Source organism: Cherax quadricarinatus, chromosome 7, assembly GCF_038502225.1.
Source record: "Cherax quadricarinatus isolate ZL_2023a chromosome 7, ASM3850222v1, whole genome shotgun sequence".
NCBI lineage: Eukaryota > Metazoa > Arthropoda > Malacostraca > Decapoda > Parastacidae > Cherax > Cherax quadricarinatus.
The window spans coordinates 49,820,210-49,964,388 of record NC_091298.1 but is presented as its reverse complement, the minus strand read 5'-3'; positions in this window follow the sequence as shown (position 1 = coordinate 49,964,388).

Below are 144,179 nucleotides of genomic sequence, written 5' to 3'. Positions count from 1 at the left end.
CGACGTCCAGAACAAGACTCAATAAGGTTGAACTTAAAGTGGAGACAAGAGAGAAGTGGGTTGGCATCAAAGGTACTGAAGTGGAGGAGACAGAAGCTGGACTTCATCCAACCGCTGAGCAGACGAGGGAATGCTGAGCACTAGAAGGAAGAAAGGAAGGCAGGGAGGAAGGCAGGCAGGCAGGCAGGAAGGCAGGCAGGAAGGCAGGAAGGCAGGCAGGCAGGCAGGCAGGCAGGCAGGCAGGCAGGCAGGCAGGCAGGCAGGCAGGAAGGCAGGCAGGCAGGCAGGCAGGCAGGCAGGCAGGCAGGCAGGCAGGCAGGCAGGCAGGCAGGCAGGCAGGCAGGCAGGCAGGCAGGCAGGAAGGCAGGCAGGCAGGCAGGCAGGCAGGCAGGCAGGCAGGCAGGCAGGCAGGCAGGCAGGCAGGGAGGCAGGCAGGCAGGCAGGCAGGAAGGCAGGCAGGCAGGCAGGCAGGCAGTCGATACATCAGCTGTGTCCCACTCAGGATTCACGCCTATGCCTCACTCTTGAACTTTCGGACCACTCTGGCAGGCAAGGTTCATCGTGGCAGGCGCTTTACAAATTCGTGAACCAGTGAAGACCGCAGGCAGGCAGGCAGGAAGGCAGGCAGGCAGGCAGGCAGGCAGTCGATACATCAGCTGTGTCCCACTCAGGATTCACGCCTATGCCTCACTCTTGAACTTTCGGACCACTCTGGCAGGCAAGGCGTTCAGTTCAATATGGTGTTGATCGTGGCTGAAGCGCTTTACAAATTCGTGAACCTGATTTGGCGTGAAGACCGCAGGCAGGCGCCTGAAATATTTCACAGTTCCACTGCAGCATCTGGTGTGGAGTTTCTTGACGTAAATGGTGAATCTGTCTCCGTATCTCTCAGAAGACTCAGGTGACCCCCCCAAGTAGGGTCAAGGTCGCAAGCTTCGATTTCTTCCTTTGAGGTGTGTTAGTCTTCGTTTTCAGGTGGTGCAGTAGCACTGTGGATAGCAGCATGATGGGTAGCACCATGGTGGGTAGCAGCAGGGTGGGTAGCAGCATGGTGGGTAGCAGCATGGTGGGTAGCAGCATGATGGGTATCACCATGGTGGGTAGCAGCAGGGTGGGTAGCAGCATCATGGGTAGCAGCATGATGGAGAGCAGGTGGCAGCATGGTGGGTAAGCATGTGGGTAGCAGCATGCACCATAGCAGCAAGGTGGATAGCAGCATGATGCATGGTGGGTAGCATGGCAGCATAGCAGCATGACAGGTAGCAAGGTGGGTAGCAAGGTGGGTAGCAGTATGCAAGGTGGGCAGCATGATGATGACGGGTAGCAGCATGGTGGGTAGCAGCATGGGTAGCATCATGGTGGGTAGCAGCATGATGGGTGGCAGCATAGCAGATGGGTAGCAGCATCATGGTGGGTAGCAGCAATGGTGGGTGCATGGTGGGTAGCAGCATGGTGGGTAGCAGCATGATGGGATGGATAGCAGCATAGCAGGTGGGTAGCAGCAGCAATGGTGGGTAGCAGATGGTGGGTAACAGCATGGTGGGCAGCATGGTGGGTAGCAGCATGATGGGTAGCAGCATGGGTGGCAAAGCAGGTGGGTAGCAGCATGATGGGTAGCAATGGTGGGTAGCAGCAAGGTGGGTAGCAGCATGGCAGCATGTGGGTAGCAGCAAAGCAGTGAGTAGCAGCAAGATGGTGGGTAGCAGCATGATGGGTAGCATCATGTGGGTAGCAGCATGATGTGGTAGCAGCAGCAGCATGGTGGGTAGCAGCATGGTGGGTAGCAGCATGGGTAGCAGCAGGGTGGGTAGCAGCATGGTGGGTAGCAGCATGGTGGGTAGCAGCATGATGGGTATCACCATGGTGGGTAGCAGCAGGGTGGGTAGCAGCATCATGGGTAGCAGCAAGGTGAGTAGCACCATGGTGGGTAGCAGCATGATGGGTAGCACCATGGTGGGTAGCAGCAGGGTGGGTAGCAGCAAAGGTGAGTAGCAGCAAGGTGGGTAGCAGCAAGGTGGATAGCATGATGGGTAGCAGCATGGTGGGTAGCAGCAAGGTGGGTAGCAGCATGATAGGTAGCACCATGGTGGGTAGCAGCAAGATGGAGAGCAGCATGATGGGTAGCAGCATGGTGGGTAGCAGCATGATGGGTAGCAGCAGGGTGGGTAGCACCATGGTGGGTAGCAGCAAGGTGGATAGCAGCATGATGGGTAGCAGCATGGTGGGTAGCAGCATGGTGGGTGGCAGCAAGGTGGATAGCAGCATGACAGGTAGCAGCAAGGTGGGTAGCAGCATGGTGGGTAGCAGCATGATGGGTAGCACCATGGTGGGTAGCAGCAAGGTGGATAGCAGCATGACGGGTAGCAGCATGACGGGTAGCAGCATGGTGGGTAGCAGCATGGTGGGTAGCAGCATGGTGGGTGGCAGCATGGTGGGTAGCAGCATGATGGGTGGCAGCAAGGTGGGTAGCAGCAAGGTGGGTAGCAGCATGGTGGGTAGCAGCAAGGGTGGCAGCAAGGTGGGTAGCAGCAAGGTGGGTAGCAGCATGGTGGGTAGCAGCATGGTGGGTAGCAGCAAGGTGGGTAGCAGCATGGTGGGTAGCAGCATGATGGGTGGCAGCAAGGTGGATAGCAGCAAGGTGGGTAGCAGCATAGTGGGTAGCAGCATGATGGGTAGCAGCATGGTGGGTAGCAGCATGGTGGGTAACAGCATGGTGGGTAACAGCATGGTGGGTAGCAGCATGATGGGTAGCAGCATGATGGGTGGCAAGGTGGGTAGCAGCATAGTGGGTAGCAGCATGATGGGTAGCATCATGGTGGGTAGCAGCATGATGGGTAGCATCATGGTGGGTAGCAGCATGATGGGTAGCATCATGGTGGGTAGCAGCAAGGTGAGTAGCAGCATGGTGGGTAGCAGCATGATGGGTGGCAGCATGGTGGGTAGCAGCAAGGTGAGTAGCAGCATGGTGGGTAGCAGCATGATGGGTGGCAGCAAGGTGGGTAGCAGCAAGGTGGGTAGCAGCATGGTGGGTAGCAGCAAGGTGGGTAGCAGCAAGGTGGGTAGCAGCAAGGTGGGTAGCAGCAAGGTGGGTAGCAGCATGATGGGTGGCAGCAAGGTGGGTAGCAGCATGGTGGGTAGCAGCAAGGTGGGTAGCAGCATGGTGGGTAGCAGCATGGTGGGTAGCAGCAAGGTGGGTAGCAGCATGGTGGGTAGCAGCATGGGTGGCAGCAAGGTGGATAGCAGCAAGGTGTTTAGCAGCAAGAGTGGCAGCATGATGGGTAGCAGCATGGTGGGTAGCAGCATGGTGGGTAACAGCATGGTGGGTAGCAGCATGATGGGTAGCAGCATGGCGGGCAGCAGCATGGCGGGTAGCAGCAAGGTGGTTAGCAGTAAAGTGGATAGCAGCTGGAGAGCCAAATGGAAGACTCGTGTCTTGAAGAATGAGCCAACCAGTGGCTTCTTCAGTTCAATGCAGAGAAGAACGATGAAAGATGAGTAGGAATTCGAGGTAGTCAGTCCCTCATCCTGGAGCCGATGTGATCAGTCCATCAGTCTGGATAAGACTGATCACATCGATGAGGGACTGATTACCCCAAACTCCTTCTGATCTTCAACTATTATTCTCTGTAGTGGACTGAGGAAGCCACTGGCTGGCGAAACGTTTCCACAATAAAGATACCCAAGTGTTGTACGTGTACAAGTATCTAATTCATTATCCCGTCGGTTCTCTGAACTATTTACCTGCACTGTAAGAAGGTGATGGCTACACAGGTGAGGTTCAGTTCTGGTCGTCACTCTTGGTTATAACTTAGTTATAACTTCTCTTCGGAGTTGACACGGCTTTATTTACTACAAGTACATGTACAAGGTATACAGGTCTACTGACATCAATGATATACTACTATATAGAAAGCTCCTTGTTATGCTGAGCATTTCTGGCAAATTAGGTCAGTTTTGTCCCCAGGATGCGACCCACACCAGTCGACAAACACCCAAGTACCCATTTTACTGATGGGTGAATATGGATAACCGGTGTAAGGGAACACGCCCAATGTTTCTACCCTCAACGGGAATCGAACCCGGACCCTCGCCGTGTGAAGTGAGAGCTTTAACTACCAGGCCCCTCTTGCAGTTGAGGCATTTCCACTAAGTGGTGGAGGTGCGGAGCAATATTTCCAGTCCTTCAGAAGAGAGAGTAACACCAGCAACTCCAGTACCATGGCAAGGAAAACAAGGCAAGTCTTTCCTGTCGCAGGTCTTAGTCATGATGTCACGCCATTGAAGCTTTTGGTCATCCACCCAGGATATCCCAGGCTAGGGAGGGTCATCTACCCAGGATATCTCAGGTTAGGGAGGGTCATCCATCCAGGATATCCCAGGGTAGGTAGGGTCATCCACCCAGGATATCCCAGGTTAGAGAGGGTCATCCACCCAGGATATCCCAGGTTAGAGAGGGTCATCCACCCAGGATATCCCATGTTAGGGAGGGTCATCCACCCAGGATATCCCAGGGTAGGGAGGGTCATCCACCCAGGATATCCCAGGTTAGGGAGGGTCATCCACCCAGGATATCCCAGGTTAGGGAGGGTCATCCACCCAAGATATCCCAGGGTAGGGAGGGTCATCCACCCAGGATATCCCAGGGTAGGGAGGGTCATCCACCCAGGATATCCCAGGGTAGGGAGGGTCATCCACCCAGGATATCCCAGGGTAGGGAGGGTCATCCACCCAGGATATCCCAGGTTAGGGAGGGTCATCCACCCAGGATATCCCAGGTTAGGGAGGGTCATCCACCCAGGATATCCCAGGGTAGGGAGGGTCATCCACCCAGGATATCCCAGGGTAGGGAGGGTCATCCACCCAGGATATCCCAGGGTAGGGAGGGTCATCCAGCCAGGACAACCCAAGAAAGTCAGTGCGTCATCAAGGACTGTCTTATTTCCATTGTGGTCCCTCAATCTTGTGCCCCAGGATGCCACCCACACCAGTCCACTAACACCTCCGTGAAACAAGAGTGTGTGTGTGTGTGTGTGATCACGTCGGCTGTGGACCATCCGTGCTGATCTTCCACGCATTTCTTCAAGTCGCTCGTCACTTCCTTCGGGGCTACTTAATGATCGCAGATTAAGTGATGCTTCTGCAGAAAGGTGCAGCGTATATGGTTGTTGCTTGCTGCCCGTCTTGTGGTGTAAAAGGTGCATGCTCGCTGCCAAGTGAGAGACCTTGAATAACTCGGGTCTGGTGCATATCAGTAAGGTCACCACCACCACCTCTATGTCTCGTGTAGGAGACTGTCATGTTAGATCCACCCAGGCCACGTCCAGGCCAGAGATAAACTGACTTTACACCCTCGGCCATCCTCTCTCTCTCTCTCTCTCTCTCTCTCTCACACACACACACACACACACACACACACACACACACACAAAGACAGGATGTTCCAGAGATGGGACACAGTAACAAGGGGACACAGTTGGAAGCTGAAGACAGATGAATCACAGGGATGTTAGGAAGTATTTCTTCAGCCACAGAGTGGTCAGGAAGCGGAATAGTTTGATAAAGCCCACGTTTCATGGAGAGTGACCTAGTAGCGACCAGTGAAGAGGCGGAGCCAGGAGCTAGGACTCGACACCTGCAACCTCAACTAGGTGAGTACAACTAGGCGAGTACACACACACACACTCTTACTGGAAATGACTGCACACACACACACACACACACACACATACACACACACACACACACACACACATACACACACACACACACACACACACACACATACACACACACACACACACACACACACACACACACACACTTCTCTTTTTTTACAAATTTCTGTTGCAAAAAAAAAAAATTAGCATAAAATTTGCATCAGCGATTTGTTTAGCGAAATTTGCGTCGAGTGTGTGGCATTAAGTGCATACATTACATGCTTCCTGCTGCCTTGTTGAACCTACCTACACCAGGGTGACCTAATTATGTTTCCAATATTTGGCAATATTTTTTTTGGCGTGAATTGTTATGTCGGGTATTTAGTGTGATTATATTTGTAATTAGATGGTATTTCAGTGTCGGGGGGGAGGGTTGAGCTCCAGCGCTTGATCCCGCTCTTTGGCTATCGAGCGACTGGCGTTACTGGTGTGTGTGTGTGTGTGTGTGTGTGTGTGTGTGTGTGTGTGTGTGTGTGTGTGTGTGTGTGTGTGTGTGTGTGTGCGCGCGTGAGAGAAAGAACTGTACTCGCCTATTTGTGGTTCCAGGGGTCGAATCTCAAGTTCTGATCCCGACTCTCCGCTAGTCGCTCGCTAATGGTGCTGGTGTTGTGGTGCTGGTGTTGCGGTGCTGGTGTTGTGGTGCTGGTGTTATAATGTTGTTATAGTGTTTGTATTATGGTGCTGGTGTTATGGTGTTGGTGTTATAGTGTTTGTATTATGGTGCTGGTGTTATGGTGTTGGTGTTATGTGCTGGTGTTATGTGCTGGTGTTATGTGCTGGTGTTATAGTGCTGGTGTCATAGTGCTGGTGTTATAGTGTTGGTGTTATAGTGGTGTTAAGATGCTTGTGTTATGGTGCTGGTGTTACAGGGCTGGTGTTACAGTGCTGGTGTTACGATGCTGGTGTGGTGGGGGTTACGGTGTTGGTGTGGTGGAGGTTATGGTGCTGGTGTGGTATTATGGTACTAGTGTGGTTATTTAATAGCTTTATTGATGATTCTTGGTAGCGGGGAGTAATGATGAAGGCTTCAGAGGCTTCTTACTTTATTTGCAATGTCGTGGGGTACACAGGCAGTGTGTTAAGTGCCCATGGCACAGGAGGGCCATGCCCGCGAGGGAGAGAGGAGTAGGACCTGTTGTCTGAGTCTAGGCCGCTGAGTGAGTGAGACAGAGGCAGGGGTGGGCATACTGAAGTGGTAAGCCTATAGGTGGCAGCACCAGCATGGCACAAAATATGAACTCACCTGGCAGACAGCATAGGCTGTCTGTGCAGATAGTACAGGCTGTCTACATCTGCTCAGCCACCTACCACATGGTCGACCCGACCATGACTGGCTATAAAAAACTCGGTCTCTCTCTCGTAGGAACAGGGTACAGAACACAAAATAAAAACATATATATATAAATATATATACATATATATATATATATATATATATATATATATATATATATATATATATATATATATATATATATATATATATATATATATATATATATATTATATATATATATATATATATATACATATATAAATATATATACATATGGACATGGAAGAAAAAACTTTCTACAGGGAGGGAAGAAAAAAACATGTGGGTGTGCTAAACATCGTGGTCATAGGCAGTGAGCGTCGATGGGCATCACTGCACGCCTTCCTGCATCTGGACAGATACTGCAACACAGGAGACATCACTGCGGCTGAGCTGTGACATAACAGGGTACGGTCTCCTCTGGAACGGTGAAGCAGCCATTGTAGGAGTCGCTGCAGGGTTTCACTCAACCTGAGGCACGACATGCTGGTGCCCTCGAGTGTGGTGTCGTCAGTACTCGGCAACTGGGCAGGACTTCTTCTGGCAAGCGACTCAGGAGGGACATTTCTCGACTGGTACTGTCGCTGGGCTGTCACTGCCAGCCAGCGTGAAGTGAGTCGTGGCAGAGATGACTCGGCAAAACATCTGGGAGTCGCAACATCATACACCAGACTGCAGTGAGCGAGCTAGCAGTTAAAGTGACATTATCTTTGTGCAGGCTACTTACTGAAGCTATGACATGAGGCTGACACAGCGCCTGCCAACAGGGCTAACTGCGGCTTGACGAGTGTCATTCTCTCGGCAGTTGGAGTTATAGCAGAGGTTAGTGTAAATGTCCCCAGACTTGTTGCTCTACATATAACTGCACTCTGACGGTCTGGAGGTGAAGTGAAACAAATCTCGATGGGAATCGTAGCAGGTATGATTCTGCAGGGCATCATGAGCAGCGAACAATAAGAGCTTTCTGTACAAGAGGCTCAGACGCTCGGGGCTGACTAATATCAGCTGTCAAATGCGGGAGTCACACCGGGTGAAAAGTAACACAGTGGTGCTACACAGTGGCCTGGCTCAAGACCACACAGGACACACGGAAAACTGCACACACCTGCACTGCATATGCTGTACTACAGGGCTTACTAGCAAATTAAGCTTTTCTGTGCAAAAATCGACACTAAGCTATACACAAACATGTGAGAACACTGATAGGAATTAATTAACACACGACATATCTTCTCTCAATCTTCTCGACAATACTGTAATAATTACTAGAACACTCGAAGTGACATCATGTGATGTCAGGCATGACGTCGCGAGGTGACGTCAGCAGCATGGTGACGTCAACAGACGTCTCGAGGTGATGTTAGGCAGACATCGTGACGTCATGAAGTCGGGCAGCATCATGGGTGATGTCATAAAGTCGGATAGCATGGTCAGTGATGTCAATGTGTTGCGGGCAGCAGACCACAGCATGTGGCCTGGGACATCTGGCTTGGTAACCCACGTGGCCTGTGGAACCACATGACATCGTCGACACTCCGCGTGGCTTGCTGATCTACGTGGCTTGGTGATCCACGTAGCTTCACAGTGAGTGGTGTACGGTGTAGTGTACAGCAGGGCGAGCATGGGTGAGTGTAGGGCGAGCGTAGACAAGGCGAGGAACGGCCACTTCCTCCTCTCCCACCCACAAACATGAGAACACTCACACTGGACACAGAAATCACCACAAACTCACCTCTGACTTGCTAAAATAGTTGTGCTGAGCTGAACAACAATGGCAGAGCCATACGCTGAACACGTGACTTGAAAAAACAGCATGGGATGCTGTGGCGTGGAGTCACAGGGACGCCACTTACAATATTCGAAGAAATTCAGGAAATTTTGGCTAAATCCTGCTTGTACCTGTGTGGATGCTGAAACGTGTAGACACGATATCAGGATAACTCGTTGAGAGACGGATGCTTCTTGTGTAGGGTGATGGAGTGAAGATGACTTCATCCCTCTTCCTTCCTCTCGACGGGGAAACACACTTGCTGCTATCCCACCGCTGCCACCAATGTTTAATAGGTTTATTGATGATTCTTGGTAGCGGGGAGTAACGATGAAGGCTTCAGAGGCTTCTTACTTTATTTGCAATGTCGTGAGGTACACAGGCAGTGTGTTAAGTGCCCATGGCACGGGAGGGCCATGCCCGTGAGGGAGAGAGGAGTAGGACCTGTTGTCTGAGTCTAGGCTGCTGAGTGAGTGAGGCAGAGGCAGGGGTGGGCATACTGAAGTGGTAAGCCTATAGGTGGCAGCACAAGCATGGCACAAAAATATGAACTCAGCTGGCAGACAGCATAGGCTGTCTGTGCAGACAGTACAGGCTGTCTGTGCAGACAGTACAGGCTGTCTACTTGGTGGGTGTTATGGTGCTGGTGTGGTGTTATGGTGCTGGTGTGGTGTTATGGTGTCGGTGTGGTGGGGGTTATGGTGCTGGTGTGGTGGGTGTTATGGTGCTGGTGTGGTGGGTGTTATGGTGATGGTGTGGTGGGTGTTATGGTGATGGTGTGGTGGGTGTTATGGTGCTGGTGTGGTGTTATGGTGCTGGTGTGGTGGGGGTTATGGTGCTGGTGTGGTGGGTGTTATGGTGCTGGTGTGGGTGTTATGGTGCTGGTGTGGGTGTAATGGTGCTGATGTGGTGTTGGTGTGGTGGGCGTTATGGTGCTGATGCGGTGTTATGGTGATGGTGTGGTGGATGTTATGGTGCTGGTGTGGTGGGGGTTATGGTGCTGGTGTGGTGGGTGTTATGGTGCTGGTGTGGTGGGTGTTATGGTGCTGGTGTGGTGAGTGTTATGGTGCTGGTGTGGTGGGTGTTATAGTGCTGGTGTGGTGGGTGTTATAGTGCTGGTGTGGTGGGTGTTATAGTGCTGGTGTGGTGTGTTATGGTGCTGGTGTGGTGGGTGTTATAGTGCTGGTGTGGTGTGTTATGGTGCTGGTGTGGTGGGTGTTATGGTGCTGGTGTGGTGGGTGTTATGGTGCTGGTGTGGTGAGTGTTATGGTGCTAGTGTGGTGAGTGTTATGGCGCTGGTGTGGTGAGTGTTATGGTGCGAGTGTGGTGGGTGTTATGATGCTAGTGTGGTGGGTGTTATGGTGCTGGTGTGGTGTTATGGTGCTGGTGTGGTGTTATGGTGCTGGTGTGGTGAGTGTTATGGTGCTGGTGTGGTGAGTGTTATGGTGCTGGTGTGGTGAGTGTTATGGTGCTGGTGTGATGGGTGTTATGCTGCTGGTGTGGTGGGTGTTATAGTGCTGGTGTGGTGGGTGTTATGGTGCTGGTGTGGTGGGTGTTATGGTGCTGGTGTGGGTATTATGGTGCTGGTGTGGTGAGTGTTATGGTGATGTGGTGGGTGTTATGGTGCTGGTGTGGTGGGTGTTATGGTGCTGGTGTGGTGGGTGTTATAGTGCTGGCGTGAGTGTTATGGTGCTGGTGTGGTGAGTGTTATGGTGATGTGGTGGGTGTTATGGTGCTGGTGTGGTGAGTGTTATGGTGGTGTGGTGGGTGTTATGGTGCTGGTGTGGTGGGTGTTATGGTGCTGGTGTGGTGGGTGTTATGGTGCTGGTGTGGTGGGTGTTATGGTGCTGGTGTGGTGGGTGTTATGGTGCTGGTGTGGTGGGTGTTATGGTGCTGGTGTGGTGGGTGTTATGGTACTGGTGTGGTGGGTGTTATGGTGCTGGTGTGGTGGGTGTTATGGTGCTGGTGTGGTGGGTGTTATGGTGCTGGTGTGGTGGGTGTTATGGTGCTGGTGTGGTGGGTGTTATGGTGCTGGTGTGGTGGGTGTTATGGTGCTGGTGTGGTGGGTGTTATGGTGCTGGTGTGGGTGTTATGGTGCTGGTGTGGGTGTTATGGTGCTGGTGTGGTGTTATGGTGCTGGTGTGGTGGGTGTTATGGTGCTGGTGTGGTGGGTGTTATGGTGCTGGTGTGGGTGTTATGGTGCTGGTGTGGGTGTTATGGTGCTGGTGTGGGTGTTATGGTGCTGGTGTGGTGTTATGGTGCTGGTGTGGTGGGTGTTATGGTGCTGGTGTGGTGGGTGTTATGGTGCTGGTGTGGTGGGTGTTATGGTGCTGGTGTGGTGGGTGTTATGGTGCTGGTGTGGGTGTTATGGTGCTGGTGTGGTGGGTGTTATGTGCTGGGGTGTTATGGTGCTGGTGTGGTGGGTGTTATGGTGCTGGTGTGGTGGGTGTTATGGTGCTGGTGTGGGTGTTATGGTGCTGGTGTGGTGGGTGTTATGGTGCTGGTGTGGGTGTTATGGTGCTGGTGTGGTGGGTGTTATGGTGCTGGTGTGGTGGGTGTTATGGTGCTGGTGTGGGTGTTATGGTGCTGGTGTGGTGGGTGTTATGGTGCTGGTGTGGTGGGTGTTATGGTGCTGGTGTGGTGGGTGTTATGGTGCTGGTGTGGTGGGTGTTATGGTGCTGGTGTGGTGGGTGTTATGGTGCTGGTGTGGTGGGTGTTATGGTGCTAGTGTGGTGGGTGTTATGGTGCTGGTGTGGTGGATGTTAAGGTGGTATGGTGGGTGTTATGGTGCTGGTGTGGTGAGTGTTATGGTGCTAGTGTGGTGGGTGTTATGGTGCTGGTGTGGTGAGTGTAATGGTGATGTGGTGGGTGTTATGGTGCTGGTGTGGTGAGTGTAATGGTGATGTGGTGGGTGTTATGGTGCTGGTGTGGTGAGTGTAATGGTGATGTGGTGGGTGTTATGGTGCTGGTGTGGTGAGTGTTATGGTGCTGGTGTGGTGGGTGTTATGGTGCTGGTGTGGTGGGTGTTATGGTGCTGGTGTGGTGGGTGTTATGGTGCTGGTGTGGTGGGTGTTATGGTGCTGTGGGTGTGGGTGTTATGGTGCTGGTGGTGTGGTGGGTGTTATGGTGCTGGTGTGGTGGATGTTAAGGTGGTATGGTGGGTGTTATGGTGCTGGTGTTATGGTGTGGTGGGTGTTATGGTGCTGTTATGGTGTGTGGGTGTTATGGTGCTGGTGTGGTGTTATGGTGCTGGTGTGGGTGTTATGGTGCTGGTGTGGGTGTTATGGTGCTGGTGGGTGTTATGGTGCTGGTGTGGTGGGTGTTATGGTGCTGTGTGGTGGGTGTTATGGTGCTGGTGTGGTGGGTGTTATGGTGCTGGTGTGGTGGGTGTTATGGTGCTGGTGTGGTGGGTGTTATGGTGCTGGTGTGGTGGGTGTTATGGTGCTGGTGTGGTGGGTGTTATGGTGCTGGTGTGGTGGGTGTTATGGTGCTGGTGTGGTGGGTGTTATGGTGCTGGTGTGGTGGGTGTTATGGTGCTGGTGTGGGTGTTATGGTGCTGGTGTGGTGGGTGTTATGGTGCTGGTGTGGGTGTTATGGTGCTGGTGTGGGTGTTATGGTGCTGGTGTGGTGGGTGTTATGGTGCTAGTGTGGTGGGTGTTATGATGCTAGTGTGGTGGGTGTTATGGTGCTGGTGTGGGTGTTATGGTGCTGTGTGTGGGTGTTATGGTGCTGGTGTGGGTGTTATGGTGCTGGTGTGGTGGTTGTTATGGTGCTTGTGTGGTGGGTGTTATGGTGCTGGTGTGGGTGTTATGGTGCTGGTGTGGGTGTTATGGTGCTGGTGTGGTGAGTGTTATGGTGCTAGTGTGGTGGGTGTTATGATGCTAGTGTGGTGGGTGTTATGGTGCTGGTGTGGTGTTATGGTGCTGGTGTGGTGTTATGGTGCTGGTGTGGTGTTATGGTGCTGGTGTGGTGGGTGTTATGGTGCTGGTGTGGGTGTTATGGTGCTGGTGTGGTGGGTGTTATGGTGCTGGTGTGGGTGTTATGGTGCTGGTGTGGTGGGTGTTATGGTGCTGGTGTGGGTGTTATGGTGCTGGTGTGGGTGTTATGGTGCTGGTGTGGGTGTTATGGTGCTGGTGTGGTGGGTGTTATGGTGTGTGTGGGTGTTATGGTGCTGGTGTGGTGTGTGTTATGGTGCTGGGGTGGGTGTTATGGTGCTGGTGTGGGTGTTATGGTGCTGGTGTGGGTGTTATGGTGCTGGTGTGGTGGTGTTATGGTGCTGGTGTGGTGGGTGTTATGGTGCTGGTGTTATGGTGCTGGTGTGGGTGTTATGGTGCTGGTGTGGGTGTTATGGTGCTGGTGTGGGTGTTATGGTGCTGTGCTGTGTGGGTGGGTGTTATGGTGCTGGTGTGGTGGGTGTTATGGTGCTGGTGTGGGTGTTATGGTGCTGGTGTGGTGGGTGTTATGGTGCTGGTGTGGGTGTTATGGTGCTTGTGTGGTGTTATGGTGCTGGTGTGGTGTTATGGTGCTGGTGTGGTGGGTGTTATGGTGCTGGTGTGGTGGGTGTTATGGTGCTGGTGTGGTGGGTGTTATGGTGCTGGTGTGGTGGGTGTTATGGTGCTGGTGTGGTGGGTGTTATGGTGCTGGTGTGGTGGGTGTTATGGTGCTGGTGTGGTGGGTGTTATGGTGCTGGTGTGGTGGGTGTTATGGTGCTGGTGTGGGTGTTATGGTGCTGGTGTGGTGTTATGGTGCTGGTGCGGGTGTTATGGTGCTGGTGTGGGTGTTATGGTGCTGGTGTGGGTGTTATGGTGCTGGTGTGGTGGGTGTTATGGTGCTGGTGCGGGTGTTATGGTGCTGGTGCGGGTGTTATGGTGCTGGTGTGGGTGTTATGGTGCTGGTGTGGGTGTTATGGTGCTGGTGTGGGTGTTATGGTGCTGGTGTGGTGGTTGTTATGGTGCTGGTGTGGGTGTTATGGTGCTGGTGTGGGTGTTATGGTGCTGGTGTGGGTGTTATGGTGCTGGTGTGGTGGTTGTTATGGTGCTGGTGTGGGTGTTATGGTGCTAGTGTGGTGGGTGTTATGGTGCTGGTGTGGTGGTTGTTATGGTGCTGGTGTGGGTGTTATGGTGCTGGTGTGGGTGTTATGGTGCTGGTGTGGGTGTTATGGTGCTGGTGTGGTGGTTGTTATGGTGCTGGTGTGGGTGTTATGGTGCTGGTGTGGTGGGTGTTATGGTGCTGGTGCGGGTGTTATGGTGCTGGTGTGGGTGTTATGGTGCTGGTGTGGTGGTTGTTATGGTGCTGGTGTGGTGGGTGTTATGGTGCTGGTGCGGGTGTTATGGTGCTGGTGTGGGTGTTATGGGGGAGTGGGGAGATCATGAACCTTGCATTTTGCACAGTGGAAGTGGAAGGTGGAGGCAACATAGTAATTAGTGGGAGGAGGTGTGGCAGGTTGAGTGAACTATGGAATGGGGAATGGGAGGAGGGAGGGGGAAAGGTGTCACCTGCCCCATTTATGCCTCACCAGGTACTGTTCCTAATTAACAGGTGAAGTCGAGATGACGTGAAGATTACCTGCTGTCTGTCACCTCTCCCTCTTTCTCTCCCCCTCCCCCCACTCTCTCTTCCTTCTCTCTCTCTTTCTCTCTCTGTTGGTGTGTGTGTGTACTCACCTATTTGTACTCAACTATTTGTGGTTGCAGCGGTCGAGTCTTAGCTCCTGGCCCCGCCTCTTCACTGGTTGCTACTGGGTCCTCTCTCTCCCTGCTCCATGAGCTTTGTCAAACCTCGTCTTAAAACTATGTATGGTACCCGGCGCCACTACGTCACTTTCTAGGCTATTCCACTGCCTGACAACTCTATGACTGAAGAAATACTTCCTAACATCCCTTTGACTCATATGAGTCTTCAACTTCCAATTGTGACCTCTTGTTTCTGTCTCCCCTCCCTGAAACATCCTGTCTTTGTCCACCTTGTCTGTGTGTGTGTGTGTGTGTGTGTGTGTGTGTGTGTGTGTGTGTGTGTGTGTGTGTGTGTGTGTGTGTGTGTGTACTCATCGATCTGTTTGTGGGGGTCGAGACTCAGCTCCTGGCCCCGCCTAACAGACAACCTTGATCGACATCACTAACTTCTGGCATCTTTGGTCTCATCGTATCTATTCTTGAAGCTGTGTATTGAGTTTGCCTCCACTCATACCTCGTCCAAGTCATTCCACTTGTCAACCATCCTGAGCCTAAAGAAATATTTCCTGAAATCCCTATAACTCATCTGTGTCTTCAACTTCTCACTGTGCCCTCTTGATCTCGGTCCTCTTAATTCAATTTACCTAGAGGGTATACCGGGGGACAACGCCCCCGGTCCATGACCAGGCCTCCCCTCCCAGTGGATAAGGGCCTGATCAAGCATGCTGCTACTGCTGGCCGCATGCAATCCAACGTACGAACCACAGCCCGGCTGGTCAGGTATGTCCGGTTCCCTCTTGAAGACAGCCAGAAGTCTACTGGTAATTCCCCTTATGGGAGGCTGTTGAACAGTCTTGGACCCCTGACACTATGTTATCTCTTAGTGTACTCACAGCATCTGTCCTCATGAATTATTCTTAAGATTTTATACTCGCTAATCATGTACCCCCTTGTCCTCTCCACCAAGGTCGTCAATTTCAGTTCTTTCCTCAAGCACGTCCCGCAGTCCCTTAAATCAACCAAGCTGACAGCTTGGTTGATTAGAGGGGCCTATAACTGCCTTGTGAATGGCTGCCTGGTTGAAACATCAACCAATCGGGGGTGAGAGGTTGACTCCAGACAAACTGACGTCTCAAAATGCCTAGTCTGAAGTCAAGTTCTGACCTTGCTACGGCAAAGTCCACAAACTGGACTCTCTGGTACAAGTTACGAGGCTTCAGCAGTGAGCAACCTCACTAGCTCACTCACTATCAGTAATTTATATCATATCTGCTAACATTGTTGATCTATTGCACTCTGTACATGCTGTATTCTTGATATTGCAAATATTACTGTTGCTAATATTCTTGATGTTGCTAATATTCTTGATATTTTAAATATTGATAGTGCAAATATTCTTAATATTGAAAATATTCTTGATACTCCAAATATTCTGGATATTGCAAATACTGATAATGCAAATATTCTTGATATTGCAAATATTCTTCACAGTGCAAAATATTCTTTGTATTGCAAATATTCTTGATGTTGCAAATACTGATAATGCAAACATTTTGATACTCCAAATATTCTTGATATTGCAATTATTGACAATGCAAAATATTGATCTTGCAAGTATTCTTGATATTGCAAGTATTCTTGATGTTGCAAATACTAATAAAACAAATATTCTTGATAGTGCAAATATTCTCGATATTGTAAATATTCTTGCTCTTGCAGATATTCTTGGTAACTGGTACCTTCCTTGGCGAGTGACCTAACTCAAGGCCAGGTACCACATACCTGTCACTTGTACCTGTGTTCCCCTCCCAAGTGCTGTATAATCCCTACAGGTTTAGCGCTCCCCATGATAATAATAATAACGGAGCTTTTCGAGCCTCTGAAGGTGCCTGACCAGACAAAGATCACAGAGGCACAAAATGGGTCCAAGGGTTGCTTTCGTGATGTTTCTCATTCTCTTTCATACTGGGATAAATTTCTCTGTAGCTTGGTGCTGGGTTTCGCTCAAGGGAAGCTCTACTGTAAATAAAGCTTCCAATGAGCGAAACATCGCTATAATGCACACTTTAAAGTGGTTGGTGCGTCTTTAGACTGACTCTCGTCCTGGCAGCGTCGTCCACTTGTTTACCACCTTAACGATGCTTTCTCCTCCACAACCACTTTCTCCAACACTTCCACCTCCACTTTTCCTCTCCATCAACATCTCTCTGCCCTTCCACCACCACTATGTACACTGAGTGTACATAGTGCTAAATGTACGTGTATTTATGTCAAGACTGAGATAAACTTTATGTACCTAATTACTACTCAATATACATCATGCATCTATGTATTTGCTGCCTCGTAATGATAGAGATACCTTCATAAATGATATTTCTCGTGTATATGTGATGGTAATTACCAAGTGATAGTCACTGCAGCTGTGCTGGAAGGAAACCCTTGAAGGTGTCGTAGCTGATGAACCTTTAATGGAATACTGGACGATATGACAGTGAAACACCATCCTATGTGATGGAATACGACAGTGAAACACCATCCTGTGTGATGGAATATGACAGTGAAACACCATCCTGTGTGGTGGAATATGACAGTGAAACACCATCCTGTGTGATGGAATATGACAGTGAAACACCATCCTGTGTGATGGAATATGACAGTGAAACACCATCCCGTGTGATGGAATATGACAGTGAAACACCATCCTGTGTGATGGAATATGACAGTGAAACACCATCCTGTGTGGTGGAATATGACAGTGAAACACCATCCTGTGTGATGGAATATGACAGTGAAACACCATCCTGTGTGATGGAATATGACAGTGAAACACCATCCTGTGTGATGGAATATGACAGTGCAACACAGCTAGGTTTTGTTCCCACTGTGTAACTATCATACAGAATAGTGTCACAGAACACTGCTGATGTATCCAACTTCTGTATTAAAAACAAATTCCCCATTACCTCCCCTTCCACCTTCTCCCTTCCCCGCCACAACTCCCCAATCACCCACCTACTCCTCAACTTCCCTCATCATTCCCCCAATCATTTCCCTCTCCTCACTACAACTCCCCAATCACCCACCTACTCAACTCCCTTCATCATCTCCCCAATCATCTCCCCTCCCTACCACATCACGCTTGTGATTTGACGTAAGCCATCTTAATTAATCAATCCCTACCCTCTCCCCCCTTCCTATCCTCCCCTCTTTCCCGTCTCCCCTCCCGAGGGTACTTCCCCTCAGTTCTACACAGTAACACTGATTGCGCCGCTGCCCTCAATGATAGCTGACAGCCGTGAATGACAGGCTAGGCTGTAGGCTTACGACTGATTTTGTTGGTGGACAGGAATGGCAGGCTGGAGTCACAGTAACTAGGGGACAAAGGCCAATTAAGACTTAGGCCTATAACAGAGCTCCAGTGACTTCTATAAGAAAGCTGCAGTGAGTGAATATGTCAGTGTCAGACTGTCAGACAATGTCAAACTGTCGAACACAGTGTCAGACAAACTGTCAGTGTCAAACAGACGGTCAGTGTCAGATAGACTGTCAATGTTTGTTAGACTGTCAGACAGGTATAAACAGAAATATCGCACAAGACACTTGTGCAACACTTGGGCAACTGTGCTGCCGAAAAGTTCCGCCTACGTAGCAGGCTTCTTAAGTGGAATACAGAAGCGACTTGTATACCGGAGACAGTGGAAGTGGAAAGGTAAATATCAAGGAATCAATCCCTAAGCTCTCACAGAAGGCTAACCTACCGAAGATAGGCTGTCAGTCCTTCTATTAAGACCAATCACCACCTTCTATTAAGACCAATCACCACCTTCTATCAAGACCAATCACCACCTTCTATCAAGACCAATCAACACCTTTTATAAAGACCAATCACCACCTTCTATCAAGAACAATCACCACTTTCTATTAAGACCAATCACCACCTTCTATCAGGACCAATCACCATCTTCGATTAAGACCAATCACCACCTTCTATTAAGACAAATCACCACCTTCTATTAAGACCAATTGTCCCATGGGTCCAGTAGCATGGATTGGGTGAAGAATACTCACATAGGCAATAATGGAGTATAATTAAAACGGAATATATGGGAAGCGCCCAGCCTGACCTACCTCCCCGCTCCCTATCTTTAGACTGACTCATGAGATGGTTCGTAGGGGTGAGTGGGCTCAAAACATGCTAAGATCAGCTGTAACAGTAAATAACAAGGGATTCACACAGACGGTTGGTAGTGAGTCACTATTGACACTGGTAACTGGTTACTGATATGGTATGTTGTCCCGACATACAGCTAATACAAAGAAAGAAGTGTTTAACAGAAAAGGCAGATTTGGTGCACTCAAATCTAGACTGTTAAATCTCAGAATTTGGAGAGAACGTGAACACAAACAAAATTCTTGAATATTAATAAGTTGATACTGTAATTATTCATCTATACAGGTTATTTACATTTAACCCCAACTCTGCTAGGGTGATATTGACATACGCAGAATGGGTGTCATCTAACTCATGCCATGTTTAAGGCAAATCTGAATTAGTAGTTACAAATGATACATGTGGATTTTTCAATATCTGTCGTGTACGTGGGGAATAATGACATTCAGGCTGAACGTCTGACTGAGTATTAGAGGTAGAGGGCATAGGATCAGGAGGATTGTCAGAGTCTGTCACATTAGTCTGGGTTGGAACATCATTATCATCACATACTAACTTCATATGATCTAAATGCGATTCTTTATACAGACCAGTACTAATTTCTCTAACCTTATACTTATTGCCATTATGTTCAACTACTCGATAAGGACCAACAAACTTTTGATCAAGCTTAGGCATTGCAGACGTTTTGTTAAAGTTAGTCAGCATAACTATCGAACCTACTGTAATTTTGGACGACTTTGCTCGAGTGTTTGCGACTCTTGTAAATTCTGCTGCTGATTTATGAAGTGTTTTACGGATTCTTCTAAATACACTTTGAGTTAAGCTGGTACAAGTTGCTAAGAAATCATCAGAGTTGTAATTTGGTTTTGGGTTAAAATATAACTCATAAGGTAAACGTTTATCTACACAGTACAATGCATAATGTGGAGTGTCACCGATACAAACTTTGTAAGCAAAATTTATGGCACACTGAACACCAGGTATAACTTCGTCCCAAGTTTCACTGTTGGGATTGATAGTGGCTCTCAAGACATCAAGTACTTTCTTATTGGTTCATTCTGCTAACCCATTGCTGGCAGGATGATGAGGAACAATGGTGGATTTAGAGATCTTGTACAAGGTACACAAATTTTCAAGAATCTCATTACAGAATTCACCTCCATTATCTGTTACTAGGGACTTAGGGGTGGTATGCCTGCAGATAATGTGTTCTTTAAACACTTCAGCTACTGTCTCAGCAGTCTTATCTGCAATAGGAACTCACAATATCTGGTGAAATGGTCTACCATAACACACAGAGGTTTGTTGCCCAGGAGGGAGCATTGGAAATTAGTTAACAGATATAGTGCAACTCTTTCCCATGGTTCACTAGTAGTTGGATACACCTGGATTGGATTAGGACCAATAACATTTCCTTTATGTTGCATGCAGACACTACATTTCTTAACATACTCAGAAATATCAGTTGCCATACGAGGTCAAAAATATTTCAATCTGGCTTGCTTTACTAAATGATCCATATCAGGGTGCACAACACCTGGTACATCATGAACTAGCTGTAAGGCTACATTCGCTAGTGACTGTGGAATTACTAACTGGTATACCTGTCAGTTAGGAGTACCCAACTTGGCTGTTCGATACAGTAATTCTTGGTTCATGACAAAGTCACTGATGGGTGCTGGTGGCTTCACAGTCAGAATAAGATCTTCCTGGAGCAGGAATCGAATCACACCAGACCACGTGGGATCTGTTCGTTAAGCATTCTTTATGTCCTTGGCAGTAAATGGAGGGTCTGCAGTTACTGTACTAACATGTCGCGATAAAGCATCTGTGACTACATTTGACTTTCCAGGTAAGTGTTCAAAGGTAGAATTGAACTCTTGGATAGTCAAGGTCCATCTGGCTAACCTTCCAGTAGGTTGTTTGTTCTGGAATAAAGGTATCAGTGGAGCATGGTCTGTCAAGACATGAACAGAGTACTGAATGTCTCAGAAGTGCTTTAAAGACCATACTATTGATAAAGCTTCTTGCTCAGTTACTGTATAATTATGTTCAGCCTTCGTAAGGACTCGACTAGCAAATGCAACTGCGTTGTACTTGCCATCAGTCTTCTGAGCTAGTACGGCACCTATGCCAACTGAACTGGCATCAGTTGTCAGATAGAAGGGTTTAGAAAAATCTGGAAATTTCAAAATTGGAGCAGATGTTAGCTCTTCTTTTAGAGTTTGGAATGCTCTTTCTTGATGGAAGGTCCAAACGAAAGGAGCATCTTTCTTAAGCAACTCAGAGGAGCTGCTATGGAAGAAAAATTGGCAATGAAAGATCTATAAAAACCTGCTAAGCCCACAAAGGATCTTACGGCATCAGCAGTTTTGGGAGATGGAAAATTTAGTACTGCAGTTACTTTACTTTGGTCAGTCGTAACCCCTCTAGGAGTGACTACATGACCAAGAAACTTGATTTCTGATCTCAAAAATTGACATTTAGACAGTTTGATCTTTAAATTGGCTTCTTCGAGCTTACCAAGTACTTCATCAAGTCTTTTCAAGTGTGTATCCACATCTTCAGACATGACGATTACGTCATCTAAGTACACCATAAGAGCATTACCTATGAGACCTCTAAAGATATTAGTCATGAGCCTTGAGAATTTGACAGGGGAGGATTGTAACCCAAAGGCCACACAGAAGAAGTGATAATGACCTGTAGGAGTGGAGAATGCGGTTAGCTCTTGGCTGTCCTCGTGAAGAGGGACTTACCAAAGCCCTTGTAACAAGTCTAGGGTTGAAAAGACTATCTCCGATGTTACGTAAAAGATCAAGTACAGGAAGTGGGAAGCGATCTACAATAGTTTTCGCATTTAACTTCCTAAAGTCAATCACTGGGCGCCAAGTACTATCCTTCTTAGGTCCTAGGATCAAGGGTGCATTCCTGGGTGAATAGCTAGGTGCAATAACTCCATCATCAAGCATTTGATTAATCAATTCTTCTGCGACAGCAACTTGTGAATGAGGCATTCTGTACGCAGGTATATAGATAGGTCTAGTGCCAGGTTCAAGTGGATACGATAGGACAATAAGTTCATTATACCCATCTTCTCACCTGGTAAGACAATGGTTCAACAGAGTCAACAAGTGCTTGACTTTGTCTGGGAAGTCAGTGGGAGCTAAGTCTTTCTCCTCTACTGGTGGAATGGACTCCCAGATGAAGTCAAGCGTTTGTTGACTCTGTTGAACAAACGTTGTAAAGCCATTGCCTTACCAGGTGAGAAGATGGGTATAGCAAACCTATTGTCCCATTCTATCCCACTTGAACCTGGTACTAGACCTATCTATATACCTGCGTACAGAATGCCTCATTCACAAGTTGCTGTTGCAGAAGAATTGATCAATCAATGCTTGATGATGGAGTTATTGCACACAGTAATTCACCCTGGAATACACCCTTGATCCTAGTACCTAAGAAGGATGGTACTTGGTGCCCAGTGATTAACTTTAGGAAGTTAAATGCAAAAACTATTCCAGATTGCTTCCCACTTCCTGTACATTTACGTAACATCAGAGATAAAGTCTTTTCGACCCTGGACTTGTTACAAGGGTTTTGGCAAGTCCCTCTTTCACGAGGACAGCCAAGAGCTAATTGCATTCTCCACTCCTACAGGTCATTATCACTTCCTCCGTATAGCCTTTGAATTACGATCTTCCCCTATCACATTCTCAAGGCTCATGACTAATATCTTTAGAGGTCTCATAGGTAATGCACTTATGGTGTACTTAGATGACGTAATCGTCATGTCTGAAGACGTGGATATGCACTTGAAAAGACTTGATGTAGTACTTGGTAAGCTTGAAGAAGCCAATTTAAAGATCATACTGTCTAAATGTCAATTTTTCAGATCAGAAATCAAGTTTCTTGGTCACATAGTCACTCCTAGAGGGGTTACGACTGTCAGCGGCCCACTGGAAGGTTTTGCTTACATCAGTTTGGAGGCTTGCTGTCTCTCACTGGATGCCACTCTCATACAACACGACTCTAGTCATCATCAAGGGACGGGCGAGATGTCGGATGTTGACTGTGAGGTGTCATCTCAGCCTTATAAGCCTTCAGCTGTTCTATTATTTTACAGTTCCCTGATAACGTGAGAAATCATGAAAACACTTGGAAGTTCACTTGTTTTCACAGTCATTATTTTGCATATTGGGACATCACCTGTTTGCTGTGATCTTATTACCACAGCAAAAAGGATTTAGGAGTTCTGGTTAGCAGTAATCTGAAACCAAGACAACAGTGCATAAGTGTTCGCAATAAAGCTAACAGAATTCTTGGCTTCATATCCTTGGCATAAATAATAGAAGTCCTCAGGTTGTTCAACTCTATACATCCTTGGTTAGGCTTCATTTAGATTATGATGCACAGTTCTGGTCACCATATTACAGAATGGATATAAATGCACTGGAAAAAATACAGAGGAGGATGACAAAGTTGATCCCATGTATCAGAAATCTTCCCTATGAGGATAGACTGAGGGCCCTGAATCTGCACTCTCTAGAAAGACGTAGAATTAGGGATGATATGATTGAGGTGTATAAATGGAAAACAGGAATAAATAAAGGGGATGTAAACAGCGTGCTGAAAATATCCAGTCAAGACAAGACTCACAGCAATGGTTTTAAGTTGGAAAAGTTCAGATTCAGGAAGGATATAGAAAGCACTGGTTTGGTAATACAGTTGTGGATGAGTGGAAAAAACTCCCGAGTACCGTCATAGACGATAAGACGTTGCGTAGTTTTAAAAATAGGTTGGATAAATACATGAGTGGGTGTGGGTGGGTGTGAGTTTGACCTGACTAGCTTGGGCTACCAGGTCTGGTGCCGTGCTTCTTCCTTAAGTGGAAGTGACTTGACTAGATGGTCATTGTTCTAGGCCAGGAGGGGGGTGGCATGGACCTGCTTCACATGGGTCAGTAGGCATGCTGCAGTGTTCCTTCTTTCTTATGTTCTTATTGTATCATCTGCCCATTCTTCCAGTTACTCTCACGCACATTTTGTGCGCCTCCACTAGTGGGTCTCGCCCGCCGGCGACGCCGCCTTTAGCTGCTGCACTTCACTTACTGAAAGTTTTCGCTATGTAACGCAACTGGCAAATACCACGAGGGGAAGAGACGCGTTCAATAGCTAAACCCTCAGGGGGTGTTTCAGAGACTGTGGAACGGGAGGTGGCCAGGTTTGATGCGAGGCAAGGGAGTGTATAATAAATGCAGGGATTTGAGTGAGAGAGATAGAGAGAGAGAGAGGCACTAACGACCTACCAACATCGTGTACTTCCTGTCTCTCTCCTCTCTCTCTCTCTCTCTCTCTCTCTCTCTCTCTCTCTCTGCTATGGATCCCATCACACATTGGATTACTCCTTCATGATAAAGTTGATATGTTAGCCAAGAAGAGTACCCAGAAGGAGAATGTAGAATATAACTTTGGTATATCTGTGTCTAGCATTAGGAATAATATTAGGAGAGAAGTAAATAATGAAAATGATTGTTATAGGAATGCAGTTAGAAGCCTGAGTAGATCTATAACCCACTATGATAACATGAACGTAGATAAGTATGTTTATGGAGCAACTTGCAATGTGAACAGACTGACTGATGTTGTAGTGGCCAGGCTTAGGCTTGGTTACAAGTACTGACTGATGTTGTAGTGGCCAGGCTTAGGCTTAGTTACAAGTACTGACTGATGTTGTAGTGGCCAGGCTTAGGCTTGGTTACAAGTACTGACTGATGTTGTAGTGGCCAGGCTTAGGCTTGGTTACAAGTACTGACTGATGTTGTAGTGGCCAGGCTTAGGCTTGGTTACAAGTACTGACTGATGTTGTAGTGGCCAGGCTTAGGCTTGGTTACAAGTACTGACTGATGTTGTAGTGGCCAGGCTTAGGCTTGGTTACAAGTACTGACTGATGTTGTAGTGGCCAGACTTGGTTACAAGTACTTCTGGCAGTTTGGGAGACACACAGATGATCAAACTAAATGCAAATTATGTGGTCAGGTATATGGTCACTGTCTTGAACACTGTGTGTTTAATTGTCCACTTATTGAGGAATATAGAGATAGTATAATAACCTATGTGACATGTCAAGATATCTTATTAATGAAAATAAGATACCAGATATACTAAGCAAATTTCCTAAATTTGCTTGTAACAGATAAGTGAACTGTAGATATAAATCCAAATGTACACCTGTTAACTTTTTTGGGGCCTAGTTCCTAGGCCTTTTGTCTATCCATATGTTCTTGCACTACCGTCCACAGGATGGATATGGGGTGCTCAATAAACTAGCCACTCCGGTGGCAAAAATCTAAAAAAAAATCTAATCTCTCTCTCCCCCTCCCCTCACCTGCTGCGTCTCGGGTAACAGGTGGCCAATCAGTGGCGGGCTGTCACCTACACCTGACACCACCTGGCACTACCTGTCCAGAGGGGAACCACCCAATTTGACCCCCTCACTCCCTCGTTACCTCAACCACGGTGCCACGTTCCTCCAACAAAAATCACCACTTTCGCAGTGTGCTGCTGCAGTCTTCTGTATATAGTGACCTGTGTCGTGCTTATAACCAGCCTGGTCAACCAAGCTGTTGGTGCTAGCGGCTTGCAGGCTCACATATCCATCATCGCGAGGTGATGGATACAGTGATAAGACAAGTAGGATCGAAACGTCGTCGTAAGTTTTGGTCTCATATGTGCTGGTTACCTGTGGAATAATTCTGTCTGCTGGTAATAGGGTGAAGAGTCTTGGACCTCTGAAATTGACACAGCCTTGTTGATCAGGTCTTCAACCAGGAAACCCCCCCCTTCTCCCCGGAGGGGAGAGGAGGGGAAGGGGAGAGAGGGAGGGGAGGGGAGGGGAGGGGGGGCTTGGAGCTTTATCATATTTGGAGCTTAATCGAATAACGTTCGGTTCTGTGTAAAGCTTAAGTCATGTAGGGCCGTTGCCTCTTCACCCAGGCCGTTAACTGTTAACCAGGCCACGTTAACATAAATTAACAACAGGGTAAAGTTAAGTGCTGGCCAGACTAACAAGTGATAAGGAGTCAAGGTTAAACCATTCTCTGCTACACTCTCCTCTCGTTAACCTGCTTAACGACTCCACGAACTTGTAATTAATGACAAACAAATCACAGCAGTGACTGGAGCCCATGGATGAATACCAATGGCAGGTGGTCCTGAGGTTAGCACACTGGCCTGTGAGTTTCAGGAGTCTCCTGCCATGGGTTCTATCTCCACCGGTTCTGTGATTTACCTGCTCTGTGGCAGTAATGGGCTACTGGCCCATTACTGCAGTAGGGCTACTGGATCATTACTGCAGAAGGGCTACTGAGCCATTACTGCAGTAGGGCTACTGGATCATTACTGCAGTAGGGCTACTGAGCCATTACTGCAGTAGGGCTACTGAGCCATTACTGCAGTAGGGCTACTGAGCCATTACTGCAGTAGGGCTACTGAGCCATTACTGCAGTAGGGCTACTGAGCCATTACTGCAGTAGGGCTACTGAGCCATTACTGCAGTAGGGCTACTGAGCCATTACTGCAGTAGGGCTACTGGCCCATTACTGCAGTAGGGCTACTGAGCCATTACTGCAGTAGGGCTACTGAGCCATTACTGCAGTAGGGCTACTGGATCATTACTGCAGAAGGCCTACTGGCCCATTACTGCAGTAGGGCTACTGAGCCATTACTGCAGTAGGGCTACTGAGCCATTACTGCAGTAGGGCTACTGAGCCATTACTGCAGTAGGGCTACTGGCCCATTACTGCAGTAGGGCTACTGAGCCATTACTGCAGTAGGGCTACTGGCCCATTACTGCAGTAGGGCTACTGAGCCATTACTGCAGTAGGGCTACTGGCCCATTACTGCAGTAGGGCTACTAAGCCATTACTGCAGTAGGGCTACTGAGCCATTACTGCAGTAGGGCTACTGAGCCATTACTGCAGTAGGGCTACTGAGCCATTACTGCAGTAGGGCTACTGGCCCATTACTGCAGTAGGGCTACTGAGCCATTACTGCAGTAGGGCTACTGAGCCATTACTGCAGTAGGGCTACTGGCCCATTACTGCAGTAGGGCTGAGCCATTACTGCAGTAGGGCTACTGGCTCATTACTGCAGTAGGGCTACTGAGCCATTACTGCAGTAGGGCTACTGAGCCATTACTGCAGTAGGGCTACTGGCCCATTACTGCAGTAGGGCTACTAAGCCATTACTGCAGTAGGGCTACTGGCCCATTACTGCAGTAGGGCTACTGGCCCATTACTGCAGTAGGCCTATTGGTTATTTCTCACTCTATGACTGGAACCTGGCATTTGTCAACATTAAACTGGTAACTAGAACTTTCGAGGGGAAAGAACGCTTCGCCTGTGAGCAGACTTCTTCAGTCACTAAGATAAAATCCTGAAGCTTGAGACACTTATGCAACATATGGGAATCTTTATTAAGGAAACGTTTCGCCACACAGTGGCTTCATCAATCCAATACAAAGCAGAAATGGGTTAGGAGAGGAGGAGTTTGAGGTAATCAGTCCCTCAGCCTGGAATTGATGTGTTCAGTCCATCACTCTTATAGAAAGTGCAGCATATGGTGAGTCGAAGCAGGATAAGGCGGGATCACAGTGGAACCATCCACTAATCTAAGTAGGTCTTCGTGCAAAGGCTGGACAAGTATTGAAGAGTTTCTTGTATCAAGATCCCATGATGTTGTATCAAGATCCCATGATGTTGTATCAAGATCCCATGATGTTGTATCAAGATCCCATGATGTTGTATCAAGATTCCCATGTGTTGCATGTCTCAATCTTCAATTTGTCAGTTTTCAAAACCATTTATCACACAAAATCCTGCTTAAGGGTGAAACATCTCGTTTTTCCTCTCTACAAATGTGTCTTTTTCACCACTCGGCTTTGTGCCATTTGTCTTCAGATTTTCCTAAGGTTGTCGCGTTCAATCTAAAATCTACATTTAGTTCATAAGTGCCGTGGTTTTCTTTTTCTTCCCTAGGGTTTACAACTTTATATTTGTCCCCATTAAACTGCATCAGTCACTGTCATTCTGTAGCTCTTGTCTCCTCAAGATATTATCTCACAACCTATTTTAACATCAGAAAACTTATCTTGCTATTTCCTCACCTACCGTATTTTCCGGGATATAAGGCGCACGACATTAGTAACATAACAGTACATCAGTAATAGCATTCAAGGGTTAGTTATCCTCTTACTTCACGCTAGAGTGTAACCCAAAGCCTACCCTCGACCCTGACCTTAAGTATATAAAGGCGCAGGCTAATTTTTCCAAGACTTTCTGAGGGGAAAAATGGCGCGCCTTATATGCAGGAAAATACGGTATATCGTTTACGAAGATTGTGAACAAGGGTACCAACATTGACCCCTGTAGCACGCCACTCGTAACAGGTCACCATTAGAATTTCTCCCCATTTATGCAAACACTTCATTGTCTATTACACATGCCTCGACCCATGAGATAATTTACCCTCCTATACCATGTGTTGCTGCTTTCTTCACCGGTCTCCTGAGTTGGACTCTATCAAAGGCCTTATTGAGGTTCATATATACAATTATCTTGGTCTACCGCCTAAAATAACTTAGTGGAAAAAGCTAGCAAATTTGTAAGGCAAGAATGCCCCCATTGTAAGACAATGCTGAAACTATAATCAAGTTGTGTCTTTGAAAGTGATTTCAGAATGTATCTGTAATTACTGATTCCATCATCTTTCCTACAACTGAAGTTGTTGGTGTTTAATCTGAAGCGAAAGACTTATCTTCTGTCTTATAAATGAGTACCACATTTGCCACTTTCCACTTATCTAACACGAAACCCTTCTGCAGTAATCTGTTGAGACTACTGAAGGTTAAGCAGAACTTCTGAAAACATCAGAACCAGGTGATCTGGTATTAATCTGAGGACCTTGACAAGGTCACTGTCATCCTGCACAATTTATTCGCCCTGACTTGTGTTATGATTTCTGGGACTGCATTTGTTTATTCTCTTGAGTAAGAAAACATAGGAGATGAGGGTCAGGAATGGTACACACGTCTGTCACTCTCAGAGAGATTTATCTTTGATACGTTTCGAGAGTTTTTCTACTCCCGGAGGGCGGCAATGGGCCAGGTTCGTCTGGAGCTTGCCTGATCAACCAGGTCGTTGCTGTTGGTGAGTTATATACCGGAGGATGTGCAGAATAAACCTAGCGAAAAGCAAGGGAACCACAGATACAATAAGACAACGCTGTCAATATGCGTGGACCAAGACTCATCATATCACCAGCTAATATCGAGAATAATGCCAGAAGCAATGAATATACTGGATCACTACCTGCTGAGAGTGCCAGATCAACCAGGTTGTGGTGGTTGTACCTGGAAAATACTAGGACTGCTTCCAGATCTTTACACTGTGCTCTCTACGAGAGCAAGCAGCTTGACAGACGGTGCAGAATTACTCGGTAAGTGTGAAGGGACCAAGACTCTTCAACGTTCCTAACCTTCGTAGAGGGAATTATTATTTACTCCAGCTGTCTTTGAGAACATGACTTCCTCAGCACAGTTCCTGATCAGCCAAGCTGTTGTTCACCCTCTCGAGTCCTCGAAAGGGTAAATCGTAGGCTCCCCTCTTCCTTCACCAGCACCTCCTCTCTTCCTTCACCAGCACCTCCTCTCTTCCTTCACCAGCACCTCCCCTCACCCTTCACTACCCAACAGCACGTGACTTAGGGGGTAAAGGGGCGCTAACAAAGGGTGTGAACCTCAAATGACCCATGACGTCATGTTAGACCCCTAACGACCATTAAGGGATTACCATGACCAATAATCCCCACTTCCCCAACCAGTGGGGAGGGGGAATAGGGGGAGTAGCTGGATGGGGGAGGATGAGAGTGTAAGGCGTGGTGGGGAGAATACCACTAAGGATAACTATGAGAAATGGGTGGAGGAAAGAAGAAGAGGATAGAAGTGAAGTAGAGAGGAGAGGTAATGACAGACAGACGATACAGTGTTATGTATCACACAAGACAATATTGATGATGGTACAGACAGACGATACAGTGTTATGTACCACACAAGACAATATTGATAATGGTACAGACAGACGATACAGTGTTATGTATCATACAAGACAATATTGATAATGGTACAGACAGACGATACAGTGTTATGTATCATACAAGACAATATTGATAATGGTACAGACAGACGATACAGTGTTATGTATCATACAAGACAATATTGATGATGGTACAGACAGACGATACAGTGTTATGTATCACACAAGACAATATTGATGATGGTACAGACAGACGATACAGTGTTATGTATCATACAAGACAATATTGATGATGGTACAGACAGACGATACAGTGTTATGTATCACACAAGACAATATTGATGATGGTACAGACAGACGATACAGTGTTATGTATCATACAAGACAATATTGATGATGGTACAGACAGACGATACAGTGTTATGTATCACACAAGACAATATTGATGATGGTACAGACAGACGATACAGTGTTATGTATCATACAAGACAATATTGATGATGGTACAGACAGACGATACAGTGTTATGTATCACACAAGACAATATTGATGATGGTACAGACAGACGATACAGTGTTATGTATCACACAAGACAATATTGATGATGGTACAGACAGACGATACAGTGTTATGTATCATACAAGACAATATTGATGATGGTACAGACAGACGATACAGTGTTATGTATCACACAAGACAATATTGATGATGGTACAGACAGACGATACAGTGTTATGTATCACACAAGACAATATTGATGATGGTACAGACAGACGATACAGTGTTATGTATCATACAAGACAATATTGATGATGGTACAGACAGACGATACAGTGTTATGTATCACACAAGACAATATTGATGATGGTACAGACAGACGATACAGTGTTATGTATCACACAAGACAATATTGATGATGGTACAGACAGACGATACAGTGTTATGTATCATACAAGACAATATTGATGATGGTACAGACAGACGATACAGTGTTATGTATCACACAAGACAATATTGATGATGGTACAGACAGACGATACAGTGTTATGTATCACACAAGACAATATTGATGATGGTACAGACAGACGATACAGTGTTATGTATCACACAAGACAATATTGATGATGGTACAGACAGACGATACAGTGTTATGTATCACACAAGACAATATTGATGATGGTACAGACAGACGATACAGTGTTATGTATCACACAAGACAATATTGATGATGGTACAGACAGACGATACAGTGTTATGTATCACACAAGACAATATTGATGATGGTACAGACAGACGATACAGTGTTATGTATCACACAAGACAATATTGATGATGGTACAGACAGACGATACAGTGTTATGTACCACACAAGACAATATTGATGATGGTACAGACAGACGATACAGTGTTATGTATCACACAAGACAATATTGATGATGGTACAGACAGACGATACAGTGTTATGTATCACACAAGACAATATTGATGATGGTACAGACAGACGATACAGTGTTATGTATCACACAAGACAATATTGATGATGGTACAGACAGACGATACAGTGTTATGTATCATACAAGACAATATTGATAATGGTACAGACAGACGATACAGTGTTATGTATCACACAAGACAATATTGATGATGGTACAGACAGACGATACAGTGTTATGTATCACACAAGACAATATTGATGATGGTACAGACAGACGATACAGTGTTATGTATCATACAAGACAATATTGATAATGGTACAGACAGACGATACAGTGTTATGTATCACACAAGACAATATTGATGATGGTACAGACAGACGATACAGTGTTATGTATCACACAAGACAATATTGATGATGGTACAGACAGACGATACAGTGTTATGTATCATACAAGACAATATTGATAATGGTACAGACAGACAGAAGAGTCATCTTGTAAACTCACGGTGCTGATAAATACAGTACAGTATTGTAAATGTATTTTGTCTTCCTTATAATTGTAATATTATCTTTTCTCGAGGTTTATTGTAAGAATACAGTATACAATATATATATAAAATACAAAATGTGTGTTAACTGTGTATGCTGTGGGTGAGTCAAAAGTTATACGCGGATTTTCGACTGGGCGGGGGGAGGTGGGAGGAGGGGGGGGGGAGGTTCGGCGCTTCTAACTCCCGTGATGTTCCAAAGTTAACTGTACTTAATTTCCACAAGGTACATATTTCAATTAGGAGACATTAATACACAAGGAAACTTCGGGTTAAGGAGAGAGAGAGAGAGAGAGAGAGAGAGAGAGAGAGAGAGAGAGAGAGAGAGGGGGGTAGGAAGGGAGACAGACAAGAGAAAATCATCTCTTTTGTCAAGAGAGGTCAGACTAACGACCTGACCTCACAAACACACACACACACACACAAACACACCACCGTGGCTCACGCTCCTCCCTCACCACCAATACAACACAACAATACAACACAATACAATAGAGAATGGGCCTCTCCATCAGGGTACAGAGATAAAGGAACCAGAAGAGTCCAATACCTCCCCACTATACCAATACTTCTGTGTATTTCTCGGTACTCAACAAGAAACAACATGACGCAGCAAAATGCAGCAAAGCTTGGTGAAATACACTTATAAAAATATTTAAGAAACAAGCATTAGTTATTTTAAGTTAAAATAAGCGTAACACGAAGTGTTATTAAATTACGTGTGTGTGTGTGGGGGGGGGGAGTGTGTGTGTACTCACCTATTTGTGGTTGCAGGGGTCGATTCATAGCTCCTGGCCCCGCCTCTTCACTGGTCACTACTAGGGCCACTCTCTCTTTGGTCCATGAGCTTTATCATACCTCGTCTTAAAACTCTGCATGGTTCCTGCCTACACTACATCACTTTCCAGACTATTCCACTTCCTGACAACTCTGTGACTGAAGAAATACTTCCTAACATCCTTCTGGCTCATCTGAGTCTTCAACTTCCAATTGTGATCTCTTGTTTCTGTGTCCCATCTCTGGAACATCATGTCTCTGTCAGCCTTGTCAATTCCTCTTAGTATTTTATATGTTGTTATCCTATCCCCACTTATTCTCCTGTCCTCCAGTGACGTCAGATCGATTTCCCTTTACCTCTCCTCGTGGTACATGCCCCTTACCTCCCGAGACAAGTCTTTATGTAAAGTTTTGCACATTCTCTATTTTCTTGACGTGCTTGACCAGGTGTGGGTTCCAGATTGGTGCTGCATACTCAAGTATGGACCTGACATACACTGTGTACAGAGTCCTGAATGATTCATCACTGAAGTGCCGGAATGCTAGTTTTAGGTTTGCTAATCGTCCAAATGCTACAGCAGTTATTTGGATGATGTGTGCTTCAGATGTGTTCGGTATTATGCTCACCCTTAGATACTTTTCCTTGAGTGAGGTTTGTAGACTTCGGCATCCCTAGACTGTACTCTGTCCGCAGTCTTTTCTCTTCCCCAATCTTCACGACTTTGCACTCTAAGAGACAGCTGCTGGACCAGGCTTGTAGCCTGTCCAGATCCCTTTGTAGTCCTGCCTGATCTTCATCCAACTGAATTCTCCTCATTATCACCATCAATCACTATACTTACATGCACTATCAACCCCCATACCTACAAGCACCTTATAACCAACATACCTACAAGCACCCTACAACCACAATACCTACAAGCACCCTACAACCACCACACCTATAAGCACTCTACAACCACCATACCTACAAGCACCCTACAACCACCATACCTACAAGCACCCTACAACCACCATACCTAAAAGCACCCTACAACCACCATACCTACAACCACACCTACAAGCACCCTACAACCACCATACCTACAAGCACCCTACAACCACCATACCTACACGCACTCTACAACCACCATACCTACAAGCACCCTACAACCACCATACCTACAAGCACCCTACAACCAGCATACCTACAAGCACCCTACAACCAAAATATCTACAACCACACCTACAAGCACCCTACAACCACCATACTTACAAGCACCCTACAGCCACCATACCTACAAGCACCCTACAACCACCATACCTACAAGCACCCTACAGCCACCATACATACAAGCACCCTACAACCACCATACCTATAAGCACCCTACAACCACCATACCTACAAGCACCCTACAACCACCATACCTACAACCACACCTACAAGCACCCTACAACCACCATACCTACAAGCACCCTACAACCACCGTACAAGCACCCTACAACCACCATACCTACAAGCACCCTACAACCACCATACCTACAACCACACCTACAAGCACCCTACAACCACCATACCTACAAGCACCTTACAATCACCACACCTACAAGCACCCTACAACCACCATACCTACAAGCACCCTACAACCACTATACCTACAAGCACCCTACAGCCACCATACCTACAGGCACCCTACAACCACCATACCTACAACCGCACCTACAAGCACCCTACAACCACCATACCTACAAGCACCCTACAACTATCACACCTACAAGCACCCTACAACCACCATACCTACAAGCACCCTACAACTACCACACCTACAAGCACCCTACAGCCACCATACCTACAAGCACCCTACAACCACCATACCTACAAGCACTCTACAACCACCATACCTACAAGCACCCTACAACCACCATACGTACAAGCACCCTACAACCACCATACGTACAAGCACCCTACAATCACCACACCTACAAGCACCCTACAATCACCACACCTACAAGCACCCTACAACCACCATACCTACAAGCACCCTACAACCACTATACCTACAAGCACCCTACAGCCACTATACCTACAAGCACCATACAACCACCATACCTACAAGCACCCTACAACCACCGTACCTACAAACACCCTACAACCACCATACCTACAAGCACCCTACAATCACACCTACAAGCACCCTACAATCACACCTACAAGCACCCTGCAACCACCATACCTACAAGCACCCTACAACCATACCTACAAGCACCCTACAACCATCATACCTACAAGTACCCTACAACCACCATACCTAGAAGCACCCTACAACTACCATACCTACAAGCACCCTACAACCACAACACCTACAAGCACCCTACAACCACAACACCTACAAGCACCCTACATCCACCACACCTACAAGCACCCTACAACCATAACACCTACAAGCACCCTACAACCACAACACCGACAAGCACCCTACATCCATCACACCTACAAGCACCCTACAACCACCATACTTACAACCACCATACCTACAAGCGCCCTACAACCACCATACCTACAAACACCCTACAACCACACCTACAAGCACCCTACAACAACTACAAGCACCCTACAACCACCATACCTACAAGCACCCTACAACCACACCTACAAGCACCCTACAACCACACCTACAAGCACCCTACATCCATCACACCTACAAGCACCCTACAACCATCATACCTACAACCACCATACCTACAAGCGCCCTACAACCACCATACCTACAAACACCACACCTACAAACACCCTACAACCACACCTACAAGCACCCTACAACAACTACAAGCACCCTACAACCACAACACCTACAAGCACCCTACAACCACAACACCTACAAGCACCCTACAACCACACCTACAAGCACCCTACAACCATCATCAACATTCTCAGAGGAACTAAAGAGCTTTATAAAGCTTGTGTTTAATTAACGCTCTATTTTTCCCCTCCCCGGCAGATCTTTTATGAAATCTCAGGAAAGTTCTGCCAAGTAACGACGGAGATGAAAATTACCGCCGGTGTAACTACCTCGGTTTACAGTGTACTGAAGGTACTGGTAACTACCCTCTACCTCCTACGTGTCTGAAACATGATTATCATCCTGTTCCTCAGGTGTTTTATGGCCCATGAGTGTTTAGCTCTTCGCCATTAATATATGCTGAGATCCGACATGCAGACATGGGGTTACCAAAGCTTATTTCCTTTGGGTATCATTGAAAATGGGTTAGGCAGATATTTTGGTTAGTTTGGGTTTGAGAAAGACCTGTCTAGCATGGGCCAGTAGACCTGCTGCAGTGCTCCTCCTTTATGTTCTTATGTCAGGACTGAATCGTTCTCTGAAGACGATACTAGAATTTGCACAAGAGTGCCTTCCTTTCACGATACTTAATAACATAAAGGAGGAGCACTGTAGCAGGCCTACTGGCCCATACTTGGCAAGTTCTTCTCAAACCCAAACCCACTAATCAAAATAATTGTCCAACTATCTTCAGTGCTGTGCAAGAAAGTTATACAATACCGACAAGATGAAAGCTAAGATACGTGCAACATCTGGGTATCTTTATTGTAGACGTTTCGCCCTCCAGTGGCTTTATCATGTCCTAGAATCTCTATTGATAAACCCAATGGATGGCGAAACGTCTACAATAAAGATACCAAGATGTTGCACATGTGTCTTAACTTTCATCTACAATGCTAACACCATTAATAGCTCAGATAACCCCATTAATAGCTCAGATAACCCCATTAATAGCTCAGATAACCCCATTAATATCTCAGATAACCCCATTAATAGCTCAGATAACCCCATTAATAGCTTAACCACATTAATAGCTCAGATAACCCCATTAATAGCTTAACCACATTAATAGCTCAGATAACCCCATTAATAGCTTAACCACATTAATAGCTCAGATAACACCATTAACAGCTCAGATAACACCATTAACAGCTCAGATAACACCATTAACAGCTCAGGTAACCCCATTAACAGCTCAGGTAGCCCCATTAACAGCTCAGATAACCCCATTAACAGCTCAGATAACATTAACAGCTCAGATAACCCCATTAACAGCTCAGATAACCCCATTAACAGCTCAGATAACATCATTAACAGCTCAGATAACCCCATTAACAGCTCAGATAACCCCATTAACAGCTCAGATAACCCCATTAATAGCTAATCTTCACGCTGACATTAATAAAGTGGATAGTCAGGTGGACTCTCCACCCTACTGTACTCTTCACCCAGGTAGATCTGTTTGTGACTTGATAAGGCTCATTTTGTGGGCGAAACGTTGTCAATAAAGGATCATATTATACTGCATTTGTGTCTGTTTTCCCTTCGTGTCGGAATTTTATACCATTTATCACCATTCTTCTCTGTACTGGACTGATGAAGCTACTGGTGGGCGAAATGTTTCCTCAATACAGACACCCAAGTGTTGCATAAGTGTAAAGTGTTGCACGAATGTCAAGTGTTGCACAAGTGTCAAGTGTTGCACGAATGTCAAGTGTTGCACAAGTGTCAAGTGTTGCACGAATGTCAAGTGTTGCACAAGTGTCAAGTGTTGCACGAATGTCAAGTGTTGCACAAGTGTCAAGTGTTGCACGAATGTCAAGTGTTGCACAAGTGTCAAGTGTTGCACGAATGTCAAGTGTTGCACAAGTGTCAAGTGTTGCACGAATGTCAAGTGTTGCACAAGTGTCAAGTGTTGCACGAATGTCAAGTGTTGCACAAGTGTCAAGTGTTGCACGAATGTCAAGTGTTGCACAAGTGTAAAGTGTTGCACGAATGTCAAGTGTTGCACAAGTGTCAAGTGTTGCACAAGTGTCAAGTGTTGCACAAGTGTTGCACAAGTGTCAAGTGTTGCACAAGTGTCAAGTGTTGCACAAGTGTCAAGTGTTGCACGAATGTCAAGTGTTGCACAAGTGTCAAGTGTTGCACAAGTGTCAAGTGTTGCACAAGTGTCAAGTGTTGCACGAATGTCAAGTGTTGCACAAGTGTCAAGTGTTGCACGAATGTCAAGTGTTGCACAAGTGTAAAGTGTTGCACGAATGTCAAGTGTTGCACAAGTGTCAAGTGTTGCACAAGTGTCAAGTGTTGCACAAGTGTCAAGTGTTGCACAAGTGTCAAGTGTTGCACAAGTGTCAAGTGTTGCACAAGTGTCAAGTGTTGCACGAATGTCAAGTGTTGCACAAGTGTCAAGTGTTGCACGAATGTCAAGTGTTGCATAAGTGTAAAGTGTTGCACGAATGTCAAGTGTTGCACAAGTGTCAAGTGTTGCACAAGTGTCAAGTGTTGCACAAGTGTCAAGTGTTGCACAAGTGTCAAGTGTTGCACGAATGTCAAGTGTTGCACAAGTGTCAAGTGTTGCACGAATGTCAAGTGTTGCACAAGTGTCAAATGTTGCACAAGTGTCAAGTGTTGCACGAATGTCAAGTGTTGCACAAGTGTCAAGCGTTGCACAAGTGTCAAGTGTTGCACAAGTGTCCAGTGTTGCACAAGTGTCGAGTGTAGCACAAGTGTCAAGTGTTGCACAAGTGTCAAGTGTTGCACAAGTGTCCAGTGTTGCACAAGTGTCGAGTGTTGCACAAGTGTCAAGTGTTGCACAAGTGTCAAGTGTTGCACAAGTGTCGAGTGTTGCACAAATGTCAAGTGTAGCACAAGTGTCAAGTGTTGCACAAGTGTCGAGTGTTGCACAACTGTCCAGTGTTGCACAAGTGTCAAATGTTGCACAAGTGTCAAGTGTAGCACAAGTGTCAAGTGTTGCACAAGTGTCAAGTGTTGCACAAGTGTCAAGTGTTGCACAAGTGTCCAGTGTTGCACAAGTGTCAAGTGTTGCACAAGTGTCAAGTGTTGCACAAGTGTCAAATGTTGCACAAGTGTCAAGTGTAGCACAAGTGTCAAGTGTTGCACAAGTGTTAAGTGTTGCACAAGTGTCGAATGTTACACAAGTGTCAAGTGTAGCACAAGTGTCAAATGTTGCACAAGTGTCAAGTGTAGCACAAGTGTCAAGTGTTGCACAAGTGTCAAGTGTTGCACAAGTGTCAAATGTTGCACAAGTGTCAAGTGTAGCACAAGTGTCGAGTGTTGCACAAGTGTCAAGTGTTGCACGAATGTCAAGTGTTGCACAAGTGTCGAATGTTACACAAGTGTCAAGTGTAGCACAAGTGTCGAATGTTACACAAGTGTCAAGTGTTGCACGAATGTCAAGTGTTGCACAAGTGTCAAATGTTGCACAAGTGTCAAATGTTGGACAAGTGTCAAGTGTTGCACAAGTGTCAAGTGTTGCACAAGTGTCGAATGTTACACAAGTGTCAAGTGTTGCACGAATGTCAAGTGTTGCACAAGTGTCAAATGTTGCACAAGTGTCAAGTGTAGCACAAGTGTCAAGTGTTGCACAAGTGTCGAGTGTTGCACAAGTGTCTAGTGTTGCACAAGTGTCAAGTGTTGTCCAAGTGTCAAGTGCAGCACAAGTGCCAAGTGTTGTACAAGTGTCAAGTGCATCACAAGTGTCAAGTGCAGCACAAGTGTCAAGTGTTGCACAAGTGTCAAATGTTGCACAAGTGTCAAGTGTAGCACAAGTGTCAAGTGTTGCACAAGTGTCAAGTGTAGCACAAGTGTCAAGTGTTGTCCAAGTGTCAAGTGCAGCACAAGTGCCAAGTGTTGTACAAGTGTCAAGTGCAGCACAAGTGTCAAGTGTTGCACAAGTGTCAAGTGCAGCACAAGTGTCAAGTGTTGCACAAGTGTCAAATGTTGCACAAGTGTCAAGTGTAGCACAAGTGTCAAGTGTTGCACAAGTGTCAAGTGTAGCACAAGTGTCAAGTGTTGTCCAAGTGTCAAGTGCAGCACAAGTGCCAAGTGTTGTACAAGTGTCAAGTGTTGCACAAGTGTCAAGTGTTGTACAAGTGTCAAGTGCATCACAAGTGTCAAGTGCAGCACAAGTGTCAAGTGTTGCACAAGTGTCAAATGTTGCACAAGTGTCAAGTGTAGCACAAGTGTCAAGTGTTGCACAAGTGTCAAGTGTAGCACAAGTGTCAAGTGTTGTCCAAGTGTCAAGTGCAGCACAAGTGCCAAGTGTTGCACAAGTGTCAAGTGTTGTACAAGTGTCAAGTGCAGCACAAGTGTCAAGTGTTGCACAAGTGTCAAGTGTTGTACAAGTGTCGAGTGTTGCACAAATGTCAAATGTTGCAAGTGTCAAGTGTTGCACAAGTGTCAAGTGTAGCACAAGTGTCAAGTGTTGCACAAGTGTCAAATGTTGCAAGTGTCAAGTGTTGTACAAGTGTCAAGTGCAGCACAAGTGTCAAATGTTGCACAAGTGTCAAGTGTTGTACAAGTGTCGAGTGTTGCACAAATGTCAAATGTTGCAAGTGTCAAGTGTTGCACAAGTGTCAAGTGTAGCACAAGTGTCAAGTGTTGCACAAGTGTCAAATGTTGCAAGTGTCAAGTGTTGCACGAATGTTACGTGTTGCTCAAGTGTCAAGTGTTGCACAAGTGTCGAGTGTTGCACAAGTGTCAAGTGTTGCACAAGTGTCGAGTGTTGCACAAGTGTCAAGTGGTGCACAAGTGTCAAGTGTTGCACAAGTGTCGAGTGTTGCACAAGTGTCGAGTGTTGCACAAGTGTCAAGTGTTGCACAAGTGTCGAGTGTTGCACAAGTGTCGAATGTTGCACAAGTGTCAAGTGTTGCACAAGTGTCGAATGTTGCACAAGTGTCGAATGTTGCACAAGTGTCGAATGTTGCACAAGTGTCGAGTGTTGCACAAGTGTCGAGTGTTGCACAAGTGTCGAGTGTTGCACAAGTGTCGAGTGTTGCACAAGTGTCGAATGTTGCACAAGTGTCGAGTGTTGCACAAGTGTCTAGTGTTGCACAAGTGTCGAATGTTGCACAAGTGTCGAGTGTTGCACAAGTGTCTAGTGTTGCACAAGTGTCGAATGTTGCACAAGTGTCGAATGTTGCACAAGTGTCGTCAAGTGTTGCACAAGTGCAGAGTGTTGCACAAGTGTCGAATGTTGCACAAGTGTCGAGTGTTGCAGAAGTGTCAAGTGTTGCAGAAGTGTCGAGTGTTGCACAAGTGTCGAATGTTGCACAAGTGTCGAGTGCTGCACAAGTGTCGAGTGTTGCACAAGTGTCGAATGCTGCACAAGTGTCGAATGTTGCACGTGTCAAGTGTTGCACAAGTGTCAAGTGTTGCACAAGTGTCAAGGGTTGCACAAGTGTCGAGTGTTGCACAAGTGTCGAATGTTGCACAAGTGTCGAGTGTTGCACAAGTGTCAAGTGTTGCACAAGTGTCGAATGTTGCACAAGTGTCGGATGTTGCACAAGTGTCGAGTGTTACACAAGTGTCGAGTGTTGCACAAGTGTCGAGTGTTGCACAAGTGTCGAGTGTTGCACAAGTGTCGAATGTTGCACAAGTGTCGAGTGTTGCACAAGTGTCGAATGTTGCACAAGTGTCGAGTGTTCACAAGTGTCGAATGTTGCACAAGTGTCAAGCATTGCACAGGAATCCAGTGTTGCACAGGAGTCCAGTGTTGCACAGGAGTCCAGTGTTGCACAGGTGGCAATACTTATAATTAAGAGAAGGTACTGTTGCTGCTACTCACCCTGTGGCATGGTAAGAACACCTTACATTTTATCCGGGGTATGTCACACATCCACATATGTATGTCCTCGTGACCTGTCAGCTAGATACTAAGAACACAAGGAGGAACACTGCAATAGGCCTGTTGGTCCATACTAGGCAGGTCCTCCACAATCCTTCCCACTATCAGAATATTTGCCCAACCCAATTTTCAACGCTACCCAAGCAGTAAGCTTTGATAATTTTATTTACTCACGTGCAAGGCCCACTCTTGCTTGCATAATTGCCTTTCTGTACGAATCCTCTCTAAATATTGTCCATATTGCTTTCTGTTTGGTTCAAAGCTTCTACCTTGGTTATCGTACTACAACCAGGTGTGCAGGCCACTAGACTACACCTGTGTATGTAACGCCCTCCAACAAGTCCGAGTCATTTCAGACTCAGGTCAAGCTTCAGTATCTCCTCTCAAGGCTGAGATACGGACAACAGTGCTGGCCTACCGCACTACAGCACAGGGTAGGCCTATCCTGATATAATAAATTTCGGTTCACAGATATCAATCAAGAAATGTAATATAAACACACTGACATCCAAGGGGGTGTGACAACAAAGGGAGTGTGACAAGAAAGGGGGTGTAACAACAAAGGGGGTGTGACAAGCAAGGGGGTGTGACAAGCAAGGTGGTGTGACAAGCAAGGGGGTGTGACAAGAAAGGGGGTGTGACAAGGAGGTGTGACAACAAAGGGGGGTGTGACAACAAAGGGGGTGTGACAACAAAGGGGAAGTGACAAGCAAGGGGGGGTGAGAGTAATCAATGGGGTGTAACATCAATGGATGGGTGTGACATCAATGGGAGTTAAGCGTGATGAGGCAAATGGATGTTAGACAAGAGGAAGTTGACCACGAGGGTGTCGATCAAGGGGTGATGGAGTCGACCACAGTAGCACATCGACAATAACAAAGAGGGAGAGGGAATGACAGAGTGAGTGAGGGGAAGTAGAGATAGTGAGGCAAGGGGAAGGGAGTTAGGAGTGAGGTGTTTCACTGTCATATTCCATCACACAGGATGGTGTTTCACTGTCATATTCCATCACACAGGATGGTGTTTCACTGTCATATTCGATCACACAGGATGGTGTTTCACTGTCATATTCCATCACACGGGATGGTGTTTCACTGTCATATTCCATCACACAGGATGGTGTTTCACTGTCATATTCCATCACACAGGATGGTGTTTCACTGTCATATTCCATCACACAGGATGGTGTTTCACTGTCATATTCCATCACACAGGATGGTGTTTCACTGTCATATTCCATCACACAGGATGGTGTTTCACTGTCATATTCCATCACACAGGATGGTGTTTCACTGTCATATTCCATCACACAGGATGGTGTTTCACTGTCATATTCCATCACACAGGATGGTGTTTCACTGTCATATTCCATCACACAGGATGGTGTTTCACTGTCATATTCCATCACACAGGATGGTGTTTCACTGTCATATTCCATCACACAGGATGGTGTTTCACTGTCATATTCCATCACACAGGATGGTGTTTCACTGTCATATTCCATCACACAGGATGGTGTTTCACTGTCATATTCCATCACACAGGATGGTGTTTCACTGTCATATCGTCCAGTATTCCATTAAAGGTTCATCAGCTACGACACCTTCAAGGGTTTCCTTCCAGCACAGCTGCAGTGACTATCACTTGATAATTACCATCACATATGAATAATATATATATATATATATATATATATATATATATATATATATATATATATATATATATATATAGTAGGTTGGTAGACAGCAACCACCCAGGGAAGTATTACCGTCCTGCCAGATGACTGTGAAACAGAAACCTGTAACTGTTTTGCATGATGGTAGGATTGCTGGTTTCTTTTTCTGTCTCATAAACACGCTAGATAACAGGGATATCTTGCTACTCCTACTTACACTTTGGTCACACTTCACAGACACGCACATGCATATATATATATATATATATATATATACACATACATCTAGGTTTTTCTCCTTTTTCTAAATAGCTCTTGTTCCTCTTTATTTCTTCTATTGTCCATGGGGAAGTGGAAAAGAATCTTTCCTCCGTAAGCCATGCGTGTCGTATGAGGCGACTAAAATGCCGGGAGCAATGGGCTAGTAACCCCTTCTCCTGTAGACATTTACTAAAAAAGAGAAGAAGAAAAACTTTATAAAACTGGGATGCTTGAATGTGCGTGGATGTAGTGCGGATGACAAGAAACAGATGATTGCTGATGTTATGAATGAAAAGAAGTTGGATGTCCTGGCCCTAAGCGAAACAAAGCTGAAGGGGGTAGGGGAGTTTCGGTAGGGGGAAATAAATGGGATTAAATCTGGAGTATCTGAGAGAGTTAGAGCAAAGGAAGGGGTAGCAGTAATGTTGAATGATCAGTTATGGAAGGAGAAAAGAGAATATGAATGTGTAAATTCAAGAATTATGTGGATTAAAGTAAAGGTTGGATGCGAGAAGTGGGTCATAATAAGCGTGTATGCACCTAGAGAAGAGAGGAATGCAGAGGAAAGAGAGAGATTTTGGGAGATGTTAAGTGAATGTATAGGAGCCTTTGAACCAAGTGAGAGAGTAATTGTGGTAGGGGACCTGAATGCTAAAGTAGGAGAAACTTTTAGAGAGGGTGTGGTAGGTAAGTTTGGGGTGCCAGGTGTAAATGATAATGGGAGCCCTTTGATTGAACTTTGTATAGAAAGGGGTTTAGTTACAGGTAATACATATTTTAAGAAAAAGAGGATAAATAAGTATACAAGATATGATGTAGGGCGAAATGACAGTAGTTTGTTGGATTATGTATTGGTAGATAAAAGACTGTTGAGTAGACTTCAGGATGTACATGTTTATAGAGGGGCCACAGATATATCAGATTACTTTCTAGTTGTAGCTACACTGAGAGTAAAAGGTAGATGGGATACAAGGAGAATAGAAGCATCAGGGAAGAGAGAGGTGAAGGTTTATAAACTAAAAGAGGAGGCAGTTAGGGTAAGATATAACCAGCTATTGGAGGATAGAAGGGCTAATGAGAGCATAGGCAATGGGGTCGAAGAGGTATGGGGTAGGTTTAAAAATGTAGTGTTAGAGTGTTCAGCAGAAGTTTGTGGTTACAGGAAAGTGGGTGCGGGAGAGAAGAGGAGCGATTGGTGGAATGATGATGTGAAGAGAGTAGTAAGGGAGAAAAAGTTAGCATATGAGAAGTTTTTACAAAGTAGAAGTGATGCAAGGAGGGAAGAGTATATGGAGAAAAAAAGAGAGGTTAAGAGAGTGGTGAAGCAATGTAAAAAGAGAGCAAATGAGAGAGTGGGTGAGATGTTATCAACAAATTTTGTTGAAAATAAGAAAAAGTTTTGGAGTGAGATTAATAAGTTAAGAAAGCCTAGAGAACAAATGGATTTGTCAGTTAAAAATAGGAGAGGAGAGTTATTAAATGGAGAGTTAGAGGTATTGGGAAGATGGAGGGAATATTTTGAGGAATTGTTAAATGTTGATGAAGATAGGGAAGCTGTGATTTCGTGTATAGGGCAAGGAGGAACAACATCTTGTAGGAGTGAGGAAGAGCCAGTTGTGAGTGTGGGGGAAGTTCGTGAGGCAGTAGGTAAAATGAAAGGGGGTAAGGCAGCCGGGATTGATGGGATAAAGATAGAAATGTTAAAAGCAGGTGGGGATATAGTTTTGGAGTGGTTGGTGCAATTATTTAATAAATGTATGGAAGAGGGTAAGGTACCTAGGGATTGGCAGAGAGCATGCATAGTTCCTTTGTATAAAGGCAAAGGGGATAAAAGAGAGTGCAAAAATTATAGGGGGATAAGTCTGTTGAGTATACCTGGTAAAGTGTATGGTAGAGTTATTATTGAAAGAATTAAGAGTAAGACGGAGAATAGGATAGCAGATGAACAAGGAGGCTTTAGGAAAGGTAGGGGGGGTGTGGACCAGGTGTTTACAGTGAAACATATAAGTGAACAGTATTTAGATAAGGCTAAAGAGGTCTTTGTGGCATTTATGGATTTGGAAAAGGCGTATGACAGGGTGGATAGGGGGGCAATGTGGCAGATGTTGCAGGTGTATGGTGTAGGAGGTAGGTTACTGAAAGCAGTGAAGAGTTTTTACAAGGATAGTGAGGCTCAAGTTAGAGTATGTAGGAAAGAGGGAAATTATTTCCCAGTAAAAGTAGGCCTTAGACAAGGATGTGTGATGTCACCGTGGTTGTTTAATATATTTATAGATGGGGTTGTAAGAGAAGTAAATGCGAGGGTCTTGGCAAGAGGCGTGGAGTTAAAAGATAAAGAATCACACACAAAGTGGGAGTTGTCACAGTTGCTCTTTGCTGATGACACTGTGCTCTTGGGAGATTCTGAAGAGAAGTTGCAGAGATTGGTGGATGAATTTGGTAGGGTGTGCAAAAGAAGAAAATTGAAAGTGAATACAGGAAAGAGTAAAGTTATGAGGATAACAAAAAGATTAGATGATGAAAGATTGGAAATCAGATTGGAGGGATAGAGTATGGAGGAGGTGAATGTATTCAGATATTTGGGAGTGGACGTGTCAGCGGATGGGTCTATGAAAGATGAGGTGAATCATAGAATTGATGAGGGGAAAAGGGTGAGTGGTGCACTTAGCACTTAGGAGTCTGTGGAGACAAAGAACTTTGTCCTTGGAGGCAAAGAGGGGAATGTATGATAGTATAGTTTTACCAACGCTCTTATATGGGTGTGAAGCATGGGTGATGAATGTTGCAGCGAGGAGAAGGCTGGAGGCAGTGGAGATGTCATGTCTGAGAGCAATGTGTGGTGTGAATATAATGCAGAGAATTCGTAGTTTGGAAGTTAGGAGGAGGTGCAGGATTACCAAAACTGTTGTCCAGAGGGCTGAGGAAGGGTGGTTGAGGTGGTTCGGACATGTAGAGAGAATGGAGTGAAACAGAATAACTTCAAGAGTGTATCAAAACCATACCCCCGGCCGGGATTGAACCCGCGGTCATAGAGTCTCAAAACTCCAGCCCGTCGCGCTAACCACTAGACCAGCTAGCCACAATAAGATTCATCCAACTAGGTATATTTCTACACCATAGGAAGGTTAGCACAGGCACCTCTGTGACCACAAATGCAAGTTTTTACAGACGAATCTCCAGCTAGCGTGGCCGTGACGAACTCTAGCTCAAGTCCCTTTACTGCCGTCAACATGACTTAAGAAATCGTAATGACACGATTGCAAATAAACCATACCCCCGGCCGGGATTGAACCCGCGGTCATAGAGTCTCAAAACTCCAGCCCGTCGCGCTAACCACTAGACCAGCTAGCCACAATAAGATTCATCCAACTAGGTATATTTCTACACCATAGGAAGGTTAGCACAGGCACCTCTGTGACCACAAATGCAAGTTTTTACAGACGAATCTCCAGCTAGCGTGGCCGTGACGAACTCTAGCTCAAGTCCCTTTACTGCCGTCAACATGACTTAAGAAATCGTAATGACACGATTGCAAATAAACCATACCCCCGGCCGGGATTGAACCCGCGGTCATAGAGTCTCAAAACTCCAGCCCGTCGCGCTAACCACTAGACCAGCTAGCCACAATAAGATTCATCCAACTAGGTATATTTCTACACCATAGGAAGGTTAGCATAGGCACCTCTGTGACCACAAATGCAAGTTTTTACAGACGAATCGCCAGCTAGCTTGGCAGTGACGAACTCTAGCTCAGTAAAGGGACTTGAGCTAGAGTTCGTCACGGCCACGCTAGCTGGAGATTCGTCTGTAAAAACTTGCATTTGTGGTCACAGAGGTGCCTGTGCTAACCTTCCTATGGTGTAGAAATATACCTAGTTGGATGAATCTTATTGTGGCTAGCTGGTCTAGTGGTTAGCGCGACGGGCTGGAGTTTTGAGACTCTATGACCGCGGGTTCAATCCCGGCCGGGGGTATGGTTTATTTGCAATCGTGTCATTACGATTTCTTAAGTCATGTTGACGGCAGTAAAGGGACTTGAGCTAGAGTTCGTCACGGCCACGCTAGCTGGAGATTCGTCTGTAAAAACTTGCATTTGTGGTCACAGAGGTGCCTGTGCTAACCTTCCTATGGTGTAGAAATATACCTAGTTGGATGAATCTTATTGTGGCTAGCTGGTCTAGTGGTTAGCGCGACGGGCTGGAGTTTTGAGACTCTATGACCGCGGGTTCAATCCCGGCCGGGGGTATGGTTTATTTGCAATCGTGTCATTACGATTTCTTAAGTCATGTTGACGGCAGTAAAGGGACTTGAGCTAGAGTTCGTCACGGCCACGCTAGCTGGAGATTCGTCTGTAAAAACTTGCATTTGTGGTCACAGAGGTGCCTGTGCTAACCTTCCTATGGTGTAGAAATATACCTAGTTGGATGAATCTTATTGTGGCTAGCTGGTCTAGTGGTTAGCGCGACGGGCTGGAGTTTTGAGACTCTATGACCGCGGGTTCAATCCCGGCCGGGGGTATGGTTTATTTGCAATCGTGTCATTACGATTTCTTAAGTCAAGAGTGTATCAGTCTGTAGTGGAAGGAAGGCGGGGTAGGGGTCGGCCTAGGAAAGGTTGGAGGGAGGGGGTAAAGGAGGTTTTGTGTGTGAGGGGCTTGGACTTCCAGCAGGTATACGTGAACGTGTTTGATAGGAGTGAATGGAGACGAATGGTTTTTAATACTTGACGTGCTGTTGGAGTGTGAGCAAAGTAACATTTATGAAGGGGTTCAGGGAAACCGGCAGGCCGGACTTGAGTCCTGGAGATGGGAAGTACAGTGCCTGTGTAGACAGCCTGTACTGTCAGAACACACAGCCTAGCCGTCTGCTCTGACTAGTTCATATTTCGCGGCATTTTAGGTGCTGCCCTCTGTAGGCTCACCCACGTCAGTGGGAGGCTGAGCCCACCGGCTCTCACTCCTAGGCCGACCGACTTGACAGACACAAGTGCTCCCCCTCCACGGACTGGCTTGCGGTTACTCCCTCACACTGCCCGTTGTGTACTCACTCCTACCCAATTAAAGCCAAACTAGTCCACGGCCGTATCATTGCTACCTACGCTACCTTCATCAGCACTAAACCGCTGTTCAGCAGTAAGAACAGCAATAACACCTGCGCTCTGAAGGAGGGGTGTTAATGTTGCAGTTTAAAAACTGTAGTGTAAAGCACCCTTCTGGCAAGACAGTGATGGAGTGAATGATGGTGAAAGTTTTTCTTTTTCGGGCCACCCTGCCTTGATGGGAATCGGCCAGTGTGATAATATATATATATATATATATATATATATATATATATATATATATATATATATATATATATATATATATATTTCTTTCAACACACCGACAGTATCCCACCGAGGCAGGGTGACCCGAAATGTAAAACGAAAATTTCTCCTTTTACATTTAGTAATATATACAGGAGAAGGGGTTACTAGCCTGGTTGCTGTCTACCAACCTACTACCACAGGACGGTAGTACCTCCCTGGGTGGTTGCTGTCTACCAACCTACTACCACAGGACGGTAGTACCTCCCTGGGTGGTTGCTCTCTACCAACCTACTACCACAGGACGGTAGTACCTCCCTGGGTGGTTGCTGTCTACCAACCTACTACCACAGGACGGTAGTACCTCCCTGGGTGGTTGCTGTCTACCAACCTACTACCACAGGACGGTAGTACCTCCCTGGGCGGTTGCTGTCTACCAACCTACTACCACAGGACGGTAGTACCTCCCTGGGTGGTTGCTGTCTACCAACCTACTACCACAGGACGGTAGTACCTCCATGGGTGGTTGCTGTCTACCAACCTACTACCACAGGACGGTAGTACCTCCCTGGGTGGTTGCTGTCTACCAACCTACTACCACAGGACGGTAGTACCTCCCTGGGCGGTTGCTGTCTACCAACCTACTACCACAGGACGGTAGTACCTCCCTGGGTGGTTGCTGTCTACCAACCTACTACCACAGGACGGTAGTACCTCCCTGGGTGGTTGCTGTCTACCAACCTACTACCACAGGACGGTAGTACCTCCCTGGGTGGTTGCTGTCTACCAACCTACTACCACAGGACGGTAGTACCTCCCTGGGTGGTTGCTGTCTACCAACCTACTACCACAGGACGGTAGTACCTCCCTGGGTGGTTGCTGTCTACCAACCTACTACCACAGGACGGTAGTACCTCCCTGGGCGGTTGCTGTCTACCAACCTACTACCACAGGACGGTAGTACCTCCCTGGGTGGTTGCTGTCTACCAACCTACTACCACAGGACGGTAGTACCTCCCTGGGTGGTTGCTGTCTACCAACCTACTACCACAGGACGGTAGTACCTCCCTGGGTGGTTGCTGTCTACCAACCTACTACCACAGGACGGTAGTACCTCCCTGGGCGGTTGCTGTCTACCAACCTACTACCACAGGACGGTAGTACCTCCCTGGGTGGTTGCTGTCTACCAACCTACTACCACAGGACGGTAGTACCTCCCTGGGTGGTTGCTGTCTACCAACCTACTACCACAGGACGGTAGTACCTCCCTGGATGGTTGCTGTCTACCAACCTACTACCACAGGACGGTAGTACCTCCCTGGGTGGTTGCTGTCTACCAACCTACTACCACAGGACGGTAGTACCTCCCTGGGTGGTTGCTGTCTACCAACCTACTACCACAGGACGGTAGTACCTCCCTGGGCGGTTGCTGTCTACCAACCTACTACCACAGGACGGTAGTACCTCCCTGGGTGGTTGCTGTCTACCAACCTACTACCACAGGACGGTAGTACCTCCCTGGGCGGTTGCTGTCTACCAACCTACTACCACAGGACGGTAGTACCTCCCTGGGTGGTTGCTGTCTACCAACCTACTACCACAGGACGGTAGTACCTCCCTGGGTGGTTGCTGTCTACCAACCTACTACCACAGGACGGTAGTACCTCCCTGGGTGGTTGCTGTCTACCAACCTACCACCACAGGACGGTAGTACCTCCCTGGGCGGTTGCTGTCTACCAACCTACTACCACAGGACGGTAGTACCTCCCTGGGTGGTTGCTGTCTACCAACCTACTACCACAGGACGGTAGTACCTCCCTGGGTGGTTGCTGTCTACCAACCTACTACCACAGGACGGTAGTACCTCCCTGGGTGGTTGCTGTCTACCAACCTACTACCACAGGACGGTAGTACCTCCCTGGGCGGTTGCTGTCTACCAACCTACTACCACAGGACGGTAGTACCTCCCTGGGTGGTTGCTGTCTACCAACCTACTACCACAGGACGGTAGTACCTCCCTGGGTGGTTGCTGTCTACCAACCTACTACCACAGGACGGTAGTACCTCCCTGGGTGGTTGCTGTCTACCAACCTACTACCACAGGACGGTAGTACCTCCCTGGGTGGTTGCTGTCTACCAACCTACCACCACAGGACGGTAGTACCTCCCTGGGTGGTTGCTGTCTACCAACCTACTACCACAGGACGGTAGTACCTCCCTGGGTGGTTGCTGTCTACCAACCTACTACCACAGGACGGTAGTACCTCCCTGGGTGGTTGCTGTCTACCAACCTACCACCACAGGACGGTAGTACCTCCCTGGGTGGTTGCTGTCTACCAACCTACCACCACAGGACGGTAGTACCTCCCTGGGTGGTTGCTGTCTACCAACCTACTACCACAGGACGGTAGTACCTCCCTGGGTGGTTGCTGTCTACCAACCTACTACCACAGGACGGTAGTACCTCCCTGGGTGGTTGCTGTCTACCAACCTACCACCACAGGACGGTAGTACCTCCCTGGGTGGTTGCTGTCTACCAACCTACTACCACAGGACGGTAGTACCTCCCTGGGTGGTTGCTGTCTACCAACCTACTACCACAGGACGGTAGTACCTCCCTGGGTGGTTGCTGTCTACCAACCTACTACCACAGGACGGTAGTACCTCCCTGGGTGGTTGCTGTCTACCAACCTACTACCACAGGACGGTAGTACCTCCCTGGGTGGTTGCTGTCTACCAACCTACTACCACAGGACGGTAGTACCTCCCTGGGTGGTTGCTGTCTACCAACCTACTACCACAGGACGGTAGTACCTCCCTGGGTGGTTGCTGTCTACCAACCTACTACCACAGGACGGTAGTACCTCCCTGGGTGGTTGCTGTCTACCAACCTACTACCACAGGACGGTAGTACCTCCCTGGGTGGTTGCTGTCTACCAACCTACTACCACAGGACGGTAGTACCTCCCTGGGTGGTTGCTGTCTACCAACCTACTACCACAGGACGGTAGTACCTCCCTGGGCGGTTGCTGTCTACCAACCTACTACCACAGGACGGTAGTACCTCCCTGGGTGGTTGCTGTCTACCAACCTACTACCACAGGACGGTAGTACCTCCCTGGGTGGTTGCTGTCTACCAACCTACTACCACAGGACGGTAGTACCTCCCTGGGCGGTTGCTGTCTACCAACCTACTACCACAGGACGGTAGTACCTCCCTGGGTGGTTGCTGTCTACCAACCTACTACCACAGGACGGTAGTACCTCCCTGGGTGGTTGCTGTCTACCAACCTACCACCACAGGACGGTAGTACCTCCCTGGGTGGTTGCTGTCTACCAACCTACTACCACAGGACGGTAGTACCTCCCTGGGTGGTTGCTGTCTACCAACCTACTACCACAGGACGGTAGTACCTCCCTGGGTGGTTGCTGTCTACCAACCTACTACCACAGGACGGTAGTACCTCCCTGGGCGGTTGCTGTCTACCAACCTACTACCACAGGACGGTAGTACCTCCCTGGGTGGTTGCTGTCTACCAACCTACTACCACAGGACGGTAGTACCTCCCTGGGTGGTTGCTGTCTACCAACCTACTACCACAGGACGGTAGTACCTCCCTGGGTGGTTGCTGTCTACCAACCTACTACCACAGGACGGTAGTACCTCCCTGGGTGGTTGCTGTCTACCAACCTACTACCACAGGACGGTAGTACCTCCCTGGGTGGTTGCTGTCTACCAACCTACTACCACAGGACGGTAGTACCTCCCTGGGTGGTTGCTGTCTACCAACCTACTACCACAGGACGGTAGTACCTCCCTGGGCGGTTGCTGTCTACCAACCTACTACCACAGGACGGTAGTACCTCCCTGGGTGGTTGCTGTCTACCAACCTACTACCACAGGACGGTAGTACCTCCCTGGGTGGTTGCTGTCTACCAACCTACTACCACAGGACGGTAGTACCTCCCTGGGTGGTTGCTGTCTACCAACCTACTACCACAGGACGGTAGTACCTCCCTGGGTGGTTGCTGTCTACCAACCTACTACCACAGGACGGTAGTACCTCCCTGGGTGGTTGCTGTCTACCAACCTACTACCACAGGACGGTAGTACCTCCCTGGGTGGTTGCTGTCTACCAACCTACTACCACAGGACGGTAGTACCTCCCTGGGTGGTTGCTGTCTACCAACCTACTACCACAGGACGGTAGTACCTCCCTGGGTGGTTGCTGTCTACCAACCTACTACCACAGGACGGTAGTACCTCCCTGGGTGGTTGCTGTCTACCAACCTACTACCACAGGACGGTAGTACCTCCCTGGGCGGTTGCTGTCTACCAACCTACTACCACAGGACGGTAGTACCTCCCTGGGTGGTTGCTGTCTACCAACCTACTACCACAGGACGGTAGTACCTCCCTGGGCGGTTGCTGTCTACCAACCTACTACCACAGGACGGTAGTACCTCCCTGGGTGGTTGCTGTCTACCAACCTACTACCACAGGACGGTAGTACCTCCCTGGGTGGTTGCTGTCTACCAACCTACCACCACAGGACGGTAGTACCTCCCTGGGTGGTTGCTGTCTACCAACCTACTACCACAGGACGGTAGTACCTCCCTGGGTGGTTGCTGTCTACCAACCTACTACCACAGGACGGTAGTACCTCCCTGGGCGGTTGCTGTCTACCAACCTACCACCACAGGACGGTAGTACCTCCCTGGGTGGTTGCTGTCTACCAACCTACCACCACAGGACGGTAGTACCTCCCTGGGTGGTTGCTGTCTACCAACCTACTACCACAGGACGGTAGTACCTCCCTGGGTGGTTGCTGTCTACCAACCTACTACCACAGGACGGTAGTACCTCCCTGGGTGGTTGCTGTCTACCAACCTACTACCACAGGACGGTAGTACCTCCCTGGGTGGTTGCTGTCTACCAACCTACTACCACAGGACGGTAGTACCTCCCTGGGTGGTTGCTGTCTACCAACCTACTACCACAGGACGGTAGTACCTCCCTGGTTGGTGGTTGCTGTCTACCAACCTACCACCACAGGACGGTAGTACCTCCCTGGGTGGTTGCTGTCTACCAACCTACTACCACAGGACGGTAGTACCTCCCTGGGTGGTTGCTGTCTACCAACCTACTACCACAGGACGGTAGTACCTCCCTGGGTGGTTGCTGTCTACCAACCTACCACCACAGGACGGTAGTACCTCCCTGGGTGGTTGCTGTCTACCAACCTACTACCACAGGACGGTAGTACCTCCCTGGGTGGTTGCTGTCTACCAACCTACTACCACAGGACGGTAGTACCTCCCTGGGTGGTTGCTGTCTACCAACCTACTACCACAGGACGGTAGTACCTCCCTGGGTGGTTGCTGTCTACCAACCTACTACCACAGGACGGTAGTACCTCCCTGGGTGGTTGCTGTCTACCAACCTACTACCACAGGACGGTAGTACCTCCCTGGGTGGTTGCTGTCTACCAACCTACTACCACAGGACGGTAGTACCTCCCTGGGTGGTTGCTGTCTACCAACCTACTACCACAGGACGGTAGTACCTCCCTGGGTGGTTGCTGTCTACCAACCTACTACCACAGGACGGTAGTACCTCCCTGGGTGGTTGCTGTCTACCAACCTACTACCACAGGACGGTAGTACCTCCCTGGGTGGTTGCTGTCTACCAACCTACTACCACAGGACGGTAGTACCTCCCTGGGTGGTTGCTGTCTACCAACCTACTACCACAGGACGGTAGTACCTCCCTGGGTGGTTGCTGTCTACCAACCTACTACCACAGGACGGTAGTACCTCCCTGGGTGGTTGCTGTCTACCAACCTACTACCACAGGACGGTAGTACCTCCCTGGGTGGTTGCTGTCTACCAACCTACTACCACAGGACGGTAGTACCTCCCTGGGTGGTTGCTGTCTACCAACCTACTACCACAGGACGGTAGTACCTCCCTGGGCGGTTGCTGTCTACCAACCTACTACCACAGGACGGTAGTACCTCCCTGGGTGGTTGCTGTCTACCAACCTACTACCACAGGACGGTAGTACCTCCCTGGGTGGTTGCTGTCTACCAACCTACTACCACAGGACGGTAGTACCTCCCTGGGTGGTTGCTGTCTACCAACCTACTACCACAGGACGGTAGTACCTCCCTGGGCGGTTGCTGTCTACCAACCTACTACCACAGGACGGTAGTACCTCCCTGGGTGGTTGCTGTCTACCAACCTACTACCACAGGACGGTAGTACCTCCCTGGGTGGTTGCTGTCTACCAACCTACTACCACAGGACGGTAGTACCTCCCTGGGTGGTTGCTGTCTACCAACCTACTACCACAGGACGGTAGTACCTCCCTGGGTGGTTGCTGTCTACCAACCTACTACCACAGGACGGTAGTACCTCCCTGGGTGGTTGCTGTCTACCAACCTACTACCACAGGACGGTAGTACCTCCCTGGGTGGTTGCTGTCTACCAACCTACTACCACAGGACGGTAGTACCTCCCTGGGTGGTTGCTGTCTACCAACCTACTACCACAGGACGGTAGTACCTCCCTGGGCGGTTGCTGTCTACCAACCTACTACCACAGGACGGTAGTACCTCCCTGGGTGGTTGCTGTCTACCAACCTACTACCACAGGACGGTAGTACCTCCCTGGGCGGTTGCTGTCTACCAACCTACTACCACAGGACGGTAGTACCTCCCTGGGTGGTTGCTGTCTACCAACCTACTACCACAGGACGGTAGTACCTCCCTGGACGGTTGCTGTCTACCAACCTACTACCACAGGACGGTAGTACCTCCCTGGGTGGTTGCTGTCTACCAACCTACTACCACAGGACGGTAGTACCTCCCTGGGCGGTTGCTGTCTACCAACCTACTACCACAGGACGGTAGTACCTCCCTGGGTGGTTGCTGTCTACCAACCTACCACCACAGGACGGTAGTACCTCCCTGGGTTGTTGCTGTCTACCAACCTACCACCACAGGACGGTAGTACCTCCCTGGGTGGTTGCTGTCTACCAACCTACTACCACAGGACGGTAGTACCTCCCTGGGCGGTTGCTGTCTACCAACCTACTACCACAGGACGGTAGTACCTCCCTGGGTGGTTGCTGTCTACCAACCTACTACCACAGGACGGTAGTACCTCCCTGGGTGGTTGCTGTCTACCAACCTACTACCACAGGACGGTAGTACCTCCCTGGGTGGTTGCTGTCTACCAACCTACTACCACAGGACGGTAGTACCTCCCTGGGTGGTTGCTGTCTACCAACCTACCACCACAGGACGGTAGTACCTCCCTGGGTGGTTGCTGTCTACCAACCTACTACCACAGGACGGTAGTACCTCCCTGGGTGGTTGCTGTCTACCAACCTACTACCACAGGACGGTAGTACCTCCCTGGGTGGTTGCTGTCTACCAACCTACCACCACAGGACGGTAGTACCTCCCTGGGTGGTTGCTGTCTACCAACCTACCACCACAGGACGGTAGTACCTCCCTGGGTGGTTGCTGTCTACCAACCTACCACCACAGGACGGTAGTACCTCCCTGGGTGGTTGCTGTCTACCAACCTACTACCACAGGACGGTAGTACCTCCCTGGGTGGTTGCTGTCTACCAACCTACTACCACAGGACGGTAGTACCTCCCTGGGTGGTTGCTGTCTACCAACCTACTACCACAGGACGGTAGTACCTCCCTGGGTGGTTGCTGTCTACCAACCTACTACCACAGGACGGTAGTACCTCCCTGGGTGGTTGCTGTCTACCAACCTACTACCACAGGACGGTAGTACCTCCCTGGGTGGTTGCTGTCTACCAACCTACTACCACAGGACGGTAGTACCTCCCTGGGTGGTTGCTGTCTACCAACCTACTACCACAGGACGGTAGTACCTCCCTGGGTGGTTGCTGTCTACCAACCTACTACCACAGGACGGTAGTACCTCCCTGGGTGGTTGCTGTCTACCAACCTACTACCACAGGACGGTAGTACCTCCCTGGGTGGTTGCTGTCTACCAACCTACTACCACAGGACGGTAGTACCTCCCTGGGTGGTTGCTGTCTACCAACCTACTACCACAGGACGGTAGTACCTCCCTGGGTGGTTGCTGTCTACCAACCTACCACCACAGGACGGTAGTACCTCCCTGGGTGGTTGCTGTCTACCAACCTACTACCACAGGACGGTAGTACCTCCCTGGGTGGTTGCTGTCTACCAACCTACTACCACAGGACGGTAGTACCTCCCTGGGTGGTTGCTGTCTACCAACCTACTACCACAGGACGGTAGTACCTCCCTGGGTGGTTGCTGTCTACCAACCTACCACCACAGGACGGTAGTACCTCCCTGGGTGGTTGCTGTCTACCAACCTACTACCACAGGACGGTAGTACCTCCCTGGGTGGTTGCTGTCTACCAACCTACTACCACAGGACGGTAGTACCTCCCTGGGTGGTTGCTGTCTACCAACCTACTACCACAGGACGGTAGTACCTCCCTGGGTGGTTGCTGTCTACCAACCTACTACCACAGGACGGTAGTACCTCCCTGGGTGGTTGCTGTCTACCAACCTACTACCACAGGACGGTAGTACCTCCCTGGGTGGTTGCTGTCTACCAACCTACTACCACAGGACGGTAGTACCTCCCTGGGTGGTTGCTGTCTACCAACCTACTACCACAGGACGGTAGTACCTCCCTGGGTGGTTGCTGTCTACCAACCTACTACCACAGGACGGTAGTACCTCCCTGGGTGGTTGCTGTCTACCAACCTACTACCACAGGACGGTAGTACCTCCCTGGGCGGTTGCTGTCTACCAACCTACTACCACAGGACGGTAGTACCTCCCTGGGTGGTTGCTGTCTACCAACCTACTACCACAGGACGGTAGTACCTCCCTGGGTGGTTGCTGTCTACCAACCTACTACCACAGGACGGTAGTACCTCCCTGGGTGGTTGCTGTCTACCAACCTACTACCACAGGACGGTAGTACCTCCCTGGGTGGTTGCTGTCTACCAACCTACTACCACAGGACGGTAGTACCTCCCTGGGTGGTTGCTGTCTACCAACCTACTACCACAGGACGGTAGTACCTCCCTGGGTGGTTGCTGTCTACCAACCTACTACCACAGGACGGTAGTACCTCCCTGGGTGGTTGCTGTCTACCAACCTACTACCACAGGACGGTAGTACCTCCCTGGGTGGTTGCTGTCTACCAACCTACTACCACAGGACGGTAGTACCTCCCTGGGTGGTTGCTGTCTACCAACCTACTACCACAGGACGGTAGTACCTCCCTGGGTGGTTGCTGTCTACCAACCTACTACCACAGGACGGTAGTACCTCCCTGGGTGGTTGCTGTCTACCAACCTACTACCACAGGACGGTAGTACCTCCCTGGGTGGTTGCTGTCTACCAACCTACTACCACAGGACGGTAGTACCTCCCTGGGTGGTTGCTGTCTACCAACCTACTACCACAGGACGGTAGTACCTCCCTGGGTGGTTGCTGTCTACCAACCTACTACCACAGGACGGTAGTACCTCCCTGGGTGGTTGCTGTCTACCAACCTACTACCACAGGACGGTAGTACCTCCCTGGGTGGTTGCTGTCTACCAACCTACTACCACAGGACGGTAGTACCTCCCTGGGTGGTTGCTGTCTACCAACCTACTACCACAGGACGGTAGTACCTCCCTGGGTGGTTGCTGTCTACCAACCTACTACCACAGGACGGTAGTACCTCCCTGGGTGGTTGCTGTCTACCAACCTACTACCACAGGACGGTAGTACCTCCCTGGGTGGTTGCTGTCTACCAACCTACTACCACAGGACGGTAGTACCTCCCTGGGTGGTTGCTGTCTACCAACCTACTACCACAGGACGGTAGTACCTCCCTGGGTGGTTGCTGTCTACCAACCTACTACCACAGGACGGTAGTACCTCCCTGGGTGGTTGCTGTCTACCAACCTACTACCACAGGACGGTAGTACCTCCCTGGGTGGTTGCTGTCTACCAACCTACTACCACAGGACGGTAGTACCTCCCTGGGTGGTTGCTGTCTACCAACCTACCACCACAGGACGGTAGTACCTCCCTGGGTGGTTGCTGTCTACCAACCTACCACCACAGGACGGTAGTACCTCCCTGGGTGGTTGCTGTCTACCAACCTACCACCACAGGACGGTAGTACCTCCCTGGGTGGTTGCTGTCTACCAACCTACTACCACAGGACGGTAGTACCTCCCTGGGTGGTTGCTGTCTACCAACCTACTACCACAGGACGGTAGTACCTCCCTGGGTGGTTGCTGTCTACCAACCTACTACCACAGGACGGTAGTACCTCCCTGGGTGGTTGCTGTCTACCAACCTACTACCACAGGACGGTAGTACCTCCCTGGGTGGTTGCTGTCTACCAACCTACTACCACAGGACGGTAGTACCTCCCTGGGTGGTTGCTGTCTACCAACCTACCACCACAGGACGGTAGTACCTCCCTGGGTGGTTGCTGTCTACCAACCTACTACCACAGGACGGTAGTACCTCCCTGGGTGGTTGCTGTCTACCAACCTACTACCACAGGACGGTAGTACCTCCCTGGGTGGTTGCTGTCTACCAACCTACTACCACAGGACGGTAGTACCTCCCTGGGTGGTTGCTGTCTACCAACCTACTACCACAGGACGGTAGTACCTCCCTGGGTGGTTGCTGTCTACCAACCTACCACCACAGGACGGTAGTACCTCCCTGGGTGGTTGCTGTCTACCAACCTACTACCACAGGACGGTAGTACCTCCCTGGGTGGTTGCTGTCTACCAACCTACTACCACAGGACGGTAGTACCTCCCTGGGTGGTTGCTGTCTACCAACCTACTACCACAGGACGGTAGTACCTCCCTGGGTGGTTGCTGTCTACCAACCTACTACCACAGGACGGTAGTACCTCCCTGGGTGGTTGCTGTCTACCAACCTACTACCACAGGACGGTAGTACCTCCCTGGGTGGTTGCTGTCTACCAACCTACTACCACAGGACGGTAGTACCTCCCTGGGCGGTTGCTGTCTACCAACCTACTACCACAGGACGGTAGTACCTCCCTGGGCGGTTGCTGTCTACCAACCTACTACCACAGGACGGTAGTACCTCCCTGGGCGGTTGCTGTCTACCAACCTACTACCACAGGACGGTAGTACCTCCCTGGGTGGTTGCTGTCTACCAACCTACTACCACAGGACGGTAGTACCTCCCTGGGCGGTTGCTGTCTACCAACCTACTAAGAAGGAGAAAAGAGAGAGAAGGAGAGAGGAGAGAGAAGGAGAGAGAAGGAAAGAAAGAGAAGGAGAGAGGGAGAGAGAGAGTGGGAGAGGAGAGAGAGGGGGAACAGAACAAACATAATTGTTGAAGACTGAGACACTTATGCATCACATGGGAAACTTTATTAGGGAAACGTTTGGCCACACAGTGGCTTCATCAGTCCAATGCACAGTAAAAAGGTGTAAGGAGAGGAGTATTTTGAGGTAATCAGTCCCTCAGCCTAGAATCGAAACAAATCGTAACAAACAATCCTGATCTGCCTCTAAGAAGTAGTTAGAATCTAAATTCCCAGTCAAGGAATTTCAACCAAACTAGGGTTAAAGTCCCCTAGAATTACAACGTTATCGTGTCTTGCGGTCCTAACAATTTCCTCCCACAGTAATTTTCTTCGGTCCCTATACAAGTTTGAGGGACGGTATATCACGCCTAAAATAAACAATTTTCGTGCCCCTCTGAAAATTCTACCCAGACTCAGTACGTGTTATTTCAGACTTTATACCCGTTTTTATGCAATAATTCATGAGATCCCGGACATCGAGTGCCACCCCGCCCCCCTTCCCGATACGTCTGTCTACTTGGAACAACTTAAAGCCCTGAATGTGACATTCAGCAAGCATGTCCCGATATTTCATATTAAACCACGTCTTGTAGCTAAGACTACCTCTTGTAAAGCTGTAACCAAGTCACGAGAAGAATTAAACTACGAGATTCTGCCATTCTTGACACGTTAAACCTGTCTTCTAGCACTGGACTGATAACTAAGGCACTACCTAACTAAATCCTCTACAATGAAATTATCGCCTTCCTCTTCCAGATTATATGATATAAAGCACCTGTCAGATAATTCATATTTACAAAACACAAATCAAGATGAGCAGCTGTACATCTTAGAGACAGATAGTACTGGCCACTTCTGCAGCTGAAGCACTGGCCACTTCTGCAACTGAAGCACTGGCCACTTCTGCAGCTGAAGCACTGGCCACTTCTGCAGCTGAAGCACTGGCCACTTCTGCAGCTGAAGCACTGGCCACTTCTGCAGCTGAAGCACTGGCCACTTCTGCAACTGAAGCACTGGCCACTTCTGCAGCTGAAGCACTGGCCACTTCTGCAGCTGAAGCACTGGCCACTTCTGCAGCTGAAGTACTGGCCACTTCTGCAGCTGAAGCACTAGCCACTTCTGCAGCTGAAGCACTGGCCACTTCTGCAGCTGAAACACTGGCCACTTCTGCAGTTGAAGCACTGGCCACTTCTGCAGCTGAAGCACTGGCCACTTCTGCAGCTGAAGCACTGGCCACTTCTGCAGCTGAAGTACTGGACACTTCTGCAGCTGAAGCACTGGCCACTTCTGCAGCTGAAGCACTGGCCACTTCTGCAGCTGAAGCACTGGCCACTTCTGCAGCTGAAGCACTGGCCACTTCTGCAGCTGAAGCACTGGCCACTTCTGCAGCTGAAGCACTGGCCACTTCTGCAGCTGAAACACTGGCCACTTCTGCAGCTGAAGCACTGGCCACTTCTGCAGCTGAAGCACTGGCCACTTCTGTAGCTGAAGCACTGGCCACTTCTGAAGCTGAAGCACTGGCCACTTCTGCAGCTGAAGCACTGGCCACTTCTGCAGCTGAAGCACTGGCCACTTCTGCAGCTGAAGCACTGGCCACTTCTGCAGCTGAAGCACTGTTCACTTCTGCAGCTGAAGCACTGGCCACTTCTGTAGCTGAAGCACTGGCCACTTCTGCAGCTGAAGCATTGGCCACTTCTGCAGCTGAAGCACTATTCACTTCTGCAGCTGAAGCACTGGCCACTTCTACAGCTGAAGCTCTGTTCACTTCTGCAGCTGAAGCACTGTTCACTTCTGCAGCTGAAGCACTGGCCACTTCTGCAGCTGAAGCACTGGCCACTTCTGCAGCTGAAGCACTGGCCACTTCTGCAGCTGAAGCACTGGCCACTTCTGCAGCTGAAGCACTGGCCACTTCTGCAGCTGAAGCACTGGCCACTTCTGCAACTGAAGCACTGGCCACTTCTGCAGCTGAAGCACTGGCCACTTCTGCAGCTGAAGCACTGGCCACTTCTGCAGCTGAAGCACTGGCCACTTCTGCAGCTGAAGCACTGCATCTCGTCCACACATTGAGCTGGCTTCGGTACCTACGGTACAGCGGGTCAGTACTCAACCTCAAGGTGTTCCTCACTCGAGGTGCCAAAGTTTTTAAAGAGGCTACTTCGGCCCTTCAAGAGAGGTGCCATGACGCCAGTGTAGGTCTCCTGATCCTGTGAGATACACCTAAATCTCCCTTTCTGCGGTGAGGAAGTCTTGTGTGTTTTGACTTGCTATCAGAGGCCATGACTCCTCGTTTACGATCTCTCAGGAGGGAAGACATACTAGGGACTGACCATGACTGTAGACATACTAGGGACTGACTGACCATGACTGAAGACATACTAGGAACTGACTAACCAAGATTGAAGACATACTAGGGACTGACTAATCAAGGCTGAAGACATACTAGGGACTGACTGACCATGACTGAAGACATACTAGGGACTGATTGACCATGACTGTAGACATACTAGGAACTGACTAACCAAGATTGAAGACATACTAGGGACTGACTGATCAAGGCTGAAGACATACTAGGGACTGACTGACCATGACTGAAGACATACTAGGGACTGACCATGACTGTAGACATACTAGGGACTGACTGACCATGACTGAAGACATACTAGGGACTGACTTGCCAAGAGTGAAGACATACTAGGGACTGACTGACCAAGACTGTAGATATACTAGGAACTGACTGACCATGACTGAAGACATACTAGGGACTGACTGACCATGACTGTAGGCATACTAGGGACTGACTGACCATGACTGAAGACATACTAGGGACTGACTGACCATGACTGTAGACATACTAGGGACTGACTGACCATGACTGAAGACATACTAGGGACTGACTTGCCAAGAGTGAAGACATACTAGGGACTGACTGACCATGACTGTAGACATACTAGGGACTGACTGACCATGACTGAAGACATACTAGGGACTGACTGACCATGACTATAGACATACTAGGGACTGACTGACCATGACTGTAGACATACTAGGGACTGACTGGCCATGACTGTAGACATACTAGGGACTGACTGACCATGACTGTAGACATACTAGGAACTGACTAACCAAGATTGAAGACATACTAGGGACTGACTAATCAAGGCTGAAGACATACTAGGGACTGACTGACCATGACTGAAGACATACTAGGGACTGATTGACCATGACTGTAGACATACTAGGAACTGACTAACCAAGATTGAAGACATACTAGGGACTGACTAATCAAGGCTGAAGACATACTAGGGACTGACTGACCATGACTGAAGACATACTAGGGACTGACCATGACTGTAGACATACTAGGGACTGACTGACCAAGAGTGAAGACATACTAGGGACTGACCATGACTGAAGACATACTAGGGACTGACTGAGCAAGAATGAAGACATACTAGGGACTGACTAATCAAGACTGAAGACATACTAGGGACTGACTGACCAAGAGTGAAGACATACTAGGGACTGACTGACCATGACTGAAGACATACTAGGGACTGACTGACCAAGAGTGAAGACATACTAGGGACTGATTGACCATGACTGTAGACATACTAGGGACTGACTAATCAAGACTGAAGACAAACTAGGGACTGACTAATCAAGACTGAAGACATACTAGGGACTGACTGACCATGACTGTAGACATACTAGGGACTGACTGACCAAGAGTGAAGACATACTAGGGACTGATTGACCATGACTGTAGACATACTAGGGACTGACTAATCAAGACTGAAGACATACTAGGGACTGACTAATCAAGACCGATGACATACTAGGAACTGACTAATCAAGACTGAAGACAAACTAGGGACTGACTAATCAAGACTGAAGACATACTAGAGACTGACTGACCATGACTGTAGACATACTAGGGACTGACTGACCATGACTGTAGACATACTAGGGACTGACTAATCAAGACTGAAGACATACTAGGGACTGACTAATCAAGACTGAAGACATACTAGGGACTGACTAATCAACACTGAAGACATACTAGGGACTGACTGACCATGACTGAAGACATACTAGGGACTGACTAATCAAGACTGAAGACATACTAGGGACTGACTAATCAACACTGAAGACATACTAGGGACTGACTAACCATGACTGAAGACATACTAGGGACTGACTAATCAAGACTGAAGACATACTAGGGACTGACTATTCAAGACTGAAGACAAACTAGGGACTGACTAATCAAGACTGAAGACATACTAGGGACTGACTGACCATGACTGTAGACAAACTAGGGACTGACTGACCATGACTGTAGACATAATAGGGACTGACTGACCATGACTGTAGACATAATAGGGACTGACTGACCATGACTGTAGACATACTAGGGACTGACTAACCATGACTGTAGACATACTAGGGACTGACTGACCATGACTGTAGACATAATAGGGACTGACTGACCATGACTGTAGACATACTAGGGACTGACTGACCATGACTGTAGACAAACTAGGGACTGACTGACCATGACTGTAGACATACTAGGGACTGACTGACCATGACTGTAGACATACTAGGAAGATTTAATAAAACCAAGGGAGGTTATAGGGGTGAGACAAACATCAGTAAAGATCATGGCAAGAAATCTCCTGTGTCTCCAGGCTGTGTGGGAGACAGACGGAGGAGAAAAGAGCTACCATGACACCAATAAAATAAGTTAAAGAGCCCGGGAATGGAGCCCCGGAGTGGAACCCCAGAGTGGATCCTCAGAATGGAGCCCCGAAGTGGAGCCCCGGTGTTGAGCCACGAAGTGGAACCCCGAAGTGGAGCCCCGAAGTGGAGCCCCGAAGTGGAGCCCCAAAGTGGAGCCCCAGATTGGAGTATCTTAGTTCAGTCTCCTTCTGTCTCCTCTAAAACTCAAACACTTTCCCGCTACATCAGGTTGAGTTCTAAGTGGTAAACTACCCTCTAACCACCCATTCCAGTACTAATAAACTAACGTATTCTCTTATCTTCTTTAACGGAAATATCCCTTAATTTATGCAAAGTGGTAAAGTGCTTATATCTGGAAAAAGTGAACCTGGGTAGTTACTAAGGCGTAAAGTGGTTCCTTCACACCACTTTATTCTTAACGTCAGTTCAGTGATGAAATTATTCAAGTGGTCATTTCAGTGGCATCTGATTGGAATCCGCTAAGTGGAATATAATTAGTTCTGCCAAGAGTAATTAGGAAGCTAACAAGGAACATAGTTATACAGTGGGAACAAAAGGTAACACCACATAGGGCTGCAGCACACTGCTGATATATCTAGTGATACTAAATAATAATAATAATAATAATAATAATAATAATAATAATAATAATAATAAAAATAATAATAATAATATGGAGACGTAGTATTTCCACAACCCAGGTCAATAGGGTTCACTGTAACAAGTCGTTCTTGCGTTTCGTAAATTCTGGGTTATTACGACATGGTCTTGTGTGCACTTGTAAACAGGCAAAATGTAGATACAGTATACAGTGAGTTTGCATCGGAGTAACCACACACAAGATGTGTCCAAACGGGATACCTGGGAAGGTCGGCAGACTGGTGTTTCAACTTCTTAACACATATTACTCAAAGAGTAAAGTTAAACAGTGAGATTAGGGACTTTGTCGAACTGTCCCTTAAGTGTATTTTATGCAAAGTGGCAAGCTAAGTGGTTATATTTGGAACTTAGCGGCAGTGAACGTTATATTTTCCACTGCCCACTGAAGAACCATGCTCCTATCTCTTTTTATTCTCGTCTTCTACCAGTGCTATTGACAGTTCTGCGCCAGTAGGCACTAAGCCACTAGCAGCCTTCATAGCACATTACTCCAAACTGGTGTTGTGTCCGAGACGTGGAAAATGGCTAATGTAATTCCTACCTTTAAATCCAGGGACACGTCAATTCCATCTCATAAATAACAAAAAGGCACAATACCGTGACTGGAACGATAAACAAATAACCCGCACATAGGAGAGAGAAGCTTACCACGACGTTACACTCAGACTTGGAACACTGACCAGTCACATTACTCCCGGACCCCGGCCATGGTCCAGGCTTGTATGCTTCCTCCCTGGTCAACCAGGCTGTTCATGCTGGTGGCCTACTGACCCACATATCCATCACAGCCTGGTTGATCTGGCACCTAAATAGGTACCTATTTTTCCTTGCAACTTGTTCATCCCATCGCATCTACATGAAGTATAATTCAGGCTATAGATTTATCTGTACAAATAGTCTTTAATGTAAGTTTCTGTGAATGCTCTGAACACTGCATTATGTGATGCACCTTGATTGCTTTAAATGATGATTCTGTTAGTTGAATTATTTCCGGTGGTGAAACCAGTACACATGCCACTCTTGCCTGATATAGGTACTGTTAATCTGTTGTAGGTACTGTTAATCTGTCGTAGGTGCTGTTAATCTGTCGTGGGTACTGTTAATCTGTCGTGGGTACTGTTAACCTGTCCAGTACTGTTGCTTGTTGGCTGGTGTTGATATTTTTGTTGCTACTCTCTCTCCCTATTTTTTTTAAGTCTGCACGTTTCGAGCCTCAGAATGTTGTTTCTCTTTAGACTTCTTTCCATCTTCACCACTGGAAAAGGTACACGTGTGTTTGTAACTTGTGGTATCTGTTACGTGAAAAACCTGTCAACTCCGTGGCCAGGTTACCGTCCAAGTGGAGTAAATTTGCCGACATCTGAGTGTTTACGACACTTGTCTATCATTAAGTCCTTTAGCAAGACTTACGGCATCTGTCTACCCTTATAAACCATTCAGTCTTACCTTAAGCACGAGAGGCGAGACTCGTCTATCCTCACCAACAGTTACTTTAAGCTAGTCTTCCCCCTCAAAGTTATTTTCTAACTATATTTGTGATTGTACTAACCATAACAAAAATATATTTTTCCCTCAGTCCTCCTTCCCCTAGCCTCTCTTAACATCTTTACCCCTATCTCTCTTTCCCCTCAGATCTGTTCCTCCCAGACGTCTCCCCTCAGACGCTCCCCTCTCCCCACCCCTGACCCTCGTTTAGTCACGCCGTTGAATTTCCAGTTGTCTTGAAGAGGGGAGATAAAAGCCCAGAAAGACTTCCTTGTCTGGCGGCCCAGCGATCTTGGCTGGCAGATTTAGGAATACCCTTAAAGTCAACATGGCCTTAAGTGAAGCCAAGATGACCTTAAATGAAGCCAAGAAGACCTTAAGTGAAGCAAAGATGACCTTAAGTGAAGCAAAGATGACCTTAAGTGAAGCTAATATGACCTTAAATGAAGCCAAGATGAACTTAAGTGAAGCCAAGATGACCTTAAGTGAAGCAAAGATGACCTTAAGTGACCCCAACATGACCTTAAATGAAGCCAAGATGAACTTAAGTGAAGCCAAGATGACCTTAAGTGAAGTAAAGATGACCTTAAATGAAGCCAAGATGACCTTAAGTGAAGCAAAGATGACCTTAAGTGACCCCAACATGACCTTAACTGAAGCCAAGATGAACTTAAGTGAAGCCAAATAACTAAACTAAGACATTTTAAGTGAAAATAAGATTTGTGAAAACCTAAGATAAATCAAGGATAACTTCACCTAGGATCCTGTAAATGTTATGATCCTTTAAATGAGATCAGGATCCTGTAAATGTTATGATCCTTTAAATGAGATCAGGATCCTGTAAATGTTATGATCCTTTAAATGAGATCAGGATCCAGTAAATGTTATGATCCTTAAAATGAGATCAGGATCCTGTAAATGTTATGACCCTTTAAATGAGATCAGGATCCTGTAAATGTTATGACCCTTTAAATGAGATCAGGATCCAGTAAATGTTATGATCCTTAAAATGAGATCAGGATCCAGTAAATGTTATGACCCTTTAAATGAGATCAGGATCCTGTAAATGTTATGATCCTTTAAATGAGATCAGGATCCAGTAAATGTTATGATCCTTTAAATGAGATCAGGATCCAGTAAATGTTATGATCCTTTAAATGAGATCAGGATCCAGTAAATGTTATGATCCTTAAAATGAGATCAGGATCCTGTAAATGATGTAAGGATCCTTTGAATAAGATTAGAATACTTTGAACAAGGTAAGGATAATTTAAAAATTATTAGAATCCTTAAAATCAAGTTAGGATCATTTAAATGGGGTGGGATCCCATAAATTAGGTTGGAATCCTCTAAATGAATCTGGAACCCATAATAAAGGTTAGAATCCTTTAAATGAGGTGGGAATTTTTTAAGATGGAAGCCAGTTGAGGAAAGGATAGGCAGAGAGGATAGACAGGGTAGGCATGGAGGATAGACAGGGTAGGCAGAGAGGATAGAGGGGGCAGGTAGGGAGGATGGAGGGGACAGGTAGGGAGGATAGAGGGGGCAGGTTGAGAGGATAGAGGGGGCAGGTACGGAGGATAGAGGGGGCAGGTAGAGAGGATAGAGGGGGCAGGTAGGGAGGATAGACGGGGCAGGTAGAGAGGATAGAGGAGGCAGGTAGAGAGGATAGAGGAGGCAGGTAGAGAGGATAGAGGAGGCAGGCAAAGAGGATAGATGAGGCAGGTAGGGAGGGTAGAGGGGGCAGGTAGAGAGGATAGAGGGGGCAGGAAGGGAGGATGGAGGGGGAAGGTAGGGAGGATAGAGGGAGCAGGTAGGGAGGATAGAGGGGGCAGGTAGGGAGGATAGAGGGGGCAGGTAGAGAGGATAGAGGTGGCAGGTAGGGAGGATAGAGGGGGCAGGTAGAGAGGATAGAGGTGGCAGGTAGGGAGGATGGAGGGAGCAGGTAGGGAGGATAGAGAGGGCAGGAAGTGAGGATAGAGGGGGCAGGTACAGAGGATAGAGGGGGCAGGTAGGGAGTATGGAGGGGGCAGGTAGGGAGTATGGAGGGGGCAGGTAGGGAGGATAGAGGGGGCAGGCAGAGAGGATAGAGGGGGCAGGTAGAGAGGACAGAAGGGGCAGGTAAAGAGGGTAGAGGGGGCAGGTAGAGAGGATGGAGGGGGCAGGTAGGGAGGATCGAGGTGGCAGGTAGGGAGGATGGAGGGGGCAGGTAGGGAGGATGGAGGGGGCAGGTAGAGAGGATAGAGGGGGCAGGTAGAGAGGACAGAAAGGGCAGGTAAAGAGGGTAGAGGGGGCAGGTAGAGAGGATGGAGGGGGCAGGTAGGGAGGATCGAGGGGGCAGGTAGGGAGGATAGAGGGGGCAAAGAGGATAGAGGGGGCAAAGAGGATAGAGGGGGCAAAGAGGATAGAGGGAGCAGGTAGAGAGGATAGAGGGGGCAGGTAGGGAGGATAGAGGGGGCAGGTAAAGAGGATAGAGGGGGCAGGTAGGGAGGATGGAGAGGGCAGGTAGGGAGGATGGAGGGAACAGGTAGGGAGGATAGAGGGGGCAGGTAAAGAGGAAAGAGGGGGCAGGTAGGGAGGATGAAGGGAGCAGGTAGGGAGGATAGAGGGGGCAGGCAGTGAGGATAGAGGGGGCAGGTAAAGAGGATAGAGGGGGCAGGTAGGGAGTATGGAGGGGCAGATAGGGAGGATAGAGGGAGCAGGTAGAGAGGATAGAGGGGGCAGGTAGAGAGGATAGAGGGGGCAGGTAGAGAGGATAGAGGGGGCAGGTAGAGAGGATAGAAAGGGCAGGTAGAGAGGATAGAGGGGGCAGGTAGAGAGGATAAAGGGGGCAGGTAGAGAGGATAGAGGGGGCAGGGAGAGAGGATAGAGGGGGCAGGTAGAGAGGATAGAGGGGGCAGGTAGAGAGGATAGAGGGGGCAGGTAGAGAGGATCGAGGGGGCAGGGAGCGAGGATAGAGGGGGCAGGTAGAGAGGATAGAGGGGGCAGGTAGGGAGGATAGAGGGGGGAGGTAGAGAGGATAGAGGGGGCAGGTAGAGAGGATAGAGGGGGCAGGTAGAGAGGATAGAGGGGGCAGGTAGGGAGGATAGATGGGGCAGGTAGAGAGGATAGAGGGGGCAGGTAGGGAGGAAGCAGGGGGCAGGTAGGGAGGATGGAGGGGGCAGGTAGAGAGGATAGAGGGGGCAGGTAGGGAGGATAGAGGGGGCAGGTAGAGAGGATAGAGGGGGCAGGTAGAGAGGATAGAGGGGGGAGGTAGAGAGGATAGAGGGGGCAGGTAGGGAGGATGGACGGGGCAGGTAGGGAGGATGGAAGGGGCAGGTAGGGAGGATGGAAGGGGCAGGTAGGGAGGATAGAGGGGGCAGGTAGAGAGGATAGATGGGGCAGGTAGAGAGGATAGAGGGGGCAGGTAGGGAGGATGGAAGGGGCAGGTAGGGAGGATGGAAGGGGCAGGTAGGGAGGATGGAGGGAGCAGGTAGGGAGGAGAGAGGGGGCAGGTATCGAGGATAGAGGGGGCAGGTAGGGAGTATGTTGGGGGCAGATAGGGAGGATAGAGGGGGCAGGTAGAGAGGATACAGGGGGCAGGTAGAGAGGATAGAGGGGGCAGGTAGAGAGGATAGAGGGGGCAGGTAAATAGGATAGAGAGGGCAGGTAGAAAGGATAGAGGGGGCAGGTAGAGAGGATAGAGGGGGTAGGCAGAGAGGATAGAGGGGGCAGGTAAAGAGGATAGAGGGGGCAGGTAGGGAGTATGGAGGGGGCAGATAGGGAAGATAGAGGGGGCAGGTAGAGAGGATAGAGGGGGCAGGTATAGAGGATAGAGGGGGCAGGTAGAGAGGACAGAAGGGGCAGGTAAAGAGGATAGAGGGGGCAGGTAAAGAGGATAGAGAGGGCAGGTAAAGAGGATAGAGGGGGCAGGTAGAAAGGATAGAGGGGGCAGGTAGAGAGGATAGAGGGGGCAGGTAGAGAGGATAGAGGGGGCAGGTAGGGAGGATGGAGGGGGCAGGTAGAGAGGATAGAGAGGGCAGGTAGAGAGGATAGAGGGGGCAGGTAGGGAGGATAGAGGGGGCAGGTAGAGAGGATAGAGAGGGCAGGTAGAGAGGATAGAGGGGGCAGGTAGAGAGGATAGAGGGGGCAGGTAGAGAGGATAGAGAGGGCAAGTAGAGAGGATAGAGAGGGCAGGTAGAGAGGATAGAGAGGGCAGGTAGAGAGGATAGAGGGGGAAGGTAGAGAGGATAGAGGGGCAGGTAGAGAGGATAGAGGGGGAAGGTGGGGAGGACAGAGGGGGCAGGTAGGAAGGATAGAGGGGGCAGGTAGGGAGGATAGAGGGGGCAGGTAGAGAGGATAGAGGAGGCAAGTAGAGAGGATAGAGGGGGGAAGGTAGGGAGGATAGAGGGGGGAAGGTAGGGAGGATAGAGGGGCAGGTAGGGAGGATAGAGTGGGCAGGTAGAGAGGATAGAAGGGGCAGGTAGAGAGGATAGAGAGGGCAGGTAGAGAGGATAGAGGGGGCAGGTAGAGAGGACAGAGGGGGCAGGTAGAGAGGATAGAGGAGGCAGGTAGGGAGGATAGAGGGGGCAGGTAAGGAGGATAGAGGGGGTAGGTAGAGAGGATAGAGGGGGCAGGTAGAGAGGATAGAGGGGGCAGGTAGAGAGGATAGAGGGGGCAGGTAGAGAGGATTGAGGGGTCAGGTAGGGAGGATAGAGGGGGCAGGTAGAGAGGATAGAGGGGGCAGGTAGAGAGGATAGAGGGGGCAGGTAGAGAGGATAGAGGGGGCAGGTAGAGAGGATAGAGGGGGCAGGTAGGGAGGATAGAGGGGCAGGTAGAGAGGATAGAGGGGGCAGGTAGGGAGGAGAGAGGGGGCAGGTAGAGAGGATAGAGGGGGTAGGTAGAGAGGATAGAGGGGGCAGGTAGGGAGGATAGAGGGGCAGGTAGGGAGGATAGAGGGGGCAGGTAGAGAGGATAGAGGGGGCAGGTAGAGAGGATAGAGGGGGTAGGTAGAGAGGATAGAGGGGGCAGGTAGAGAGGATAGAGGGGGCAGGTAGAGAGGATAGAGGGGGCAGGTAGAGAGGATAGAGGGGGCAGGTAGAGAGGATAGAGGGGGCAGGTAGAGAGGATAGAGGGGGCAGGTAGAGAGGATAGAGGGGGCAGGTAGAGAGGATAGAGGGGGTAGGTAGAGAGGATAGAGGGGGCAGGTAGAGAGGATAGAGGGGGCAGGTAGAGAGGATAGAGGGGGCAGGTAGAGAGGATAGAGGGGGCAGGTAGGGAGGATAGAGGGGCAGGTAGAGAGGATAGAGGGGGCAGGTAGAGAGGATAGAGGGGGCAGGTAGAGAGGATAGAGGGGGCAGGTAGAGAGGATAGAGGGGGCAGGTAGGGAGGATAGAGGGGCAGGTAGAGAGGATAGAGGGGGAAGGTAGGGAGGAGAGAGGGGGCAGGTAGAGAGGATAGAGGGGGTAGGTAGAGAGGATAGAGGGGGCAGGTAGGGAGGATAGAGGGGCAGGTAGGGAGGATAGAGGGGGCAGGTAGAGAGGATAGAGGGGGCAGGTAGAGAGGATAGAGGGGGCAGGTAGAGAGGATAGAGGGGGCAGGTAGAGAGGATAGAGGGGGCCGGTAGAGAGGATAGAGGGGGCAGGTAGAGAGGATAGAAGGGGCAGGTAGAGAGGATAGAGGGGGCAGGTAGAGAGGATAGAGGGGGCAGGTAGAGAGGACAGAGGGGGCAGGTAGAGAGGATAGAGGGGGCAGGTAGAGAGGATAGAGGGGGCAGGTAGGGAGGATAGAGGGGGCAGGTAGAGAGGATAGAGGGGGCAGGTAGAGAGGATAGAGGGGGCAGGTAGAGAGGATAGAGGTGGCCGGTAGAGAGGATAGAGGGGGCAGGTAGAGAGGATAGAGGGGGCAGGTAGGATAGAGGATAGAGGGGGCAGGTAGGGAGGATAGCGGGGGCAGGTAGAGAGGATAGAGGGGGTAGGTAGAGAGGATAGAGGGGGCAGGTAGGGAGGATAGAGGGGGCAGGTAGAGAGGATACAGGGGGCAGGTAGAGAGGATAGAGGGGGCAGGTAGAGAGGATAGAGGGGGCAGGTAGAGAGGATAGAGGGGGCAGGTAGAGAGGATAGAGAGGATAGAGGGGGCAGGTAGGATAGAGGATAGAGGGGGCAGGTAGTGAGGATAGAGGGGGCAGGTAGAGAGGATAGAGGGGGCAGGTAGAGAGGATAGAGGGGGCAGGTAGAGAGGATAGAGGGGGCAGGTAGAGAGGATAGAGGGGGCAGGTAGAGAGGATAGAGGGGGCAGGTAGAGAGGATAGAGGGGGCAGGTAGAGAGGATAGAGGGGGCAGGTAGAGAGGATAGAGGGGGCAGGTAGAGAGGATAGAGGGGGCAGGTAGAGAGGATAGAGGGGGCAGGTAGAGAGGATAGAGGGGGCAGGTAGAGAGGATAGAGGGGGCAGGTAGAGAGGAGAGGGGGCAGGTAGAGAGGATAGAGGGGGCAGGTAGAGAGGATAGAGGGGGCAGGTAGAGAGGATAGAGGTGGCAGGTAGAGAGGATAGAGGGGGCAGGTAGAGAGGATAGAGGGGGCAGGTAGAGAGGATAGAGGTGGCAGGTAGGGAGGATAGAGGTGGCAGGTAGGGAGGATAGAGGGGGCAGGTAGAGAGGATAGAGGGGGTAGGCACTGAGGATAGAGGGGGCAGGCAGTGAGGATAGAGGGGGCAGGTAAAGAGGATAGAGGGGGCAGGTAGAGAGGATAGAGGGGGCAGGTAGAGAGGATAGAGGGGGCAGGTAGAGAGGAAAGAGGGGGCAGGTAGAGAGGATAGAGGGGGCAGGTAGAGAGGATAGAGGGGGCAGGTAGAGAGGATAGAGGGGGCAGGTAGAGAGGATAGAGGGGGCAGGTAGGAGAGGATAGAGGGGGCAGGTAGAGATGATAGAGGGGGCAGGTAGAGAGGATAGAGGGGGCAGGTAGAGAGGATAGAGGGGGCAGGTAGAGAGGATAGAGGGGGCAGGTAGAGAGGATAGAGGGGGCAGGTAGAGAGGATAGAGGGGGCCGGTAGAGAGGATAGAGGGGGCAGGTAGAGAGGATAGAGGGGGCAGGTAGAGAGGATAGAGGGGGCAGGTAGAGAGGATAGAGGGGGCAGGTAGAGAGGATAGAGGGGGCAGGTAGAGAGGATAGAGGGGGCAGGTAGAGAGGATAGAGGGGGCAGGTAGAGAGGATAGAGGGGGCCGGTAGAGAGGATAGAGGGAGCAGGTAGAGAGGATAGAGGGGGCAGGTAGAGAGGATAGAGGGGGCAGGTAGGTAGAGAGGATAGGTAGAGAGGATAGAGGTGGCAGGTAGAGAGGATAGAGGGGGCAGGTAGAGAGGATAGAGGGGGCAGGTAGAGAGGATAGAGGTGGCAGGTAGAGAGGATAGAGGGGGCAGGTAGAGAGGATAGAGGGGGCAGGTAGAGAGGATAGAGGGGGCAGGTAGAGAGGATAGAGGGGGCAGGTAGAGAGGATAGAGGGGGCAGGTAGAGAGGATAGAGGGGGCAGGTAGAGAGGATAGAGGGGGCAGGTAGAGAGGAGAGAGGGGGCCGGTAGAGAGGATAGAGGGAGCAGGTAGAGAGGATAGAGGGGGCAGGTAGAGAGGATAGAGGGGGCAGGTAGAGAGGATAGAGGGGGCAGGATGAGAGGATAGAGGGGGCAGGTAGAGAGGATAGAGGGGGCAGGTAGAGAGGATAGAGGGGGCAGGTAGAGAGGATAGAGAGGGCAGGTAGAGAGGATAGAGGCAGGTAGAGAGGATAGAGGGGGCAGGTAGAGAGGATAGAGGGGGCAGGTAGAGAGGATAGAGGGGCAGGTAGAGAGGATAGAGGGGGCAGGTAGAGAGGATAGAGGGGGCAGGGGGGTAGAGAGGATAGAGGGGGCAGGTAGAGAGGATAGAGGGGGCAGGTAGAGAGGATAGAGGGGGCAGGTAGAGAGGATAGAGGGGGCAGGTAGAGAGGATAGAGGGGGCAGGTAGAGAGGATAGAGGGGGCAGGTAGAGAGGATAGAGGATAGGGGGCAGGTAGAGAGGATAGAGGGGGCAGGTAGAGAGGATAGAGGGGGCAGGTAGAGAGATAGAGGGGGATAGAGAGGGGGCAGGTAGAGAGGATAGAGGGGGCAGGTAGAGAGGATAGAGGGGGCAGGTAGAGAGGATAGAGGGGGCAGGTAGAGAGGATAGAGGGGGCAGGTAGAGAGGATAGAGGGGGCAGGTAGAGAGGATAGAGGGGGCAGGTAGAGAGGATAGAGGGGGCAGGTAGAGAGGATAGAGGGGGCAGGTAGAGAGGATAGAGGGGGCAGGTAGAGAGGCTAGAGGGGGCAGGTAGAGAGGATAGAGGGGGCAGGTAGAGAGAGAGGCAGGTAGAGAGGATAGAGGTGGCAGGTAGAGAGGATAGAGGGGGCAGGTAGAGAGGATAGAGGGGGCAGGTAGAGAGGATAGAGGGGCAGGTAGAGAGGATAGAGGGGGCAGGTAGAGAGGATAGAGGGGGCAGGTAGAGAGGATAGAGAGGTGGCAGGTAGAGAGGTAGAGAGGATAGAGAGGGGCAGGTAGGATAGAGGATAGAGAGGTGGCAGGTAGAGAGGATAGAGGGGGCAGGTAGAGAGGATAGAGGGGGCAGGTAGAGAGGATAGAGGGGGCAGGTAGAGAGGATAGAGGTGGCAGGTAGAGAGAGAGGGGGCAGGTAGATAGAGGGGCAGGTAGAGAGGATAGAGGGGGCAGGTAGAGAGGATAGAGGGGGCAGGTAGAGAGGATAGAGGTGGCAGGTAGAGAGGATAGAGGGGGCAGGTAGAGAGGATAGAGGTGGCAGGTAGAGAGGATAGAGGGGGCAGGTAGAGAGGATAGAGGGGGCAGGTAGAGAGGATAGAGGGGGCAGGTAGAGAGGATAGAGGTGGCAGGTAGAGAGGATAGAGGTGGCAGGTAGGGAGGATAGAGGGGGCAGGTAGAGAGGATAGAGGGGGCAGGTAGAGAGGATAGAGGGGGCAGGTAGAGAGGATAGAGGGGGCAGGTAGAGAGGATAGAGGGGGCAGGTAGAGAGGATAGAGGGGGCAGGTAGGGAGGATAGAGGGGGCAGGTAGAGAGGATAGAGGGGGCAGGTAGAGAGGATAGAGGGGGCAGGTAGAGAGGATAGAGGGGGCAGGTAGAGAGGATAGAGGGGGCAGGTAGAGAGGATAGAGGGGGCAGGTAGGGAGGATAGAGGGGGCAGGTAGAGAGGATAGAGGGGGCAGGTAGAGAGGATAGAGGGGGCAGGTAGAGAGGATAGAGGGGGCAGGTAGAGAGGATAGAGGGGGCAGGTAGAGAGGATAGAGGGGGCAGGTAGAGAGGATAGAGGGGGCAGGTAGAGAGGATAGAGGAGGTACTGCAGTAACTCCCACTGACTCTTCACACAGTAAAGGTGCTCTTACTGTGGTCTTCCTCTTGGCCTAATTAAGACCATGAAGGTAATTACATTAGCATAAACTGTCATCATTACAGACTCTCCCACATCCATTCTCTATCCTCTGTTATTACATCTACAATATATATATATATATATATATATATATATATATATATATATATATATATATATATATATATATATAGTTCAAAACTGAAAATATTCACCCAGACACAGACACGGACACACAGACACACACACACACACAGACACACACACACACACACACACACACACACACACACACACACACACACACACACACACACACGTGAACGTGCGCACGTATACAAAGAATCTTAAATAATCGTTGAAAATATTGCAAATGAAGCTCCTGACGAAGTACTACGAGAGTGTGAGAGGCCTTGAACGGCCACACTCACCCTCTATTACTTGTTTTGCATACAAGCCTCTTGTAATGCAATAATTCACAGTTCGCATCTGTTATTTTATTGTGTTAGTCCAGGAGAGTGACGAGAAAAATGGGAAGGACTGAGGTAAGGCAATTAAAGTCAGACGGGAAGAGGAAAGTTAAGTGGACACAACACTTTAAAGTGGATTTGAAATGAGATTATTCTCATCACGGTGAGTTTTCTGGTGTAATATCCACTGTTTATGAGTGTATTTTCAACCCATTTTTTAACCTAACAAGTAAACATGGTGCATTAATTGGTGAGAGTTAGACCTGCCTAGCATGGGTCATATCAGTGAGCCGCAGTGCGGGAGGGCCATACAAGGACCCATATCTGGGGTGGTTTAACTAGGGTTCTAGAACCCAATCACGGCGCATGAAATTGTTGACATTGCCTCTAGCCAATAGGATAACCTCCCCCGACATCCTCAATCAACCAATCAAAAAGCACCAACTCCTTCAAGAGCAGTGAGGAGTTGAGATATGAAGCAGTGTAGTGTCAGACATGAGTGGGGACGTTTCCCAAGCGTTTGCAATCGTTCACTTTCAAAAAAATTGTAAAAAAAAAAGAAGTACGAAAGTTACGACAAAGGAGGTAGGAGTAATGGAAAAGATTAATCACATACTGGAAGCACATCCAAATAAACTCATTATTTCGATGACCCAATGTGATGAGACTGACGCAAAATATCACTTGTCAATGTATATGACAAAGATATACAATACTGACAAGTTGCAACAGTTAGGTATCTTTATACCGAAACGTATCGTCTACACAACAGGCTTCTTCAGTCGAGTACAGAAGAGGCAGCAGAAGCAATGTAGAGATGTGAAGGCGACGTAGTTTTGAGGTGGTCAGTCCCTCAGCCTGGAGAAGATTTCTGCTCCATAGTCTGGAACAATGTGAAACTGAAGTGAGTTTGGAGATTTATATATTGCCAGAGGTGAGGAGCAGACAATCTTGACGACAGTAAAACAGCTCCGTTCAAAACAGGGTAAACTGCAGACTTGGAGAATGTACAGAGAACCTTCACTGTCAGCGTAGACTTAGTCAACCATTTAAATTACTGGAAACATTTCAAGTCTCTTGATCTGTACTCCTTGGAGCGTAACCTCACCTTGTGTCATCTCAGCCTCACCTTGTGTCATCTCAGCCTCACCTTGTGTCATCTCAGCCTCACCTTGTGTCATCTCAGCCTCACCTTGTGTCATCTCAGCCTCACCTTGTGTCATCTCAGCCTCACCTTGTGTCACCTCAGCCTCACCTTGTGTCATCTCAGCCTCACCTTGTGTCACCTCAGCCTCACCTTGTGTCATCTCAGCCTCACCTTGTGTCATCTCAGCCTCACCTTGTGTCATCTCAGCCTCACCTTGTGTCATCTCAGCCTCACCTTGTGTCACCTCAGCCTCACCTTGTGTCATCTCAGCCTCACCTTGTGTCACCTCAGCCTCACCTTGTGTCATCTCAGCCTCACCTTGTGTCATCTCAGCCTCACCTTGTGTCATCTCAGCCTCACCTTGTGTCATCTCAGCCTCACCTTGTGTCATCTCAGCCTCACCTTGTGTCATCTCAGCCTCACCTTGCGTCATCTCAGCCTCACCTTGCGTCATCTCAGCCTCACCTTGTGTCATCTCAGCCTCACCTTGTGTCATCTCAGCCTCACCTTGTGTCATCTCAGCCTCACCTTGCGTCATCTCAGCCTCACCTTGCGTCATCTCAGCCTCACCTTGCGTCATCTCAGCCTCACCTTGCGTCATCTCAGCCTCACCTTGCGTCATCTCAGCCTCACCTTGCGTCATCTCAGCCTCACCTTGCGTCATCTCAGCCTCACCTTGTGTCATCTCAGCCTCACCTTGTGTCATCTCAGCCTCACCTTGTGTCATCTCAGCCTCACCTTGTGTCATCTCAGCCTCACCTTGTGTCATCTCAGCCTCACCTTGCGTCATCTCAGCCTCACCTTGCGTCATCTCAGCCTCACCTTGCGTCATCTCAGCCTCACCTTGCGTCATCTCAGCCTCACCTTGCGTCATCTCAGCCTCACCTTGTGTCATCTCAGCCTCACCTTGTGTCATCTCAGCCTCACCTTGTGTCATCTCAGCCTCACCTTGTGTCATCTCAGCCTCACCTTGTGTCATCTCAGCCTCACCTTGTGTCACCTCAGCCTCACCTTGTGTCATCTCAGCCTCACCTTGTGTCATCTCAGCCTCACCTTGTGTCATCTCAGCCTCACCTTGTGTCATCTCAGCCTCACCTTGTGTCATCTCAGCCTCACCTTGTGTCATCTCAGCCTCACCTTGTGTCATCTCAGCCTCACCTTGCGTCATCTCAGCCTCACCTTGCGTCATCTCAGCCTCACCTTGCGTCATCTCAGCCTCACCATGCGTCATCTCAGCCTCACCATGCGTCATCTCAGCCTCACCTTGCGTCATCTCAGCCTCACCATGCGTCATCTCAGCCTCACCATGCGTCATCTCAGCCTCACCCTACGTCATCTCAGCCTCACCATGCGTCATCTCAGCCTCACCTTGCGTCATCTCAGCCTCACTATGCGTCATCTCAGCCTCACCATGCGTCATCTCAGCCTCACCTTGCGTCATCTCAGCCTCACCATACGTCATCTCAGCCTCACCATGCGTCATCTCAGCCTCACCTTGCGTCATCTCAGCCTCACCATACGTCATCTCAGCCTCACCATGCGTCATCTCAGCCTCACCTTGCGTCATCTCAGCCTCACCATACGTCATCTCAGCCTCACCATGCGTCATCTCAGCCTCACCTTGCGTCATCTCAGCCTCACCATACGTCATCTCAGCCTCACCATGCGTCATCTCAGCCTCACCTTGCGTCATCTCAGCCTCACCATGCGTCATCTCAGCCTCACCATGCGTCATCTCAGCCTCACCATACGTCATCTCAGCCTCACCATACGTCATCTCAGCCTCACCATGCGTCATCTCAGCCTCACCATGCGTCATCTCAGCCTCACCATACGTCATCTCAGCCTCACCATGCGTCATCTCAGCCTCACCATACGTCATCTCAGCCTCACCATACGTCATCTCAGCCTCACCATGCGTCATCTCAGCCTCACCATGCGTCATCTCAGCCTCACCATGCGTCATCTCAGCCTCACCATGCGTCATCTCAGCCTCACCATGCGTCATCTCAGCCTCACCCTACGTCATCTCAGCCTCACCATGCGTCATCTCAGCCTCACCATGCGTCATCTCAGCCTCACCATGCGTCATCTCAGCCTCACCCTACGTCATCTCAGCATCACCATGTGTCATCTCAGCCTCACCATACGTCATCTCAGCCTCACCATGCGTCATCTCAGCCTCACCATGCGTCATCTCAGCCTCACCATGCGTCATCTCAGCCTCACCATGCGTCATCTCAGCCTCACCATGCGTCATCTCAGCCTCACCATACGTCATCTCAGCCTCACCATACGTCATCTCAGCCTCACCATGCATCATCTCAGCCTCATCATGCGTCATCTCAGCCTCACCATGCGTCATCTCAGCCTCACCATGCGTCATCTCAGCCTCACCATGCGTCATCTCAGCCTCACCATGCGTCATCTCAGCCTCACCATGCGTCATCTCAGCCTCACCATGCGTCATCTCAGCCTCACCATACGTCATCTCAGCCTCACCATGCGTCATCTCAGTCTCACCATACGTCATCTCAGCCTCACCCTACGTCATCTCAGCCTCACCCTACGTCATCTCAGCCTCACCATGCGACATCTCAGCCTCACCATGCGTCATCTCAGCCTCACCTTGCGTCATCTCAGCCTCACCATACGTCATCTCAGCCTCATCATACGTCATCTCAGCCTCACCATACGTCATCTCAGCCTCATCATGCGTCATCTCAGCCTCACCATGCGTCATCTCAGCCTCACCATGCGTCTTCTCAGCCTCACCATACGTCATCTCAGCCTCACCATGCGTCATCTCAGCCTCACCATACGTCATCTCAGCCTCACCATGCGTCATCTCAGCCTCATCATGCGTCATCTCAGCCTCACCATACGTCATCTCAGCCTCACCCTACGTCATCTCAGCCTCACCATGCGTCATCTCAGCCTCACCATGCGTCATCTCAGCCTCACCATGCTTCATCTCAGCCTCACCCTACGTCATCTCAGCCTCACCATGCGTCATCTCAGCCTCACCATGCGTCATCTCAGCCTCACCATGCGTCATCTCAGCCTCACCATACGTCATCTCAGCCTCACCATACGTCATCTCAGCCTCACCATGCGTCATCTCAGCCTCACCATGCGTCATCTCAGCCTCACCATGCTTCATCTCAGCCTCACCCTACGTCATCTCAGCCTCACCCTACGTCATCTCAGCCTCACCCTACGTCATCTCAGCCTCACCATGCGTCATCTCAGCCTCACCCTACGTCATCTCAGCTTCACCATGCGTCATCTCAGCCTCACCATACGTCATCTCAGCCTCACCATGCGTCATCTCAGCCTCACCATGCGTCATCTTGAGTGAAGTGACAGCCTCTTCATGTCTTCCTGTCATCTCATTCCACAATGAAATGTTATATTTTTTTCATTTTCCTCCATTCTTCAGTTCTGGGAATCCCTCCAACATTCCCTTTCTCCTCGTCACTCTTTGTTATCACCTTTAGTCTTATCTTCCCTCTATTTCTTCTTTCCTTTTCCTTCGTTCTCCTTATTTCACTTTCCAATAATCCTCCATCGTTCTTATCTCTTCCCTCTCATTCCCCTCTCGTAACTAGGATCTCTTCTCTTTCTATCTTTCTTTCTCTCTCTTCACTTCCGAATTACCCCTCCTCTTCTTTCTTCCTATACTGTGATTTCTTGTCTTCCCTCTTCCATCTCTTCTTCCCCCAACTCTATCCCCATCACTATCTTCTCCTCCACCAATATATCCTCCTCCTATTCTCAGTCTTCCACCTACACCTAGTCCCTTCTTCTCCTCCTCAGTAACTCCGTCAATTTACTTTACGTGGGCCGCGTCAACTCCTTCAACCTCCCCTCAGTTCCATCAAAGACTTAACCAGCTTAGCGTCTCTACTTCTTTATCACCACTTCTCTCAGCATTTAGAATCGTCTCAGCAGATATCTTTACTCCTTATCTTTAGCATCCTATCTCTGCTCTTCCCCCACTCTATATATATATAAATATATATATATATATAGAGGGAGGTACTAGCTCTAGAACTGTCCTGGGGACCCTTCAGAGAGAAAAAAAACTTGCTTCAGGAAAAACTTAAGTTTTTTTCTGAAGCTGTTTGAATATTTTCTTCTACCACCACTATGTATTCTACATATGCTTTATTTAAAGACAAAATACATTGAAAAAATGCAATATGGAGTAAAACAACATAGATAACAACTCAGAGCTACATCTCAAATACTTCGTCCAGCTCCCCAGCGGTGGCCCGCGTGCCCAGAATGCTGCAGGCATTTCCTCTCTGAATCGCGACACTGAGTCTCTGAAAGAGGAATCTGGTCGCCGTATATATATATATATATATATATATATATCAGTGCGACTAGCCAAGGACTCAAACTCATGATGTTTTGGCCCGCCTTATGGTGAGCAAAAATCACATGATGCTCTAACCCACAGGACTACCATGGGTTCGAGTCCTTGGCTAGTCGCAGTGTTCTGATTGATCAATACCACTCGTTCGTGGTTATATATATATATATATATATATATATATATATATATATATATATATATATATATATATATATATATACACTGTGTGTGTGTGTACTCATCTAGTTGTGATTGCAGGGGTCGAGTCACAGCTCCTGGCCCCGCCTCTTCACTGGTCGCTACTGGGTCACTCTCAATGAACCGTGAGCTTTATCATACCTCTGCTGCTTAAAGCTATGTATGGATCCTGCCTCCAGTACATCGCTTTCCAAACTATTCCACTTTCTGACTACTGTGTGACTGAAGAAATACTTCCTAACATCCCTGTGATTCATCTGTGTCTTCAACTTCCAACTGTGTCCCCTTGTTGCTGTGTGTGTGTGTGTGTGTGTGTGTGTGTGTGTGTGTGTGTGTGTGTGTGTGTGTGTGTGTGTGTGTGTGTGTGTGTGTACTCACCTAGTTGAGGTTGCAGGGGTCGAGTCCAAGCTCCTGGCCCCGCCTCTTCACTGGTCGCTACTAGGTCACTCTCCCTGAACCGTGAGCTTTATCATACCTCTGCTTAAAGCTATGTATAGATCCTGCCTCCACTACATCGCTTCCCAAACTATTCCACTTCCTGGCTACTCTGTGGCTGAAGAAATACTTCCTAACATCCCTGTGATTCATCTGTGTCTTCAACTTCCAACTGTGTCCCTTTGTTGCTGTGTCCCATCTCTGGAACATCCTGTCTTTGTCCACCTTGTCAATTCCTCTCAGTATTTTGTATGTCGTTATCATGTCCCCCTATCTCTCCTGTCCTCCAGTGTCGTGTGTGTGTGTGTGTGTGTGTGTGTGTGTGTGTGTGTGTGTGTGTGTGTGTGTGTGTGTGTGTGTGTGTGTGTGTGTGTGTGTGTGTGTGTGTCTGTCTGTCTGTGTGTCTGTGTGTGTGTGTGTGTGTGTGTTTGTGTGTGTGTGTGTGTGTGTGTGTGTGTGTGTGTGTGTGTGTGTGTGTGTGTGTGTGTGTGTGTGTATTTCTTGAAGTTAATTTACCGAATTGGCTTATTCGGCAGAGATCTTATTTTTGGTACACAAGCCACAGGAAGACGTGTTCCATTTTGCCGTAACTGGCCTGACATGAGCCTCAATGTAAGCTAAGACTGGAGCTCTCACCTGATAAAGGACATTTACATGTTCTTAAAAGTCCAAAGGTTCACAACTTTGTCCTGAGGAGTTTGAACTAAGAACAGAAATTAAAAAAGAAATGACCCTAACAACCTTAGAAGAAAGAAGGCATCGGAGAGATATGATACAGTCATACAAGATACTCAAAGGACTCAAGATTGTAAATAAAGGGAGACTATTTAATAAGGAAGGGGAGCGAGAGGACAGCAAAGAAAGCAGACGAGTCACAGGATGGTACATGACAGGGAAACATAGCTACTAGTTTCAGCTTTCACTATGTAACTATAGAACAAGGTAGCAGCACACGTCTGGTGTATCGAATTTTCCTAAATAGAATATCTACAAGGATGCTGACAAGGTGGACAGGGAGAGGATGTTTCAGAGATGGCAAACAGCAACAAGGGGTCACAGCTGGATGTTGAAGACTCAGATGAGCCACAGGGATGTTAGGAAGTACTTCTTCAGTCACAGTGTTGTAAGGAAGTGGAACAATCTGGAGTGTGATGTAGTGGAGGCAGGATCCATATATAACTTTAAGAAGAGATATGATAAAGCTCATGGAGCAGGGAGAAAGTGTGGACCTATTAGCGACCAGCGAAGAGGGGACAAGAAGTGTGAATAGACCCCCACCTACCTACCTAGAGGGCAGGTAGGTAGGTGATCAACAACCACAATTAGATGAGTACACACACAAATAGAAATATTTTCTAAATTCTCGAAAGAAATTTGGAAGACAAAAAACTGTGTCCCAGCCACATTAGCAGCTATCTCCCCCTCCTCATTCTCCTCTTCCTTCTTCTTCTTCTCCTCCTGCTTTTCCTCCTTCTTAAATCCTCACGTTAACTTGCTTTTCTTCCCTGCCTGGCTGTCAGGAAGGGGGGTGTCGCGCCCTCCCAGGGAGGCTGGAAAGACAAAGGGAGGAGGGAGGGGGCGGAGCCCCCAACAACCAATCAGGGGTGCGTGTGCCCCTGACAAGGCAGTAATTTGGTGCCGCTCTCTACACTAACCAACAACACACACCACTGAGTCATACAGTGTGGTGAAGGCAGGGACCCCAGGCAGGGACCCCAGGCAAGGACCCCAGGCAGGGACCCCAGGCAGGGACCCCTAGGCAGGGACCCCCAGATAGGGACTTCCCGGCAAGGACCTCCCGGCAAGGACCCCAGGCAGGGAATAAAAATAGGGAGAGATGAAGAATGCAGAGGCATTGGAGGAATAGAAAGTATAGGAGAAAACGGAGGAAGAGGATCAAAGAAAGAAGGAAGAGAAGTAAAGGAAGGAAGGAACCAAGGAAAGGAGAGAGGTATAGAAGGAACCATGGAAGGGAGAGAGGTAAGTAGGGAATAAACCAAGGAAGGAAGAAGGGAGAGAGTCAAGGAAGAAAGGAACAATGGAAAGAAAACAGAGGAGACAAGGAAGAGAGTTACGGAGGGAAGAAAACAAGGGAGAAAGAAGGAAGGAGACAAAGGAAAAGAACGGAAGGAACTTGTGTAATTTATAGATCTGTCTCGTACACTTGATACACTCAGATGTGTCTCGTACACTTGATACACTCAGATGTGTCTCGTACACTTGATACACTCAGATGTGTCTCGTACACTTGATACACTCAGATGTGTCTCGTACACTTGATACACTCAGATGTGTCTCGTACACTTGATACACTCAGATGTGTCTCGTACACTTGATACACTCAGATGTGTCTCGTACACTTGATACACTCAGATGTGTCTCGTACACCTGATACACTCAGATGTGTCTCGTACACCTGATACACTCAGATGTGCCTCGTACACTTGATACACTCAGATGTGTCTCGTACACCTGATACACTCAGATGTGTCTCGTACACCTGATACACTCAGATGTGTCTCGTACACTTGATACACTCAGATGTGTCTCGTACACTTGATACACTCAGATGTGTCTCGTACACTTGATACACTCAGATGTGTCTCGTACACTTGATACACTCAGATGTGTCTCGTACACCTGATACACTCAGATGTGTCTCGTACACTTGATACACTCAGATGTGTCTCGTACACCTGATACACTCAGATGTGTCTCGTACACTTGATACACTCAGATGTGTCTCGTACACTTGATACACTCAGATGTGCCTCGTACACTTGATACACTCAGATGTGTCTCGTACACTTGATACACTCAGATGTGTCTCGTATACCTGATACACTCAGATGTGCCTCGTACACTTGATACACTCAGATGTGTCTCGTACACTTGATACACTCAGATGTGTCTCGTACACTTCATACACTCAGATGTGTCTCGTACACCTGATACACTCAGATGTGTCTCGTACACTTGATACACTCAGATGTGTCTCGTACACTTGATACACTCAGATGTGTCTCGTACACTTGATACACTCAGATGTGTCTCGTACACTTGATACACTCAGATGTGTCTCGTACACCTGATACACTCAGATGTGTCTCGTACACTTGATACACTCAGATGTGTCTCGTACACCTGATACACTCAGATGTGCCTCGTACACTTGATACACTCAGATGTGTCTCGTACACTTGATACACTCAGATGTGTCTCGTACACCTGATGCACTCAGATGTGCCTCGTACACTTGATACACTCAGATGTGTCTCGTACACTTGATACACTCAGATGTGTCTCGTACACTTGATACACTCAGATGTGTCTCGTACACCTGATACACTCAGATGTGTCTCGTACACCTGATACACTCAGATGTGTCTCGTACACTTGAAACACTCAGATGAGTCTCGTACACTTTATACACTCAGATGTGTCTCGTACACTTGATACACTCAGATGTGTCTCGTACACTTGATACACTCAGGAGACCTGTCTCCTAGCTCCTCCATCAGCGTCAGGATTAAACACAAGAGTTCTTTTGGTGTAAGGTGTGTTTGTCAGCATCCCTACTGCAGAAACTGTACACACACAAGCATCACCAACGTTACCAGGCTCACTGTACCTGGGCAGAGTTTCACTGATCTGACTGGCTCAATGCTGAATTGTGACTACTCAAAATGCGAAACTGGCTCATACAAACTGTTTTGGCAGGGTAATGGGGAGGCCTGTAAGTGGCGACAGAGAAGTTCCATGCCATGATTCCAAGTATCGCAACCATACTGTGATTCAGATGTCTTGTTGATGATACGTTGATGTTATGCCCAAGGTGATTCGGTATTCAAAACTTCCCCAGGCAAATTAACACGACCAATGCTGAGAAAGGTAAATAAACACGACCAATCCTGAGAAAGGTAGTCACCTCCCCTTCTTAGGCGTCCTATGCAAAACACCTAACAGTGTCACCTTCTCTCTCTCTCTCAGACCTAAAACTGGCGCTCCAGTACACTGGCATTCTCACCAGTACACACGCACCAAGATGGAAGCACTCACTGCATTATTTCCATCTGGAGCTTCTCTGTATATTTAATTCTTCTTTCCTGGAGGAAGAATGCAGCTACATTCTACAAACCTTCACACATCTTCACAAACCCGCGATGTACATGTACGATGAGCTAGGACCAAACTGTGCACTACGAGCCTTCACAAACCCACGACCTACATCCAGGATGAGCAGAGACCATCCTATACACTACAAACCTTCACAAACCCACGACCTACATCCAGGATGAGCAGAGACCATCCTATACACTACAAACCTTCACAAACCCCCGACCTACATCCAGGATGAGCAGAGACCATCCTATACACTACAAACCTTCACAAACCCACGACCTACATCCAGGATGAGCAGAGACCATCCTATACACTACAAACCTTCACAAACCCACGACCTACATCCAGGATGAGCAGAGACCATCCTATACACTACAAACCTTCACAAACCCCCGACCTACATCCAGGATGAGCAGAGACCATCCTATACACTACAAACCTTCACAAACCCACGACCTACATCCAGGATGAGCAGAGACCATCCTATACACTACAAACCTTCACAAACCCCCGACCTACATCCAGGATGAGCAGAGACCATCCTATACACTACAAACCTTCACAAACCCACGACCTACATCCAGGATGAGCAGAGACCATCCTATACACTACAAACCTTCACAAACCCACGACCTACATCCAGGATGAGCAGAGACCATCCTATACACTACAAACCTTCACAAACCCACGACCTACATCCAGGATGAGCAGAGACCATCCTGTACACTACAAACCTTCACAAACCCACGACCTACATCCAGGATGAGCAGAGACCATCCTATACACTACAAACCTTCACAAACCCACGACCTACATCCAGGATGAGCAGAGACCATCCTGTACACTACAAACCTTCACAAACCCACGACCTACATCCGGGATGAGCAGAGACCATCCTATACACTACAAACCTTCACAAACCCACGACCTACATCCGGGATGAGCAGAGACCATCCTATACACTACAAACCTTCACAAACCCACGACCTACATCCAGGATGAGCAGAGACCATCCTGTACACTACAAACCTTCACAAACCCACGACCTACATCCGGGATGAGCAGAGACCATCCTATACACTACAAACCTTCACAAACCCACGACCTACATCCGGGATGAGCAGAGACCATCCTATACACTACAAACCTTCACAAACCCACGACCTACATCCGGGATGAGCAGAGACCATCCTATACACTACAAACCTTCACAAACCCACGACCTACATCCGGGATGAGCAGAGACCATCCTATACACTACAAACCTTCACAAACCCACGACCTACATCCGGGATGAGCAGAGACCATCCTATACACTACAAACCTTCACAAACCCACGACCTACATCCAGGATGAGCAGAGACCATCCTATACACTACAAACCTTCACAAACCCACGACCTACATCCGGGATGAGCAGAGACCATCCTATACACTACAAACCTTCACAAACCCACGACCTACATCCGGGATGAGCAGAGACCATCCTATACACTACAAACCTTCACAAACCCACGACCTACATCCAGGATGAGCAGAGACCATCCTATACACTACAAACCTTCACAAACCCACGACCTACATCCAGGATGAGCTAGGACCATCCTATACACTACAAACCTTCACAAACCCACGACCTACATCCGGGATGAGCAGAGACCATCCTATACACTACAAACCTTCACAAACCCACGACCTACATCCAGGATGAGCAGAGACCATCCTATACACTACAAACCTTCACAAACCCACGACCTACATCCAGGATGAGCAGAGACCATCCTATACACTACAAACCTTCACAAACCCACGACCTACATCCAGGATGAGCAGAGACCATCCTATACACTACAAACCTTCACAAACCCACGACCTACATCCGGGATGAGCAGAGACCATCCTATACACTACAAACCTTAACAAACCAACGACCTACATCCAGGATGAGCTAGGACCATCCTATACACTACAAACCTTCACAAACCCACGACCTACATCCAGGATGAGCTAGGACCATCCTATACACTACAAACCTTCACAAACCCACGACCTACATCCAGGATGAGCTAGGACCATCCTATACACTACAAACCTTCACAAACCCACGATCTACATCCGGGATGAGCAGAGACCATCCTATACACTATAAACCTTCACAAACCCACGACCTACATCCGGGATGAGCAGAGACCATCCTATACACTATAAACCTTCACAAACCCACGATCTACATCCGGGATGAGCAGAGACCATCCTATACACTATAAACCTTCACAAACCCACGACCTACATCCGGGATGAGCAGAGACCATCCTATACACTACAAACCTTCACAAACCCACGATCTACATCCGGGATGAGCAGAGACCATCCTATACACTATAAACCTTCACAAACCCACGACCTACATCCGGGATGAGCAGAGACCATCCTATACACTATAAACCTTCACAAACCCACGATCTACATCCGGGATGAGCAGAGACCATCCTATACACTACAAACCTTCACAAACCCACGACCTACATCCAGGATGAGCAGAGACCATCCTATACACTATAAACCTTCACAAACCCACGATCTACATCCGGGATGAGCAGAGACCATCCTATACACTATAAACCTTCACAAACCCACGACCTACATCCGGGATGAGCAGAGACCATCCTATACACTACAAACCTTCACAAACCCACGACCTACATCCGGGATGAGCAGAGACCATCCTATACACTACAAACCTTCACAAACCAACGACCTACATCCGAGATGAGCAGAGACCATCCTATACACTACAAACCTTCACAAACCCACGACCTACATCCGGGATGAGCAGAGACCATCCTATACACTACAAACCTTCACAAACCCACGACCTACATCCGGGATGAGCAACATCCTGTACACAACAAACCTTCACAAACCCACGACCTACATCCGGGATGAGCTAGGACCATCCTATACACTACAAACCTTCACAAACCCACGACCTACATCCAGGATGAGCAGAGACCATCCTATACACTACAAACCTTCACAAACCCACGACCTACATCCAGGATGAGCAGAGACCATCCTATACACTACAAACCTTCACAAACCCACGACCTACATCCAGGATGAGCAGAGACCATCCTATACACTACAAACCTTCACAAACCCACGACCTACATCCGGGATGAGCAGAGACCATCCTATACACTACAAACCTTCACAAACCCACGACCTACATCCGGGATGAGCAGAGACCATCCTATACACTACAAACCTTCACAAACCCACGACCTACATCCAGGATGAGCAGAGACCATCCTATACACTACAAACCTTCACAAACCCACGACCTACATCCGGGATGAGCAGAGACCATCCTATACACTACAAACCTTCACAAACCCACGACCTACATCCGGGATGAGCAGAGACCATCCTATACACTACAAACCTTCACAAACCCACGACCTACATCCGGGATGAGCAGAGACCATCCTATACACTACAAACCTTCACAAACCCCCGACCTACATCCAGGATGAGCAGAGACCATCCTATACACTACAAACCTTCACAAACCCACGACCTACATCCGGGATGAGCAGAGACCATCCTATACACTACAAACCTTCACAAACCCACGACCTACATCCTGGATGAGCAGAGACCATCCTATACACTACAAACCTTCACAAACCCACGACCTACATCCGGGATGAGCAGAGACCATCCTATACACTACAAACCTTCACAAACCCACGACCTACATCCAGGATGAGCAGAGACCATCCTATACACTACAAACCTTCACAAACCCACGACCTACATCCGGGATGAGCAGAGACCATCCTATACACTACAAACCTTCACAAACCCACGACCTACATCCGGGATGAGCAGAGACCATCCTATACACTACAAACCTTCACAAACCCCCGACCTACATCCAGGATGAGCAGAGACCATCCTATACACTACAAACCTTCACAAACCCACGACCTACATCCAGGATGAGCTAGGACCATCCTGTACACTACAAACCTTCACAAACCCACGACCTACATCCAGGATGAGCAGAGACCATCCTATACACTACAAACCTTCACAAACCCACGACCTACATCCAGGATGAGCTAGGACCATCCTGTACACTACAAACCTTCACAAACCCACGACCTACATCCGTGATGAGCAGAGACCATCCTATACACTACAAACCTTCACAAACCCACGACCTACATCCAGGATGAGCTAGGACCATCCTATACACTACAAACCTTCACAAACCCACGACCTACATCCGGGATGGGCAGAGACCATCCTATACACTATAAACCTTCACAAACCCACGACCTACATCCAGGATGAACTAGGACCATCCTATACACTACAAACCTTCACAAACCCACGACCTACATCCAGGATGAGCAGAGACCATCCTATACACTACAAACCTTCACAAACCCACGACCTACATCCAGGATGAGCTAGGACCATCCTATACACTACAAACCTTCACAAACCCACGATCTACATCCAGGATGAGCAGAGACCATCCTATACACTACAAACCTTCACAAACCCACGACCTACATCCAGGATGAGCTAGGACCATCCTATACACTACAAACCTTCACAAACCCACGATCTACATCCAGGATGAGCAGAGACCATCCTATACACTACAAACCTTCACAAACCCACGACCTACATCCAGGATGAGCTAGGACCATCCTATACACTACAAACCTTCACAAACCCACGACCTACATCCGGGATGAGCAGAGACCATCCTATACACTACAAACCTTCACAAACCCATGACCTACATCCGGGATGAGCAGAGACCATCCTATACACTACAAACCTTCACAAACCCACGACCTACATCCAGGATGAGCAGAGACCATCCTATACACTACAAACCTTCACAAACCCACGACCTACATCCAGGATGAGCAGAGACCATCCTATACACTACAAACCTTCACAAACCCACGACCTACATCCAGGATGAGCAGAGACCATCCTATACACTACAAACCCTCACAAACCCACGACCTACATCCAGGATGAGCAGAGACCATCCTATACACTACAAACCTTAACAAACCAACGACCTACATCCAGGATGAGCTAGGACCATCCTATACACTACAAACCTTCACAAACCCACGACCTACATCCAGGATGAGCTAGGACCATCCTATACACTACAAACCTTCACAAACCCACGACCTACATCCGGGATGAGCAGAGACCATCCTATACACTACAAACCTTCACAAACCCACGACCTACATCCAGGATGAGCAGAGACCATCCTATACACTACAAACCTTCACAAACCCACGACCTACATCCGAGATGAGCAGAGACCATCCTATACACTACAAACCTTCACAAACCCACGACCTACATCCAGGATGAGCAGAGACCATCCTATACACTACAAACCATCATAAACCCACGACCTACATCCGGGATGAGCAGAGACCATCCTATACACGATAAACCTTCACAAACCCACGACCTACATCCGGGATGAGCAGAGACCATCCTATACACGATAAACCTTCACAAACCCACGACCTACATCCAGGATGAGCAGAGACCATCCTATACACTACAAACCATCATAAACCCACGACCTACATCCGAGATGAGCAGAGACCATCCTGTACACTACAAACCTTCACAAACCCACGACCTACATCCAGGATGAGCAGAGACCATCCTGTACACTACAAACCTTCACAAACCCACGACCTACATCCAGGATGAGCAGAGACCATCCTATACACTACAAACCTTCACAAACCCACGACCTACATCCGAGATGAGCAGAGACCATCCTATACACTACAAACCTTCACAAACCCACGACCTACATCCAGGATGAGCTAGGACCATCCTATACACTACAAACCTTCACAAACCCACGACCTACATCCAGGATGAGCAGAGACCATCCTATACACTATAAACCTTCACAAACCCACGACCTACATCCGAGATGAGCAGAGACCATCCTATACACTACAAACCTTCACAAACCCACGACCTACATCCGGGATGAGCAGAGACCATCCTATACACTACAAACCTTCACAAACCCACGACCTACATCCGGGATGAGCAACATCCTGTACACTACAAACCTTCACAAACCCACGACCTACATCCGAGATGAGCAGAGACCATCCTATACACTACAAACCATCATAAACCCACGACCTACATCCGGGATGAGCAGAGACCATCCTATACACTACAAACCATCATAAACCCACGACCTACATCCGGGATGAGCAGAGACCATCCTATACACTATAAACCTTCACAAACCCACGACCTACATCCAGGATGAGCAGAGACCATCCTGTACACTACATTTTCCACACATATCGTCCCTGGATCACTACCTGTCTTTCCCTTCCCCTGTGTGCCGTCCCTTACACAACCTTCGTACAGGTGATGATAAGCCCCTGACGAGTTCCAAAAAACCTCAAAAAAAAAAATTATAAAAATGTAAGAACAGGTGTTTGTCATTATGTAAAATCGTGTTCATAATTATGAGAAGCCAGATGGTTCCTAATTACGTAAATAAGGTATTCGTAAAAAAAACAAATTCTGAACAAAATATGTGTTCCTAATTATGTAAAAAAAAAACAGGTGTTCCTAATTACGAAAAAAAACAGCTGTTCCTAATTGTGGAAAAAAAGGTATTCATAATTATGTAAAAAAAACAGGTGTTCTAATTATGCAAAAAACACATCTGTTCCTAATTATGCAAAAAACAGGTGTTCCTAATTGTGTAAAAAAAAAAAAAACAGGCGTTCCTAATTATGTAAAAAAAACAGCTGTTCCTAATTATGCAAAAACAGGTGTTCCTAATTGTGTAAAAAAAAAACAGGCGTTCCTAATTATGTAAAAAAACAGCTGTTCCTAATTATGCAAAAACAGGTGTTCCTAATTATATAAAACACAGGTGCTCCTATGTAAAAAAAAAAACAGATGTTAGAGAAAAATATTGGATAAACAAAAGTATTAGAGAGAATTTGATTTAAAAAAAGGCCACTGAAAGTGCATCAAAAATGAAAAAAAGAAAAGAATGGAATAAAAAGTGTTGGTGGTGAAATGTGAAGTGAAAATCAGCGGACGACATCATACATAAATTTTTCCCTCGAATAATTATAAGCGAATTTTGACATATAAAATTTTCTAATTAAGAGTTTTATGGAGATTTTTTTCCAGCGCTGCTTTTGTGAGAGTGAGAGTGTGAGAGTGAGAGTGAGTGTGTGAGAGTGAGTGTGAGAGTGAGAGTGTGAGAGTGTGAGAGTGTGAGAGTGAGAGTGAGAGTGTGAGAGTGAGAGTGTGAGAGTGAGAGTGAGTGTGTGAGAGTGAGAGTGTGAGAGTGAGTGTGAGAGTGTGAGAGTGTGAGAGTGTGAGAGTGTGAGAGTGTGAGAGTGAGAGTGTGAGAGTGTGAGAGTGAGAGTGTGAGAGTGTGAGAGTGAGAGTGTGAGAGTGAGAGTGAGAGTGTGAGAGTGAGAGTGTGAGAGTGAGAGTGTGAGAGTGAGAGTGTGAGAGTGTGAGAGTGTGAGAGTGAGTGTGTGAGAGTGAGAGTGTGAGAGTGAGAGTGTGAGAGTGTGAGAGTGTGAGAGTGAGAGTGAGTGTGTGAGAGTGAGAGTGTGAGAGTGAGAGTGAGTGTGTGAGAGTGAGAGTGTGAGAGTGAGAGTGAGTGTGTGAGAGTGAGAGTGTGAGAGTGAGAGTGAGTGTGTGAGAGTGAGAGTGTGAGAGTGAGTGTGTGAGTGTGTGAGAGTGAGAGTGTGAGAGTGAGAGTGAGTGTGAGAGTGAGAGTGTGAGAGTGTAAGAGTGAGAGTGAGAGTGTGAGAGTGTGAGTGTGAGAGTGAGCGTGTGAGAGTGAGTGTGAGAGTGAGTGTGAGAGTGAGTGTGAGAGTGAGAGTGAGTGTGTGAGAGTGAGAGTGTGAGAGTGAGAGTGAGTGTGTGAGAGTGAGAGTGTGAGAGTGAGAGTGTGAGAGTGTGAGAGTGAGAGTGTGTGATTGAGAGTGAAAGAGTGTGTGAGAGTGAGAGTGTGAGAGTGAGAGTGAAAGAGTGACAGTGTGAGATTGAGAGTGAGTGTGTGAGAGTGAGAGTGTGAGAGTGAGAGTGTGAGAGTGTGAGAGTGTGAGAGTGAGAGTGAGTGTGAGAGTGTGTGAGAGAGTGAGAGTGAGAGTGAGTGTGAGAGTGAGAGAGAGAGTGTGTGTGTGAGAGAGTGAGTGTGTGAGAAAGAGAGAGTGAGAGTGGGAGAGCGTGTGTGAGAGTGGGAGAGTGAGAGTGAGAGAGTGAGAGTGTGTGAGAGTGCGTGAGAGTGGGAGAGTGAGAGTGAGAGAGTGAGAGTGTGTGAGAGAGTGAGAGTGAGAGTGTGTGAGAGAGTGAGAGTGAGAGAGTGAGAGTGTGTGAGAGAGTGAGAGTGAGTGTGAGAGTGAGAGAGTGAGTGTGTGAGTGTGTGTGAGAGTGAGAGTGTGAGTGTGAGAGGGAGAGAGTGAGTGTGAGAGTGAGTGTGAGTGAGAGAGTGTGAGAGTGAGAGAGTGTGTGTGTGTGTGTGAGAGAGTGTGTGTGTGAGTGAGAGTGAGAGAGTGAGTGTGTGAGTGTGAGAGGGAGAGAGTGAGTGTGAGAGTGAGTGTGAAAGAGTGTGAGAGTGAGAGGGAGAGAGTGAGTGTGAGTGTGAGAGTGAGAGAGTGTGAGAGTGAGAGAGAGAGTGTGTGTGTGTGTGTGTGTGTGTGTGCGTGTGTGTGTGTGAGAGAGAGAGAGAGAGAGTGTGTGTGTGAGTGAGAGTGAGAGAGTGAGTGTGTGAGTGTGAGAGGGAGAGAGTGAGTGTGAGTGTGAGTGTGAGAGTGAGAGGGAGAGAGTGAGTGTGAGAGTGTGAGTGAGAGTGAGAGTGAGTGAGTGAGTGTGTGAGTGTGAGTGTGAGTGTGAGAGGGAGTGAGAGTGAGAGAGAGAGAGTACTCACCTAATTCTGGTTGCAGGGGTCGAATCACAGCTCCTGTCCCCGCCTCTTCACTGGTTGCTACTAGGTCCCCTCTCTCCCTGCTCCATGAGCTTTATCATACCTCATCCATAGGATATGTATGGATCCTGCCTCTACTACATCTCTTTCCAGACTATTCCACTTCCTGACAACTCTATGGCTGAAGAAATATTTCCTAACATCCCTATGACTCATCTGAGTCTTCAACTTCCAACTGTGTCCCCTTGTTGCTGTGTCCCATCTCTGGAACATCCTGTCACTGTCCACCTTGTCAATTATTCTCAGTGTTTTATGTTATGCCGACCCCTGTCCCTCCTGTCCTCCAGTGTCGTCAGGTCGATTTCCCTTAACTTTTCTTCGTAAGACATCCCCCTTAGCTCCGTGCGTGTGTGTGTGTATATATATATGTTTTGTCTGTGTGTTTATCTGGAGAGGGTTTCGGGGGGTCAACGCCCCCGCGGTTCGGTCTGAGACCAGGCCTCATGGTGGATCAGGGGTCTGATCAACCAGGCTGTTACTGCCGGCCGCACGCAAACTGACGTACGAGCCACAGCACGGTTGGCCAGGTACTGACTTTAGGTGCCTGTCCGGTGCCTTCTTGAAGACAGCCAGGGGTCTATTGGTAATCACCCTTATGTATGCTGGGAGGCAGTTAAAGAGTCTTGGGCCCCGGACACTTAATGTGTTGTCTCTCAGTGTACTCGTGGCGCCCCTTTTCATTGGGGAAATGTTGCATCTCCTGCAGAGTCTTTTGCTTTAATAGGGAGTGATTTTCGTGTGTCTGAGTATGTTTTGTGCACCTGTATGTTTTGTGTGCTTGTGTGTATGTTTTGTGCGTTTGTGTGTATGTTTTGTGCGCGTGCGTCGCACAGAATAAATCTTAATTCACCCCCTACGTTCGGTTCTACACGAGCCTGACCCCTTCTACAAGTCCCTTGAAGTTATACAGATACCAGTATCGTCAGCAAAGGATGATACGGTGGTATGATTGATGAGAATCAGAAAGAGAAGAGGGGCCAGAACTGTCCCTTGGGGAACACACCTTTCACTATGGCAGACTCCGATTTCACTCTTAATATCCATCTGCCCACTTTTCCAGTTATTCCATTTACACGCATTTTGTGCACTATTACACCATGGTCGCATTAGTTAAAAAGGCTTTTATAATATCTATGTACTTTACATCTGCATTTAGCTCGTCTTCCGCTGCATCCAAGACCATGTCGTAATGGTCAAGCAATTGCGAGAGGCAGGAGTGACCTGCTTTAAGCCCATATTGCCCTGGGTTGAGCAGTTAAGATTCCATGTGATAATCTTGCTTCTTACGACTCTCAAAGATTTTGATTATGTGGGACGTCAGCGTTATCGGTCTATACTTTTCCATGATTTATTTACTGCCACCTTTTTGTGGAGTGGGGATATGTCAGTGGTTTCCAAGGTCTGTAGGATGATTCCAGTGTGCCGGCTCTTCCTCCAGAATATTCAAGGAATCACATGAAGCTTTCTTGCAGTTCGTGATGAGTACGGAGTTCCATAAGCAAGGGTCTGGAGCAGACAGTTTTATAACTGTAGTGTGAGTGTGCCTCTGACAAGACAACGTTGGAGTGAATGATGAAAGCTTTTCATTTTCGGGTCACCCGCCTAGGTGGGAGACGGCCAATGTGTTTATATATATAAATTTTCTTGAGGTAAAGAGAAGTTAGGGAATAAAAAGGCACAATACTGGAACAATACGTGAATAACCTGCACATAGGAGAAAGAAGCTCATAACAACGTTTCGGACCTACTCGACCATTAACTAGTTACACACACAAGCCTGAAGGAGTTAGGAATACGTCAGAAACTAGAGAGATGTCGGCTGGGTCTCGAATTTCATTCGTGAAAAACTCGCTTGGGTCGTCAGTCTTTAGACTGATTAACAACACTGAACACAGTCGTACTGCAACTTCAACATTTCGGTAATTTCGTTAATGTCATCAGTATCAGTACCATCCCCTCCAACAAAGGACCCGCTAGCGAATGTGGTCTTACCTCCGGATTTTTGCATACAAGAAAAAGTATTTAAAATTACTCTCAATTTCATTCAGGAGTTTTATCCCCGTGTATATCTCCCGGGCCTTGTATGATGCATTCACTTGAAGCTCTGTTTTTTGTTTCTTTTTTCAAATTTCTTTCGCCAACGTCTTTTTAAATTCTTCAAATACCCAGCAGCTACACAGAGGTAGTTCTGTAACTCTCTGTCTTGGTCTGTAGAGGGAGCGTCTCTTTCTTTCTAACTTGTTTCTTAATGGTACGTGTCTGGAGCATATTTCTTAATGGTACGTGTCTGGAGCATATTTCTTATTGGTACGTGTCTGGAGCATATTTCTTAATGGTACGTGTCTGGAGCATATTTCTTAATGGTACGTGTCTGGAGCATATTTCTTAATAGTACGTGTCTGGAGCATATTTCTTAATAGTACGTGTCTGGAGCATATTTCTTAATGGTACGTGTCTGGAGCATATTTCTTATTGGTACGTGTATGGAGCATATTTCTTAATGGTACGTGTCTGGAGCATATTTCTTAATGGTACGTGTCTGGAGCATATTTCTTAATGGTACGTGTCTGGAGCATATTTCTTAATGGTACGTGTCTGGTGTGAGGGAAAAGTAGGTGTAAGTGGGGTTAAGGTTGTTCGGGCAACCAGGAAGCATTAGCAAGCTACGTTGCGCGCGCACATACCCCCCCCTCTCTGGCGGGCTGGGGCAAAACTAGTTCCTGGTGTCCGAGTTGTTAAAGTTTCTACTCCTGGTAATATTGACCTTACCTGGTGTGGATTGAAGTTTGAGAGCCTCCACTCTTCTCCTAATCAGGTTGATCTTATTACTGTTTGTTCTTTTCTAGCTACGTGTTATATTATCATGACTATGGGTAACCAGTTTTATTTTCTCTTATTTGTCAGCTCTGTTCCTGGCGTGGTCTTCCAGGATAGACGCCAGATGGACGTATGTTAATAATACTTATTAACATTATTCTACAACTGCCCTTACCTATACTACTTGTGCTCCATCATCCCCGGATTACAGATAACCTCTTCAGAGGAACTATCCAGGGCCAACCTACTCCTGCCCACAAGTCATTTTTTTTTATATTTAAATTTTAAGTCATATCATTTCTTCCCATTAGTTCAGTAGGAATTTGACATCCCTTAATAGTACGTGTCTGGAGCATATTTCTGGCGCTACTGAGCTCATCCCCTACAGATCTTGGTTCAAATCCACGTCAGTCATATTTTCTTCCCAGCATATTTCCCCAATGTCTTGATTTGATCCCAATGTTTTGGCTGAAATTGAATTGTTTCAATACACCCGTGTGGCTGGTTGTATCCTACAAACTGGAACTAGCGTGTATAGGGATTTGTACCTCGATTAGGGTGTGGTTTTAGCGTTGTTGTTGATTATTTTCCGTACCAGGTCATCATTGTTGGGAATCTAAGATCAAGGGTATTTGTTTTAATCTGTTCGACTCTGCTATTTGCTGCCTCTAAGGGGAATTTATCTGCAGTATTAATAGCTCGACTGAGCTATCACCTGGGATTTTTTCTTGTAATAGTCTGTGTTACATTCATTTTAGATGCAAATTGAAGAGGCCAAGCAACAAGATATTTGGGGATACCTGGAGGGTATTCGGGGGATCAACGCCTCCCCCCCACTCGCGGCCCGGTCCACGATCAGGCCTCCCGGTGCATTAGAGCCTGATCAACCAGGCTGTTACTGCTGGCCGCACGTAGCCCAACGTATGAACTACAGCCCGGCTGACCCGGCACCGACTTTAAATATCTGTCCATCTCCCTCTTGAAAGCAGCCAGGGGCCTATTGGTAATTCCCCTTATGGCTGGTGGGAGACTGTTGAACAGTCTTGGGCCCCGGTCACTTACGTACTTGAGACCAGGCCTCAGGTACATAATTATGTCTACCTACCTACCTGAAGGTCGTGTCATCCCAGGATCAGAACCGGGCTACTAATATTCTTGACATACGCCAATAACCTGCCAGATGGGTTGAATCCTGTGGGTTTCTAGAAAGATTTAGGAATGTAATAGGAGTGATCACAGAAGTGGCTGCTGGAATTCAATCCAGAGAAGTGTAAAGTCATGAAATTTGTAAGGGGAGACTTCCTGGAAGAAGTTGCGGGGTCGACGCTCCCGCTGGTAGAAGTCGGAGTACAGAATGGGAGATGAGAAACTAGAGGTATCAAGGAAAGGAGAGGATCTTGGAGTAACTATCACACCGAACATGCCGCGGGAAAACCACAGAAACCAGATTATTTTAGCAGCCTCTGCAAGGCTGCAAATCTCACAATGGCAAACCATACCACTGGCGGGGGTAGAACCCGCGATCAGAGAGTCTCAAAACTCCAGACCGTCGCGTCAGCCACATTTGTGGTCACAGTGGTGCCTATCCTAACTTTCCTATGGTGTAGAAATATACCTAGTTGGATGAATCTTATTGTGGCTAGCTGGTCCAGTGGCTAATGCGACGGTCTGGAGTTTTGAGACACTCTGATCGCGGGTTCTATCCCCGCCCGTGGTATGGTTTGTTTGCAATCGCGTCATTACGATTTCGTGAGTCACTCACAATGGCCTTCAAGAATCTTAAAGAATTCTGTATCCATCACACTATACTCTTAAGAACATGCAGAACTAGCTATGAGTACCCATCTTCCTAAGTGCTTTCAATAGCTTATGTAATAATCGCAAACAAGTGATAAAAGATGCAAAACAACCACGAGAGGAGATGAATGATAGCTCTAGGCCTCTCATGTTGCAATCAACACATCAGGAGCATGCAATCTTGCAGAAATGAGCAGGAAGTCGAAGCGTTCAAGGGAACGAGTCTTATATGTATATATATATATATATATATATATATATATATATATATATATATATATATATATATATATATATGTACTCACCTAGTTGAGGTTGCGGGGGTCGAGTGCGAGCTCCTGGCCCCGCCTCTTCACTGATCGCTACTAGGTCACTCTCCCTGAGCCGTGAGCTTTATCATACCTCTGCTTAAAGCTATGTATGGATCCTGCCTCCACTACATCGCTTCCCAAACTATTCCACTTCCTGACTACTCTGTGGCTGAAGAAATACTTCCTAACATCCCTGTGATTCATCTGTGTCTTCAGCTTCCAACTGTGTCCCCTTGTTACTGTGTCCAGTCTCTGGAACATCCTGTCTTTGTCCACCTTGTCAATTCCTCTCAGTATTTTGTATGTCGTTATCATGTCCCCCCTATCTCTCCTGTCCTCCAGTGTCGTCAGGTTGATTTCCCTTAACCTCTCCTCGTAGGACATACCTCTTAGCTCTGGGACTAGTCTTGTTGCAAACCTTTGCACTTTCTCTAGTTTCTTCACGTGCTTGGCTAGGTGTGGGTTCCAAACTGGTGCCGCATACTCCAATATGGGCCTAACATACACGGTGTACAGGGTCCTGAATGATTCCTTATTAAGATGTCGGAATGCTGTTCTGAGGTTTGCTAGGCGCCCATATGCTGCAGCAGTTATTTGGTTGATGTGCGCTTCAGGAGATGTGCCTGGTGTTATACTCACCCCAAGATCTTTTTCCTTGAGTGAGGTTTGTAGTCTCTGACCCCCTAGACTGTACTCCGTCTGCGGCCTTCTTTGCCCTTCCCCAATCTTCATGACTTTGCACTTGGTGGGATTGAACTCCAGGAGCCAATTGCTGGACCAGGTCTGCAGCCTGTCCAGATCCCTTTGTAGTTCTGCCTGGTCTTCGATCGAGTGAATTCTTCTCATCAACTTCACGTCATCTACAAACAGGGACACCTCAGAGTCTATTCCTTCCGTCATGTCGTTCACAAATACCAGAAACAGCACTGGTCCTAGGACTGACCCCTGCGGGACCCCGCTGGTCACAGGTGCCCACTCTGACACCTCGCCACGTACCATGACTCGCTGCTGTCTTCCTGACAAGTATTCCCTGATCCATTGTAGTGCCTTCCCTGTTATCCCTGCTTGGTCCTCCAGTTTTTGCACCAATCTCTTGTGTGGAACTGTGTCAAACGCCTTCTTGCAGTCCAAGAAAATGCAATCCACCCACCCCTCTCTCTCTCTTGTCTTACTGCTGTCACCATGTCATAGAACTCCAGTAGGTTTGTGACACAGGATTTCCCGTCCCTGAAACCATGTTGGCTGCTGTTGATGAGATCATTCCTTTCTAGGTGTTCCACCACTCTTCTGATAATCTTCTCCATGATTTTGCATACTATACATGTCAGTGACACTGGTCTGTAGTTTAATGCTTCATGTCTGTCTCCTTTTTTAAAGATTGGGACTACATTTGCTGTCTTCCATGCCTCAGGCAATCTCCCTGTTTCGATAGATGTATTGAATATTGTTGTTAGGGGTACACATAGCGCCTCTGCTCCCTCTCTCAATAACCATGGGGAGATGTTATCTGGCCCCATTGCCTTTGAGGTATCTAGCTCACTCAGAAGCCTCTTCACTTCTTCCTCGGTTGTGTGCACTGTGTGGTGGTGTTGGTGGTGTGCCCCACCTCTCCGTCTTTCTGGAGTCCCTTCTGTCTCCTCTGTGAACACTTCTTTGAATCTCTTGTTGAGTTCTTCACATACTTCACGGTTCGTTCTTGTTGTCTCTCCTCCTTCCTTCCTTAGCCTGATTACCTGGTCCTTGACTGTTGTTTTCCTCCTGATGTGGCTGTACAACAGTTTCGGGTCAGATTTGGTGTGTGTGTGTGTGTGTGTGGTGCCGAATAGGTAAAACTTGCTATTTTGGCTTAAATAGAAACGCTCTTCTTGCCGAATAAGGCAAGCAAAAATTTGTGTATGTAATAATTTCGCAAAAATCATTCTGAACATAAAAAAAATATTTCATTGTGTTTGTTTAATAAATTTTTGTAAACTTATCTAAAATACATTTAGTTGGATTAGGCTAAATTAAATTGCACTTGTTATAATAAGGTTAGGTAAGTTTTTTAAGGTTCTTTTGGTACAAAATTATTAATTTTTACATTAACATAAATGAAAAAATATATATATCTTTAAACATATAAGAGAAAATTTTAGAAACGACTTAATTTTAAATGAGTTCTTGCTAAGTGACCAGTTATATTATATATATATATATATATATATATATATATATATATATATATATATATATATATATATATATATATACACACGCACTAGCCGTATCCTGGCCGTAGGCCTGGTCACAGACCGGGCCGCGGGGGCGTTGACCCCCAGAACTCTCTCCAGGTAAACTCCAGGTAAATCCCACCGAGGCAAAGTATTATACCTGGCCCAAAAAAAAGGCAAAAGTTTCTCTTTTAAAGTTTAGTAATATATACATGAGACAGGGTTACTAACCTCTTGCTCCCGGCATTTTAGCCGCCTCTTACGACACACATGGCTTACGGAGGAAGAGTTCTGTTCCATTCCCCATGGAAGAAACAAGCGGAGGTACAAGCCCCTCTTCCCTCTACTCCCAATCACTGATGACAACGTAACCAAGGAATGAGAGGTGTAGGAGTGGGAGGGAGGTAGAGGGGGAAGGAGAGGGAGGGGTGGAGAAAGGGGAAAGAGGGGGAAGGGAAGGAGGTAGATCTGGAAAAAATGGACGTCGTAGAGATTGGTAATTGGAGTCTTGGATGACTGGCACATTCATCAGGAGCTTAAATTGCTCTCTGGGTAGTTTACGATGCTGGGAACAAGTAGTTAGGTTCGTCTGGCCTACCATAGTTGCTGCCAGCCCATACACATCACCAGCCCCATACACATCACCAGCCCCATACACATCACCAGCCCCATACACATCACCGGCCCCATACACATCCTCCCCCTTCCTTTTCCCATATTGGTCGACCCAACCTTACAACCCATCGATAGCCAGACCCACCAGATTGAACGTCAGCGCCGACAGCAATGGGCCTTCCATATAAGGCTGTCAATGCCGACAAGAATAGGTTTGCCATAGAGGCTGTCAGTGCCGTCTACCTGACTGATGGTTCAGCCTGACAGGTGGTACATGGCTGAGATAACTTCTTTATAGGTATCGTATTACCCTCTGAGGCAGACAAGGCTTAACGACTCATCACAATAGTCTATCGTAACTTAATGGCTCATCACAATAGTCTATCGTAACTTAATGGCTCATCACAATAATCTATGGTAACGTAATGGCTAATCACAATAGTCTATCATAACTTAATGGCTCATCACAATAATCGTAACTTAATGGCTCATCACAATAATCGTAACTTAATGGCTCATCACAATAATCGTAACTTAATGGTTCATCATAATAGTCTATCGTAACTTAATGACTATCATACTAGGATCTGCATGAGGCTGTCATCTGCTGAGGACGCGGTTAACCTCCAAGAAGATATAAACAGAGTTTTCCAGTGGGCAACAGTAAACACTATGATGTTCTATGAGGACAAATTCCAACTACTCCGTTATGGAAAACTGGAGGAGATAATAACTAGAACAGAGTATACTACAGACTCCGGCCATACAATAGAGCGGAAAAATAATGTAAGGGACCTGGGAGTAGTAATGTCTGAGGATCTCACTTTCAAGGATCCCAACAGTGCCACGATCACAAGTTCAAAGAAAATGTTAGGATGGATAATGAGAACGTTCAAAACGAGAGATGCCAAGCCCATGATGATCCTTTTCAAATCACTTGTTCTTTCTAGGCTGGAATACTGCTGTACATTAACATCTCCATTCCAAGCAGGTGAAATTGCAGATCTAGAGAGTGTACAGAGATCCTTTACCGCACGTATAAGTTCTGTCAAGCACCTTAACTACTGGGAACGCTTGGAAGCACTTGACTTGTACTCGTTGGAACGCAGGAGGGAGAGATGTATCATAATCTACACTTGGAAAATCCTGGAAGGAATGGTCCCAAATCTACACACAGAAATCACTCCCTACGAAAGTAAAAGACTGGGCAGGCGATGCAAAATGCCCCCAATTAAAAGTAGGGGCGCCATTGGTACACTAAGGCAAAACACCATAAGTGTCCGGGGCCCAAGACTGTTCAACAGCCTCCCACCAAGTATAAGGGGAATTGCCAATAAACCCCTGGCTGCCTTCAAGAGAGAGCTGGACAGATACCTAAAGTCAGTGCTGGATCAGATGGGCTGTGGCTCGTACGTTGGACTGCGTGCGGCCAGCAGTAACAGCCTGGTTGATCAGGCCCTGATCCACTGGGAGGCCTGGTCATGGATCGGGCCGCGGGGGCGTTGATCCCCAGAATAACCTCCAGGTAACCAGGTAGTAAGAAATGGTTTTGAAAGCGTTTGGCCACAAAGTAACTTCATCAGTCCAATACAAAGCAGAAAGGTGTAAGGACTGAGGGACTGATTACCTCAAAATTCTCCTCTCCTTACACCTTTCTACTTTGTATTGGACTGATGAAGCCACTGTGTGGCGAAACGTTTCCTCAATAAAGATTCCCATGTGTTGCATAAGTGTCTCAATCTTCAATCTATCGTAACTTGGTGGGACGATCTAGTTGAAGTTTCTCTCCTACGATAAATGTTGGTTTTTCAACCGTGCTAATTTAAACCAGTTTTTCGACGTTTGCGGTTTAAAGTTCGCTGAACGAAACTTGGGGAGACTTTAAGTTATGAGGATAATGTGAAGAGGAGAATAATCTGCCTTAGGGACCAAGTGTGTGTTGGAACCAGGAAGATTTCTCGGTGATCAACACTGTTTTGTATGGTATACTCTGTGTCTGTGTTTCTGTCTGTCTGTCTGTCTGAGCTCTGGGCCCTCCACCAGAGAGTCAGGTAACCGCACGGTGCTGCTGCCAAAATACTGAAGACGGTATTACAGATTACATTCCTCGGGGGAGCCCTAAACCCGTAGTTGTGTCACACACAGTGTCTGGGGGGGGGAGGGTAAATGGTAGGCCTATCATGCTTGATCCATAGGATGGAAGGTAGCTCCAGTTCCTTCGATCAAGAACCCCTGCAGCTGCGTCAAGGTTTCGTGGGGTTGACAGGAGTAAATATCATGGGAGGGATGGCTGGGCCGCCCACCATGGGAGGGGTGGCTGGGCCGCCCACCATGGGAGGGGTGGCTGGGCCGCCCATCAAGCAGCCGCCCAGAATGGTAACGTCGCCATTTGTATCAAAACCCCTCAAGAGAAACTATGAAACTGACGGGGAGGGAAGGGAGGGGAGGGAAAGGAGGGAAGGGGGGCAGGAAGGAGGGGAAACGAGAGGCGTTGACGGAGTGGGGGACAACAGGAAGTGGAAGAGAGAAAAGGGTGGAGAGGGAAGGGTGAGGGTGCAGGTAGGGGGGAAAAGGAAGAGTGAGGGTGGAAGGGGGAGAGGGAAGAGTTAGGGTGGACGGGGGAGAGGGAAGAGGGAGGATGGAGGAGGGAGAAAGAAAGCGGGTGGGGGTATGGGGAGGGGAGGAATATACCTCTGATATACCTGTGAAGGCTTTCCAGAGTTCACCTGCTCCGGCAGCCCGGTTCTGGTCCAGGTTCGTCTGGTGCCTGGTCACTCAGGTTGTTGCTGCTGGTGGCCCGCTGACCCACCTATCCATCACAGTGCTGAATGAGAAGACGGACGGGAGAGGAGTGGAGGGAAGGGAAGGAGATTGGAGGGGAGGGAGATAACGGGCAGGGGGTTGGATGGTAGTGGGTGGAGGGTAGGGGAGTGCAGGGTAGGGGAGGGCAGGGTAGGGGAGGACAGGGTGGGGGAGTGCAGGGTGGGGGATGCAGGGTAAGCTGATGGCGGGTAGGGCAGTGGACGGTAGGGGATGGAGGGTAGAGGTTGAAGGTTGGAGTGGAGGGTTGGGGGATGGAGAATACGGGGGTGGAGGGTAGGGGTGGAAAAGATAGTGAATCGCAGAAAGGGTTGGGCACGAACCCATGGCAAGTAAGTCTTAAAATCTCACAGTCCAGTGCGTTAACCACTGGGCCTGTGAGTTTTACGACTCACTCGCCATGGATTCAATCCCCACCCGCTCCCTCATTTGTTTACAATCGTGTTATTACCATTTCGTGAGTCGTTAAAAACAGTAAGAGAGGAAGAGGAATATTCATCCCCCCCCCCTCTACGAACAAAGAATCCTAACCATAAATTTTTAAAGGGGTGGAGGGGTAAGCCAGCGGAAGACCTCGGTAAGTTGACGTAAAGCTCCAGCTGTGGGTCATCATATGACTAAGACTCGAGTCAGGAAATACTTGTCCTATCGGTATGAATGAGGTTGTAGGTAATAAGAACTTTCAAAACAGGAGAGACAAAGTCACTGGCAACACTATTCATATCATCTGTGCTCTCTTGTTTAGAGTACTGTTGAGTGTCGACTGCTCCGTTCAAGACAGGTTAGATGCCAGAAATGTAAAGCAAAAAAATAGAGCCAATAAAGCATTAGAACTACTGAGAACGCCTCAAAGAACTGGAATTGCACTCTCTGGAGAGAGGTCGAAAAAGAGGTCTAATATGCAAATGGATGCCTATGGATGGGCCGGGTTCACACTCTCCAAGGTACTGGTGTGAAAAATGGAAGTTAATGGTATATTATGACATCCACGAAAAGGCAACATTTATGAAGAAATACAGGAAAACCCGTTAAACAGACTTGAGTCTTTTGGGCGTGAAATACAGTACCTGCACTCTGAAAGAGGGGTGAGGATGTTACAGTCCTGGAGGTGGAAAGTACAGTACCTGCACTCTGAAGGAGGGGTGAGGATGTTACAGTCCTGGAGGTGGAAAGTACAGTACCTGCACTCTGAAGGAGGGGTGAGGATGTTACAGTCCTGGAGGTGGAAAGTACAGTACCTGCACTCTGAAGGAGGGGTGAGGATGTTACAGCCCTGGAGGTGGGAAGTACAATACCTGCACTCTGAAGGATGGGTGAGGATGTTACAGCCCTGGAAGTGGGAAGTACAGTACCTGCACTCTGAAAGAGGGGTGAGGATGTTAAAGCCCTGGAGGTGGGAAGTACAGTGCCTGCACCCTGAAGGAGGGGTGAGGATGTTACAGTCCTGGAGGTGGAAAATACAGTACCTGCACTCTGAAGGAGGGGTGAGAATGTTACAGTCCTGGAGGTGGAAAATACAGTACCTGCACTCTGAAGGAGGGGCGAGGATGTTACAGCCCTGGAGGTGGAAAATACAGTACCTGCACTCTGAAGGAGGGGTGAGAATGTTACAGTCCTGGAGGTGGGAAGTACAGTACCTGCACTCTGAAGGAGGGGTGAGAATGTTACAGCCCTGGAGGTGGGAAGTACAGTACCTGCACTCTGAAGGATGGGTGAGAATGTTACAGCCCTGGAGGTGGGAAGTACAGTACCTGCACTCTGAAGGATGGGTGAGAATGTTACAGTCCTGGAGGTGGGAAGTACAGTACCTGCACTCTGAAGGATGGGTGAGAATGTTACAGCCCTGGAGGTGGGAAGTACAGTACCTGCACTCTGAAGGATGGGTGAGAATGTTACAGTCCTGGAGGTGGGAAGTACAGTACCTGCACTCTGAAGGATGGGTGAGAATGTTACAGCCCTGGAGGTGGGAAGTACAGTACCTGCACTCTGAAGGATGGGTGAGAATGTTACAGCCCTGGAGGTGGGAAGTACAGTACCTGCACTCTGAAGGAGGGGTGAGAATGTTACAGTCCTGGAGGTGGGAAGTACAGTACCTGCACTCTGAAGGATGGGTGAGAATGTTACAGCCCTGGAGGTGGGAAGTACAGTACCTGCACTCTGAAGGAGGGGTGAGAATGTTACAGCCCTGGAGGTGGGAAGTACAGTACCTGCACTCTGAAGGATGGGTGAGAATGTTACAGCCCTGGAGGTGGGAAGTACAGTACCTGCACTCTGAAGGATGGGTGAGAATGTTACAGCCCTGGAGGTGGGAAGTACAGTACCTGCACTCTGAAGGATGGGTGAGAATGTTACAGTCCTGGAGGTGGGAAGTACAGTACCTGCACTCTGAAGGATGGGTGAGAATGTTACAGCCCTGGAGGTGGGAAGTACAGTACCTGCACTCTCAAACAGTAAAAGTAACAGTGGTGGCAGACCAAGAACAAGAGAAAAAGAGAAGCACAACAGGAGTGTTTATTCTCCATGAAGGAAGAGACGGGACACAGAAGTCATCCCAGTAAACGGCTGTCTTTATATGTGTTGGTGTGAAAAAAAACCATCAAAATCAGTTGGTCTGACCCCTTCCAAAAATTTCCATTTGGTTCAAAAAACATTGTGTAAAATTTCGTAAAAACCTTTTGATTAGGATGGGAGTCACTGAAGGTTCTCGAATTTTGAATATAGAAAATAGCCATCAGAAACTGTAGGATTCGACCCCATACGACTGTAAACTGAACCAGTTACTAATGATTTATTAACCGTCATTTTAAGTATAATAATAGTAATTAAGTAAATTAAGCAAGAGATACCTATATAAAACCCTGTATCTCCTAGTGACTTTCTACAGTTGTCCCGTGGCTTGGTTGGTAGCGCGCTGGGCTCGCATACCGAGTGTCCGTGTTTGATCCCCGGCCGGGTTACAAACGTTGGGCATGTTTCCATGTACCTGCTGCCCCTGTTCACCTTTCAGTAAGTAGGTACCTCGGTATTAGTTGACTGGTGTGGGTGGCATCCTGGAGGTGGTAGCATACGTTACATAGGTAGGATAACAAAAAGTAATAACCAATGAAATAATTTCCCTTACAATTCGTCAATTTTCTGCTGATATATACGACTTGATGCTTCCTCAGTTACAGAACCATACTGACTATAGTTCATTGTTTCTCATCTTGACTAGCGCTCAAAACTTGTAAATATCGTGTACTGTTAATTGAAAGATTAAAGAATACTCAGTTTCAATAATCACAGTTACTTAGGGAGGTTAAAATCGTCAGTGGGTAGTGATCACTAACCAGTGTTACTCCCACTGTTTACTGCAGTACAGCCTTGAAGGGTGAGCATGACGACTTGTACCTGTCAGCAAGTTGCTGCAGAACAAGTTGGAGTTGTTCCTCGACTGGGTTGTACTCGACGAGGCAGTTTGTGACTGTTCTTGTTGTAGTCAGAGCTGTTTCAAAGTTCCCATTCTCTTTCCAGTGCGATGCTGGAATATGCAGGAAGCCTCCAAGAACACTGAGCTCGGTGAGAAGGATGCAGGATTTCTGTTCCAGTGCGGTCAGGGACTTATTCTGGAGGGCCGTCATTCCGGTCACGGCTTTACAAGGTTAGGTAAAGTTCTTAACTTTATTTACAAGCTAATAGCTGTTACCTACATCCATCTGAAAGCCTTTTTTTTATTCTTGTGAGAGATATATAAACAGAGAACAGCATAAAGTTGGAGTCATCTGTGAGCCAGCGATTTCATTTAGTTAACAGACTTTATTTCGTTGATATTATAATGCTGTACGAACATGTTCCAGATTCGTGCCATCCTGGGGATAAATGATCTCGGATGAAGTGATGTTCTGAAGAAGATTACAGTCAGAGTGAAGCTGCTCCTTGCTGCCTGTCTTTTACACGGCCTTGACCATAGCATCTTTTCGAATTTGTATCTGTTTTGAGAGCGGTGAATACATGGAAAGAATTAATTCGAGCTCTGTCTATAAAATACCCTCATAGAACCAGCAGCCCTCACAAGATCTACCTTCTATAGGACAATGTGTGTGGTGTTCCCTAGCGTTAAGGTCACATGACGTGTGCATTGAGCAACTGCACATTACAGGTGGATGTTCCAGCACGTCTAATAGCATGTGCTGTGGTGTGATACACTTAAAGTGTTGGATACAGTATATGTCGGAGACGTGATACACTGTAGAATTTAATGACTCACGAAATCGTAATGACACGATTGCAAACAAACTATACCACGGGCGGGGTTAGAACCCGTGATCAGTCATAAAGCTCCAGACCGACGCGTTAGCCATTGGTAGCCACTGGTAGAGTTTACTATATACCTGAGTCAACTTGACAGGTTCACTTATATATTAGGTCTCCCTCCGTAGCCTTCAGGTTAAGCTACTACCAACTGCAGTCTCTGTACTTCGATACGGGGAAATAAATACGAAACCTGACCTGTCCAATGGAACACGACTGTCACCTGGGCTTACCTGGATACCTCAGGACTCGCCTCTTTCTTCCTCTTCTACGTTTTGCCCACATAGGCTTTATCAACTCACAAACAGATCTATTACTGACTTGATAAAGCCCACTGTGTGGGCGAAACGTTGTCAATAAACGATCTCATTATACTGCATTTGTGTCTGTTTTTCCATCATGTCAGTATTTTATACCATTTATCTTCACTTACACATTATGTTTCATTACTGACATGACTAAGTTGCAGCCCTTGCTTGATGCAATGGCACGTGCTTGCAAACTAGTTTGATTACAAGTGTCCACTTGGTATAGTGTCTTCCCGGCTTGGTCCAGGAAATATCTGCCGAGATACCTGGAGTATACCTGAAGGGTGTTCTTGGTGGGTCAACGCCCCCCGCGGCCCGGTCCATGACTACGTGAAAACATTAAATAGTGAGTGAAGAACAACCTATCCAAGCTATGTACTCTGGAGTACATAGAGTACATACTCTACTCCAGAGTACATAGTACTCTGGAGTAGAGATATCACAGGAGGCGGCCATGTTGCACTCGGCTTACATACTGAGTGTCCGTGGTACAATCCCTGGTACGGGTGGAAATGTTAGGTGTATTTCCTTACACCTGCTGTCCCTGTTCACCTAGCAGTAAGTAGGTACCTGGGTATTACTCACGTTATACCTGCTGCTGTCCCTGTTCTCCTAGCAGTAAGTAGGTACCTGGGCGTTAGTCGACTGCTCCTGGTGGTATCCTGGGTAGTGGTAGTATACCTTACACAGGGCTGGGCCTTGAAATAAGCTGGGATAGGATAACTCTCAGCCGGTAAAACTGACGTGAAAAACTCAACTTAAATCCGTTACTACGAGTCCTATCCTAGTCCAATATTTTCTGCTTTCAATTTATAAAAATGTTCATTATTAATATCGTGTTTCCACATATACACTTCAATCATTACCCTCCATTTCTATTCTACGTCTTCCCAATATTGTAAATTCATTGCCTTCAGTCTATTAACTCTGTTATCCTTCTCGGTATGTTTAACAGCCTAATGATTTCACTCTAACACCAGAATTTAGCTGCATAATCTAAGATCTTCTCATCAGCCTTTTTTCTAGGCAGGTGAAATCACAGACCTGGAGGATGTACAGAGAATCTTCACCACTCACCGCGAATGCTTAAGTCTTTTGAACTGTACTCCCTGAACCATAGACGAAAAAGATACCTCATAATTCACACCTGGAAAATCCTGTGTAGTATTGTTTATGTGCAGTATACCAGTAACCTTTATACCTGGAGGAATTGGTCCCATATCTGCACACCGGATATGACTCCATACGAAAGCAAGGGCTCGGCAGACGGAGCAAATACCCTCATTGAAAAGAAGGAATGCCATGAGTACGCTAAGAGACAACTTACTGGGTGTAATGGGGCCAAGACTTCACAACACCCTCCCTTCATATACTAGGTGAATTACCAACCGATCCCTGGCTGTCTTGAAGAGGAAACTTTATAATTTCCTAAAACCAGCTCCTGATTAGCCTGTCTGTGGTGCTACGCTGGACAGCGTGCGTCTAGCACCAACAGCCTTATGGATCAGGCTATCACTAAGACTCAGACTGCTGGGTGGTAGGCCTCGCAATCGACTGCAGGGAACACCCTATCTAACCGTACCATGTAACAGATCAACTTACATTATGCTAGACTATCAACCTTGCTGTACAATATACAAGTAACCGGCACATAGGAGAGTTAAACTTACAGCGACGTTCCGATCCGACTTGGACCATTAACTAGTCACACAGAAGAGCGAAGGGAAGGGAGCCAGTATATATACCGTATCAACGATGAAATGCATCAATCTGCTGTTTGCAGGAGGCAGTATTCACCTCAGTGAAGAGTGCTCACTTCTGGCCTGCTTGTGTGGCAGCTGATGCCTGTGTATACAAGATTAATTCAGTATATACGGCAAGCAGCGCTGGGAGAGTTAGGCAGGACACTTAAAGGTGTGGTAGAGAGACCTGTGGCAGCCTGAATGCTGTAGGTGAGTCACTATGTGGTCAATGGTGGGTTGTGGTGGTGGGTTGTGGTGGTGGGTTGTGGTGGTGGGTTGTGGTGCTGGGTTGTGGGGGTGGTGGTAGGTGGGTTGTGGTGGTGGGTTGTGGTGCTGGGTTGTGGGGGTGGTGTGTTTAGGTGGTAGGAGGTGGTGGTGATGAGCTCAGGAGGTAGGTGGTGGTATGTTTCGGAGGTGTGGTGGTGTGCTGTGGTGGTGGGTGTGATGTGGTGGTGGGTGTGTTGTTGTGGTGGTAGTGGTATGTTGTGGTGGTAGTGGTGTTGTAATAGTGGTGTGCTGTGGTGTGATAGTAGTGTGCTGTGGTGTGATAGTAGTGGTGTGTTGTGGTAGTGATGTGTTGTGGTAATAGTGTTGTGGTAGTGGTGTGTTGTGGTGGTAGTGGTGTTGTGATAGTGGTGTGTTGTGGTGGTAGTGGTGTTGTGATAGCGGTGTTCTGGTAGTAGTGTTGTGGTAGTAGTGGTGTGGTGGTAGTGGTGTGTTGTGGTGGTAGTGGTGTGCTGTGGTGTGGGTGTGGTGGTAGTAATGTGCTAGTGGTGTGGTGGTAGTAGTGTGCTAGTGGTGTGGTGGTAGTGGTGTGCTGTGGTGGAAGTGGTGTGCTGTGGTGTGGTGTGCTGTGGTGTGGTGGAAGTGGTATGTTGTGGTGGTAGTGGTGTGCTGTGGTGTGGGTGTGGTGGTAGTAATGTGCTAGTGGTGTGGTGGTAGTAGTGTGCTAGTGGTGTGGTGGTAGTGGTGTGCTGTGGTGGAAGTGGTGTTGTGATAGTGGTGTGTTGTGGTGGTAGTGGTGTTGTGATAGCGGTGTTCTGGTAGTAGTGTTGTGGTAGTAGTGGTGTGGTGGTAGTGGTGTGTTGTGGTGGTAGTGGTGTGCTGTGGTGTGGGTGTGGTGGTAGTAATGTGCTAGTGGTGTGGTGGTAGTAGTGTGCTAGTGGTGTGGTGGTAGTGGTGTGCTGTGGTGTGGTGTGCTGTGGTGTGGTGGAAGTGGTATGTTGTGGTGGTAGTGGTGTGCTGTGGTGTGGGTGTGGTGGTAGTAATGTGCTAGTGGTGTGGTGGTAGTAGTGTGCTAGTGGTGTGGTGGTGGTAGTGTGCTAGTGGTGTGGTGGTAGTAGTGTGCTAGTGGTGTGGTGCTAGTGGTGTGGTGGTAGTAGTGTGCTAGTGGTGTGGTGGTAGTGTTGTGGCGGTCGTGTGTTGTGTTGTGGTAGTGGTGTGTTGTGGTGGTAGTGTTGTGCTAGTGTGGTGTGTTGTGGTAGTAGTGTTGTGCTAGTGGTGTGGTGTGTTGTGGTAGTAGTGTTGTGCTAGTGTGGTGTGTTGTGGTAGTAGTGTTGTGCTAGTGGTGTGGTGTGTTGTGGTAGTAGTGTTGTGCTAGTGGTGTGGTGTGTTGTGGTAGTAGTGGTGTTGTGATAGTGGTGTGCTGGGTGTGATGGTAGTGGTGTGTTGTGGTTGTGATGTCTTGTGGTAGTGGTGTTGTGGTAGTGGTGTGTTGTGGGAGTGGTGTGTTGTGGTAGTAGTGTTGTGATAGCGGTGTTGTGGTAGTAGTGTTGTGATAGTGGTGTGTTGTGGTAGTGTTGTGGTGTGGTGGTAGTGTTGTGGTAGCGGTGTTGTGGTAGTAGTGTTGTGGTAGTAGTGGTGTTGTGATAGTGGTGTGTTGTGGTGGTAGTGTTGTGATAGCGGTGTTGTGGTAGTAGTGTTGTGATAGTGGTGTGTTGTGGTGGTAGTGTTGTGGTAGCGGTGTTGTGGTAGTAGTGTTGTGGTAGTAGTGTTGCGGTAGTAGTAGTGTTGTGGTAGTAGTGGTGCTGTGGTAGTAGTGGTGTTGTGATAGTGGTGTGTTGTGGTGGTAGTGTTGTGATAGTGGTGGGTTGTGGTGGTAGTGTTGTGATAGCGGTGTTGTGGTAGTAGTGTTGTGGTAGTAGTGGTGTTGTGATAGTGGTGTGTTGTGGTGTGATGGTAGTGGTGTGTTGTGGTAGTGATGTGTTGTGGTAGTGGTGTGTTGTGGTGGTGTTGTTGTGGTGGTAGTGGTGTTGTGATAGTGGTGTGTTGTGGTGGTAGTGCTGTGATAGCGGTGTTGTGGTAGTGGTGTTGTGATAGCGGTGTTGTGGTAGTAGTGTTGTGGTAGTGGTGTGTTGTGGTGGTAGTGTTGTGGTAGTGGTGTGTTGTGGTGGTAGTGTTGTGGTAGTGGTGTGTTGTGGTGGTAGTGTTGTGGTAGTGGTGGTAGTGTTGTGGTAGTGTTGTGGTAGTGGTGTGTTGTGGTAGTGTTATGTGATATTGGTGGTGTTGTGGTAGTGGTTTTCTGTGGTAGTGGTGGTGTTGTGGTAGTGGTATGTTGTGGTGGTAGTGCTGTGGTAGTGGTATGTTGTGGTGGTGTGGTAGTGGTATGTTGTGGTGGTACTGTTATGGTAGTGGTATGCTGTGTTGTGGTAGTGGTATGTTGTGGTGTTGTGGTAGTGGTATGTTGTGGTGTTGTGGTAGTGGTATGTTGTGGTGGTAGTGGTGTGGTAGTGGTGTGCTGTGTTGTGGTAGTGGTATGTTGTGGTGGTGTTGTGGTAGTGGTATGTTGTGGTGGTAGCGTTGTGGTAGTGGTGTGCTGTGGTGGTAGTGTTGTGGTAGTGGTATGTTGTGGTGGTAGTGTTGTGGTAGTGGTATGTTGTGGTGGTGTTGTGGTAGTGGTATGTTGTGGAGGTAGTGTTGTGGTAGTGGTGTTCTGTGGTGGTAGTGTTGTGGTAGTGGTATGTTGTGGTGGTAGCGGTATGTTGTGGTGGTAGTGTTGTGGTAGTGGTATGTTGTGGTGTTGTGGTATGTTGTGGTGGTGTTGTGGTAGTGGTGTTGTGATAGTGGTGTTGTGGTAGTGTTGTAGTAGTAGTGGTGCTGTGGTAGTGGTAGTGTTGTAGTAGTAGTGGTGCTGTGGTAGTGGTAGTGTTGTGGTAGTGTGTTGTGGTAGTGTTGTGGAGGTAGTGGTGTGGTGGTAGCGGTATGTTGTGGTGGTAGTGGAGTGGTGGTGTGTTGTGGGATGCTACAGAGGTGAGTTGTGCTGATAGGTTGAGTACATAAACACCTGTATAGGGGCTAAATTCTTCACTGAGGAAGCAGTACTCAAGTAACCAAAACAATGTTCTCAGCTGGCAGCCACGAGCGTGTTTCCTCCCCTGACAACACCATGCAGTGAAAAACTGCCTACCTACGTCATAAATGCTGACAATAGACGCTGGCTTGCTAGAAGCGCAAACAACGACAACCGCAAATAAGAGAAATAGTCACATCACATTCCTCGGTGAGCAAATATCTACATAAACAGCTCACGAACATTACTAGGCTATGTGGAATCAAGCATGGCCGACCTAAGCGTAGTATACGTCACTAATGGATCAGTGCTTCCAAGTTAACGAGGGTACAGCAGCTGTAGTCCACCACGATGGACAGTGCAACAGCTGGGGACTCACTCACCTACTGCTCATAATACAGGACTATCATCAATCCAGTAAACACTAACTCATTCAGGCTGTTCTTCACAGGGACTTCACAGTGGCTCTCCAGTCATTCCAACGCTCAGCATCGGGACAACTCACCTCATCCACCTTGAGCATTTTCGACACTCAAGGAATACAAGCACCGTATTTACAGGTATATAACGCGTTTTTTTTTCCCCACAAAAAGTCTTGGAAAATCATCCTGCGCTTTACATGGTCAAGGTCAGGGATCAAGGTCAGGGGTCAAGGTCAGGGGTCAAGGTCAAGGGTAGGTTTTGTGTTACTCTCTAACGTAAAATAAGAGGGTAATTAACTCTTGAATATAATTACTGATTTACTGTTATGATACGTCTGTCGTGCGTCTTATATGCCGGGAAATACGGTAAATATAAGGCCTGGTCACAGACCGGGCCGCGGGGGGCGTTGACCCCCGGAACTCTCTCCAGGTAAACTCCAGGTAAATGAAACCACACAACTGTACACCAACGATGATAGACAACTGCAGATGAAGGTGACAATTTAGTCAGCATACCAGTCAGACAGGGAGACTAACCAACTGACTCAAGACACTGCCAAGGCCAACAAGATCACCGTTGTTCAATGGAACACCGTCACAGTGACAACCCCAGCAACTACCAACAGGTATATACAAACCAACAGGTAATAGCGCACACACACACACACACACACACACACACACACACACACACACACACACACACACACACACACAGGTATGATAGAGCTCACGGTTCAGGGAGAGTGACCTAGTAGCGACCAGCGAAGAGGCGAGGCCAGGAGCTTGGACTCGACCCCTGCAACCTCAACTAGGTAAGAACTAGGTGAGTACACACACACACACACACACACACACACACACACACACACACACACACACACACACACACACACACACACAGAAGGGACTCCAGAAAGACGGAGAGGTGGGGCACACCACCAAGTGCTGGACACAGTGCACACAACCGAGGAAGAAGTGAAGAGGCTTCTGAGTGAGCTAGATACCTCAAAGGCAATGGGGCCAGATAACATCTCCCCATGGGTATTGAGAGAGGGAGCAGAGGCGCTATGTGTACCCCTAACAACAATATTCAATACATCTATCGAAACAGGGAGATTGCCTGAGGCATGGAAGACAGCAAATTTAGTCCCAATCTTTAAAAAAGGAGACAGACATGAAGCATTAAACTACAGACCAGTGTCACTGACATGTATAGTATGCAAAATCATGGAGAAGATTATCAGGAGAAGAGTGGTGGAACACCTAGAAAGGAACGATCTCATCAACAGCAGCCAACATGGTTTCAGGGACGGGAAATCCTGTGTCACAAACCTACTGGAGTTCTATGACATGGTGACAGCAGTAAGACAAGAGAGAGAGGGGTGGGTGGATTGCATTTTCTTGGACTGCAAGAAGGCGTTTGACACAGTTCCACACAAGAGATTGGTGCAAAAACTGGAGGACCAAGCAGGGATAACAGGGAAGGCACTACAATGGATCAGGGAATACTTGACAGGAAGACAGCAGCGAGTCATGGTACGTGGCGAGGTGTCAGAGTGGGCACCTGTGACCAGCGGGGTCCCACAGGGGTCAGTCCTAGGACCAGTGCTGTTTCTGGTATTTGTGAACGACATGACGGAAGGAATAGACTCTGAGGAGTCCCTGTTTGCAGATGACGTGAAGTTGATGAGAAGAATTCACTCGATCGAAGACCAGGCAGAACTACAAAGGGATCTGGACAGGCTGCAGACCTGGTCCAGCAATTGCCTCCTGGAGTTCAATCCCACCAAGTGCAAAGTCATGAAGATTGGGGAAGGGCAAAGAAGACCGCAGACGGAGTACAGTCTAGGGGGCCAGAGACTACAAACCTCACTCAAGGAAAAAGATCTTGGGGTGAGTATAACACCAGGCACATCTCCTGAAGCGCACATCAACCAAATAACTGCTGCAGCATATGGGCGCCTAGTAAACCTCAGAACAGCATTCCGACATCTTAATAAGGAATCGTTCAGGACTCTGTACACCGTGTACGTTAGGCCCATATTGGAGTATGCGGCACCAGTTTGGAACCCACACCTAGCCAAGCAAGTAAAGAAACTAGAGAAAGTGCAAAGGTTTGCAACAAGACTAGTCCCAGAGCTAAGAGGTATGTCCTACGAGGAGAGGTTAAGGGAAATCAACCTGACGACACTGGAGGACAGGAGAGATAGGGGGGACATGATAACGACATACAAAATACTGAGAGGAATTGACAAGGTGGACAAAGACAGGATGTTCCAGAGATTGGACACAGTAACAAGGGGACACAGTTGGAAGCCGAAGACACAGATGAATCACAGGGATGTTAGGAAGTATTTCTTCAGCCATAGAGTAGTCAGTAAGTGGAATAGTTTGGGAAGCGATGTAGTGGAGGCAGGATCCATACATAGCTTTAAGCAGAGGTATGATAAAGCTCACGGCTCAGGGAGAGTGACCTAGTAGCGATCAGTGAAGAGGCGGGGCCAGGAGCTCGGACTCGACCCCTGTAACCTCAACTAGGTGAGTACACACCGAAGAACAATGGATAAGCCCTGACTGAACACTGAACAAGCAAAGGGACGGAAGTAAACCCCGCCCATTTTACACAGTTTTATTTCTCATTACGCAGCCTCGAGTTCTAAACGTTTTCTACATACAGAAAATTAATATATTTTCAATACTAATTAGTTAAAGTTTGGTTTACGTTAAAGAAGAAAACACTAAGCAAGGTTCGATCCCCGGTAAGGGTGCGATCACTGTGTGTGTTTCCTTACACCTGTTGTCCCGTTCACCTAGCAAGCAAGCAGGTACCTGGGTGTTAGTCGACTGGTGTGGGTGACATCCTGGGGGACAAGACTGAGGACCACAATGGAAATAAGTTAGACAGTCCTAGATGGCGCACTGACTTTCTTTTGGGTTATTCTGGGTGGCTAACCCTCCGGGGTTAAAAATTCGAATAAAATGTTTATCTTACAGTGTTTTCTAAACCTTTAACTGGGTATGATATATATTATTAACAGAACTACGGCTAGCTAGGATTCGACCCTGCGTCACCATGCCCAGCCCTTTGAGAACAGGACAATGTACATATCACTATTCACTGGGCCAACAATTCAAATATATATATATATATATATATATATATATATATATATATATATATATATATATATATATATATATATATTATATATATATATATATATATATATATATATATATATATATATATTATATATATATATATATATATATATATATATATATATATATATATATATATATATATATATATATATATATATGTCGTGCGGAATAGGTAAAATTGGTCAATTTGCAAGAACTCATTTAAAATTAAGTCCTTTCTAAAATTTTCTCCTTTGCTTTTAAAGAAATATTTTTTTCATTTATATTAATGTAAAAAAATTAATAATTTTGCACCAAAAGAACCTTAAAAAATTTACCTAACCTATTATAACAAGCGCAATTTAATTTAGCCTAATCCAACTAAATATATTTTATATAACTTTACAACAATTTAGTAATAAACAAACACAGTGAAATATATTTATTTCGTTAGGTTCAGAATGATTTTTGCGAAATTATTGGATACACAAATGTTCGCTTGTCTTATTCGGCAAGAAGAGCATTGCTATTTAAGCCAAAATCGCAAGTTTTACTTATTCGGCACGATATATATATATATATATATATATATATATATATATATATATATATATATATATATATATATATATATATATATTTTTTTACCCACGGAACAAGTGTTATTGATCAATAACAACGCTGCACTAGCCAAGGAGTCGAACCCATGCTGTTTTGGCCCGCCTCATGGTGAGAGAAAACGGGGAGTAGAACGAAATTAGCTCAGAGGTGTCCACACCACTGTATGTCCTTCGATGGTGGGTACAACATCTAACTTTGCTGGGTGCACCATTGTTAAGGATTGTGTGGTCTAGTGGTCTAAAGCGTCATGCATTTTCTCTCACCATGAGGAGGCCAAAACAGCATAGGTTCGACTCCTTAGCTAGTGCATTGTATATATATATATATATATATATATATATATATATATATATATATATATATATATATATATATATATATATATATATATATATATATATGCAATAAGATCACAGTAAACAGGTGATTTCAGAATATGCAAAACAACCACTCTGAAAGAATAGAGAAATTCCAAGCGCTTTCGTGACTACTCACTTGATAATGTGAGTAGTCACGAAAGCGCTTGGAATTTCTCTATTCTTTCAGAGTGGTTGTTTTGCATATATATATATATATATATATATATATATATATATATATATATATATATATATATATATATATATATATATATATATATATATATATGCATGCCTTAATACTGCCAGACGACACCATTCTCTACCTCAGTTTAACTGCGTATCCAGCCACCTTGTCATACTAGGGAAAAAAATATTGTGGCTATCTGGCTTACACATCACATTTTTAGCAATAATAATAATAATAGTAATAATAAGTCAGGTGGACATGTAAACAAGATGTGTAACATCTCACTCTGTAATCTAGGTGAGGGTGTTTCTTGAGGTTCGTGTGTATAACAATGATCTTGAGGGTAACCTGATGCTATGGCCATTTAACAGTATATTACAGCGTTTGTACACAGTACACTACAGTATACGCACACAGTACACTACAGTATATGAACACAGTACACTACAGTATATGCACACAGTACACTACAGTATATGCACACAGTACACTACAGTATATGCACACAGTACATTACAGTACACTACAGTACATGCACACAGTAAACTACAGCGTATGTACAATTACAAGTCAGAATACCCCAAGAAAGTCAACCCTTACAACTTACTTCCCATGTTTCGAGAAGTGTCACACACTGAATTAATTGAAATTATCATTAGTATCAGACGATAAAAACAGTTACACGAGATAATAACCAATTATTTCAACCAATTTATTATGTCAGAATGGGGTAATGTTGGGCCTTAGCATCTTCCAGTGTTGCGAGTGTTAAAGTACCCTGCAACACACACCATATGAAAAACTAGTGGACATGTTGCTAGCAACCTCACCTTGTTCACACACTGATGTCCGTAGTTCGATCCCCGTTATGGGTGGAAACATTGGGGCGAGTTTCCTTAAGATACCTGGTGTCCCTGTTCACCTAGCAGTAAAATAGGTACCTGGATGTTAGTCGACTGGTGTGGGTCGTATCCTAAGGACAAAACTGACCTAATTTGCCCGAAATGCTGTGCACAACAAGCGGCTTTCTATAGTGTCAGTGATGTCAGCTATGGTCTGTATAAGTTGTACCATGTACTTGTAGAAATAATAATAATAATAATAATGATAATTATTATTATTATTATTATTATTATTATTATTATTATTATAAAAAGGAGAAAAGATGGTTAGTTTCCTTACAGACAGAAGACGCCATTAATACAACTTGGCGACATAAAAACAATGTTGGCGACACCTCAGTTTTTCGCCAACTACAATAAGCTATAAAACTTTAACTTACTGCATTATCAGATTTATACTTAGAAAAAGGCACTTTTAACCTATAAGAAAAATTAATATTTTCTGATGTAAAACTACCCCCTCCCCCACACACAGCAATTTTAATTCCCTGGTAAACCACAGCTAGAGTAAATCCGCTTAAGATATCCTTTGATACTACCTTACGCACCTTATCTTCCACTCCGTGCAGGCGAGTGTATTGCAAGTGCTTGAAAACCTTACCAGAAGTTAATACGTTTTATCGAATATGCTAACAGTACAGAGAGAACAAAATGGAACAATAGGAGAGAGAAGCTTACCACCACGTCTTGCTCCCACTTGGACTTTAAGCTTCTCCTACGTCCGGGTGATTGTATATGCTAAGAGTACACATGCCAGCAATGCAGTGTATACTCTGGGCCTCTCATTATTCTATATTTCGTATATACAGGGAGTTGAAATAAGCAAACAGCGTCTAAAGTTTCCAGCCATTGTATCTGTCCTGCCTTGAAGTGTGTGTTTTATTTTTCACAAATCAATTTTAGATGATAAGAGCTCTTTTCCTACCTCAGCTTATTTCAAAGCTTAGGCCTATTTAAAGTATACTGTCCCTTTTCCCCAGGATGTCGCCCACACCAGTGGACTAACACTCAGGTACCCACTTACTGCTAGGTGAACAGGGACAGCAGGTGTAGAGAAACATGCCCAACGTTTCGTTGCCAGCAGAAAATAGTCCAGACGCTAGAGTACAAGTCAGGATTACAGTTGGCACGACTTCACTTGTTTTTCAAGGTTCCTATTATCCACCTTGTCATTTCCCTGGTCCTGGCTACCTTTACTTTCTTGTGTTGCTGGAATAACAGGTTATCTGACATTAATATTGCTAGGTCTTTTACGTGTGTCCTTTCGTTCTAGAGATTACCTGCCTGTGTTTTGGCTCCCTAGAGGTGTCTCTCTCCCGGCATATAACAGAGATGTGCACCTTGGTATTAAACAGATGTATATGTGTCTAAATACACAATGAGACATTTATCTAGGTATATTATAGCGAGAGTTGTGCGTCTCTCCGTATATACAAAGCGTGTAATTTCTGTATTTATGACGAGCCATTTTTATCTATGGATATATATATATATACCAAGAGGTGTATATCTCTGTGCATACATACTGTTGACTTGACTGTTATTGACGTACCTTATTGTGGCTAGCTGGCCCAGTGGCTAACGCGACGGTCTGGAGTTTTGAGACTCTGATCGCGGGTTTCAACCCCGCCCGTGGTGTGGTTTATACTGTTGACTGTAATCTCTGTCTTATTTATTTATTTATTTATTTAGAAATTTTAGCATACATACAGAGGTACAAAAAAAAATACAGGTAAGAGCAGCATGCCAAAGCCACTTATATGCATAGCATTACGGGCTGGCTTAAAATTAACTTAAGATTAACTAAGCAATGATGAAATCAGTGATAAGACATTATTGTAAACAGATAACTATAAAGCACAAATGAGTATTACAAAGACAGGTAAACATTCAGTAGAATGGAGTATTCTGTTAGGTAGTGTATTTAAAAAAAATAACAAAGTTAGATTGGGTCCTAGGTTTAACATTTATGTGATATAATTGTGAGTAACATTTAGTTTATACAATTTATAAGGTTCAGTTATTTAGTATTTATTTAGTTTTGAGTGAGTAAGTGATCTTTGAGAAGAGACTTGAATTTATAAACAGGTAGTGTTTCTTTTATATTTACAGGTAATGAATTCCAGATTTTAGGGCCTTTTATGTGCATTGAGTTTTTGCATAGCGTGAGATGGACACGAGGAACATCATAGAGTGATCTGTGCCTTGTGTTATGGTCATGTGTTCTGTTGAGGTTGGCAAGGAGATGTTTGAGGGGAGGGTTAATATCAGAGTTAAGTGTTTTATGTATGTAATAGGTGCAATAATAAGTATGGATGTTTTGTATGGTGAGTAGGTTGAGTGTTTTGAATATTGGTGGAGTGTGTTGCCTGTAGTGAGAATTTGTTATCATTCTAACTGCAGCCTTTTGTTGGGTAATTAGTGGTCTGAGATGGTTAATTGTTGTTGAGCCCCATGCACAAATTCCATAGGTGAGATAGGGGTAAATAAGAGAGTGATAAAGGGCCAGGAGGGCTGACTGTGGAACATAGTACCGTATCTTCGATAGTATGCCTACAGTCTTGGAGATTTTCTTAGAAATTTGTTGTATATGTGTATGAAATTTGAGTCTATTATCAAGGTGGATTCCTAAGAATTTTCCCTCTGTTAGCTTTGTGATAGGTGATCCGTTTATTGTTATGTTAAGAGGTACATCTGTAGCTCTGTTACCAAACTGAATGAAATAGGTTTTGTCAATGTTTAGTGTAAGTTTGTTAGTCCTCATCGAGGTAGATATTTTCTGTAATTCGGTGTTTACAGTATTGGCTAGCGTGACTGGGCTCGGGTGAGAGAAGACGTATGTAGTGTCATCTGCAAAAAGTGTGGGTTTGAGTAATTGCGAAGCATTTGGTAGGTCATTTATGTATAGGAGAAAGAGAAGAGGGCCAAGGACACTTCCCTGTGAGACACCAACTGTAATTGGTTGAGCGGAAGAGCTTGCCCCATTTGCGTACACATATTGGCTTCTGTTGCTGAGGTAAGACTTGAGGTAGTTGAGGGAGTGCCCTCTTATACCATAGTGTGACAATTTTACGTGGAGCAAGTCATGGTCAACTGTATCAAAAGCTTTACGTAAGTCAATGAAGATCCCCAGTGGGACTTCTTTTTTCTCTATTGCAGTGTATATATGTTCTAGTATGTGTATAATAGCATCATTAGTATTTTTATTAGGCCTGAATCCAAATTGGCAGGGGTTGAGAATGTTTTGGGAGATAAGGTAGGAGTAGATTCGTTTATGAATTAATTTTTCGAAGATTTTTGAGAGAAGGTGTAAATTGGATATTGGCCTATAGTTATACAACTCCGTTTGGTCTCATCCTTTATGGATCGGGGTGACCCTTGCTATTTTGAGAACTGTAGGGAAGGTGGAGGATTCAATGGATTTGTTAAAGAATGTTGCAATGATTGGTGATAGTACTTGTGACGCTTTTTTGTATATAAAGGGTGGTAAGGTATTTAAATCTCCTGCCTTGTTTTTCAGTGCGTTGATAATAAGGGAGACTTCGTATGGATTAGTCGGAGCTAGGAACAGTGTGTTCGGGTAGTTGCCAGTGAGGTAGTCATTTGGTGGGGTATCTGAGCTTGGGATTTTATTGGCAAGGTTTTGACCTATAGTGGAGAAGAAATCATTGAGTCTGTTTGCTGTTTCTGTTGGTGGGAGTTGGGGTTCATCTGATTTTGCTAATTTTATTTCGCTATGTCGTGATATCTTTTTTGTTCCCAGAATTTCTGATAGGGTCTTCCAGGTCTTTTTTATATCACCTCGTAAGTTGGATAATCTGTTCTCATAATACAATTTTTTTGCCCTTCTTATCAGGCTGGTTAGGATTGACGAGTAACGTTTTGTTTGGTCTCTGGTTATGTGACCCATTCTGTACTGTTTTTCATATCGGTGTTTTGTATTTATGGATTTGAGAATGCTGGGTGTTAGCCAGGGACTGTTCAGTCTCTTAGCTGTCATCTGTTTAGTTTTTTTAGGGCAGTGCTTGTTATAAAGGTATTGGGTCTTTTTTAGAAAATTATTAAAACATTCGTCAATATCTGTATAGATTTCTAGCTCAGTGTGCCAGTCAATGTTTGTTACTGCTGTTGTGAAGTTATTAATGGCTGCCTCATTGTGAAGTCTGAAGGTGACTTTAGTAGTGTCTTGGGGTATTTTACCAAGAGTTATGAGGAAAGTAGGGTAGTGGTCTGTGGTATTATCTGTAATTATGCCTGATTTTAAAGGGGATATGGTGTTGGTCCAGATGTGGTCAAGTAGGGAAACACTAGTCTCTGTAACTCTTGTAGGTTTTGTTACTGTTGGTAGCAACATGCAGTTACTCATTGTGTTTGTGAATTCAGTAACGTGTGGGTCCTGGTCTTGCAGGAGATTTATATTGAAGTCACCTGAGAGTAGTAAGTGATCTTTGTTCATGCGTGCATCAGTTATCATGCTTCCTAGGTTTTGACTAAATTGGCTAATGTTTGATTGTGGAACTCTGTAGATGTTTATCACTGTGAGAGGTTTTTGTAGGTATTTGGATTTGAATTTAGCTATTATATATTCCCCATGTTCATCCCTTGTGCAAGTATTAGTGATACATTCTAGTTGGTATGAGTAGTATATAGCAGTGCCACCCCCTTGTTGGTCTGGCCTACAGTTGTGTATGGCTGTGTAACCAGGAATGGCATAGACATCTGTAGTATCAGGCTTTAGCCAGGTTTCAGTTAGTGTAATGATGGACATGTTGGCATGCAAGGAATTTAGTAATGCTAGGAGGTCATCATAATGCTTGCTTAAAGATCTGATATTGTAGTTAAAGATAGTTATGTTGTTGTTAGCTCTGAGAAGTGCCTTTGATTGTTCTGCTGTGTAGTAATTACAGTAACTGTTTGAATCATTTAAGTCATTAAATAAGAGGTTGGTATCAGGATCAATGCTTGTAATCATAAGATTTGTAGTGAATCTATAGTTAGAATTAAGTAAAAAATAAAGTAAATATTCTAAAGCTAAAAAAAAGTAGCACCTGAATTATTTAACAAATGTAAAAATAATGAGCTAAGGTAGTTTTTTAAAGCTAAAATAAAGGAGACAATATAAAAGGGACTAAAATAATTTGTGGTGAACAAATAAAGTGATGATCAAATAATGGAGCTTGGGAATATGATAGTAGGTAGTACTTTAAAGGTAATTCTTTAAAGTTAGAATTATAATATAAAATTATAATATAAAAGGGACTAATATAAGTTGTGGTGAACAATAAAGTGGTAATCAAATAAATGAGCTTTGGAGTATAATGGCAAAATAGTGAACTTATTAACTTTAGCACCTGAGAATAGCACCTTGATTATTTTAACAATTGTGAATATATGAGCTAAGGTAGTTATACTTAAACAATCATGACGTTAATACACAAAAAAATTTGGGCTTGATGACCCACGTTCAGTTGACGAGCGTGAAAATGAACTAATTTCAACTGTTGTAAATCTAAACAGATAAATACAGTGACGTAATTCCAAACACTAGCTCCCGTCTAACCCTCACCCGAGTTGGCTACACAGCAGGGAGTAGTGGCCGAACATTACCGTCGCAGGTTAGAAATGATCACTAGGTGACTCTAGACACTGGGACTACTAGCAGACATACATGTGTGGGAAATTATGGTACACACGTCATGTTTCTTACTAGTACTGTCACCTTTCTTGGAGCACTTCATCCATCGTCTAACCTCCTGAAAGTTTTACGAAAGTGACGGAAGTAAAGCGGGAATATAAGGTATAAATACTGTTAAACCGCGTGCTGCTATCAACAGTCTGATTAGTCCATCAACCAGGAAGCCTGATCTGGGACACAACTTCCAGGAGATGTCCCCCGAAATCAAAACAGACTTGACAGGAAAGTTATAGAGACAACTCTAGGACTATACATGAAGGTAGAATAATGACCAGAGCTCCTTTAGGAACAGTGTTTGAACCACTGCTGTTTCTCAGCTACGTAAATTACGTACTATAACACAATGAACCCCATGTGTCATAATTTGCGAATACTTTATTTTTACAACAGCAGAGCAAAGAAAGAAGCTGATTAACTGACTAGGAACATAACTGCTAGAATTCAAATCTAGCTAGTCAAAATAATAAAAGTATGAGAGGAGGTGAGAAGACAGGACACGTTTCAAGGCGAGAGACCAGGGAGTAAGTATAGCACCAAGCATATTACCAGAAATATACACATGCCATGTAACTGTTATAGCATATACGACAGGTACTCGTAGGAGCATTAAAACACTCGATTAGAACATAACTTCCAAAAATTGTTTTATAACTTAAATGTAACAAGGAACAACAGATGAACAAAGCCACAAGGAACAACAGATGAACAAAGCCACAAGGAACAACAGATGAACAAAGTCACAAGGAACAACAGATGAACAAAGCCACAAGGAACAACAGATGAACAAAGTCACAAGGAACAACAGATGAACAAAGCCACAAGGAACAACAGATGAACAAAGCCACAAGGAACAACAGATGAACAAAGCCACAAGGAACAACAGATGAACAAAGCCACAAGGAACAACAGATGAACAAAGCCACAAGGAACAACAGATGAACAAAGCCACAATGAACAACAGATGATCAAAGCCACAAGGAACAGATGAACAAAGCCACAAGGAACAACAGATGAACAAAGTCACAAGGAACAACAGATGAACAAAGCAACAAGGAACAACAGATGAACAAAGCCACAAGGAACAACAGATGAACAAAGCCACAAGGAACAACAGATGAACAAAGCCACAAGGAACAACAGATGAACAAAGTCACTAGGAACAACAGATGAACAAAGCCACAAGGAACAACAGATGAACAAAGTCACAAGGAACAACAGATGAACAAAGCCACAAGGAACAACAGATGAACAAAGCCACAAGGAACAACAGATGAACAAAGTCACGAGGAACAACAGATGAACAAAGCCACAAGGAACAACAGATGAACAAAGTCACGAGGAACAACAGATGAACAAAGTCACGAGGAACAACAGATGAACAAAGTCACAAGGAACAACAGATGAACAAAGCCACAAGGAACAACAGATGAACAAAGCCACAAGGAACAACAGATGAACAAAGCCACAAGAAACAACAGATGAACAAAGCCACAAGGAACAACAGATGAACAAAGCCACAAGGAACAACAGATGAACAAAGCCACAAGGAACAACAGATAAACAAAGCCACAAGGAACAACAGATGAACAAAGCCACAAGGAACAACAGATGAACAAAGCCACAAGGAACAACAGATGAACAAAGCCACAAGGAACAACAGATGAACAAAGCCACAAGGAACAACAGATGAACAAAGCCACAAGGAACAACAGATGAACAAAGTCACAAGGAACAACAGATGAACAAAGCCACAAGGAACAACAGATGAACAAGCCACAAGGAACAACAGATGAACAAAGTCGCGAGGAACAACAGATGAACAAAGCCACAAGGAACAACAGATGAACAAGCCATAAGGAACAACAGATGAACAAAGTCGCGAGGAACAACAGATGAACAAAGCCACAAGGAACAACAGATGAACAAAGCCACAAGGAACAACAGATGAACAAAGCCACAAGGAACAACAGATGAACAAAGCCACAAGGAACAACAGATGAACAAAGCCACAAGGAACAACAGATGAACAAAGCCACAAGGAACAACAGATGAACAAAGCCACAAGGAACAACAGATGAACAAAGCCACAAGGAACAACAGATGAACAAAGCCACAAGGAACAACAGATGAACAAAGCCACAAGGAACAACAGATAAACAAAGCCACAAGGAACAACAGATGAACAAAGCCACAAGAAACAACAGATGAACAAAGCCACAAGGAACAACAGATGAACAAAGCCACAAGAAACAACAGATGAACAAAGCCACAAGGAACAACAGATGAACAAAGTCACAAGGAACAACAGATGAACAAAGCCACAAGGAACAACAGATGAACAAAGCCACAAGGAACAACAGATGAACAAACAAGGAACAACAGATGAACAAAGCCACAAGGAACAACAGATGAACAAAGCCACAAGGAACAACAGATGAACAAAGCCACAAGGAACAACAGATGAACAAAGCCACAAGGAACAACAGATGAACAAAGCCACAAGGAACAACAGATGAACAAAGCCACAAGGAACAACAGATGAACAAAGCCACAAGGAACAACAGATGAACAAAGCCACAAGGAACAACAGATGAACAAAGCCACAAGGAACAACAGATGAACAAAGCCACAAGGAACAACAGATGAACAAAGCCACAAGGAACAACAGATGAACAAAGCCACAAGGAACAACAGATGAACAAAGCCACAAGGAACAACAGATGAACAAAGCCACAAGGAACAACAGATGAACAAAGCCACAAGGAACAACAGATGAACAAAGCCACAAGGAACAACAGATGAACAAAGCCACAAGGAACAACAGATGAACAAAGCCACAAGGAACAACAGATGAACAAAGCCACAAGGAACAACAGATGAACAAAGCCACAAGGAACAACAGATGAACAAAGCCACAAGGAACAACAGATGAACAAAGCCACAAGGAACAACAGATGAACAAAGCCACAAGAAACAACAGATGAACAAAGCCACAAGGAACAACAGATGAACAAAGCCACAAGGAACAACAGATGAACAAAGCCACAAGGAACAACAGATGAACAAAGCCACAAGAAACAACAGATGAACAAAGCCACAAGAAAACAGATGAACAAAGCCACAAGGAACAACAGATGAACAAAGCCACAAGAAACAACAGATGAACAAAGCCACAAGGAACAACAGATGAACAAAGCCACAAGGAACAACAGATGAACAAAGCCACAAGGAACAACAGATGAACAAAGCCACAAGGAACAACAGATGAACAAAGCCACAAGGAACAACAGATGAACAAAGCCACAAGGAACAACAGATGAACAAAGCCACAAGGAACAACAGATGAACAAAGCCACAAGGAACAACAGATGAACAAAGCCACAAGGAACAACAGATGAACAAAGCCACAAGGAACAACAGATGAACAAAGCCACAAGGAACAACAGATGAACAAAGCCACAAGGAACAACAGATGAACAAAGCCACAAGGAACAACAGATGAACAAAGCCACAAGGAACAACAGATGAACAAAGCCACAAGGAACAACAGATGAACAAAGCCACAAGGAACAACAGATGAACAAAGCCACAAGGAACAACAGATGAACAAAGCCACAAGGAACAACAGATGAACAAAGCCACAAGGAACAACAGATGAACAAAGCCACAAGGAACAACAGATGAACAAAGCCACAAGGAACAACAGATGAACAAAGCCACAAGGAACAACAGATGAACAAAGCCACAACAGATGAACAAAGCCACAACAGATGAACAAAGCCACAAGGAACAACAGATGAACAAAGCCACAAGGAACAACAGATGAACAAAGCCACAAGGAACAACAGATGAACAAAGCCACAAGGAACAACAGATGAACAAAGTCACAAGGAACAACAGATGAACAAAGCCACAAGGAACAACAGATGAACAAAGCCACAAGGAACAACAGATGAACAAAGCCACAAGGAACAACAGATGAACAAAGCCACAAGGAACAACAGATGAACAAAGCCACAAGGAACAACAGATGAACAAAGCCACAAGGAACAACAGATGAACAAAGCCACAAGGAACAACAGATGAACAAAGCCACAAGGAACAACAGATGAACAAAGCCACAAGGAACAACAGATGAACAAAGCCACAAGGAACAACAGACACACCAGATGGATGATACAAACTCTTCCCATCATGTTGGTGGAGGTGAGTGGAGTGCACTAGACTGTAACACTGCTGCAATATTTAATGCCCAACAAACTGAAGATCTGCTGACTGCTCAAATTTCACCTTAAATGTGGGTTATGTAAATTATTCAACATTATATATGGGTTATGTAAACTATGCAGCATATATGGGTTATGTAAACTATGCAGCATATATGGGTTATGTAAACTATGCAGCATATATGGGTTATGTAAACTATGCAGCATATATGGGTTATGTAAATTATTTAACTTTAAATAAGTTGAGCCATAAAGACGCTAATATTTTGGGACTTAGTAACCTAAGAGAGGGAACTTAACCACACCCAACTTAACTAAACTAACCTAACTTAACCCAACTTAACCTAACTTAACCTAACCTAATCAAGATTGATTTAAATTCTAGAATATTTCGGGGGGGGGGGGTTACCATAAAGAGCTTTTCCCCTTAGGCCCGAAATATGTCTTGAGTCATGATGGCGGCTTGGAGGGGACTTGAGCTAGAGCACGACGTAGTCATGATGGTGTGAGACTCGTCTATAAAAAACTTGTGCATTTGTGGTCATAGTAGTGGCCCATGCTAACCTTCCTATATTTAGAAACATACCTAGTTGGGTGAATCTTATTAAAGTCAGCTGGTTCAGTGGTTAACGCACTGGCCTGAGAGTTTTAGGATTCACTCGCCATGGGTTCGAGTCCCATCAGTTCTCTAATTTACTCCCTGCATGAATTCAGCCAAATTCTTAAATTCTTGATCATCCACCTGTGCTTGACCTACACGCTGCTAGTACTAATGGCCTGATTAATCAGGCCATCAAGCAGGAGTTGAAAGGATTTCGAAACCCCCTTAAACCATTAACAGGCAGATAAAAACAGTGAAAGCAAACACCGTACACAGTATAGTCAGCCTCTGGAGGCCAGGTATAGGAAGAACGGGGATATAACACCCAAGAGGCGAGGCCAGGAGCGGTGAATCGACCCTTGCAAACACAACTAGGCGTAAACACAGCATCCTCCCATCTATTATATATCATGTCACTAAATCAAATTAAAAAAATGCTGGGGTTGTGTATTCTAGTGATATTTTTCCTCTATCAGTCCGTGTCGGAGTAATCAAAAGAGAGAGAGAGAGAGAGAGAGAGAGAGAGAGAGAGAGAGAGAGAGAGAGAGAGAGAGAGAGAGAGAACTTCCCTTCTCTCATTCTCCCCCCCTCCCATCTTTCCTCCCCTCTCTGTCTCCCCCAGTGAGACAGATCAAACACAAGAAGACAGACATCACTCACCCAAACTATCAAGATGGCCGCCACAAAACACGGTTAAGTAACACAAACAAGACACGGAAGTCTTTAATCCCTTCTAAATTCCAACAATGATTCACCAGTAAAGAAACAAGATCAAGTCTGGGTCAGTGTGCAGGTTACCCTCCAAAAATTGAAATAAATGAGGCCATTATCTGCAAATTAGCAATAATGCTGTAATCGTGGGCGGCTTTGATAACCCCGCATAAACCGAAAGACGTAATTAGGATAATTAATATGATGAAATCGTCCTCAAACGAACGTGCGGTTTGGAACGAGTTCGGCAGCAGCGGTGACTTCCGTGCTGCCAGACGTAAGCTGTCTCCTAGTACGTTTTTTTCATATAGTTTCGTTATAAACCCAAGAGGAGTATAGCTCAAATTTCTTCGATCAAGAGCGCTACTTTAAGGCAACTCAATCTTCAACGATGTCTACAGATGGTGTCCGAAGTCACTCCTACAGGTGGTTTCCCCTGAAGGATGCTTCCGGGGGTCAACACCCCGGCGGCAAGGTTCCAGACAATGCCTCCTGGTGGACCAAGGCCTGGTCAGCCAGACTGTTTCTGCTGGTCACACACTCAGTAACTGACTTTCGGAAGTTAGTAAGTTCCTTCTTGAAGACAGTCAGAGGTTTGTTGATAGTTTCCCTTATGTACGGAGGAAGGGCGTTGAAGAGTCGGGGACCTCTGACACTTACCCAGTTTTTCTTCGGTGTACTCGTCGCGCCACTGCCTTTTATTGGAGGTATTTTGCACCACCTGTCAAATCTCCTATTTTCATACGCAGTTATTCTGATTTATGGTTTATGGCCAGTTCCTTCAAGATTTTCCAGCAGTAAATTATAATGAAATTTCCCGTCTACGTTCCAGGGAATACTGTTCAAAAGTATTTCAAACGTCTACGAAGTGAGCAGTCTCGCCTGCCTTGAAGGACGCTGTCGATAAGCAGCCTGGACAGAATAAGTGACTTGAAAAGTATCGTCATTGGGTCAGCATCTCGTTTTGAAAATTCTAGTTATCCAACCTATCATTTTCTTTGCAGTAGCAATGGCAACACTGTTGTGATCCTTGAATGTGAGATCATCCGACATCATTACTCCTATGTCTTACACATGGGACATTCTCTCTTTGGAATGATTTGAGTTTGTCCTGTACTCCGTCATTGTCTTTATTTCCTCAATTCTTCCATAGCAGAGCAACCAAAACTTGTCCTCGTTAAACATCATACTATTGTCTGAGGTCTACTGGAAGACTTGATTTATATCTGCCTGAAGATTCCAAATGTTCGACGGTCGCCACTCTGAGATTCTGGTGTCATTAACCAGGGATGTTACAAGGCTATTTGTGTCCTTATCAATGTCGGATATAAGAATGAGAAACAGAAGTGGGGCGAATATTGTACCTTGAAGAACAGAGCTTTTCACTGTGGCAGCCTCCGACTTCACTCTGTTTATTAACACTTTCTGGGTTCAATATAAGTTAAAAACATCCATCTATCCACCTTTCCAATTATCCGGTTTTTATGCATTTACTGTGCTGTCATACCATGACTGAACTTTGTTACCGGTCACACCCAACCTGATAACAGCCACCTATCAGAAGGATGACCAATATAATCCTCAATAAAATCCATCGATATTAACGTACAGTAGAATAATCAGAAGATATCTTGTACCTTCGTCAGTGTTTAATTACATTATGATATCTTTTAGCTGGACACAGTTATAAGTGAGCAAATGGAGTATATCTAACAGAACTAGTCTAACAAAGTGTGTGAGGACAACATGAAGGTCGAGTCAGAAGCCGGAACATCAATAGCTTGAGCCGTCCATAACCTTAGGGCAGATCAACAACCATGTAGAGTGATAGGAACCGTGTTAGAAGCCAGAACAGAGACCGGCTTACACTGGTCAGGGGCTGGCTTACAAATGGTACAGGTCAGCTTATGTCAGGAACAAGTACTACTGCTCAAATACTGACTGATACATGACAGAGGTCAGTGTATTAGGAGCCAAAACATATGAACACGTCCACACAAGAGGCCTGGTCACAGACCGGGCCGCGGGGGCGTTGACCCCCGGAACTCTCTCCAGGTAAACAAGAACCATCAAGACCAGAAAGTTAAGTTCCAATGTAGGAACATCACAGATTACCATTGTAACACCACTACACAGATCACCCGAGTGTATAGTGTTTCAGACGAGAGAAAGAGTATGTGAGAGTGTGTGAGTATGTGTGAGAGTGTGTATGTGTGAGAGTGTGAGAATGAGTGTGAGAGTGTGAGAGAGTGTGAGAATAAGTAAGTTTGAGAGTGAGTGTTAGTGTGTGTGAGAGAGTGACTGTGTGTATGTGTGGTGATTGTTGTTGTTGCTGCTGCTGTTGCTATAAGAAATCAAAGATCTCTGACTTTCCATGCCTATGTAGGAGGACCGACGCAGCTGACCCACAAGTTAACACTGGTTACTTGGCCACCACAAGTGACGTACCCTGGGACAACACTACGAGTGGTACTGCTCTCTCCACCACTAAATACCTAGTATAAAATAAAATATAAACTATTCTCACAATTCACCAGAAATACACACACACACACACAAACACAAACACACACACACACACACACACACACACACACACACACACACACACTATAAATGTATATAAGAGGGATACCCATATTCTACTGACTAGTTACATTAAAAAAAAATCAAGCATTAATTTGATAGTACATAAGCGTGCAAAAATTACGTACATCAGTCGGTACATTATACTGTGTTGATGCACATAACGCTTGTTGAAGATTCGTCTGTAAAAACTTGCATTTGTGGTCACAGTGGTGCCTATGCTAACCTTCCTATGGTGTAGAAATATACCTAGTTGGACGAATCTTATTGTGGCTAGCTGGTCCAGTGGCTAACGCGACGGTCTGGAGTTTTGAGACTCTCTGATCGCGGGTTCTATCCCCGCCCGTGGTATGGTTTGTTTGCAATCGATTCAGTACGATTTCGTGAGGCTTGTTGAAGGCTTTTGCAAAATCACTGTACACTGCATCAGCATTTTGTTAATCTTTCAGTGCATCCTGGATCATGTAGTAGTGGTCTAGCATTGTTAAAGTGCAAGAGAGACCTGCTCTGAGCCCCTGCGGCCCTGGAACTGCTCTGATTCCAAGTGATTGGTGATCTTAATTCTTAGAGCCCTTTCAAAGTTTTTGATAATGGGCGAATTTACTGCCACGTTTATGAAGTTGGGTAATATTAATGGTTATTAATGACTGCTCTGACACGACTTACGAAATCGTAATGACACGACTGCAAACAAACCATACCACAGGTGGGGTTAGAACCCGCGATCAGAGAGTCTCAAAACTCCAGACCGACGCGTTAGCCACTGGTCCAGCTGGCCCAGTGGCTAACGCGTCGGTTTGAAGTTTTACGACTCTCTGATCGCGGGTTCTAACCCCGCCCGTGGTATGGTTTGCTCTGATACCTGTATTCAGGTTCCTCCAAGGAATACTCAAGGCTCGAAGTAATGGTTTCTTCCAGTTTTTGATGAATATGGAGTTGGAGTCTAGGCCTGGGGCAGAATGCGTACGCATGTTATCAATGGTTTCTTCCAAGTCAACTGCGGATAAGGCTACAAAAATTTTAGAGATGTCGGCTGAATTTTGACGATTGACGAGTGATTCACAGAATATAGAATTGAAATAAGACTTCAGTCTTTCAATCATTTCCTGTCATCACTGTACGTTCCATATCCTTCAAGTAAAGGACCTTAAAGCAAAGTCTCATCAAGCAAAGACCCTTAAGCAAAGTCCTTTAAGGCAAAGGCCCTTTAAGCAAAGTCCCTTCAGGCAAAAGCCCTTCAAGAAAAGTCCCTTCAAGTAAAGACCCTTCAAGTAAAGGCCCTTCAAGCAAAGTTCCTTCAAGACCCTTCAAGTAAAGGCCCTTCAAGTAAAGGCCCTTCAAGCAAAGTTCCTTCAAGACCCTTCAAGTAAAGGCCCTTCAAGTAAAGTCTCAAGTAAAGGCCCTTCAAGTAAAGTCTCAAGTAAAGGCCCTTCAAGTAAAGTCTCAAGTAAAGGCCCTTCAAGTAAAGTCTCAAGTAAAGGCCCTTCAAGTAAAGTCTCAAGTAAAGGCCCTTCAAGTAAAGTCTCAAGTAAAGGCCCTTCAAGTAAAGTCTCAAGTAAAGGCCCTTCAAGTAAAGTCTCAAGTAAAGGCCCTTCAAGTAAAGTCTCAAGTAAAGGCCCTTCAAGTAAAGTCTCAAGTAAAGGCCCTTCAAGTAAAGTCTCAAGTAAAGGCCCTTCAAGTAAAGTCTCAAGTAAAGGCCCTTCAAGTAAAGTCTCAAGTAAAGGCCCTTCAAGTAAAGTCTCAAGTAAAGGCCCTTCAAGTAAAGTCTCAAGTAAAGGCCCTTCAAGTAAAGTCTCAAGTAAAGGCCCTTCAAGTAAAGTCTCAAGTAAAGGCCCTTCAAGTAAAGTCTCAAGTAAAGGCCCTTCAAGTAAAGTCTCAAGTAAAGGCCCTTCAAGTAAAGTCTCAAGTAAAGGCCCTTCAAGTAAAGTCTCAAGTAAAGGCCCTTCAAGTAAAGTCTTAAGTAAAGGCCCTTCAAGTAAAGTCTCAAGTAAAGGCCCTTCAAGTAAAGTCTCAAGTAAAGGCCCTTCAAGTAAAGTCTCAAGTAAAGGCCCTTCAAGTAAAGTCTCAAGTAAAGGCCCTTCAAGTAAAGTCTCAAGTAAAGGCCCTTCAAGTAAAGTCTCAAGTAAAGGCCCTTCAAGTAAAGTCTCAAGTAAAGGCCCTTCAAGTAAAGTCTCAAGTAAAGGTCCTTCAAGTAAAGTCTCAAGTAAAGGCCCTTCAAGTAAAGTCTCAAGTAAAGGCCCTTCAAGTAAAGTCTCAAGTAAAGGCCCTTCAAGTAAAGTCTCAAGTAAAGGCCCTTCAAGTAAAGTCTCAAGTAAAGGCCCTTCAAGTAAAGTCTCAAGTAAAGGCCCTTCAAGTAAAGTCTCAAGTAAAGGCCCTTCAAGTAAAGTCTCAAGTAAAGGCCCTTCAAGTAAAGTCTCAAGTAAAGACCCTTCAAGTAAAGTCTCAAGTAAAGGCCCTTCAAGTAAAGTCTCAAGTAAAGGCCCTTCAAGTAAAGTCTCAAGTAAAGGCCCTTCAAGTAAAGTCTCAAGTAAAGGCCCTTCAAGTAAAGTCTCAAGTAAAGGCCCTTCAAGTAAAGTCTCAAGTAAAGGCCCTTCAAGTAAAGTCTCAAGTAAAGGCCCTTCAAGTAAAGTCTCAAGTAAAGGCCCTTCAAGTAAAGTCTCAAGTAAAGGCCCTTCAAGTAAAGTCTCAAGTAAAGGCCCTTCAAGTAAAGTCTCAAGTAAAGGCCCTTCAAGTCCTGTACTGGACGTGGTTTTTCACCTTGGATTTTCATGCAAAATAATTATTAGGTATTTCTTCTAATTTCATTACAGGATGTTTGCTGTATCTTGTCTCTGAACTCTACAGTGTATGATAAATTACACACATGTGCAACACTTGGGTGAATTTATTGTGGAAACGTTTCGCCACACAGTGGCTTCATCAGTCCATACAAAGGAGAATGGTGAAGAATAGGAGGAGTTTGAGATAATCAGTCCCTCGGTCTTGCGACTGTAATCAGTCCATCAGTCTTTCCAAGATTGACTGATTACCTCAAACTACTCCTGTTCATCACCATTCTCCTTTGTATGGACTGATGAAGTCAGTGTGGCGAAACGTTTCCTCAATAAAGACACCCAAGTGTTGCACATGTGTCTAATTTATCAACTTGTCGGTTGTCTGAACCATTTATCCACATTCTACAGTATGATACAGTCTGTGCTCCATGTTCTCCATTTTCCTAACCAGAGTTTTCTTTCAGGCGTCAGAGTCGGATGACTTCGAAAGCATCTGTTATCTGTCATCTTTACTCACAGAGTCAATGCCTCTGTTTTCCCTCTCCCTCTCTCATCCCAGCTCGTATGTTCTACTTGTATGTTTATTCAGGTATACACAAATACAGTTACATAGATTATCATACATAGCAGCATATTTGCAGAGAATCTAGGATAACCCAAAAAAGTCGGACAAAGTAACTTATTTCCATTGGGGTCCTTTACTTATTACCATTGGGGTCCTTTACTTATTTCCATTGGGGTCCTTTACTTATTTCCATTGGGGCCCTTTACTTATTTCCATTGGGGTCCTTTACTTATTTCCATTGGGTCCTTTACTTATTTCCATTGGGGCCCTTTACTTATTTCCATTGGGGTCCTTTACTTATTTCCATTGGGGTCCTTTACTTATTTCCATTGGGGTCCTTTACTTATTTCCATTGGGGTCCTTTACTTATTTCCATTGGGGTCATTTACTTATTTCCATTGGGGGCCTTTACTTATTTCCATTGGGGGCCTTTACTTATTTCCATTAGGATCCTTTACTTATTTCCATTGGGATCCTTTACTTATTTCCATTGGGGGCCCTTACTTATTTCCATTGGGGGCCTTTGCTTATTTCCATTGGGATTCTTTACTTATTTCCATTGGGATCCTTTACTTATTTCCATTGGGGGCCTTTGCTTATTTCCAATGGGGGCCTTTGCCAAGATATGTGCGTCTGGAATATACTTCGAGCGCCAATAACCTCATCTTCCCGGTTTAGACCCGCCAAGTTCATGTGGTCTTCACATTTAGGTCACACTTGATAGTATTTAATCTCCAGGAGCTCTGTCAAGCCGTTTCGCTCTCCAAGAGAGCGAAACCTTGCCACAATAAAATATCGCATAAATTTCACTTGTGTCCTCTGACCTAACATATTGTCGGTAATTCTACCAACATTATTACAAGTTATATCATGTACTTGTAGAAATAAAGATTATTATTATTATTATTGTTACTATTATTGTCGTCCCGGCCAGTGTGGTGTCATAGCATCGCACTGAACGGCCCTTTCAACACAGACTTAAGTAGTACCTGACTTGATGAAATTAAGACACATGTACAACATCTGGGTATCTTTATCGTAGACGTTTCGCCATCCAGTGGCTTTATCAATACAAATTCTAGGACACAGCTTGAAGACAGTAGGACTATATACTGAAGATGAGGTAATCAGTCCCTCAACCTTGGAGTAGGTGCGAAGAACACCGTAGTCGTGGAGATTCTGAAGCAGAAGAAAGGAGCCTGGCGCTTATATAGTAACGTCAGGTGTAGCAGACGAGGGCATAGTCACTGGTAGGCGGGATTCCCCAGTTGAAGTAGGTCCTATCCAAAGAGATGGGTTAGTTGTAGTAGTAGTTGTCGTAGTCGTGAAGGTTATGTACATGTCCTCAGAATCAAGATTCCATGATGTTGCAGTGTCTGACAAGTTGTGTCTTCCCTTTTCCAAAGACTGTATCCTGGGGCACACTTGTAAATTCAGTGTAGTTTCTGAATTATTGGGAAAGCTTCTAGTCCCTGAATTATTGGGAAAGCCTCAAGTCCCTGAATTATTGGGAAAGCCTCAAGTCCCTGAATTATTGGGAAAGCCTCAAGTCCCTGAATTATCGGGAAAGCCTCAAGTCCCTGAATTATTGGGAAATCCTCAAGTCCCTGAATTATTGGGAAAGCCTCAAGTCCTTAAATTACTGGGAAAGCCTCAAGTCCCTGAATTATTGGGAAAGCCTCAAGTCCTTGAATTATTTGGAAAGCCTCAAGTCCCTAAATTATTGGGAAAGCCTCAAGTCCCTGAATTATTGGAAAGCCTCAAGTCCCTGAATTATTGGGAAAGCAAGCCCCTGAGTTATTGGGAAAGCCTCAAGTCCCTGAATTATTGGGAAAGCCTCAAGTTCCTGAATTATTGGGAAAGCCTCAAGTCCCTGAATTATTGGGAAAGCCTCAAGTCCCTGAATGATTGGGAAAGCCTCAAGTCCCTGAAATATTGGGAAAGCCTTAAGTCCCTGAATTATTGGGAAAGCCTCAAGTTCAGGAATTATTGGGAAAGCCTCAAGTCCCTGAATTATTGGGAAAGCCTCAAGTCCCTGAATTATTGGGAAGCCTCAAGTTCCTGAATTATTGGGAAAGCCTCAAGTCCCTGAATTATTGGGAAAGCCTTAAGTCCCTGAATTATTGGGAAAGCCTCAAGTCCCTGAATTATTGGGAAAGCCTTAAGTCCCTGAATTATTGGGAAAGCCTCAAGTTCAGGAATTATTGGGAAAGCCTCAAGTCCCTGAATTATTGTGAAAGCCTCAAGTCCCTGAATTATTGGGAAAGCCTCAAGTTCCTGAATTATTGGGAAAGCCTCAAGTCCCTGAATTATTGGGAAAGCCTCAAGTCCCTGAATTATTGGGAAAGCCTCAAGTTTCTGAATTATTGGGAAAGCCTAAAGTCCCTGAACTATTGGGAAAGCCTCAAGTCCCTAAATTATTGGGAAAGCCTCAAGTTCATGAATTATTGGGAAAGCCTCAAGTCCCTCAATTATTGGGAAAGCCTCAAGTCCCTGAATTATTGGAAAAGCCTCAAGTCCCTGAATTATTGGGAAAGCCTCAAGTCCCTGAATTATTGGGAAAGCCTCAAGTCCCTGAATTATTGGGAAAGCCTCAAGTCCCTGAATTATTGGGAAAGCCTCAAGTCCCTGAATTATTGGAAAGCCTCAAGTCCCTGAATTATTGGGAAAGCCTCAAGTCCCTGAATTATTGGAAAGCCTCAAATCCCTGAATTGTGTTTCCTCAAATGAAGGTGAGACAGCTGCCTCATAATTGACTGATGGGAAATTCCGGTGGAATTAATCACAAGTTTGCACACGGGTATCAATTCCCACTCTCTCTCTCTCTCTCTCTCTCTCTCTCTCTGTCTCATTCTTTCATTCCACTGCTCTTTTCCAATTCCTTTCTTTTCTTTCGTAACCTCTTTTCTCTTCTTCATTCCTTCCCAAACTCCTCTTCCACTCCCACTACCTTTCCCTCCCTCTCATCACTCTTCCTCTCACATACTCCCTCTCCAGCTTTTAATCCATCCATCCCTCTCACTTTTTTCAATCATTCCTCCTTCTCCCTCCTTCACTGCTTCCTTCCGCCTCTGCACTCCTTTTCTTCCTCTTTAACTCTCTCCATCTCCTCCCCACTACCTCAATCTCCTCCCCACTCCCACTATATCCTCCCCACTCCCACACTATCCTCCCCACTCCCGCTATATCCTCCCCACTCCCACACTATCCTCCCCACTCCCACACTATCCTCCCCACTCCCACTATATCCTCCCGACTCCCACATTGTCCTCCCAACTCCCACACTATCCTCCCCACTCCCACTATATCCTCCCCACTCCCACACTATCCTCCCCACTCCCGCTATATCCTCCCCACTCCCACACTATCCTCCCCACTCCCACACTATCCTCCCCACTCCCACACTATCCTCCCCACTCCCACACTATCCTCCCCACTCCCACTATATCCTCCCGACTCCCACATTGTCCTCCCAACTCCCACACTATCCTCCCCACTCCCACTATATCCTCCCCACTCCCACTATATACTCCCCACTCCCACTATATCCTCCCCACTTTCACACTATCCCCCCACTTCCACACTATCCTCCCCACTCCCACTATATCCTCTCCACTCCCACTATATCCTCCCAACTCCCACGCTATCCTCCCAAATCCCACGCTATCCTCCCCACTCCCACACTATCCTCCCCACTCCCACACTATCCTCCCCACTCCCACACTATCCTCCCCACTCCCACACTATCCTCCCCACTCCCACACTATCCTCCCCACTCCCACTATATCCTCCCCACTCCCACTATATCCTCCCCACTCCCACTATATCCTCCCCACTCCCACTATATCCTCCCCACTCCCACTATATCCTCCCCACTCCCAGTGTATCCCCCACTCCCACTATATCCTCCCACTCCCACTATATCCTCCCCATTCCCACTATCCTCCCCACTCTCACTATATCCTCCCCACTCCCACACTATCCTCCCCACTCCCACTATATCCTCCCCACTCCCACACTATCCTCCCACTATCACTATATCCTCCCCACTCCCACTATATCCTCCCCACTCCCACTATATCCTCCACACTCCCACACTATCCTCCCCACTCCCACACTATCCTCCCCACTCCCACACTATCCTCACCACTCCCACACTATCCTCACCACTCCCACACTATCCTCACCACTCCCACACTATCCTCACCACTCCCACTATATCCTCCCCACTCCCACACTATCCTCCCCACTCCCACACTAACCTCCCCACCCCCACACTATCCTCTCCACTCCCACACTATCCTCCCCACTCCCACACTATCCTCCCCACTCCCACACTATCCTCCGCACTTCCACACTATCCTCCCCACTCCCACACTATCCTCCCCACTCCCACTATATCTTCCCCACTCCCTCACTATCTTCCCCACTTCCACACTATCCTCCCCACTCCCACACTATCCTCCCCACTCCCACACTATCCTCCCCACTTAAACACTATCCTTCCCACTCCCACACTATCCTCCCCACTCCCACTATATCTTCCCCACTCCCTATCTTCCCCACTCCCACACTATCCTCCCCACTCCCACACTATCCTCCCCACTCCCACACTATCATCCCCACTCCCACACTATCATCCCCACTCCCACACTATCCTCCCCACTCCCACACTATCCTCCCCACTTCCACACTATCCTCCCCACTCCCACACTATCCTCCCCACTCCCACACTATCCTCCCCACTCCCACACTATCCTCCCCACTCCCACACTATCCTCCCCACTCCCACACTATCCTCCCCACTCCCACACTATCATCCCCACTCCCACACCTCCCCACTCCCACACTATCCTCCCCACTCCTACACTATCCTCCCCACTCCCACACTATCCTCCCCACTCCCACACTCTCATCCCCACTCCCACACTATCCTCCCCACTCCCACACTATCCTCCCCACTCCCACACTATCCTCCCCACTCCCACACTATCCTCCCTTGGAAACCTTCGTTAATAAATACTCAAACTTCGTTAATAAATATTTCCTTTATTTTGGATAAACTGTAGATAAAAATTTTGCAACGTTTCGTACATTACTGAGTACTGAGCGAAACACTCAACTGAGAGAGAGAGAGAGAGAGAGAGAGAGAGAAAGAGACAGAGACAGAGACAGAGACAGAGACAGAGACTGAGACAGAGAGAGAGACAGAGACAGAGACAGAGAGACAGAGAGAGACCAATCCAATCAAAAAACAAGAGGTAAACAGAATG